Here is a 141681-nt window from a genome sequence, read left to right as displayed (position 1 = left end):
TGGTGAATTTGAGCTCATCCCAAATTCAGCAGCAGCCTCAGGAATTCCTGCTTTCTCTGAGAAGTCTGCTCTCTGCCAGGGAACAGCCTGGATACATTCCCCACCAAACAACACAGAGTGATATATTTCCTAGTTAACTGCACGGGAGAAGATACCAAGAGCTATCAAGCTGGTGGAAGGTCTGGAAAATAAGTCCTATGAGGAGAGCCTGGGGGACCTGGGGGTGTTTGGTTTGGAGAAGAGGAGGCTGAGGGGAGAGCTCATTGCTCTCCACAGCTCCCTGAAAGGAGGGTGCAGTGAGGGGGCTTTGGCCTCTTCTCCCACGTGGATAACAACAGGACCAGAGGAGATGGCCTGAAGCTGCACCAGGGGAGGGTCAGACTGGAGATGAGGAAGAGTTTCTTTACTGGAAGAGTGGTCAGGCACTGGGACAGGCTGCCCAGGGAGGTGGTGGAGTCACCATCCCTGGGAGTGTTTAAAAGAAATAGAGATGTGGGTGCTGAGGGACATGATTTAAGCACAGAACAGGTTGGTTAGGTTATGGTTGGGGGATTCAGGTTATGATGATCTCCAAGGTCACTTCCAACCAGGATGATTCTATGATTCTAGATAAGATAAGATAAGATAAGATAAGATAAGATAAGATAAGATAAGAATTCCTTGCTTTTGTAAATCCTGCACAGGTGGGAAGAGAGGTGCTGCGTGAGCCTGACACCGGGGCAGGAGAGAAGGAGCAGCTGTGGTGGGACACGTACTCACCAGTGCCACAATTCCAGCCTAATCACGTAGGGCACGTGAGGTGGCCGTTCTCATAAGGCAGAGCAGGCCCACAGGACCTAACAGCAGGGCCTGGACATGAGGAGTGTCCCAGCTCGAAGCACAGGGACGTGCTCTGCGGAAGCCTAATTGCACGGAGCTGCAGCAGCAGGCAGGGTGGGCAAACAGCTGCTGGAGCAAACCTGGTCACCTCCAGGCCTGCTGCTTCCTGACCCGAGGGCTTCAACCGCAGCATCCTTTTCCAGATCCTTTCAACTCCTGCCAAAAAGCAGCAGCTCTGAAGAATGGCAGAGAAGAAACGACGCAGCCCACAGCATCCTAAACCTGCACCAAGCTCTCCACCAGCCCCAGGCCTGAGTCTCAGCTGCTGGAGCATGAGGAACTTCTTTTGGAAAGGACCTGCCACAGCCCTGTGGACCTTTCACTTGGGATCAGGAAGGTGATAACTAAGGAGACAGCAGGCTCCTCGTGGATGTCATTTTCCCAGCTCCTTGCTGAGGCGGGTTCATCACAGCTGCTCTGGCTGCAGGAGCTGGTGCTGGGTTCAGCTCCCAGCTTTCCATCCTGCTGCCCACCTGCAGCACGCCCGCCAGGGTGGGGAAATCAAGGTACTGCAGCAGGAATGAACGATTGCTCAGGAAAATGAATTGCTCCCTGAAAGATCCAGGGTGAAGTGACCTCCATGAATATCTTTACACACGCTGCCTTGGAGGACTTGGTGTCTAAGCACCAAGGCTGCACAGTAAACCAGAGATTAATGCAGAGCAGAACAGAATATTCCTAGGCAAGAATACAAAGCAGAACAAAGGCTGCCTTGGCATGTTTCTGTCCCATGCTTTTATTTTCTTTATTTATTTTAGGAAAAACTTCCCGTGCCCAACTCCCAGCTGTCAACTCTGACTTGGCAAAATGCAAGAACTCTACAGTAATCCCCCTCCTTTGCAGGAAAGAGAAGCTCCAAGTCCCCAGCAGACTTGCCTTCCCTCACACAACTTCCAGAGGGTCTAGCCAGGCAGAGACCCTCAGCAAATCTCAAACCTAAGCTCTGCCAAGGGGAGAGGGAGATCCTGTGTTCTCTGCAGGTGGAAAGACATCGTGTCTCTGCTGCAGGACAGACTAGCTCCCAGCATTTTTCTTTCCCCAGAACCAGAAACCCTTGTATCAGTCACACAGAATTCCTTTCACTGTGCTGGTTTTCCTCAGAAAAAACACACCAGAGAATCCCCACCTATAGAGACTCAAGCTAGGGCTGAAATCTGTGCCTTAACGCCTGCCATCTGCACCCAGGGAGTGACTCCAAGGTTGACAGAGCCCCAGCACTGGTCGTTCAGCAAAACCCAGTAACTCCTTGATCCTTAGCAGGAGCCAGGGAAGGCATTTTGGGATCACTCTTCTGCCCAAATTCAAAAGGCAGCCAGAGGAGCAGAGGCAAGAGCAGCCACCGTGGGATTTCTGCAAGTCCTTCTTGGCAGAACATCCCCTGGGCCTTTGCTTATAAAACCCTCTGAAGGCCAGTCAGAAGCAGTTGCTATAGAAGACTGCTTGTCTTTCAGAACAACATTTTCAAGGTCTTCCCCTTGCCTCCACACACTGCAGGATTATCTCCTGGAGGCTGCCTGTGCTCCCCTCCCCAGCACGCTGCGGGGAGCAGCAGCAGGGCTGCCACCACACCCTGGGGCCAAGCAAGGAACCAGAAGGAGGGCAGGTCATTATTACCAGTTGGTAAATAAGGGCTGCCCAACCAGTTTAATTTATTTCCCTTCTCTCACAGAATCATAGAATGGTTTGGGTTGGAAGGGACCTTCAAGATCACCCAGATCCAACCCCCTGCACGGGCAGGGACACCTCCCACCAGCCCAGGCTGCTCCAAGCCCCATCCAACCTGCCCTTCAACACTGCCAGGGATGGGGCAGCCACAGCTTCCCTGGGCAACCTGGGCCAGGCTCTCACCACCCTCATACTCCAGAATTCCCTCCTCATGTCTCACCCAAATCTCCCCTCTCCCAGTTTTCATCCATCCCCCCTTGTCCTCTCCCTCCCTGCCCTTGTCCCAAGCCCCTCCCCAGCTTTCCTGGAGCCCCTTCAGGCACTGGAAGCTGCTCTAAGGTCTCCCTGGAGCCTTCTCTTCTCCAGGCTGAACACCCCAACTCTCCCAGCCTGGCTCCAGAGCAGAGCTGCTCCAGCCCTCCCATCATCTCCATGTTCTCCTCTGGACTCTCCAGCAGCTCCATGTCCTTCTGATGTTGGGGGCTCCAGAACACGACACAGCCCTGCAGGGAGGTCTCACCAGATTGAACAGAGGAGCAGAATCCCCTCCCTGGCCCCACTGGCCACACCACTGGTGATGCAGCCCAGGACACAGCTGGTTTCCTGGGCTGCCAGCTCATGTAGAGCTTTTTCTCACCCATTATCCCCACGTTCCCCTCCCAGGGCTCAGGTCTCACAGCCAAGCACACCGCAGAGTATTTACAGCAAGGGCGATGAATTAAGACAACACAATTTGAAGCTTTTTTTTTCCTATATGGAATGGACACACAAGGAGGTCCTACTTGCCCTGGGCAGCTCGTGGTGGGTGGAGAAGCTCTGGTTGGGCTGAGGAGGCAGCAGGGTGAGCACAGGAGGCCTGGGAGCTGCAAGGGAGGGCACACCAAGGGGGGGCACAGGAACACACAAACCCCCGTGTCTGGTTTTTAAGCTGCAGCAAAGGGAAGAAAGAATTGCAGGGACCTGCCCAGGAAGGGGTTGCATGCCAGCACAAGGCTTGGGTCTGTCTGACCTACTGGCATTTCTGCTGGTCCACAGTTCCTGCAGGGGGGCTGTCACTTGGGATTTGACTTGCCTGCTTTTTCCTTCACAACAGCCTGATTATTTTTTTTCCGGTGAAGAAGAAATATTTGCAAACCTTAACTCTTGCCAAAATAAAAGGCACCTTGTCCCGGACATTTTTTTTTTGAGGGGGGGGTCAGGTCTGGTTTAAATGTTTTAGAAATCATAGAATCCATGGAATGGTTTGGGTTGGAAGGGACCTTAAAGATCATCAAGTCCCAGCCCCCTGCATGGGCAGGGACACCTCCCACCAGCCCAGGCTGCTCCAAGCCCCATCCAACCTGCCCTTCAGCACTGCCAGGGATGGGGAATCATTGCCCAACAGGTTCATTTCTGTTATTAAAACAAGCAGCACAGTGAGAAGAGCTATGAAGGCGGGGACAGAGCACAGCAGCCACTTGTTAACGTTCAAGGATTTTCAGGGATGTGTTGGAACGTGGCTGAGAGACCTCGCAGGGAACACCAAGGATAATAGCTCAGCAACTCCAGGCAAGGACAGGTCACCCATCTGGAGGAAACACGTTTTCTTGGCAAACTAATGGGAGCTCAACAATTTCATGCAAGCAAATGTGAGATTGTAAACAGATTATTTTTTTTTTTCAAAAGAATACATAGAACTCAAACACACACTGCAAGCAGCAGCACCTCTCCTCCAGCCAGAGGAGCTCGCTCCAAGCTACTCAAACATCTAGAGAGCTGCAAACAAAAACTGAGCCCAGCAACCATTTAACAAGTGCTCAACATCCCTGAGAACCTGACCTCCCATGGAAGTTCCTCCCCAAGAGCAATTCCCTTCCCCTGGGATGTAGAGGAGGGTTTAGGGAGATGATGCGTTCAGGGCAGCAGGGGAAGCTCAGGGTAGACATCAGACTAAACTCCAGCTTCCAGCACCAGGCTGAGGTTCACCACACCTTCTCTGCCCAGTGGTGTGGAAAGGGAGCTGTATTTCACATTCCTACCTGGTGCTGGCAAGAACATTGTGTCTGGTTTTTGTATTCTCACTCCTGAAAAAACAACCTGTCAGATAAAGGAGAGTTCAGATAATAACTACAATAATAGTCTAGGGCATGAAAAACCAGCCTTAAGGTGAGACCAGGAAGGACTTCAGTCAATTTAGTTCCCAAAGAAGGTTAAAAGCAGCTTGACTCTGATCTGCTCATTCCTACACAAAATAATTTCTGATACAAGTGGCTCTTTTATCTTGCTAACTGCAACCCAACTGCCAGGGGCTGGAGCTTGAAATGTCCAAAAACAGACTCAAGGGGACTGTTTTTGCCGTACAGATCCTGAGATGTAGATGTCTTCCCAGAAGAGATCTTCCCACTGATTACCAGAGGTTGGCCAAGCAACCAAGATTCAGGGATCACATCCTCCTGCCCAGGTGATGCTGAAGCCAAAGCAGTTCTCCCTGACTTCCCTAAAGCCCCATCCCTCAGCCCTCCCAGCTCCAGGGGTCACTGGGGATACAGGACCAGCTCAGACCACACACAAGTTGCACAAAGCAGGGTGAGAAGATCACCCAGACCACACAGCTGCAGGGACCTCCTTTGCAAGAAGGGGGCAAGCAAGGAGATGGGTACAGCTGAGCTGCTGTGTGACAGCAAAGGGAAGCCCAGAAGGGGAGGACATCTTCAGCACACGTGCACAACAGACATTGCCAGAAGGGAGCAGCCAGGATGGGCAACCTGGTAGATCCTGTGGACAGAGAGATGGAAAGACCAGGCTGGGAGCAAGGAGATAAATACTGGAGAGAGATGAGGCATTGCATACCCCACACAATATAGAGCTGCTTGACTCTATTAGGTAGATGGATGGCAAGGAATTAAAGGAGAGAAATAGATTTTTTTTTTTAATGAGCTAATTAGCTAAAAAGGCCTGTCGGGAAACACGGGCCCCGTTGTGTCTGAGCTCTGCTGCCCCAGAGCTCACTGCACCAGCTTTCTTCCCTGTTACTGCTCTGCCTCCCACAGAATCCCTCCCAGGCACGTGGAGGGGGATGGTGGAGCCTGCTGCAAGCCCCTGGCACCTGAGACACCCAACAAGGTGCTCAGGAGACACGGGAAATACACGTGTGTGTGTGTGTGTGTGTGTGTGCACAGGGATGCACACACTTGCACAGCCAGTTGCATCCCAGGCTGCATCACCAGTGGTGTGGCCAGTGGGGCCAGGGAGGGGATTCTGCCCCTCTGTCCAATCTGGTGAGACCCCCCTGCAGGGCTGTGTCGTGTTCTGGAGCCCCCAACATCAGAAGGACGTGGAGCTGCTGGAGAGTCCAGAGGAGAACATGGAGATGATCCAAGGGCTGGAGCAGCTCAGCTCTGGAGCCAGGCTGGGAGAGTTGGGGTGTTCAGCCTGGAGAAGAGAAGGCTCCAGGGAGACCTGAGAGCACCTTCCAGTGCCTGAAGGAGCTCCAGGAAAGCTGGGAAGGGACTTGGGACAAGGGCAGGGAGGGAGAGGACAGGGGGGGATGGCCCTAAACTAGAGCAGGGCAGATTCAGACTGGATATCAGGAAGAAGCTCTTGACACTGAGGGTGGTGAAGCTCTGGAACAGGCTGCCCCCATCCCTGGAGACGTTCCAGGTCAGGCTTGATGAGGCTCTGAGCAACCTGATCCAGTTACAAAGGTCCCTGTGCACTGCAGGGGGACTGGACTAGATGACCTTTAAAGGTCCCTTCCAGCCCCCCCCTCACTATGACTCTATTTGCATCCATCTGCATACACAGCCACACGGACAGGACTTATAAATACATTATAGGTATTTACATATTCATCTAGAAAAAAATAAAACCCATGAAAGAGCAAAGCTTGCAACCAAAACCAGTTTGCTGATTCACATTAGCCTGCCCCTTATTTTAAAAGCAAAAGAGGGGAAACCTGATGAAACAGAAAGGCTGCAGATCTGAGAGAAATAAAAGAAAAATATGGCTTGGCCCAGCACAGTCACTTCTGGAATCCACCACCCCAGGAAGTCACAGAGACACACACCAGTGGAACAGACATTTTAAGGGACTGGATAATTTTATGAGCATTAATAACATTTGCTGCTCTGCAAGCTAATAAAATGTTACAAGGGTAATCAAACTTCATGCTTCAGTGTGTAAGTTGATCACCTGTGAGCACTGGGAAGGAATTTCCTCCCTGGTGCTGCTGCACTGGTTGAGTAGCCAGCTGAGCCACAGGGGTGCTTTTTTTTAAATCAAAAGTATGAAAGAAACTAAAAATCAGTGCCATTGCTACTGCTGCTGTGTCTCTGAGTTGGTTTTCTTCTTCTGAAATACCTGGCACCCACCAGAAGAGACTGAGCTCACAACATCAGTGAGAATTTTGCTGTCAACTTCCTAAGGTTTCCAGGTGCAGTGTGTGGACAATGTACCTGCCACAATGCAAAAATAATCTCACTTTATTCTTGGGAAGTTAGAATCATGGCATGTGTGGGGTTGGAAGGGACCTTTAAAGGTCATCTAGTCCAGCTCCCCCCCCCTCCCTGCAGTGCACAGGGACCTTTTTAACTAGGTAAGATTGCTCAGAGCACTGTCAAGGCTGACCTTGAACACTGCCAGGGATGGGGCCTCCACAACCTCCTCTGGGCAACCTGGGCCAGGCTCTCACCACCCTCACACTCCAGAATTCCCTCCTCATGTCTCACCTCTATCTCCCCTCTTCCAGTTTTCATCCATCCCCCCTTGTCCTCTCCCTCCCTGCCCTTGTCCCAAGCCCCTCCCCAGCTTTCCTGGAGCCCCTTCAGGCACTGGAAGGTGCTCTCAGGTCTCCCTGGAGCCTTCTCTTCTCCAGGCTGAACACCCCAACTCTCCCAGCCTGGCTCCAGAGCAGAGCTGCCCCAGCCCTTGGATCATCTCTGTGGCCTCCTCTGGACTTGCTCCAACGCATCCATGTCCCTCTGGTCTTGAGGGACACAACTCTTGTGTTGAGTTGTTCCTGGATGCTGGCAGCAGATTAACACCAAGCTCAACCTGTTCCTCCAGGACCACAGATCCCACAGGTGCCCTTTACTCCTCCTGCACTGCACAAGTTGTGTTGGCCAACAAAGCACTGGCTCCTCCATTAACCTTGCTCTGAACCCCGACATGGAAGAATTCCAGGTCCTACCAGGTGAACTTGGCAGCTTTTGAACTCTCTCTACCCATTCAGAACCACCCAATATGTTATTTATAACATTGGAGAAACAACCTTGGTATTTCCAGGGTTTGCTAGTCACAGAACTGACTACTCTGGTAATTAATGAACTGACAGAAAATGCTCCAATCTGCTGCCACAGGCTTTGCAAACCGAATGACAGACTTTGCTCCTGTGCCTGCCCTTCTGTTCCAGGGAACACAGACACAGCCCAGCCAGCTGGGCAGGAGGCTGAAGGGAGGAGGGGACACAGCACAAGTGTCAAAATGATCCTCCTGCTTAAAAACAACCAGCACAGGGGTTACAGCTAGAAGTGCAAAGGGCTGGAGAGGATGACTGTGCTGCCAGGCACTCGGTGGGACAGCACGGAGGGCAGGGTCATGCTGGCAGCAGGAGATCTGCTCCAGGAAACTTCCCTCTCCAGAGCAAAAAGTGCTGGATTATATTGGCAAAACACCTGCTCTAGGCTCTTCCAGCAGCTCCCTGTGGTCAGACCTCAGTTGGGTCTGGTGTGCTGTCTCTTGTGAAGTAAAGTCCTTGGCAATGCAGGACTACTGCCCCTGCTGTACCCCCATCCATCCATCCACCCATCCACCCATCCATCCACCCACCCACCCATCTCTCACTGCCATGGTAACCAAATAAGCACCTGGGTCTTTCACTAAATCCAAGCAGCCCACACCCAGGCCTGGTGTTGCTGCTCATGTTCCACCTGTTGTAGGGAGCACCTTTTCTTAGGTCCAAGTGCCAGGGGTCTTCCCTTTCTTCAGCCTTTGTTGGAGGCAAGACACACTTCCCTGGGACAGGAGGCAAAAACATCCTCCTAGAATCAAGAAGTACATCACTTATCTTCTGAGGACTTTTTTTATTCACATCTTCCACATCTGAGCAGAAAGCACCTTCCAAAGAGAACTATGAAGATCCACCAACCAACCTGGCCATGCACGAGTTTGGGCCCATATTTCATCTCCTTCACATTTGTCTTTAGAGAACATCAGTTCAATATTCCTCTGGGACAATAAGACAGAGGATGAGAGGATTGCACTCATCAGTCACCCTCTCTCATCCCCCAAAAATCATTCTCACCCTGAGTGTGACCTCCAGGCCACAAACCCCATATTTCTCTGAACACTGAAAAGTGCACTCACTGCACTCCAAAGACCTTTCCAAATTACACTTCCTCCTCAGCAGCAGTTGGCCTAGAACATGATACACTCCCCAAAAGCCATAATTTCCTCCAGCAGAACAGGAAAACACCTTAAATCACAATTAGAAGACCAGCAGCAGCAGGAACTGGAGCTGACACTGCATGTGATGTCACACACATGAACCCCAGCGTGGTGACAACAGCCAAGGGCCCAGAGAGATTTGAAAATTATAGGCAATAAAGTATGACATAATGATGACATCATGGAAAGAGAACTTAATTGCCAGCTCAGAGGCCATCAGTTACTGCTTGATTCTAAACCCTGTCAGGACTGACATGAGCAATGAGGAGAATCAATCATTTGCAGGGGTCTTTATGGCCACCATAAATTCTGAACACTTGTGTCTCAGCCACCTTCCCATGCACAGCACAGCCCATCAGCTGGTTCCCAGGGTGCTCCCTCAACATCCCAGCCCTGCAGAAACCCCAGCACGTCTCAGGAACAATCACAGCAAATGAAAGACATTCACAGCTAGTCTGAGATTGAAACTGGCAGAGGGGAGATTGAGGTGAGACATGAGGAGGGAATTCTGGAGTGTGAGGGTGGGGAGAGCCTGGCCCAGGTTGCCCAGGGAAGCTGTGGCTGCCCCATCCCTGGCAGTGTTGAAGGGCAGGTTGGATGGGGCTTGGAGCAACCTGGGCTGGTGGGAGGTGTCCCAGCCCAGCTTCCCTGGGCAACCTGGGCCAGGCTCTCACCACCCTCACACTCCAGAATTCCCTCCTCATGTCTCACCTCAATCTCCCTCTTCCAGTTTTCATCCATCCCCCCTTGTCCTCTCCCTCCCTGCCCTTGTCCCAAGCCCCTCCCCAGCTTTCCTGGAGCCCCTTCAGGCACTGGAAGGTGCTCTAAGGTCTCCCTGGAGCCTTCTCTTCTCCAGGCTGAACACCCCAACTCTCCCAGCCTGGCTCCAGAGCAGAGCTGCTCCAGCCCTCTGATCATCTCCATGTTCTCCTCTGGACTTGTTCCAACAGCTCCATGTCCTTCTTATGCTGGGGGCTCCAGAACTGGGCACAGAACTCCAGGCAGGGTCTCATGAGAGCAGAGCAGAGGGGGAGAATCCCCTCCCTGGCCCTGCTGGCCACGCTGCTGGTGATGCAGCCCAGGACAATGTTTCTGGGCTCCAATGCACATTGCTGCCTCATGTCGAGCTTCCTGTCCACCATTACCCCCAACTCCTTCTCCTCCAGGCTGTTTTCAATGCTTAACAGATGCTTAAGGATGCTGAACAGTGGTGCTTTTAAGGGAGTTCAGTTAATAGGCATCAAAGTTGGTACCAGCTTGGGCACATTTTTAACCATTTGTTGATGTCATCCCTGAAATCCCAGCATTAGGTGGGCACAAAATGGTCAACTTTGGCTAAGAGAAACTTTAGTAGCAGTATTAACTGGATCACAATTCAGTGCAGATTGGACTTAATTTTCAATATATTTCATAAGAGAGTCTTTACACCATCTCAAGTCATTACTTCTGCAGAAAGATCAAGGATAACACCAGGGTTTGGAGAAGAAAGAACTCTCCAAGTCACCTTCTCTTTTCTTAAAGGCAATTAATAACTCCAAGAACAAAACAACCTCATGTAAGAGGGGCTGTTGGACAAGTCACTTCTGAGGGAAATTAGGGGAGGCTGTTGGTATTCAGGGAAGGCAAAAAAGCTGCTGAAATCCCTCACGAAACAGCCCACTTCAATTCTCAAGTCCTGCAGTCACAAAAATCACTGTATCAGTCCAGATCTGCACCTCTGATTACTTGTAGGCTTTCTGGGAATGTGACTTCGCACTAATATCCAGCACTGAGAATGGTTTTTAAAAGCCAGAGAGTTTTTCTTAACCCAATTTCCACAGCCCTCATCAGTGACACAGGATGAACAGCTCGTTCTGGGCAGCTCCTGAGGCAGCAGCCTGTGTACAACACTCCCTGTGCTTAACATGGCTAACATTTTGTACAGCCCGCAGACCAACCAGGAGATGTAAAAGTGGGCAAAGGATTGAGGACATGACCTAAAACTGGCTGTACAGATGTAGCTCTGAGTTGGCAGCCCAGGAAGCCAAACATCTTCTGGGCTACATCAACAGCAGCGTGGGCAGCAGGGCCAGGGAGGGTTTCTCCCCCTCTGCTCTGCTCTCATGAGACCTCACCTGGAGTTCTGCGTCCAGTTCTGGAGCCCCCAACACAAGAAGGACATGGAGCTCCTGGAGAGAGTCCAGAGGAGGCCACAGAGATGATGGGAGGGCTGGAGCAGCTCTGCTCTGGAGCCAGGCTGGGAGAGTTGGGGTGTTCAGCCTGGAGAAGAGAAGGCTCCAGGGAGACCTGAGAGCACCTTCCAGTGCCTGAAGGGGCTCCAGGAAAGCTGGGGAGGGGCTTGGGACAAGGGCAGGAAGGGAGAGGACAAGGGGGAGGGATGAAAACTGGCAGAGGGGAGATTGAGGTGAGACATGAGGAGGGAATTCTGGAGTGTGAGGGTGGTGAGAGCCTGGCCCAGGTTGCCCAGGGAAGCTGTGGCTGCCCCATCCCTGGCAGTGTTGAAGGGCAGGTTGGATGGGGCTTGGAGCAGCCTGGGCTGGTGGGAGGTGTCCCTGCCCATGCAGGGGGTTGGAGCTGGATGATCTTGAAGGTCCCTTCCAACCCAAACCATTGTGGGATTCTATGATTAAACAGTCAGAGCTTATGCAAACAGAGGACGAGCAATTAGTGAATTTGTTACTGCTTCAGCTTTCCTGCCAGGCATGAAAATAAATCTTATTTATATGACATACAGTCATCTATAAAGGCCTTTTATTGTTTTAGAAATTCTTCTAGGATGTCAGTGTGCTACACATGGCTCCTTTCTGAGAGCTCTCCAGACTGGAGATCAGGGAAGATGTACAAGCCTTTCAGCCTGTCAACTTTCATACTTGTTAAGATCAAGTCTGCGTTCTGAACATTTTCTAGGTGGTGCCTCCTGGAATGAGATGAAGGCTGGGAGCAGGGCGAGCAGGTCCTACCCTCCACAGGAACCCACTGAGAAGAAGGCACGTGGGGAGCAGGTAAGACCAATTCCCTTTCGTTCCTTGGCTGCAGGGATCCAAAACCACCTCTCACTTCATCCCACAGGGCTCCCAACAGCCTGGGTTCATCACTGATTTCATCTTTGTAGCTTCAGCTCAGGATCACAGAATCACTGAACTGTCATGGTTGGAAAGGGCCTCTAAGATCACCAAGTCCATTGACACAAAAACCCCACAACCTTTGCCAACAGGGCATGTCCTGAAGTCCCAAATCTACGTGGCTTTTGAATCCCTCCAGGGATGGTGACTCCACCACCTCCCTGGGCAGCCTGTCCCAGTGCCTGACCACTCTTCCAGTAAAGAAACTCTTCCTCATCTCCAGTCTGACCCTCCCCTGGTGCAGCTTCAGGCCATCTCCTCTGGTCCTGTCGTCATCCACATGGGAGAAGAAGCCAAAGCCCCCTCACTGCACCCTCCTTTCAGGGAGCTGTGGAGAGCAATGAGCTCTCCCCTCAGCCTCCTCTTCTCCAAACCAAACATCCCCAGCCTCTCCTCATAGGACTTCTTCTCTACAGCACAAGGAAAGGACCTTTCTTTCAAGCCTGAACCAGAGCCCAGAGCTTCCTCCTTGCTCTTCAGACATGCCTGCCCTGCAGCCCTGTCCTAGCACACCGGCACAGCCACACCAACACAAAAGACAGGGTGGGTTGAAGAGTCTCTTGCTTGTTCTGCTGTGGGGCTGGCAGCCCTCCCAGAGGCAAGGTCTGAGCAGGATGTTCCTGATGCCAGAACCCACCAGCACCGCCCTGAAGAGCCCCTGCCTCCCAGTGCTGGGTGGATGCATCCCTGACAGACACAGTCTGAGGCCCCAGCTTCGCTGCATCACTCTTTCCTTAAACACCTTGCAAGGAGACATGACAGCAGATGCTGGAACTGGGACTCATCACATCAACCCACCGAGCAGCAGAGAGAACCACCTGTTACCTTCTGCCATTTAAGCACCACGCTACTGCAAATGGCAGCTCCATGAGTCTCTCCAGGAACCCACCACCCATCTCCAGAAGGACACGCTCCCAGCTACTGCACCATCCAGGCAAGTTGAGGCAGTAAATAGGAAACAAAACAAAACAAAACAACCCACAACACAACAAAATAAAACTGAGGAATGGGGGGAGATGCTGTCTCCTGATCTTAAAAATATCTGGCACTTCCAGGAAATAATGGTATAAATAGCAAACGAGACCATCCCTCCTCCAAAAATATTTCCTAATTACGTGTCATAAAAATAATTAGGTTATGGTGAATTAGTACAAATGTTTACAAGGAAATTGCCATGCAAAACATGCTGGGTAATAACAAGCTAATTGCTGCAGAAGCAAAAGCTGATTATGTTTCAGCAATATTAAAAGTTGCCAACTTGGCGTTTCTCTCCGAGCTTCAGCATCTCTCGGCGGTGCCTGGGGACACGCCAGGGGAAGAGGTGAGGAGCAAAGGGGACAGCAGGTCAGCAGGCCCGTGCCCTGCTCTGCCAAGCAGTGTCCTTCAGGAGTGGCAATTCCCAGGAAGGTGACTCTGGATAACCCCTGCACAGCAGGGGGCCCACGCCTGCCCTCGCTCCCTGGTGTAACTCGTGCTCCGCCACGTCCCTGCTCAGCAGCATCACAGCATTGCTGGAGCTGGCAGGGACCTCTAGGGAGCATCTAGCCCAGCTCTCCCACTGCAGTAGGAAAACCCAGGGCACATTCCCCAGGGCTGCATCCAGGGGGTTGGAATGTCTCCAGAGAAAGAGACTCCACACCCTCCCTGGGCAGCCTGTCCCAGGGCTCTGTCACCCTCACCATAAAGAAGTTTCTCCTCATCTTTCAGTGGCACTTCCCATGTTCCAGCCTGTGCCCGTTGCCCCTTGTCCTGTCCCTGGGCACTGCTGAGCAGGGTCTGGCTCCATCCTCCTGCACCCACCCTGAGACACCTACAGGCATGAACAAGGTCTCCCCTCAGCCTCCTCCTCTCCAGGCTGAACAGCCCCAGCTCTCCCAGCCTTTCCTCATCAGGGAGATGCTCCAACCCCCCTGTCATCTTCATCACCCTCCCCTGGACTCTCTCCAGCAATTCCCTGTCCCTCTTGAACTGGGGAGCCCAGAACTGGACACAATATTCCAGCTGTGGCCTCACCAGGGCAGAGCAGGGGTAGAATGACCTCTCTCAACCCACTGACCACACTCTTCCTCATGCCCCCCAGGATTCCAATGGCCCTGTTGGCCACAAGGACACACTGCTGGCTCATGGATCATTTACTGTCCATCAGGACTCCCAGATCCTTCTCCTCTGAACTGCTTTCCAGCAGCTCCACCCCTCACCTGTAGTGGTGCTTGGATTGGTTGCTTGCAACCACTAGATGCATCCCAGGTGCAATCAGGTCTAGGGCATGTTCATAGAATCCCAGACTGGTTTGAGTTGGAAGAGACCTCAAATATCACCCAGTTCCAACCCGCCTGCTACATGGGCAGGGACACATCCCTGCAGACCAGGTTGCTGCAAGTCCCATCCCACCTGGTCACTTCCAGAGACAGGGCATCCGAGAGCAGGCAGCGATAGAACAAGAAGTAACTGTACTGAACTGAAAGAGGGGAGATTTAGGTTAAATATTAGGAAGAAATTCTTGCCTGTGAGGGTGGCTGAGACACTGGAACAGGTTCCTCCTGCTCCAGTCAAGAGCTGCCACACCATCTGCCCCATGGGCAGCAGACCCCTGCCACAGGGACCACCAAGAGATGGCCTTAGGCCGAGGCTGATTCCAGGGCAACACAACCTCCACTCAGTCTGCTCCTGCTGCCCAGCACCACCAGGCATGGGAGGGGACCATGGTCCTCTTTTGAGGCCACCCGACATCTGAGTATCAGCCCAAAAATGCAGCATTTTGCACAGAGGTGCCCTCTGCTCAGCGGGGGCTGTTTCTTCAGGTCCATGTCTGGAGCCGTTGAACTTGACAAGCCCGCAGCATCCCACCTACAACCTGAGGTTTTCTCCCCCCAACTTTTGGGAAAGCCAGGGGTTTGCCACAGGCTCCCAACAGCCACCACATGCCCAGGCTGAGAGGTTGATGCTCCTTCTCTCTGGTGCTCCTGAGCTGGCCACATCAGAGCAAGCCCCTTTGGCCACCAACAGGCAGCCAGAGAGTGGCCTCTGCCCTTCCAGGGGTCACAAGCTGCTTTTTCAGCCCACCACACAATGCCTCCAAACTCCTACCCCACTGAGCTCCTGCCCCATGGGTCCCCAGGGGTGAGCTACATGGGCTAGCAGGCCAGGACACAGTTTGCAGCAGCAGCAACCACTGCCTGAAGACGTTTTTGCACCACATAGATGTCCTCCTGGAAGCTGAAATGCCTGGAGCCCACATCTCCAACCTGCTGCTCGGCCAACTCCTGTGCCCGATGCTTTTTGACACAGATGCCCTTGATCCAAAACATCTCAGGAGAACAGAGGTCTACCTGCTTCTAGAGCTTGGGCAGAAGATCTTTCACAGGTACAAATAAATCTGCCAGGTTCCTTATGGGTCACCTTTGGTTGCCACCAGGTGTGACTAATCACGGGTCTAACAAGGAGCACTGGGTGAAGTCTGGACATGTTAGCTACAGTTGTGAATTTCAAGGGAATTACTTCCAAGCTGGTAAATCCCGTGGGGATGTCCTCATTTAAAACTGATGTTAATTGGCTTTCCCAAACTCATTTCCAAGGCAGATGACAATAAACCAGATTACATTTAAACGACAGTGTTCACACAGGGATATAACAGTGTCTCACTAATCCTCTTTAAGATCAAATTTGGCTTAAACCCTCTAAGTGCCCCATGTTTCAGTTTCTCCCAAAATTAACCTTTGTGCTGAATTTGGCCTTTGAAGGCTTCATCATTTAATACCTATTTTTGTAGATTGGAAACAAACTGCTTTCCAAGAGGCAGAGTTTCCTCATCACCCTTTCACCAGTACCCAGAGCCAAGACAGTTCCCAGACCAATAGATTGAGGTGAGATATTAGAAAGAAATTTTTTCACTGTGAGGCTGGTGAGAGCCTGGCCCAGGTTGCCCAGGGAAGCTGTGGCTGCCCCATCCCTGGCAGTGTTGAAGGGCAGGTTGGATGGGGCTTGGAGCAGCCTGGGCTGGTGGGAGGTGTCCCTGCCCATGCAGGGGGTTGGATCTGGATGATCTTGAAGGTCGTTTCCAATCTAAGCCATTCCATGGTTCATTAAAGGAGAGGACCCGGGTGAATGGTCCAACAGCCATCTCTTAAAAAGACCACCCCAAACCCTGCACATACTGGGGGTGCTCCCCTGCATGCCAAACATCAAACAAAATGCTCGTCAATATGGTTGCCTCGCCCAACAGTTTGGTTGTGTTTTTATCAAACTGCCCCCACTTAATTGTGCTGTGCACTGGAGCTCTTGGTGGGGCTTCCACAGTGGTGATAAACCAACAGATCTCCATTAATCCCAAGCCCATGAGCAAGAGCAAGAATTCATTTCTTCTCTCTCTCTCTTTACATGGAATCATAGAATAATTTGGGTTGGAAGGGACCTTCAAGACCATCCAGATCCAACCCCCTGCATGGGCAGGGACACCTCCCAGCAGCCCAGGCTGCTCCAAGCCCCATCCAACCTGCCCTTCAACACTGCCAGGGATGGGGCAGCCACAGCTTCCCTGGGCAACCTGGGCCAGGCTCTCACCACCCTCACACTCCAGAATTCCCTCCTCATGTCTCAATCTCCCCTCTCCCAGTTTTTATCCATCCCCCCCTGTCCTCTCCCTCCCTGCCCTTGTCCCAAGCCCCTCCCCAGCTTTCCTGGAGCCCCTTCAGGCACTGGAAGGTGCTCTCAGGTCTCCCTGGAGCCTTCTCTTCTCCAGGCTGAACACCCCAACTCTCCCAGCCTGTCTCCAGAGCAGAGCTGCTCCAGCCCTCTGAGCATCTCCATGTTCTCCTCTGGACTCTCTCCAGGAGCTCCATGTCCTTCTGATGTTGGGGCTCCAGAACTGGACACAGTGCTCCCTTTTTATTAAGGAAAACTCTCTATCAATATTTGATGAGGGCAATTTTAAAGACTTGTTCAGCACCATCTCCCCTTCAGACCAGCCCCAAACCCTGCCCAGCTCCACGGGCCTCAGCCCTGCCCTAGAACCCCTCCTCACCCCAGCCTCAAATACCCAACGTGAGCCCTGGAAATGAATTTGTGTTTGTTGCTTGCTTGCTTGCTTGCTTTTCTTTTCACAAAGCACCATTTCAAACCTGAATTCTGACCCTGGCTGATGAGTGGCTTCGCTGTGAAGAGTCTGGAGAGGCCAGGAGGCCAGGCCCTCCCTCCTGTTGGAAATGCAATGTTGTGTTGTTTTTGCATCCTTGTGTTAGAAGCACAGTGTGGGATTGGGTTTTATATATATATATATACCCTAGTGTTAGGAATATAATAGTTTGTTTAAGAGAGAAGTGAGATCTCTGCACATTCCAAGGACACCTGGGGAGGTTTATGGTCCAGGAAACTGAACTGGGCTCCATCTGGGGGATCTGAACACAGAGCAGGATTGATGGCCAAGATCAGACCCAACGAAGCCACTTCCAGCTTGCTCCTCAGGGCAGGATGACACCAATGGGTACAGGTCATTGTGGTGATTGGGAAGGCAGCCAAGGCAAGGTCAGAATTAAACCTTCAGAGGTGAAAAGTGACCTGCTAGAATGGGACGTGTCAACAGGGGCGGGAAACTTCTGGGATCATTAGCAGCGTGGGATGGGCTGTAAAACCCTGGAGTGCCCAGCCAGGGGGGAAACAGGGGAGGGAACTTTGGGAATAGGGAATAGAAACCATTCTTCACCTTCCTATGGGTGTGCCTGCTTGTTTAGGGTACCCATTCTGGCAAGAGTGTCAATACCTTGTGTTTGGCTGCAGGATCATTGGCGACAAACTCTACTCATGCTCCTGCCCCCAGGCAAAATCTCTGTCCCTGGGGAGCAGGACCAGCTGCCAGGCCCTGTCACACACCCAGCAGTGCCCCTGAGGAAAGCAAAGAGGAGGTAAACCAGCATTTGCACACAAAAGAGGGTTCTCTCCAGCCTAATTAGCAGCAGGTCGCCCAGCAGGGTGGCGGGAGGCGAAGGTCACTTCCCACAAGGCTCTGCTCAGGATGCCGAAACACCCACTTAATTCAGACCACAGCAATTACTCTCCCTGGAGCTCCCTAAGGAAGGGTTTAACAATGTCAGTCTGAGGGGAAAAAAAATAAAGCAAAAGGTGCCTGCAGGAGCTCTTTATCCTGCCCTGCTGCGGGCAAGGCTGCTCTTTGTGCCCCCACGCTGGAGGAGAGCTCAGAGGGTTGGGGTTGGGTTGGTTTTTTTCCCTGAATAAGAGCAAATTTTAGCATTTAAAAAAAAAAAAAAAGGCACAAAAAAAAAACCCCAACCGAACACAACACCCTTTGTAGTGGGTTGAATTCCCTCTGAGCACTCCTGGTTTCTTTCCAGGTGCTGCCGGTGAGAATGAACCTTTAAAAGGAACAACCTAAGGGGGAACTCCGGGAGCCTTCCTGGGAGACACTGCTCCTCTGCTGGGACCCTCTGCCTGGAATGCCCAGCCCAGGAATTCAGCTGTTCTGCTCAGTGATTCACTGCACCCCAGCCACCTCTCACATGCAGCTCTTCCAAAAGGTCAAAGCATTGTTTTTAACCTCAGCAGCTGTTTCCTCCTTGCACAGACCCTGGGCGATGTTCACCCACACGTGCCCTCCTCCTGCCACCTCTCCCGGCTCCACAGCAGCCACCCTCCCTGCAAAAGGGTCTGCACAACCTTTGACATCTCCTGCCAAGCCCAGGAGCGTTTTCCAGCGTTGCAGAGGAACTCTGTTTCCTTCATCCCCTCCCAAAGGCTCTAGAAAGGGGAATTCATGGTGACTGTCAGTGGGAAAGGAAGACTGAGATGTATTGGTTTGTATTATTTGTGTTTACCTGATAAGCCAGAGATGCAGACACCATCTGGATCCTTCCTTCAAGGCTTTAGATAGAAAACGTTGGCCAGGCCTCTCCTCACCATCCCATACCATACAGGATCCACCCTGATCATTTCTTGGATGGGGAAGGGCTGGAGGCAGCAGCTCTGCAGGAGGCAGAGCAGCCACGGGCTTCATGCAACTTCTAATCACTTTGGAAACACTTCTCAGCAGATGACCTGCAGCCCTTGGACGTGCCCTGTGCTGCTCAGTCAACATCCCAAGCACCACAGAGCCCTCCAGACCTGCTGCTTCCCAAGCCTGGCTCACAACTGGCCATGTAAAGCCACCTTCTCTCTGCGTGGTACCAGCAACCCCAGCAGCCCTGGCACAACCCTCAAGAGGTGCAGCTCCCCCTTACTTCCTCTCCCAGCTCCACCAGCAACAACAGACTCTCAGCACTGGCATTTCAGATGGTTTCCAGCTGGTTTGTTCAACACCCAGGTGGTGGTGGGTCACAGCTTCACCCCCCATCTCCAGCAAATGGAGCTGGTGGGGTGTTTGCCCTGGAGCTGGAACCACCAGGCACGGAGGGTGGGTCTCAATCACCTGCCACTCCTGTTTGGTCACAGGCTGTAAAACCTCCATCTGATCCTGCTTGGCAGGTCCCTTCTGAGAGTGCTAAGAGATGGTTTGAGTGCAGGTTCAGCCAGGCCTGCCAAAAAAAAAGTGGTCTTCAGGTTGTGTGCAGGCAGGGTGGGTTTGCCACCAGGGGTGTATGGCTCTCCACCAAGCTGGTAATTCCACTGTGCCTCCATCCTTCACACTAACATACAGGATGAGAGAGAATGGGTCGGGGGAGGTTTAGATTGGATATTAGGAACAATTTCTTCCCTGAAAGGGTCATCAGGCCCTGGAATAGGCTGCTCCAGGCAGGGGTGGAGTCCCCATCCCTGGAGGGATTTCAAAGCCACGTAGATGTGGTGCTGAGGGACATGGTTAAGTGCTGGGTTAGTGGTTGGACTTGATGATCTTAAAGATCTTTTCCAACCAAAACAATCCTGGGGTTCTAGGATTCTAAAATGCTGAAGCATCACATTCACTGTCTGGCTGCACTCCCTGTCCCTCCAGCCACTGGTCCACTGAGGGACCCCACCAAGATGTCAGCTGCTGTCTGGTTCTCTGTTGCTCAGGTTTGCTCTGCAAATACTTCCTAAGTGGTAACACCCACAGTCACCTGAAAGCAACACCCAGTGAGCCACCCCAGCACACAGGGTAAAGTGCCTCTGCCTCCCAGGGTTCCATCAGTCCATGGCAGTTGGCTGTAGCCAAGCAACCAACACTCACCACCACCACAGCAAGGGTGCCCACCTGCCCAGCTCTTTGCCTCTTCACTAAAAGCAAACTCATAAAAGCAGCAAGTACCTCAATCCAACAGCAACTCAACACAGCCAGCTCTCTCCAGCCTTCCTCCTCCTGACACTCACTGCCTGCAGTCAGCATCTTGATGCCTGCTCCACACCTCCAGAGCCACTGTTCCCATCGAGTTTCAGCTGCTCCCTTCTCTGTGCAGGGTGGCCCTTTGCCCGTTCTCTTCCTGGTCCCACATGTTGGGTGATCATGCAAGAGACCAGAAGCTGCTCTGCTCACCAAACCTCCTCTAAGCACTTGGCAGGGCAGCTGCTGGGCACTGCAGCCAGTCCCCCCACGACTCATCCTGGTAAGAAAGCACACCTCTGGCACCTCCCAGGCCTGAGGAGAAGGTGGAAACAGAGCAGTGCAGCCCAGCTCCCTCCCTTTGCACATCACCAGAGCCAGAGAAGGTCCCCAGTGAACTTCTCCCATGGAAGCTGGAAGCTTCCAACTGCTCCACAGGTGCTGGAAACAACACAGGACTGCGACCTGGGCTCCCTACAGAGCACACTGCTGTGGTCTCCAGACCCCAGGTGGGAGGAGATCCCTGCCCTCACAGCTCTGCTGACCCACCCTCCACCCTGGTGGACCCTCCAATACAGCCCATCCCCTCTGCGACACTTAAACCTTCACTGCCTCAGCTGAGTGACACCAGTGGTGGCTCTGGGGGTCACTCTCCTGTGTGCAGCCAGGTGGCCATCAATACACCTGCCTCACCCAATTGGCTTGTAGGGCTGGTTTTGTCCTTTACCCACCCACCTCCACTTTTAGTTTGGCTGTGCACTTGGAGCTCTTGGCAGGGCTGGTGAGAAACCAACAGATCCCCATTAACCCGCAGCCCGTGGGCAAGAGAAAGGATTCACTTCTTCTCTCTCCCTTGTTTTAAACTCTCCCTCTATCAATATTTGATGAGGGCAATTTCAAAGGCTTGTTTAGCATGAGCCCTGCGTGAGGAGTCCTTGGGAGTGTTTATCACCTTCGAGGTATAATTACATTCAAATCCTGAGACGCAGTTGCCAGGGTTACAGCTGCTGGTGGCTCCTCCAGCTTTTGTGTGCCTGGAGGTTCTCACCACCCCCTGCACACACCCCACGCTCTCTGCTCACGTTGCTGCTGGGGTAAGAGAGGAGGAGGAGGATGGTTACAGACCAGCAGTGGCCAGGGTAAGGTCACACTGGACATCTCCCAGCCTGCAGGAGAAGTCAGCATCACCACCCCAGGGGGGGACGTGCAGAGCTTTGATGCCACCCTGGGTGGGTCGGGAGCAGGGCAGGGGCAGAGCCAAGCAGGGGGGTGAGTGTTGCCAAGAGAAATCTGACAGTTCCCAGCCTCAGAGGCTGTAGAAGCTCCACGGAAGGAGAGACAGTGAGTCTTTCCTTCACCCCTTGAACCCCAAGCCAACAGGAAACCTGAACAGCCAAGACGCGAATCGCCAGGGGTAGAGACCTACAAAGGAAAGGTTCAGGAGGGGCCAGTGCTGCCCCCCAGCCAGCCTGGGGTGCCCTCAGCCCCTCAGCCTTCCCTGGACACCCGCACAGCCCTGCCACCAGCTCCTCTGCTCTAGCCAGGCCAGGGAGCCAGCCCGAGAGGCAGCTGATGCCCAAGGACACCAGCGCCATGAGCACCCGGAGGAGAGCACAAACCCCATCCAGCAGGTTCTTACCAGCATTCCTGGCACTTGCCAGTCTCAAAACCTGCATCCGCCTCCTTGGACTGCGTTGCTGGAGACCTGGGCTCGTGCTCCTGGGGCCAGCTGAGCAGAAGCCCAAGGACAGCAGGGCCATGTGCGTGAAGGCAGCTGAGACCGAGCTGGGAGCAGCCCTGGCCCCACTCTGAGCTGGTGGTGGGCACCTACAGAAATGTCCCCAAGAACCCTGCTATCCTGCAAGTGGCAGCAAGCCAGAACGGGCAATAAACACCTGAGCAGGGCAGCATCCCCTTCATGCTGCAGCCCCTCCTTGGAGACCCTCAGGTCAGGGGCAGGGCTCAAGGAGGCCTTAGCCCCCAGGGAAGGGCCACCAAAGAAAACCATTCTCCTGCCCAAGCTCTTCCCCCCCCAGCAGAAGATATCTAGCCCTGTTTAACCCCCTTCACTGGCCTCAAGAAAGGCAGAGACTCAGCTCTTGACTTGCTTTCCCTGGGCAGTGTCAGTAAACCCTATTTTAGCCGTGCAGCGAGGAGCAGGAATTGAGTTGCTTTTGTTCTAGCTCCACTTTTAAATAATATGAACCTGGGTACAATAGGCAGTGTTGTCACTAATCCCCACAGCTGAGCCTGAAATGAGCTTACAAACCGTGCAGCAGCCGCTGTGGGAAGAACAATTATTCCAACAAAGGATGGAGGAAGGGGGGGGGGGGGGGGAAAGGAGAACAACCCTGAGCTACTTGGCTTGTATGGAAGGTGAGCACAAGGGCTGTACATTCACAACAAATAAATAGTCAAATTTGAAAAATAGTAAGATAATAAAAATAAAATAATAATAATAGCAGTAATAATAATAGCAATAATAATAATGATAACAATGATAATGACGATAATAATGATAATAATAATAATAATAATAATAATAATAATAATAATAATAGCAGCAATAATAACCATAATAAATACAAACCACAAACCAAACCCCAAATAACTGCAGCATGAAGGCCTGGTAGAACATTTGCAGACATTCAAGAATAGGAAAAGCTACCTCCTCTAGTCAAGAGGTTGTGAAGCAAAGGCAGAGGGAAGCTGTTGTTCACCCCTACATCAGCTGTGAGGCAGGAGCAAATGTGATTAGCAAGGCTCTGCAAAGGAAGGGCAGCATCAGCATTCCTTACAGGTGTGCTCAGGAAAGGCTCTTTCGGCCACAGGGTCATTTGTAATTATTCAAATGCAGCTCGTTAGTCTGCACTGAGCAGGCAGCAAGTTCCCTGTTGCTGGGCCCTGGCACCCAGTGCTTGCTTGAATTTATTCTGTGGGGTTTATGTATGATTTTACTGTGTCAGGGCCAGAGTGCAGATGAGAAAGGCCTCGTCTCAAAGGCAGGAAGCAGAAGGTAGCTCAGGATTTCACGTCACCCGTGCACTTGGAGTTGGCACATCCCTCAGGGAAGGCTCTGCCAGCAAGGACAAGCAGGGGAAAAGCTGGTGGCCCTGGGGGCTGTTCTGGGCTTGGAAAGGGAGCAGAAGAACACCTGGGGAAAGCGACAGTATGGGATTGGGGAAACCTTGGCATACAGAATTGTTTGGGCTGGGAAAGACCTTTCAGATCATCCAGTCCAAACCACTACCCCAGCCCTGCCAGGGCCACCACTAACCCATGGCCCTCAGCACCACATCCACACTGCTTTGAAACCCCTCCAGAGATAGTTAGTTAGTGTGCTGGTTTGGTGGGATATTTTTTTGGGGGGGGGAAAGGGCCCCAGCAGTGGCTCCTGCAAGAAGCTGAGAAGCTCCCCCTGCTCCAAACCAGCCAAGGAGCCTTTAGAGGGACAAAGAGATGAACCTCTGCCATTAATATAGGAAAGAACTGAGAGAAGAGCTGAGCTGGAGCGGGGAAAGGCAGTGCTGGGGTGAAGATCCTGGTGGTTGGTGGGGAAGAAGGTGCCCAAGCAGAAGTTTCCCTGCAACCTGTGGGAATCCTTCTTCCCGAGGAGGAAGGAGCAGCAGGAACCACCAGGCTGTACCTGACTCTAAACCCCATCCCCATCCCCCTGTGCTGGGGGGGAGAGAAACGGGGAGCAAAGGGATTTGGGTGGGAAGAAGGGAGGGGTAACGTGTAAGCACATATGTAAGAAGAGACAAAACCACACCAGTGGCTGGACTGCAACCTGGAGCCTTTGAGAAGAGGAGCCCACTCTTGGGCCCAGCTAGTGGGGCTGCTGGTTAAAGGGACCAGCACGGGGAGGTGACCAGGGTCACCTCACCCAAAGTGCACGTTACTGCTCCCAAAGCAGAGGCCCAGGCCGAGATCTGATCCAAAGTAATTTCCAAGATCAGGGAGGGAGGATGAAGACATTGGGATGGAGGTCCAGAGTGGCATAAAGGGCACTGCTCCCTGGTCTCAAGCTGCAGAGGTACAAGCAGCACTGCTTATCAGAGGAAGGAGCTGGGAAGGAGATGACCAGGGAGCATGTCTGAGCATCCACGTTACAAGCAGGGCTTGTAAGGGACAGGATCTGACATTTAATGCCTCTGTTTGTGGAGTGCTTGACATTCATGATAACAGGAGCAGCACAGACAGGCAGCCAGACCTTCTGTCTCCTGGGGAGGAACGTGCTCTGCTAAGCCCAGCCTGGCTGCCCCTTTGATGGCTGGGTCCCTGGGAGGTGCCGAGGCAGGGAGATGTGTTTGCTGCACGAGCACCTGCTGCATCCCTGCCAGGGATGGCCTCCAGGCTCCTGGAAAAGTCACCCTGTCCCCGTGTGCCTCAGCATTCCTCCCCAGAGGGTGGATCCTCTCTTCTGCTGGCGGGCTCTGCAGGACACAGCCCACACTCGTGGAACACACAGCTCAGGAGAGCCAGGTTTTGATCTTGTCTGGGGCCTCTCAGGAGCCATTAGGAGCAAAACAAAGTTCAGGGCTGGTTTCTCTCTTGGACAGCTGTGCATTAGAGGGATGGAAACCACTTATTTTGAAAGGTGCCTCACCTGACAGCAGCTCAGGAACCGAAGTGGCAGAGGGAGAAGGAAAAAAGCTGGTAGTTGGTGTCTGAGGTGAGCCTGTGCTGGGCAGAACCCAGAACTAGATTGAATGCAGCACTTGGCTTGGAGAAAAGCAATTGCCAACACTGGTGCAGGTACCTTGGTCCCCAGCAAAGAGTCCCAAGTCCTGGGAGGTTCTCAGCCCATCTGCTGCCCGAGGCCACCTCCGTTTGAGAGACCTGGTGAGCAAAAGAAACACATAATGGCAAGAAAGAAGACAGATGAACAGAGAGCATCTACCAGGTAGGTTGAACATCACGGGCGCTCTCAGCTTCCCAGCCCATCTGATCCCAAGTGTTCCTACAGGATGCCCACCCCTGGCACACACTGCCCTGCACCTGGCTCGTCCTTCCCCAGCCCCTCAGTCCCACCTTGGCCTCCAGAGCCCACCTTGCCATGTGGCTGCAGAGGGGTCTACAGGAGCAGGTCAGCCTCAGGGGTGGCCCCCAGGCTTTGCAGGGCCAGCCCTCCAGGCTGGATGGTGCTGGTGACCCGACCAGAGAGCACTGGCACATCATAGCAGTGGCACCACATGGGAACAGAAACTGATTCCTGCCACAGTGTGAACTTAGTGCCCAGCAAGAAGGGACATGGTTGGTGACAGAGAAGGGAGCAGAGCCTGAGGTCTGCAGAGCCCAGCACAGATCCCTGCAGAGCCCATCCATCCATCCATCCATCCATCCATCCATCCATCCATCCATCCATCCAGCTGTGTCTTCCCTTAATTACATTAAAATAACACTCTTCCACCTCATCTTTTATTATTAGGAATGAACAGATGTAAAGCTTTTCCCCTCCAATTATGGTTCACCTGAGTAGATAATTAAAAGACAATCAAGGAGATACATTTTTAGGTGTAATTACTCCCACTTCTGCTGCTGCATCGGGGCTTCAAAAAAAAAAAATGTTTGCAAAACAACTCAAAACTTTTAGTTTGTCAGCACAATCATTGCCACTTGCCAGAGCCACCCATGCCCACAGGCTGCCTCTGCTCTGGTGGGAGCAGAGTCTCGTAGACAGCTTTGCTGGGACAGGGAGGGCAAGTGCTGGGGCCACAAAGTGTCCTGGGCAGCAGGACAGCCATGCATGGTGGGACACCAAGCCAGCGTGGCCACAGGATGGCCCAGAGCTCACCTGGATCCCAGGTTCAGTGGGTATGGCTGTGGAAAGGAGAGGGACATTTGTGTTCCATGAAGTGATGGGATGGAGGGGAGGATGCTCAGACTCTTTCCCTGAACAGGGGAACAAGGTCTCTTCTCCATCCATGGTGTTAGTGGGTGCACACACAGACAGGTCTCCTCCACGTGCTGCTGGGTGCATCTGCTGTTGTCTGGCTCACTGAATCACTGGATCATTTTGGTTGGAAAAGGTCTTTCAGATCATCCAGTCCAGCTGTTAACCCAGCACTGCCAAAGCCACCACTAACCCATGTCCCTGAAGGCTCAGTATAGAACCACAGCATGGGTTGGGTTGGAAGGGACCTGAGTAATCACAGAATCACAGAATCACAGAATCACAGAATCACAGAATCTCAGGGGTTGGAAGGGACCTCGAAAGATCATCCAGTCCAACCCCCTTGCCAGAGCAGGGTCACCCAGAGCACATCACACAGGAACGTGTCCAGGGGGGTTTGAATGTCTCCAGAGAAGACTCCACAGCCTCTCTGGGCAGCCTGGCCCAGGGCTCTGTCACTCTCACAGGAAAAAAAAATTTTCTGATATTCACCTTAAACCTCCTATGCTCCAATTTGCATCCACTACTCCTTGTCCTATCACTGGTCATCACTGAAAAAAGCTTAACTCCATCTTCTTGACACTCACCCTTTACGTATTTGTAAACATTGATGAGGTCACCCCTCAGTCTCCTTTTCTCCAAACTAAAGAGCCCCAGCTCCCTCAGCCTTTCCTCATCAGGGAGATGTTCCACTCCCTCCATCATCTTTGTAGCTCTGCCCTGGACTCTCTCAAGCAGTTCCCTGTCCTTCTTGAACTGAGGGGCCCAGAACTGGACACAATACTCCAGATGCGGCCTCACCAAGGCAGAATAGAGGGGGAGGAGAACCTCTCTTGACCTACTAACCACCCCCTTTCTAATACACCCCAGGATCCATTGGCCTTCTTGGCCACCAGGGCACATTGCTGGCTCATGGTCATCCTCCTGTCCACCAGGACCCCCAGGTCCCTTTCACCCACACTGCTCTCCAGCAGCTCAGCCCCCAACCTGTACTGGTGCATGACATTTTTCTTCCCCAAATGCAAAACTATGACAAACCCTCTCTGCATCCCAAATCCCAAAGGATGCAATAAATGTGAACATTCATCTAAATGCCCATCAAATTAAGTATCTGTGCAATTAAGGATGAACAAACAACTTCAGCTCTGACCTCCCTTGGCCACGTTTCCGTCTTGTGTGGCCAAAGACCTGCCAGGAGGCTGGATTTTATGGCTCTGAGGAGCTCTGGTTTCATTTGTCAGGATGGGCCTGGCAAAAAAAAACCCCAAGCCCAAACAAACAAACAACAAAAAAGGCAAACACCCCAAAATACCAGTTAGTGTGGGCTCATCCTGCTCCCCCTGTGAGCAACCCCCCCCTCTGCACGTGTGATCCCAGGGCAGCTGAGTCCTGTCTAAGGGGACCTGGAGCCACCACCATGAGCCCATTGAATGTACCTGCTCAAAAAACCCTACAATAAAAATCCCAGCTCTTCATGACCCTGGAGATATAGCAAGAACTCAAAGATCTCTTGATCACAGCGTGTGAAAGTCCCAGAGCAGAAATAGTGCTGACCTGAGAAGGACCATGGAGATGATGGGAGGGCTGGAGCAGCTCTGCTCTGGAGACAGGCTGGGAGAGTTGGGGTGTTCAGCCTGGAGAAGAGAAGGCTCCAGGGAGACCTGAGAGCACCTTCCAGTGCCTGAAGGGGCTCCAGGAAAGCTGGGGAGGGGCTTGGGACAAGGGCAGGGAGGGAGAGGACAAGGGGGATGGATGAAAACTGGGAGAGGGAGATTGAGGTGAGACATGAGGAGGGAATTCTGGAGTGTGAGGGTGGTGAGAGCCTGGCCCAGGTTGCCCAGGGAAGCTGTGGCTGCCCCATCCCTGGCAGTGTTGAAGGGCAGGTTGGATGGGGCTTGGAGCAGCCTGGGCTGGTGGGAGGTGTCCCTGCCCATGCAGGGGGCTGGATCTAAATGATCTTGAAGGTCCCTTCCAACCCAAACCTGTCTGGGATTCTATGTATTTCAGGGCAGCTGAGCTCAGGGATGTGATGACCCCACCAACAGTGGAGCCAGCAGACATCTCCCTACTTGAGATCCCCTCCAAAGCCCCAGGGCACAGAAAGCCCATACCCCCCCACCCTGGAAGCTGTCCCAGGAGCAGCTCACCTTTCTGACCCCCAAACACCTGGGTGGTGGGTGCATATTTCTGAATTTACTCTCCCATTTCAGCCCCCAGCGCTGCCTCGAGGCCGTTCCTCGTGGTCACCCGATGTTGCCCAGCTCAGCTGCCCCCCCAAGGCAGCACCACCTGGATGGGCTGCGTGGTCCCAGCTGGAGAACATGCCCCAGTGTAGCTGATACAACAAAGAAGAACCCAGTTTCCTGCAACCCCTTACAGAAATCCTGAAGGCAAGCAGGTTGGAGAGCAGCATCGACCTTTCCCTGGCCAGGCTCCAGCAAGGCTGGAGAATCCAGGGGCCACCAGCCTCCCCCAGCACCTCTTCCCCCAGCCATTCCACATCATGGACTGCCCAGAAGAAGAACACCCATGGCAAGAAAATGCCTTTTCCTGGCTTTTTTTTTGTTGTTTGCAGCAAGATCTTGGGTGATCTGATAGGGATCACCAAGAATCAAGTCACAGACCAGAGAGCCAAGTCTGATAGACACCAAGATCTGAGGGAAGTCAAGGAGTAGTGGAGCTCTGCCAGTTCCCCAAATGAATATTCATGGCAAATAGTCACTGAGATGAAGAGAAACCTGTGGCAGAAAAGCTGCCCCTGGGAAGGGGAAGGATCAGGCTTATTTTCATCCTTTTTATTGAGTGCAATTTTCTCTGTAGTACAATATTTTCTGAAAGTTACTGTTACAAACTCTGACAAGTTCAACACAATCAACAAATCGGGGGGAGAAGGGCCAAACAAAATAATAATAAAATAATAAAATAATAATTACAAGGGGGGGGAAATCTTTTACAGACACCTCACGGGTTATGTACAGGACAGGGCAGGGCTGGTGGCACCGGACACGCCGCGGCTGGAGGGGACGGGGCTCCCAGAGACCCCTGGAGCTTCACCCAGGGGGTGGTGGGGGGAGAAACTGGTGACAACCCCTCTCCAGTGACACTGTCCCACTGCAGTGCTGGATCCAACCACCTGCAAGGCAAGAGGGAGATGAGAAAGAGGTGAGAATCACAGAATCCCAGACTGGTTTGGGTTGGAAGGGAGCTTCAAGATCATTTAGATCCAGCCCCCTGCATGGGCAGGGACACCTCCCACCAGCCCAGGCTGCTCCAAGCCCCATCCAACCTGCCCTTCAACACTGCCAGGGATGGGGCAGCCACAGCTTCCCTGGGCAACCTGGGCCAGGCTCTCACCACCCTCACAGCAAAGAATTCCCTCCTCATGTCCAATCTAAATCTTCCCTCTCCCGGTTTTAATCCACCCGGGGCTCCTCTGGCCAGCGGGGACTGCACCCAGAGAAACCCCAAACCTTCCTCCAGCAGATACAGCCTCTCAAAAAAAAAAAAAACAAAACCCACCAGAAAACCAGAAAAAGCCTGGGTCCATGAATGAGCTGTCAGAAAAGCAATGATCTCACTGAAAACTCTCCCTTTGTCCTTGGGGGGGGAAAACCAAGGGATGGGAAAGAGGCATTTCTTTGTGAAGCTGCTTGGAGCCTTGATGCTGGAGCAGGGAGGGTGACTGTGTCCCCCCAGCAGTGAAGCTGCTTTTCCCCCCCCTCTCCCTCTGCCATATGAGCAGGAACAACCCCCCAGGCACCATGAAATGGCTTTTCCCAAAGGAACCAACCCTCTTGTTCTCCTCCCTGCTGGGGAGAGCTGGGAGGTCTCCAAACTCCAAGAGCAGCCTCAGCAGCAGCTCCATCTCACCCTGCCACCAAGAAGTGCCAGGCTGCAGCAAAATCTCATTAGTTAGCCCCTTTCAGAGAAGCAAAGATGCTTTTTAAGAAACAATTGCACCTTGGAAACCTGGAGGCACCAGATGAAACAACAAAGCCAGTGACCACTGAGTCCCTTTGCTCAGCCACGGGGAACTGGGGCTTGCTGCCCTAATTCTGGCCAGGCCCCTCTGTGCCTCTCCAAACACACTGATGCTTTTGAAAAACAACTCCAGCTGTGCCTGACATTTCACTACTATTAAAATTCATCATTCTGCTGAAGGAAAATAATATTTTAGATTCATTTCTTTTTTTCCTAGCAAGCCCGGGTAGTGCTGGAACTTTTATTCAGCCACAAAGTGTTTGGCAGGAAGAGGGACATGGGAGGAAGGGTAAGAGAAATGGAGATTATCTGGAAAAACAACTGGGGGTGAAAGCTATTGCTGGGGGTGAAAGCTATTGCACCAGGGTCCATTTTTGGGGCCGTGCTTGGAGATTTGGCCTCACAAGTTCCCACTCAGGTAAATGGGAGCAGAAGGGCTGCAGGGCTGGGAAAGAGCCACAGCAGAACCACACCTGATGTTTCACAGGAGGCAGCAGAGCCTGGTGATGCTGCACAGGCTGCTGAGTGGGCTGCTGGAAATCAGGGTGGCTGCACCCAAGCCAGGGGGGGTGATGGTGATGGTGACTGGCTGTGGATGTGGCCACATCAAAGCTGGAGCTGAGTGAAGGCTCCGGGCTCTGGCCCCAGGCACCGCTCCCAGCTCTGCCACCGCCTTCCCTGTGGCCTTTCCCACCTCCTCTAGCTGCCCAACCTGCCTGGCAGCAGCAGGGAAGACTTTGTGGGTCTTTATTCCCCTTGGGAGGCTGCACCTTCCGCGGGGTGGTGGCTGCTGGCTCAGCTCAGCTCCCCCACAGCAGCTGCAGCCATTCCCTTCACCCTGCCAAAAATGATCCAGGGGCAGCTACGGATGGTTTGGGCTGATCCCAAAGGATCCACCCCGAAGAATCCACCCCAAAGGACCTGAGGGACATGGAGCTCCTGGAGAGAGGCCAGAGGAGGCCACAGAGATGATCAGAGGCTGGAGCAGCTCTGCTCTGGAGACAGGCTGGGAGAGTTGGGGTGTTCAGCCTGGAGAAGAGAAGGCTCCAGGGAGACCTGAGAGCACCTTCCAGTGCCTGAAGGGGCTCCAGGAAAGCTGGGGAGGGGCTTGGGACAAGGGCAGGGAGGGAGAGGACAAGGGGGGATGGATGAAAACTGGAAGAGGGAGATTGAGGTGAGACATGAGGAGGGAATTCTGGAGTGTGAGGGTGGGGAGAGCCTGGCCCAGGTTGCCCAGGGAAGCTGTGGCTGCCCCATCCCTGGCAGTGTTGAAGGGCAGGTTGGATGGGGCTTGGAGCAGCCTGGGCTGCTGGGAGGTGTCCCTGCCCGTGCAGGGCATTGGATCTGGCATGGCCTGGGTACACAGCCATGGGACCACTCCTGTCCCACACCCTCCTCCCCATTCCTTTGTGGCAGCCCCTGCCAGGCAGAGGGCTTGGATCTCAGCCTGTGTGTGCTGGTGGGACACAAAGAGCAAGAAAAAGGTCACACCTGCAAGACAGGAAGGCATCCCAGCAGAGAGGGTCTCCCACCCAGGGCATCCCAGCAGGGAGGGTCTCCCAACCAGGGCATCCCAGCAGGAAAGGGGCTCCCAGCACCTGGGGTGTGGGCAATCAGACTGACCCCAGGGCCATGGGGATGGTAGCCCAGGTAGAATCCTAAATTCTGGAAGCAACCAGAAGATGGGACACCACCTTGCCCCCAGCTGTGATTCCTGAGCAGTGCCATGCAAAGGGGAGCAGCAGTGGGAATGGGAAGGAACAGGGGCACCCACAGAGTCACTCCCCAGCTCCAGGAGCACCCCAAAGCCATGGCTGAATCACTGACAGTTGCCACAAACCCTCCCTGGACACTGGCCCAGCTGCTACCCCTGACCAGCTTTCTAGTCTAGCCAGCTTTTCAGTGAAGAGACACCAGTGACCCCCCTGGGACACAGGGCAGGACCCTCCCCACGCCCCATCCCCAGCCAGGGCTGGCACAGGGTGCTGCCACCCAGCCACTAAACCCAGCCAAAACCTAGAAGCCCAAGTCCCTGACCCCCAGCAGCCTCTTCCTGTGGGCACCTCCCCAGGATATTTTGGCTGGGGAACCCAAAAAGTGTTCAGCCAGCACCTGGGGGGGGGGGTGTTTGGCAGTCACAAGCCCCTGGAAGCCCCTGTGAGGCTCCAGTCCACGCTTCCAAAGCAACTTCCAAACCCTGCTCCTTGGCCAACCTCAGCACGGTGTGCACCTCCCACCACCAGCCCACTCTGCACTAATTACCACTGGTAATTGCCCTGCTGGTGACCATCATCTCCCTGCCCTCTCTCCCCCACCTCCAGGGTTCAGCTGCCTGAAGATAAAGGTGGAGAGAGGAGCAGGTTCATCCCCACCACACTCTCAGCTCCTGGGCCACGTGCAGGGATGGGACAGCAGGGCAGGGAAAGCCACGGCCTGAGCAGTGGATGGAGAAAGCTGCTGAGCCTGGTTTGCTTGGGGACACAGAGGGAAGTTCACTCCCATGAATATTTTTTAAGGGGATGGGCATGAATCCCCCTCACGCTGCCCCCCAATTAGCTCAGCCTTCAGCAGGGATTTGCCTGATCCACTGGCACAGCCGCCCCAAAAGGGCACCTCTCTTTTGGGAAAGAGTGGGGCTCAAGCTAAGCCACTTACAAATTCAGATGGCTGCTTTGTTCAGCTTAACCCCCTTCCAGGGTTCCCCTCCAGAGAAGACCTCCACAAGATCCCACCCGCGCCAGCAGCGGGGCCACCACGGCCCTGGTCACCTCACCAGGCAAGGCAGCTGGTGGCTCCTCCACTTGCTGTCCATGCATGAGGGACTGCCTGGAGCAGCCATGTCCCTGCCACAGCCCAGCCATGCAGAGGGGGTGGACAGGAAGGGCCTTCCTGGGGTTTTTAGATGCCAGTGGCCAGAGGAAAGAGAGCAGAAGCAGCGGAGATGCTCAGACAGATGGGGAGTGTGGCCAGTAGGTCAAAGGAGGTTCTCCTCCCCCTCTGCTCTGCCCCAGTGAGGCTGCATCTGGAATGCTGTGTCCAATTCTGGGCTCCCCAGTTCCCCAGAGCTCTCCCAGTTCCCCAGGAACTACTGGAGAGAGTCCAGCCCAGGGCACTGAGATGCTGAAGGGGCTGGAGCATCTGCCTGTGAGGAAAGGCTGGGAGAGCTGGGGCTGCTCAGCTGGAGAAAAGGAGGCTGAGGGGGGATCTGATCAGTGCTGAGCAATATCTCCAGGGGGTGTCAGGAGGATGGGCCAGACTCTGCTCAGGGGTGTCCAGGGACAGGACAAGGGGCAATGGGCACAAACTGGAGCTCAGGAGGGTCAAGTTCAAGATGAGGAAAAGCTTCTTGCCTGTGAGGGTGACAGAGCCCTGGGACAGGCTGCCCAGGGAGGCTGTGGAGTCTCCATCCCTGCAGACATTCCAACCCCTGGGACACTGTCCCCAGATTGCCAGCAGCTCTGATAACCCAGAAAGGCCCAGGTGACCACAGGCAGCAGATGCACTCCCCTCCCCAGCACCCATCTGCTTCTCTTGACACAAACCAAGAGACCAGACTTAATGCCATGGATGCTCACAGTCCCCAGAGACATGTGCCTGGTTCCCATCTCACATCTTCCACCATGTGCAGCAGAGGAGGTTCTCTCCTGACCAGAGCTGCTGTGTCTGCTCCCCTTTCTAGGCCAGGCCCAGGGATGGAAACACAGACCATCAGGGTCCAAGGACAGAGGGACAACCTCCCCTGAGATGTGGCTGTAGATCCAAAACCCGTTCCCCCCTCATCCTGTCACTCCATGCCCTTATCAAAAGGAAGTGTCCAGCTCTACTGCTGAGACCTCTGCAAACCAACCCCAAAACAACCCTCCAAACCCACCACCCTGGAGCAGCATCCTCCACCCTGGGCCATCAGGAAGGTGCCATCCCTCTGCAGAGGCGCAGAAGAGGAGATCCTTGAGCCCCTGGAGCAGAGAGGGAGGAGAAGGGAAGGGGCTGGGGGAAGGACAGGTCTGCTTTCTCCCAGGAAAGGAGCTCTGCACACACCAAGGCCACCAGGCTCAGAACTCATGGCCTGAGCTCACTCTTAAAACCCAGCTGCCTGCAGTTCTCCTCGCGTGCCCCGCTCTGACTTGCAGCAACACTTACAATTAAATATATTGCAGTGCTTTCCAAGAGCTGCTCATCTGAAGGTCATTAAATGGTACAAAAACACATTCCCTTTTTGGGTTGTTGTTGTTGTTGTTGTTGTTTTCCTAGACAGAAGCCCATAATAATGCCATTAATTCAGGCTCCTCTTCCACCTCCCTGGGGTTGCGAGTGGCCGAGTTCACCTTGGCTCGAAGCAGCACGACTCGTTTTAATGAGTGTTGCTGAGGCAGGTGCTGCCTCCTCCCTGGGGCTGGACAAAAGGCACAGGAAAGCTGGGGGAAAACCACGCAGCTGAATTGTTCTCTGGGGAGAGCAGCTGAGGGGTGGTGGCTCTGGAGGACCCAGGGGGGAAGGGGACAACACGTCGGTCCAGACGCGACCGTCGCGCCCGTCGAACCTCATGCCAAGACCAAGGTCAGAGCAGGGGGTTGGTGGCAAAAAAAAGCCCCTTTTTTTTATTCTGTGAAATGCTACATGCAAAAAAAGACCAAGCGAACACAGACACACCAAAAAAAAAACCCCTCCAACCCTAAAAAAGACGGAAAAGGGCTGAGGTTTCTGCTGTTGCCATGGAAATGTGAAGAAGGAGCTGACAATGTGCTCCCCTGGCAGGGGGAGCCGAGCACAAGGTGGTCTCACTCAAAGGCTACCAGGGTGAGTGGGCACATCCATGTGGCACTGCTTGGGATGCAGCTGGAGGAGCAAGGTGCCACGGCCAAGCATCAGCTCTGCTGGTAGCCAGGATCTGGCCAGGTGGGCTCCACCTCGAGGGACACCTCCCAGCACCAGCAGCTGGCAGAGGAAGCCACCAGGACCCTGCGTGGGGGATGAACCCCAGCCCAGAGAGAAGGTCTATGGAGTTGGTTCACGTCCATCAGAGATGCCTTTTTCTTCCTCTTCTTTCCGTGCAAACCAAAACTTTGGGGGTAAAAAAATAAGCCCCACTGGGATCAAAGAAAGGAACTCCAACACCAAGCACAACATTCATCGGAAGGTGTGCAACGAGGGCTTTTGTTTGTAGAACATCCTTAGTGGTTTCATGTTTCTTCTTTCTTTTCACTGGTTCTTTCCCCACATTTGGCAGAGGCCCTGTGAGCTGGCAAAGTGTCCAACAGACCCAACCCTGTGTCCCTCCTTGGTCCACAAACACACAGCAGGAGCTGTGGGGCAGAGCCTCTGGGGACAGGTCCCACTGCTGCCTGCAGCTCCTGCTCCATCTCCCAGCTCTCCAAGCTGGGGCATTCCAACTGCTTCTCCATGCCATCACTGATGGAGACTTCTTAAATGACCTGGACAGGGCAGTCACACAGCTACAGCCAAGCACCCAGAGTCTTCTCTTGATGCAGGCAAGTGACCATTGGTAGCAAGTCTTAGGAGGCACCTCTTTGATGTCGCCCTGCACCTTCCACCCTGGCAAGAGCCTCCTCCTTGGCTTCTTGTGAAGGAAAAGAAGAGCCAATTCACAGACACACAACTCTGCTGCCATGGCCAGGCAGGGACACTTCCAGACAGGAAGTGGTTCAGTGGTTTGGAAAACTGCTTCTCTTGAAAATGAGCTCTAAAGGATCAAAAGGGCCCAGCAGAAGTTCTGAATGTTTTGTTGTTCTTTTCAATAAAAAGCAAAACTCAGACCTATTTTGCACTTCCCCTCCCCCCCACACCTTGTTTTCCATGAGCAGATCAGAAAACTGGCAGCTTTTGGTGAAATCTTCCATGTTGGATGAAGAGCCTGGTACTGAAAGGCAGGAGAGCAGGTGGCCCATGGCAGCCCTCCTTCAGGTACCATCTTGAGAGCCACCCCCTTGGCCAAAGGGACTGGTTTGCAGCACTGTCAGTCTCCCTGCTCAGCCCTGAGGACCATCAATCTGCTGCCAGGCTCTCATCAGACCCTGGAGGACTCAAATCTGCTGCTGCTGACCCAGCATGACGTGGAGATGCGACCCTTGTGGTGAGGGCTGTTAGAAGAGGTGGGTTACGGGAATCACCTGCCACCACAGGAGCCCAGGAGAGGACAGATGCTGGCCAGCTGGGGACAAGCAGCAGGGTGAGAAGCCCAACAGCCCTGGCATCACCAACAGACACTGCTGTGGCCATGTGTCACCTCTTGAGGGGACTTCCCACCCTGACCTCCTGCTGGTCTCCCTATGGTTGAGCTTAGGATGGTGCACAAAGCTTCTCTGGGCTGAGACTGGTCTGGAAGGCACCAGCTCTGGGGTTGCTGCTGCAGCCCTCGACTCCCAGCGCAGCTTTCTCTTGCTTGCCTTCTGGCCAGAAAGAAAAGCAGGTGAGCACTGGGCTGGGTTTACCACGGGCAGGGTGAAACGAGGGTCTAGAAGGCATCTTCTGAAGGCATCCTGCAAGTTTTCAGAGGTCAGAACGGTCTCCTGCTCCCCATGCTGCGGTAACACCACACTGCTCTCAGCCAAGAGCCTCCCCCTGCATCGGTGTGGTCCTGGTGCCCAGATGTGCTCCCTTCACACACTGGAGACCACAGCCCAAGGTTCTCCTTGGCCAGAAACCTGCCTGCAGCACTTTGTCTGTGGGTGCTTGGCAGCACGGGCAAGGAGGAGGCAACGGGTGTCACCGGCCCAGGAAACCAAACCAAGACAAAAAGCAGGACTCAGCATCTCCAAAACCATCCCAGCACTGGGACACCTTTATCCACTTGTGGGTGCTCACCCTCCTGGGCTGGACGGGCAGGACCAAATGCTTTATATTAAAGCATGTGACATTAAACCTTGATATTAAAGGGTTCATATCAGCACAAGGGCCGTGGTGCCATCGCATCGTCCCACCGGGCGCGGAGCTGCCACGTGGGGCTGCAGGAGCAGCTGCTGGCACGGCTGGGCCAGCCAGAACGGTGGAATTCTGCTCCTCAGCCTGTGTCCCTGCCATCCCTCTCTTGAAATGCCTTTTGTTTCCTTCTAATAAAAGACAAATCATCCAAAAAAAACCCAACCCCACAAAGGATCCTTCGCCGCCGGTGAACATCAAGGGGAGGCGGCGCGTCAGCACGCACAGCGCCCGCCCCAGCTGCATCTGGAGGGACAACACCCCGGGATACAGATGTGGGCTGCGAGGATCCCAGGAGGAATTAGAGCCCATCTTATCAGCCAGGCCGAGGAGCAGTCCCTGCTCTTTGTAAACAAGGGGTGGTTTTCTCCGCCTCTTTCTCTGGGGGGAGTTCAGGGATTTGGAACACGGTCATTGCTGCGTCTCGTTAGCTGCTGTTCTTCAGCAGAGCGGTGGGTCATCTTCCTCAGGTGATGAAGGAAGTAAAACGGGAGGTGTAAAGAGGTCCAGAGTCCTTCATCTGCTGGTGGTGCCAGCTGCTGTCCTCCCGACCCCAGCATGTGCACCCCACAGGACACATGGACAACCCTCAGCCAGAGAGAGCCCAACAGACCCAGCACAGGGACAACACTGACACCCAGGCCACGTGGCCAAGTGCTGACAGCAGGCAGAGCTAGGGCCCCTGGCAGCAGCAAACTAACCTGGTGAGGCATCTCCACGGCATGGATGGAGGTGGGACAATCACAGCATGGTGGGGGTTGGAAGGGACCTCTGGAGATCATCTAGTCCAACCCCCTGCTAGAGCAGGGTCACCCAGAGCACACTGCACGGGACGGTGCAGGTGGACGTGGAGCAGCCCCACAGTATGGGACATCCCCAGAGCAAGGGTGGACAAGGGGAAAACACACAGCACAGGTGGGACACGAAGCTTCCTCATAGCACTGATGGACTCAGGGCATCCTCACAGCACTGGTGGACAACAGGCATCCTCATGGCACAGCTGGATGTGGGGCAGCCCAACAGCAGGGATGGACATGTGAAGAGCAGGGAGGGTTTCTTGTGCACCTAGGAGCCACCATGCCACCAAATCTGGCTGAGGACCAGTAGTCCTGGCATCCAGCCCAGCATCCTGCCCAGCAGCTCTCCCAGCCCCAGGGGTGCTGCTCAGCACAGTGCCAGCAGGAGTACAGGGACGGATCATTACAGCTTCATTACACTGCAAGAAGGACCTTGAGGTGCTGGAGCAGGTCCAGAGGAGACAATGAGGCTGGTGAAGGGACTAGAGGGAAAGTCTTATAGGGAGAGGCTGAGGGAGCTGGGGTTTTTTAGCCTGGAGGAGACTCAGGGGGGACCTTCTCACTCTCTACAACCACCTGAAGGGAGGTTGTGGTCAGGTGGAGTTGGGCTCTTCTAGTGACAGGACAAGAGGGCCTGGCCTGAAGCTGCTCCAGGGGAGGTTTAGGTTGGGTATCAGGAAGCACTTCCTCATGGAAAGGGTGATCAGACATTGGAATGGGCTGCCCAGGGAAGTGTGGAGGCACCATCCCTGGAGGTGCTCAAGGAAAGGCTGGAAGTGGCACTTGGTGCCGTGGTCTGGAGATGTGGGGGTGTCAGGTCACAGGTTTGACCTGATGATCTCAGAGGTCTTTTCCAGCCTTGGTGATTCTGGGATTCTGTGAGCTCACACAACCCACCAAGCAAAAGCCTTATTAAGAGGTGATTCATCTCCCAAACTCCCAGCAGGACCCACAGAGGGAAGTTACCTTGCCCAGCTGTACAACCTCGTGTGTAAACACCGACACGCGCCCGGTTAGTTTAACTAGATCAGTTTGCAACGGAGCCAAGAGTGGAAGGGAAGAAAATCAAATCAACTTCAACACAGGGAAAACATCCACTGGGACAGGCCTTAAAGGAGCAGCCAAAAAAAGAGAGAGCTTACTGAAGGAAAAAGAAATACCAGTAAAATTGGCTTCATTCTGGCTCAAACCAGGACACACAGAGCAGGACGGACAGAGAGGCACCTACCTCTGAACCACGAAACCAAAGTCCGTCAATCACTATCAAAATCCTTAGGTCCACAAGATGGGGGATAAAAAAAAAGTCCTCCGTAGCCATCTTCTGTGCGTGGCCAAGGCTCAGGAGGTCCCAGCAGTCTGTTTCCCACAGCACCTCCTCCTCCTCCTCCAGTCACCAACCCCACAGCAGCTCCTCCGGTCCCGTCCCATCCCGTTCCTGCTGGCAGGACGAGCAGCGAGTCCAGGGTAGGTTGACAACACACACACACACACACACAGGAACATCTCCCTCCTTTTTTCCAGGATGGATTTGTTTGTTTGTTTGTTTGTTTTAAATCCCTTTCTTTTTTTTTTCTTTTTTGCAAAAAAAAAAAAAAAAAAAAAAAAAAGAAAAAGAGGAAAAAAAAAAAAAAAACCCCAACCAAAAACCCAAGGTTTTCTATTGAAGGTACATCTCTTCTTCAATATGAAGACATTAAGTGGATTGAGTCGGATCCCCCATGCAGTGGTCAGAGAAGTCCTTTGGTAGTTGTGGCCCCCAGCAGGACAGCAGGGAGCTGTGGAGACATCTGAGGACACTTCCACCCGGTCCACGAGCCAAGAGGGTAGCGGGGGGAGCAGGAGTGAGGCAGGGAGGGTGGGCAAAAGAAGACAAGAAAAGGAAGGTGGTTCCTCCAGCCGGGACACTCCATCTCGTGCCTCTCCCTCCCCCAACAGCCCCCTCCGCCTCCTCCTCAGTTTTGACCACTGCTCACTGGTGGTGGGATTGGAGTCTGGTCTCTAGGGTTTGGGTTTGCTTCCCCAACGCACATTGGTTTGTCTTCATTGATTTTTTTTTTTTTTTTGTGGTTTTGTTTTAAATATATGATTTGTACATATTTATAGGTATTTATAGGCCGTTCCCCGTGGCATCGGTAAGTGTGCTTCTGTTGGTGAGGAACGGAGGTCACCAGCTGACACGAGTCCCAGGAACACCCTTTGCCTGCAGTGACAGTCCCCAGGCAGGGGTGGCACCTCTCCAAACGCTGCCCTGTGGTGCCCCTCAGTTCCTCCCCTCCCACCTCTGCCCTCCCTGTCCCCCATCAAACAAGGGACGTCACGCCATCGAGCTCGGAGACTGGCTCATCTGGACTCGCATGGACTGGACGCTGTTCAGGATCTTCTTCTGGTGCCCAGCCAAAGTCACCCCTATTCTCAGGAGGTCTCTGGAAGACAGACAGACAGACAGACAGAGAGGGATCAACGGCCAGATGAGGGTTGGTGGATGTGTTTTGCTGTGAGGTGAGGGATGTAAGTGCAGCTGGTCCACGCCTTTCAGCAGAAGCATGGCCAGAGAGCCCAGGCACACCGTGACCCCCACCTGAGGATAAGGTGGGACCTCTGATGGTGAACGTGGCCACCTCCAGACCGAGGGTCCTTCTGCTGCCCTCTCTGATGGACCCTCCCACCCTCCCCTTGCAGGTGCCCTGAACTGACCTTCCCACCTCCCCAAGCCCACCCCCCTCCCCAGGCAGCCCCGGCACGGCACCCAACTCACTCGGACGTCATCTGGGCGACCAGCTGCAGGGAGGTGAAGCCAGCAGTCAGGAAGCTGTCCCGGTACTGGCTCATCTTCACGGCGCTCAGCCAGTCGTCCACTGAGGTAAAGGCAGTGAAGTCGGGGATGGAGCGGTCGAGGAGGGGCTGAGAAGGCCTGAAACAGGACACGCCGCTGGGGACAGCCCACAGCTGGGGCTCAGACATGCTCCCCACCCACCCTCCTGTGCTCCCCCTGGCACTGCCCTGGCTCCTGGCGCGTGCCTGGGATGAGGAAGGCACATCCCATGGGAACAGGGCTCTGCCGAGCAGCGCTGCGTGACCCCGCACGTTGCTGTGGGAGCCACCAGGACAGAGGCACCAGCAGAGCAGACGCGGTGCCCGTGCAGGGTCACATGCCACAAAGACTCAACAGGGAGGAATTACTGCTGCTGCTCAACAGCACACGACATGTTCTCTGTCTCAGGGGAAGGCAGGACCCAGGCAGGACCCCCCCGGGCTTGGCAAGTGATCGATGAATCCCTGCCCCTCCCACTGGCAGCATGAGACACTCAGGGAGCCTTTCCCTGTGGATCATAGAATGGTTTGGGTTGGAAGGGACCTTAAAGACCGTCCAGATCCAGATTGGACCTTCTCACTCTGTTCAACTACCCGAAGGGAGGCTGTAGTCAAGTGGGGGCTGGGCTCTTTTGCCAGGCAACCAGTGGCAGGACGAGAGGACATGGCCTGAAGCTGCCCCAGGGAAGGTGTAGGTTGGATATTAGGAAGCACCTCCTCATGGAGAGGGTGATCAGACATTGCAATGGAAGTGCTGAAGGGCAGGTTGGATGGGGCTTGGAGCAACCTGGGCTGGTGGGAGGTGTCCCTGCCCATGGAGGGGGTTGGATCTAGATGATCTTTAAGGTCCCTTCCAACCCAAACCATTCTCTGATTCTTCTCCCTGCCCCTGGGAATCCTCTGCAGGGCTTGGCTGGGGACACCCCACCCACCCTGGGATTTGCTTCATCAGGCATCTTCAGAGTAAACGATTTTGCAACTGAGCCATGCAAACGAGCCAGATGAGTTGTAAACACTTTCTGCTCTTGTGGGCCCCTGGTTTCTCCCCGTGATGGTTGGTTTGGTTCTGGTGTGGTTTTGGTAGAGGTGAAGGGGCCCCCAGGGGTGGCTCCTGTAAGAATCTGCCAAAAAGCTCCTCCAGCTCCAAAAAAATGCAGCCACACCTCTGGCCAAGTCCGAACCATCAGAGCCAATATTCTACTCCATCTCCCCCACACCCCAAAGACAATCCAAAATTTCTCCAGCCCCGTGGCTGCACTTTGAGGAAGGCAGGAAGGCTGGGAAAGACCTTTAAGATCATCAGGTCCAGCCTATGACCTGACACCACCACATCTCCAACCCATGGCACCCAGTGCCACCTCCAGCCTTGCCCTGAACACCTCCAGGGATGGTGCCCCCACAGCTTCCCTCAGCAACCCGTTCCGCCGCCAACGGGAGCGCGTCCCCCTCGCGCCGGGACCACTCACACAGCGGTGATGGTGGCCACAGTTTTGAGGCTGGCCGGGTTGCGGATCATCTTGTCGAGGGTGTTGACGATCTCGGTGAAGCGCGGGCGGGTGTTGCGGTCCTTCTGCCAGCAGTCCAGCATCAGCTGGTGCAGGGCAGCAGGACAGTCCATGGGCGGTGGGAGCCGGTAATCCTGCTCGATGGCGTTGATGACCTGCCGGGCAGCGGGGCGGGGGACGACAAAGCAGCACGTGAGGATGAGGGTGGCACAGGGAGAAGCAGAGCTCTGGTGGGAGGGGACACTCTGGCCCAGCTGCCCGTGCAGGGGAGGCAGCTGCCAGCCCATCTGATCAGCAGCCAAAGGAGAAGGAGGAGACACTCCCAGCTCCAAGGGAGCTGGGGCTCTCCAAGGTTAATCTCCACTCTGAAGCTCCGCCGGCTGCAGCTCCTCCCGACAGAGCTGCCACTCATTATCCCGGCGGCACACTTCGCAGTACAACAGTCCAACTGCCAAAGCTCTTTCCCTCTGAACATTTTCAAAGGCCCTGCAGCTTGTTCAAGTCCAATTACCAGCCCACTGCCTTTTCTTCCTCCTTTCCCTCCTCGCATCCTCCCGCTCACCAACCTGTCTCATCTCCAGACCTGAGCACTGCCACGGCTCCGAGGAGCAGGGAGAGCCACCTGGGCAGGGCTTTCTCCTGGGAATGAACCTCCCCCACCCCCTCCAAGCTGTGTAGATGACCCCCAGTGCTTACATCTTGGTTGGACATGTCCCAGTAGGGCCTCTCCCCAAAGGACATCACCTCCCACATGACGATGCCGTAGCTCCAGACGTCGCTGGCCGAGGTGAACTTGCGGTAGGCGATGGCCTCCGGTGCCGTCCACCGGACAGGGATTTTCCCTCCCTGAGGAGAAAGGGAGAGCAGCTGAGGAATGTCTCCTGTGGCAGGGGAGCCTGGACACCCACCAGCCAGGGTTGGAGTCATCCCACACACCCCTGGCCACTGGTACCTAGGGACTCCACTGAGGAGCGGGGAGGGGGAGCCCAAAACCATGAATTTATCTTGTGCAAACAGGCTTAGTTAAACCAAATAAAAGGGCTCATCCAAGGGTTTAATCCACCACCCAGGTGCCACCCACCAATGTCACCTCTCCACATGGGCTGCCACGCAGGACCTGGCACATCAGTGGCCAGCCCTCATGTCCTGTCCCAGGGAGAGATGAGGTGACAAAGGGCTACGCAGGACAGTGCCAGTGCTGGTCTCAGGTAAGGAGCCACAGGTATCCCTGCCCCTTGGCCTTCAGTGGAAACAAGCTCTACTCTAAGAGCAGCCTCCATGGCACCATCTGGGCTCCCACAGCTGCTGGAAGGTCCTTCCAGCCCCACTGTTGGGAAGCAAAAAGCAAAATACAAGCCCCAGAGGAGATTTGGCAGAAAGCCCCGCATCGCTCCCACCGGGCTCAGCATCTCAAGCCACCCCACCAAGCAGGTCCCAGCAGGACAGGAAGGGCTGGAGGCTGTGCCAGGGGGGCAGGGATGCTACAGAGAGGCAGCAGGTACCTCTCCCTGGGCAAGCAGGGGTAAAACAGCAGGAAAAAAAACCCAAAAGGAGGCAAGGGGTGAAGGACAACCTCAGCCCCGCGCCGTGCTTGCTGCGGGCAGAACCGCGCCGTAAATCGTTCAGCGCGATTGTTTTCCGCAGCCTTTCTGATGAAGAGTCAGCTGCTCTTGAAGGATTAACGGCCAAAAATTTCATCTGAGCAACTACAAGTGGAGAAATTAACTGCTAAGGTTGTTTTTCCTGCCTTTTCCCCAGAGCTGAAAACCTGCTGTGGGAGGCAGAGTGATGTAATGGCAGGCACAGCATCACTTCCCAGCTGCCGGGGAGATCTATTATGGCCTAAATTAAATAAAACCACAGATGAGATAATCTCTTTAAACTCTGAAGGTGGGGAAAGGGGCCTTCATGCCTTATCCCCACAGCTAAAGCTGGGGTCTTTGAGTGAAAATGAAATGATGGATGGCTGTCTGTTCAAAGTGGGGCCTGCAGAAAGGGGTGGGCAGGGAGAGAGGCAGGTCCCAGCAAGGGGGAAACATCCCAGGGACAGGGGAGGAGAGCGAGGGGCTGCAGCCCAGCCAGGAGGTTTAGCCAGCCTTAAAGGCACAGAATCATGGAGTGGTTTGGGTTGGAAGGGACGTTTGAGACCACCTAGTTCAAACCCCCCCTGCATGGGCAGGGACACCTCCCACCAGCCCAGGCTGCTCCAAGCCCCATCCAACCTGCCCTTCAACACTGCCACGGATGGGGCAGCCACAGCTTCCCTGGGCAACCTGGGCCAGGGTCTCACCACCCTCACACTCCAGAATTTCCTCCTCATGTCTCACCCAAATCTCCCCTCTCCCAGTTTTAATCCAGGTACCCAGGATGCTGGTGATGAGCTGCCCACTGGTGGGACCTGGGATGCTGGTGGTGAACTGTCCACTGGGTCACAGAATCATAGAATCACAGAATCCCAGACTGGTTTGAGTTGGAAGGAACCCTCAAGATGATCTAGATCCAACCCCTTGCATGGGCAGGGACACCTCCCACCAGCCCAGGCTGCTCCAAGCCCCATCCAACCTGCCCTTCAACACTGCCAGGGATGGGGCAGCCACAACATGGACCCAACGTCCATGGGTTCCCTGTTCTGGTGGCTGGAGCCAGCCCCAGTGCCTGGGCACAGCTTGACAGCCCAAGAAAGTGCTTCTGTGTGAGGTGCAGTCTTGTGGTCACACCCAACACACACTCTTTGAATTGAGCAGATCAACAGGGTGCTCACCCCTTCTCCTCCTGGGGGTCCCTCAGGGCAGCAAGGGGACAGTGGGGCTGCCATTACCTACCAACAAGTTAATTAGGGACATGGAGGGTGGCTGGGTAACAGCAGAGCTCCTGCTGGGCTTGTCTTTAATTGATGCTTGGAACAAGTCTCCAGCAGAAAATGGCAGACCAGAGCTGGAGTGCTGGGGGAAAGGGAGTTAAAATGCCATGGCTGTGTCTTCAGGAGATGCTGTGATCCCCCTGTCTCCCCTTCCCAGTCTCTCAAGGGACTCCTCTATGCCCCATTCCTTCACGGAGAAGAGGGAAGAGGCTTCTCTGGCAACTGCTGAGGGCAGAAAAGTGTTTGGGGAAGCAGGAAGGCAGAAAGTTCATAAAAGGGGGGGAAGAGAAAGGAGAGAGAAGAGGATGATGGGTGGGAACCAGAGCTAGGGTCTCCACGTCACAAGCTTATGTGGTGGAAACCCTTCTGAGATGCTCCCACCTGCTGCAGACAGAAGCTCTGGGGGGTACATCCACCACCCTTCTCCCAGGTCTGGATGGCAGTGGGTGCAGGACAAGCATGGGGGCTGCCCAGCAAGACCAACATGAGTGAGATGTACCTACCAAGGAGCTGGTGTAGGTGGGGTCAGACGTGTCATCCTGCAAGTAGCGTGAGAGGCCAAAGTCTGAGACCTTGCAGACCAGGTTGCTGTTGACCAGGATGTTCCTGGCAGCCAGATCTCGGTGCACGTAGTTCATCTCTGCCAGGTACTTCATCCCGGCAGCGATTCCGCGCAGCATTCCCACCAGCTGGATCACCGTGAACTGCCCGTCGTTCTGCTGCCGTGGGGAACAGCGGGGGGGGTTGTGTGTGAAGGTGCAGACCCCTCTGTGGGACCAGAGCTGCTCATCCAGCCTCCAGAGGACCCTGCACCTCCCCAGAGGACACAGCCCACCCGCCCTGCCCTGCCTGGCGAAAGCAGAGGAACCCCAGCACCACCACAGCCAGGGGGTTCTGGGGGGGTGGAACACGCTGCAACCACCTCCCCAGGGAACAGCCTGGGATCTACAGGATGAGAAGCCCTGCTCCCAGATCCCATGGTTGACCAACAGCCCACCTGGTCTGGGAACAGCCTGGGATCTACAGGATGAGAAGCCCTGCTCCCAGATCCCATGGTTGACCAACAGCCCACCTGGTCTGGGAACAGCCTGGGATCTACAGGATGAGAAGCCCTGCTCCCAGATCCCTTGGTTGACCAACAGCCCACCTGGTCTGGGAACAGCCTGGGATCTACAGGATGAGATGCCCTGCTCCCAGATCCCATGGTTGACCAACAGCCCACCTGGTCTGGGAACAGCCTGGGATCTACAGGATGAGAAGCCCTGCTCCCAGATCCCATGGTTGACCAACAGCCCACCTGGTCTGGGAACAGCCTGGGATCTACAGGATGAGAAGCCCTGCTCCCAGATCCCGTGGCTGACCAACAGCCCACCTGGTCTGGGAACAGCCTGGGATCTACAGGATGAGAAGCCCTGCTCCCAGATCCCGTGGTTGACCAACAGCCCACCTCCCCAGGGAACAGCCTGGGATCTACAGGATGAGAAGCCCTGCTCCCAGATCCCATGGTTGACCAACAGCCCACCTGGTCTGGGAACAGCCTGGGATCTACAGGATGAGAAGCCCTGCTCCCAGATCCCGTGGCTGACCAACAGCCCATCTGGTCTGGGAACAGCCTGGGATCTACAGGATGAGAAGCCCTGCTCCCAGATCCCGTGGCTGACCAACAGCCCACCTGGTCTGGGAACAGCCTGGGATCTACAGGATGAGAAGCCCTGCTCCCAGATCCCTTGGTTGACCAACAGCCCACCTGGTCCCACCTGGCCTTACCCGCAGGAAGGAGTCCAGGGCCCCGTTCTCCATGAACTCAGTGATGATCATGACTGGTCGACTCTTGGTGACCACCCCTTCCAGCCGAATGATGTTGGGGTGGTCAAACTGCCCCATGATGCTGGCCTCGCTCAGGAAATCCCGGCGCTGCTTCTCCGAGTAACCAGCCTTCAGAGTTTTGATGGCCACGTAGATCTCCCGCTTGCCGGGCAGCTTCAGGCGGCCTTTGTAAACTTCTCCAAACTCCCCTGCAAGTGGAAGAGCATCTGCTACCACCTCCACCTCCCCACCACACATGGCAAAGAGCAGGAGCACCTTGAGCTGCTTGGTCTCCAGACCAACCGACTGAGAAACACCAGCCAGCCAGCACTTCAGTGATGCTTCTCCTCTATAAACCCACTCACCTGACCCGTTTAAAAAGGGACAATGTCTGCTGCTGAGGACACCCTCGGGCTTGCCAGCTTCTCCAAGAAGCCCCACAGCCACAGAAGCAGAGCCTGGGGCTGCTCTTGCAAACCCCTGCCAGAAGGAACTGCACAGACTCATAGAATCCTAGAATGCCAGGCTGGAAGGGACCTCAAGGATCACCTGGTCCAACCTTCCCAGGTAATAATATAGCTGAAATGAGATGGCCCAGCACCCTGTCAAGTCTTAAGTCTTAAAACTGGCCAATGGAGGGGAATCCACCACCTCCATTGGGAGATAAATCCAATGCCTGACTGTTCTCATGGGGAAAAAAAAGAAAGCTCTGGCTTTTTCTTGTCATCTCATGGAAAAGCCAACTAGCCAATCCCAAGAAGCCCCATGGTCACTCAGCAAACACGTTCACGGAGCCTTTCCAACCTCAGAGGAACTTTGAGAGCAGAAACCAACCCCATGCCCTCCTTAACCCATCACCAATCCAGGAAAGCCTGATGCATCGAGGCTCCCCTGAGCCTGTTTCCCAGTGAAGAACCATGGGTGCACCCCCAGAAAATGGCTCCAAGGGTTATGTGGCCAGGCATGAATGGCTGAGAGGGCGGGGAGGGAGGGATGGTGAGACCCACCTGCTCCAATGACCTCTTCAATCTTCACAAAGGACACATCGATCTCCTTGGCGAACTCTCGCACTGCTTCATTGGGGTCCTCGTAAGTGAAGGGGTCGATGTAGATCTTCATCCCTGGAGACCCTTCTTGCAGGAAAGATGGGCCCAACGGCAAAAGGGAGAGAAACCAAGAGCAGTTGTGCCGTGGCCAAGAGCTGGAGACCCATGTCCTCACGCCCTCTATCACTCTGCTCATCTGTGCCACCTCCACAGACCTGTGTCATGATCTTTGGTCCCACCACTCCTGCCGACGTCCCTGAGTCCCCTCCTCTCCCTCTCTGCCCTTCCTCATCCTCCCCACTGCCACGGGGAGCAGTTCCAGACCTGAACAACAACGAGCTGCTTTTATGGTGAGGCCTTCTCCTGGCTCCACACCTTGGTGGAGAACTCTTTTATTTACCCAAAAAGGCCTCTGGTAGCTTTGTGGCTGCTACTAAATGGAGCGAGTGTGACAATTATCACCAACAGCCTGTATGGAGCCAAAACACAGGACCTGGCCAGCCCTGGTGACAAGTGTCAGTCCCCTGCATGGGGACAACGTGTGGCAGCAGGACTGGCCACGCTGCAGGGAGATGCAGAAAGATTTTCAGATGGGGGGGAAAAAGCAACACAGGTCCCCACATTCCCCAGATGGGATTTGCAGGTGTCATGTTTGAGTGCCCTGGGGCTGGCAGAGCTGCCGGGGACAAAGTGTGGCCACGGCCACCCCCAGGGCTTGGCAGGACACCAGCGTCACCCTGAGGTCCCTATAGGGCACCCAGAAAAGGCTGTGGTCCCCCTGTGGGGGTTCAGGCCCCCCTCGTGCCATTTCTCACCCAAAAAGAGGAGCAGGGATGGTGTAGAAGCCCCTCAAGGTCGTCTCTGGAGGAGACAGGAGGGACAGGGCTGCCTGGTCCTCCTCCTCAGGGTCCCTCACCCTTATAGTGATAAACAGTGTTCCGTTGCACTGTGAAGGACCCCACTGAGGGCCACAATCCCTTCATGCTGCTGCTTCCCAGGGCCTTTCCAGAGCTGAGGCACAAACACCTGGACCACAGCATCATCAGCTCTGCACTGGGAAACCAAATCAGCTCCTGGCCACTTTGCAAGTTTACCAGCAGGTAACTGGGGAGGGGGCAGGCAAGGCTGGAGCAGGGCACTGCTGGTGCAGAACAGCCACCAAGGTGGTGCAAGTGCCTGCAGGACCCCCCAGCATTCCAGGAGGGATCAGGCAGGAGCATCATCATCCCCAAAAGGGGCATTTGGGGCAAAGCTCTGCACCTTGGAGCGGGCGGGGAAGGCTGTGATGAAGCCATCTGTGCATCTCCCAGTTCATAAATCCCTTTACAGCTCTGTCTCATCCACTTTAACTGCCCCATAAATTTTTTTACAAGAGCAGCTGATGCTCCAGCCAGGATTACAAAGGGATTTACAGGATCGTAACCGAGACTGACTCACTGATCCAAACACTGAAGGAATAAAGACGGCAATCATGCCCAAGTTCCTGCCCACTGTTGACACCGCCTGCTCTTCAAACACTCTCTGAAGTGCCCTGGGATCTGCCTGTGGGCTCAGGAAACCCCAGGTTCAGCTCTCCACCAATCCCCAGCCCACCCAAAGGTGTGGGATTGGGACACCTAACCCCGTTACTCATCTCCCCAGACCTCAGCCCCCGGCTGCTCACAGCCATGACGGTCAAACACGGGCAAATGCCCGCAGGATCGGGCAAGTGGTGCTGAGCCTGCCTGGGAGAGCTGCCTGCCCTCAACACCACCTCAGGAGGAACAGGATTAAGCCACTGATCACTACTGCAGCCCAGGGCAATTTTTCCCATCAGTCTTGGAAAGCTGAAGCACCCTGCAACCCTGACCCCAGCATTCGATCCCTTCCGACGGCGTTTCTCCTTGGAAATAAACATCGTCATGAAAGAGGAAAACCCCAGCCTGCCCAACGGCTGCCACTGCTCTCTGAGAGCTCCTGGTGAAGCAGTGGCAGAGACAAAGCATGAGAAGGGACAACCTGAGAAGCCCCAGCTCACCCCAACCCCCCCCGGGGCAGCCCCTACCAGCGGCCGGTGGTCCCGGGGAGCTGCGCCGGGGCGGCTGGAATTGCTGAACACAGGGATGATTTGTTCCAGCAGATGTGCTTGTTACTCCATTAGTTGCTCACCACAAATTCCCCACCTGTTTTGCTCCAGCATCAGAGCACCTGGAGGGCTTGCTGACCTTGAAAGGGTTTTCCTGCACATCCAGGAACCCCCCAGAACCCACCCCCGACTCTCACATCGCCCAGCTTTGAAAACCAACCACAGACACAATTTCAGTGCTCTCCTACCCTGGGGTCTGGGTGCTGGGGTGAGCCCGGGGTGCATGTGGGGTGGGGAATGTCTCAAAACTGAGGGGAAATGGGAAGAAGAAGTCACAGAATCCCAAAATGGCAGGGGTTGGAAGGGACCTCTGGAGATGATCCAGTCCAACCCCCCTGCCAGAGCAGGATCCCATAGAGCAGATCCCACAGGAACACATCCAGGGGGTTGGAATGTTTCCAGGGGTGGAGACTCCACAAACCCCCTGGGCAGCTTGTTCAGCTTGAACCTCCCATGCTCCAGCTTGTGGTAGCCCACCTGCAGCTCAACAAAGGTTTAGCCATCAGGCATTAAACACATCTTCCCAGGCCACTCATGGTGCAGACAGGCAAAGAGCAGAGGGAGGCACAGCACAGGTCTGTCGGATATAAGCATGACCTGGTGATGTTTGAAAAACAATTTATCCTGTGCTGGGAGGTTTATGGCCCCTCACAGCCCCACCATCATGTTGGGAGGATCTGGGATGAAGCTGAGAAGGTCAAAAGAGATCCTGCCGTGTTACCAGCTTGGTTGGGCTCTCCTGGCTGCCTCCAAGCCCTTTCCTTCCCACTCATCCCTCCTGTTTTCTCTGCCAGGCTGATGGCTCCATCTCCATCCCTCCCTCCTTCCTTGTCTGGTGCCCATCCCCACATCCTGCCACCATCACTTTTCCCCAGGCAGATGCCCAGGATGCAGGGACAGCTTCTTCCTGCAAGGCAGCAAAAAGTACCCGGGAGGCATCTCTGGGAGAGAGTAAATGGGATCTACATCCCATGGGGACAGGGCATGGAGCCTGTGGGCACCAGGGGGCAACTCCTCACCCCCTGGAGCTGCTGCTTTCTGCTTTATTATAAGTCCCAGTGATCATGATGGCCTCTGGCTGCTTTACCAGGAGCTGGAGGAGCACCTGAGCCCACCTTATACACAACAGGTGCCTCACGTTTATTCTGGTCCACAGCTGCACCAACCACAAAGGTGTCTGAGGAAAAGGCCCACCAAGCTCAGTCCCCCCTAGGTGTTTGCCAAGGGGGTCAGCAGCCCAAAACCCAATGAACCTTCCAAGTCACTGGCCACACATTCTTCCTGGAGTTGAGCAACCATCAGCCACAGGGCCAGGATAGTGCTGGCCACCAGCCCCCAAGCCCCAGCCATGCTCGGAAATTGAGTCCCTTTAGGGGTGAAGAGCAGCTCAGCACCAACCTTGGCCTGGGCAGAGCCTGTGGCAGGAGATCAGGAGCTCATCCCTGCTCCACCCCCTGCCTCTCACCTTCTCTTCCTCCTCTGGGAGCCTTCCCAGCATGCCCTCCCTTTGCCTTGTCCCCCTCCATCTCCCCTTCTCCCTACATCCCCCCCAAATCCTTCCCTAGCCTCCTAATCCCCCTTGTTGCTCTTCCTCTCCCACCCACAAGGCTGTACCACAGCAAACCCCCCCCAGATGGCAGCTGTGGACACCTCCACTCCCTCTCCATGTCACCGTGGGGCTCTCACCCTACACTGGGTGCACTGGAAGGGGGAAGCAGGGCAGGTGTGGTTTCCCTGGACTCACCTCTCCCAGTGCTGTAGTGCTGCAGCTTGTCACTGTACACGGCCTCCTTGCTGTAGGCACGCTTCCTGGAAGAAGGGGGGACAAAACACTGGCCTTGAGGGACACGTGGCTGGTGACAGCCCTGACCTGCTCCCCTGCCAGCAGCCCCCAGGGAGCAGCGACAGCTCAGCGCCCTCTCCAGCCACTGAGTTTGCCCGTCCTCCCCCTTCCACCCCAAATCCAGCCCCCTCCCATTTCCCCCCCCCACAGGGGACCCACCTGCTGCAAACGATGGAAATGGCCACCAGTGAGACGATGAAGACCACCCCAGCTGCTGCAGACCCTGCGATCAAAGGCAGCTGCTCTCTCAGCTCCGACTTGTAGTCATCTGCCAGAGAAGAGGGACAGGGTCAGTGCTCCCTTGCGTGCTCAGGGAGCAAGGGCAGCCTCCTGGCAATGGGCTCAAGACCTTCTTCTCTGACTCCATGGGTGCTGCTCCCATGGGAGGGCAGTGGGACAAGGGGGACTCTGGCAGGAGAGTTGTTCAGGGCACATGAGATGAGCTGATGCTGCGTTGCCCAAGGATTGATTGTCACACTTGACTCACATCTGGTTTGGGTTAACAATATGGAAGAAAAGGTCCTAAGAATCAAGTCAAACCAACAGGCCCAGTTTCCCAATAAAATGAGGTTCACAAGGTGGCTTTGCCTATGCCTCTGGGCTTTCTCTTCCCTCCACACTTTTAAACCTGTGGGTCACTTCAACCAAATTTAACATGGGGACTCATGAACACAAAGTTCCTACAAGGTGCAGGAAACGAGGAAGGGAAAAGACCCTATTAACAACCAAACCAGCCAGGGAAGGTTCACAGGATCTTGGAATCATATCCAAGGTTTTGATCTTTTAAGATCTTTAAGATCATCCAGTCCAACCATTAACCCAGCCCTGCCAAGGCCACCACTGCCCCATGTCCCTCAGCACCATCTCCAGGGCTTTGAAATCCCTCCAGGGATGGGGACTCCACCCCTGCCCTGGGCAGCCTGGGCCAGGCCCTGACAACTCTTTCCATGATGAAATTATTCCCAATCTATATCTCCCCTGGCACAACTTGAGGCCATTTCCTCTTGCTCTATCACTCATTATTTGGGAGAAGAGACCAACCCCCACCCTGCTGCAACCTCCTTTCAGACAGCTGTAGAGAGCAGGAAGGTCTCCCCTCAAAGGAGGCTCACCCATATTAGGCACCAGAGAGTCCACCACCAACCATTACCCTTGAGAGAGGCCCAGGAGAACCCCAGCCCTCCACAGCAGGTCTCCTGGTAGGTTTCCACACCTACAGCACAAGCCAACTCATTTTGCAGAGACACAGCAGCCACTGCACCCTCTCACCCCGAGGATCCCGCACACCCCGTGGCCCCTTGGCCACCCCAAAAGCCCAGATGGCACAGGGAGGACTGGATGTGCCTACACCAACCCTGAGAAAGCCACCTGCCATCTCCACATGTTCCCCCCATTTTCCCCTTCCTCTGCCCTGTTGGCACTGGGGGCACCCATGCCTGTGTGGGTGGACAGTACCCAGCAGAGCCCACACTCCTGGGGTCTTCTGCAGCCCTCCTGAAACTTCATCTTCTCCAAACATCCCCAGCAAGGTCTGTCATAGACTCATAGAACCATTCAGGCTGGAAAGGCCCCATGGGATCACCCAGTCCAACCATCATCCCTGCTCTACAAACTTCTCCCCTAAACCGGCTCCACCAACACCACATCCAAACCTCCCTTCAACACACCAGGGATGGTGACTCCACCACCTCCCTGGGCAGCCTGTGCCAGGGTCTGACCACTCTTCCTGGGAAAAAATCCTTCCTCATGTCCAGTCTGACCCTGCCCTGCTGCAGCTTGAAGCCCTTCCCTCTTGTTCTGTCACTGATCACCTGTGAGGAGAGACCAGCACCAACCTCTACAATGACCTTTCAGGGGGTTGCAGAGACTGATGAGGTCTCCCCTCAGCCTCCTCTTCCTCACACTAAACATTCCCAGCTCCTTCAAGCCTTCTTCATCAGATGGATTCTCCAGGCCCTTCCCCAGCTCCGTTGCCTCCTCTGTCCTCGCTCCAGCACCTCCAGATCTCTCTGGAATTGAGGTGCCCAGAACTGGACACAGCACTCCAGGTGTGGCCTCACCAGGGCTGAGCACAGGGGGACAATCCCCTCTCTGCTGCTGCTGGTCACACTCTTTCTAAGACAGGCCAGGATGCCATGGGCTTTCTTGGCCACCTGGGCACACACTGGCTCATGTTCAATGAGAACCCCCAGGTCCTTTCCTGCCAGACCCTTCCCAGCCACACTTCCCCAAGCCTGGAGCGTTGCCTGGGGTTGCTGTGGCCCAAGTGCAGGACCCAGCACTTGGCCTTGGTGAAGCCCAGACCATGGACACGAGCCCAAGGATCCAATCCATCCAAGTCTCTTTGCAGAGCCTCCCTGTCCTCGTGCAGATCCACACTCCCTCCTTGCTTGGTGTCATCCCAAACCCACTGATGACACACTCTGTGTCCTTATCGAGATCATCAATTAGATGTTTAACACAAACAGCCCCAACACGGAGCCCTGAGGACACCACTTGTGACCAGCTGGATGGGACTCCACTGACCACCACTCTGTGGGCCCAACTGTCCAGCCAGTGCTTGATCCAAGGCTGGGCCAGGAGCCACCAGCAAGGGTTAAAATAAAACTCACTCCAAAAGAAAGCATTCAGCAGCCTTTTATCAGTATTTTTCTCCTCTGCAGTTAATTACCAGCAACTCCATTTATCTCTTGCACGCTGCTTAAATCCTGAGGAATTTTCATCTAACAATCAATTATTATTTAATAATCTAAACTACCCGTTCTTATTAAATTTCAATTAATTGCTTATTTGAAGCAGGATTTTTCTTCTTGCTTCTCTAATCCCGACTGTGTGAGGCACTGGGGGGGTGTCTGTCACCACTTCCTTCCCTTTGGTCACCCTGCCTGGTTTCCCTTTCCTGCCCCAGCAAGCACGGGGTGACCTGGTTTTAGGAAAGAAGGGACCTTTTAGGAAAGATAGTGAGTGGGGCTGTCACCATGGGTGTCACCAAAGTGGAGTAGGAGCCACGTCAGCAAAGGCAAGGAATCATGGAATCACAGAACCATTCAGGCAGGAAAAGCCCCGTGGGATCACCCAGTCCAACCATCATCCCTGCTCTACAAACTTCTCCCCTAAACCAGCTCCACCAACACCACATCCAAACCTCCCTCCAACACACCCAGGGATGGTGACTCCACCAGCTCCCTGGGCAGCCTGTGCCAGGGTCTGACCACTCTTCCTGGGAATTTTTTTTTCCTAATTTTCCTGCAAGGAGCTCGTGGCAGGGACTTCAGCTTCCCCAGTGTCTGGAGGGGTAGGAGGACCATGAAGGAGCTTTAGCTTCATTCACCAACTTCTGGATTTGTCCCAAAGCTGGGAGTAATGAAATCGCCCCCCACCCCCACGAGTAGTTAGTCTCTAAAGGGATCTAGTGCTGGTAGGTGCAGGGAAGGGGCCAGAGGAAAACCAAACCCAAGTCTGCTGAGGAGGCCAGAAGACACGAGCTGACCCTTTCCCTCCAAAAGGGAGAGAAGAATCAGCATTTAGAGATGGGTCTGACCCTTCCAGCTTTGCCCTGATGGCTCAGACGTGGCTCTGAGCACTCCAGGAGTCCCTCCTGCAGGTACCTACAACCCTCCACACCTCCCCACCATGCTGGACGTGCAGCTGGTGGCAGGGGGGCTCAGCCACCACCATCAGAGGCAGGACAGACAAAACCACGGCTCAGTAGCGGGGGAGAAACTTGAGCAACGAGATGTAAAGCAGATTACTCCTCCAGCTGGTCATAAGACCACACTCTGGACCACGGGGCTTCCATCACACTGCCAGGGGAGAGGTTTGCAGAGACAAGCTCCTGAAATCCAATGACACACCAAGGCTGTTGCTCCCAGTCACAGAATCACAGCATGTCAGGGTCTGGAAGGGGCCTCTGAAGACCATCAAGTCCAGCCCCACCTGCCAGAGCAGGACCAAAAAAACCAAAACCAAACAACAAACAAGGAGGGCAGGTCACTCAGAAAGGCATCCAGATAGGTCTTGAAAGTCTCCAGAGAAGGAGACTCCACAACCTCTCTGGGCAGCCTGTCCCAGGGCTCTGTCACCCTCACAGTCAAGAAGTTCTTCCTCATCACAGAATCTTAGGGGTTGGAAGGGACCTCAAAAGATCATCTAGTCCAACCCCCCTGCCAGAGCAGGGTCACCCAGAGCACATCACACAGGAACATGTCCAGGTGGGTTTGAATGTCTCCAGAGAAGGAGACTCCACAGCCTCCCTGGGCAGCCTGTCCCAGGGCTCTGTCACTCTCACAGGAAAGAAGTTTTTCCTATTATTCACGTGGAACCTCCTGTGCTCCAGTTTGCACCCACTGCCCCTTGCCCTGTCACTGGACATCATTGAGAAGAACCTGGCTCTGTTCTCCTGACACTGCCCTTAACATATTTCTAAACACTGATGAGGTCACCCCTCAGTCTCCTCCAAGCTCAAGAGCCCCAGCTCCCTCAGCCTTTCCTCATCAGGGAGATGTTCCACTCCCTTCATCATCTCTGTGGCTCTGCCCTGGACTCTCTCAAGCAGCTCCCTGTCCTTCTTGAACTGAGGGGCCCAGAACTGGACACAACACTCCAGATGTGGCCTCACCAAGGCAGAATAGAGGGGGAGGAGAACCTCTCTTGACCTACTAACCACCCCCTTTCTAACCCACCCCAGGATCCATTGGCCTTCTTGGCCACAAGGGCACATTGCTGGTCATGGTCACCCTCCTGTCCACCAGGACGCCCAGTTCTACAACTCACGCTGAGGTGCAAACTTCCTGTGCTGGAGTTTGAGCCCCTCGGCCCTGGTCCTGCCCCAGCCCCCCAGGACTCACCATCGGTCAGGGTCTGGAAGCACATCTTCCCGCTGTACTTGCCGTACCCGGCCACGGTGCGGGCGCGCACCTGCACCACGTAGACCATGCCCGGGCGCAGCCCCTCGATGCGGGCCGTGTTGGTCTGGCTGCGGGCCATGGAGGAGTTGTACTCGTTGTGGTCCTGTGGGTTGAGGGAGAGCATCAGCAGGGACAGTCACGGGGGGGGGGGGCCCACCCGTCCCTGGTGGTGGCAGGGATCAGGTTTGTCTGCGAGGCGGGGGGAGCGGTAGGGCAGGTTCAGGACAGCTTGGAGGAAGTGGCTGGGACCCTCCTGGTTGCCCTCATCCCCTGACACACAGGATCCCAGACTGGTTTGGGTTGGGAGGGACCTTCAAGATCATCCAGTTCCAACCCCCTGCATGGGCAGGGACACCTCCCACTAGCCCAGGTTGCTCCAAGTCCCATCCAACCTGCCCTTCAACACTGCCAGGGATGGAGCCCCCACAACATCTCTGGGCAGCCTGTTCCAGTGTCTCACCACTCTCACACTCAAGAATTTCCACCTGATCTCTAACCTGAATCTCTCTTTTTTCAGTTTACAACCATTACCCCATGTCCTTGGTCTCCAGGGAACTGAGGAACTCCCCACAGCACATGCCACTCCAGCAACCCCTGGTCCCACCACAGCCAGGAGCCTGGAGCCACAGGGGAAAAACCCAGAGCATCCAGAGCAAAAACACCCATGAGCAGCGAGCTCCTCCTCTTCAAACCACCCATGTCCTGAACATTTAAGAAGCACCATGGGGTGTTGGAAGCACCAGCTCCCCATGGGGCCCTGCTCAGGCAGATCCAAGAGCAGCTGGGCTCTGCTGAGAGCCCCAGCCCCTGCGGCCCCTGCTCTGCCAGCACAGCTCCTCATGCAGCACCTCAGCAGAAACCTCATGCATCTCAAATCTCATTTTTTGCCTCGTTCCCTGGCGATTCGCTGTGAAGTGGCCACTGGTGGCATCATCTAATTATGCACGTTTAGAGGAATTCATTAAAGCTGGCAAGAGGCAGGAGGGATGGAACAGCTTGTGCTCAGCACGGGTCACTGCACGGGTTGAGAGTGTGTGCCCTGCAGGGAGGATGAGCTGCCAGTGTGAGGGTGAGGGGCAGGGACTTGGGGTAGGGACAACCCTGATCACCTCTGCTGGTCCCCACCACACTCTTCTTTCCTCCTGACCCTCCCCACGCTCTGGGTCCCTTTCACCCTTGCAGATACCAGAGCTAAGGCAGCAAAAGACACTGATGCAATGGGAGAAAATGCTGCCCACGGGGGAGGAATTAACAACTGCAGCCACAACATCCCCTCCCTGGGTTGCACATCATTCCCACCCTCCGGAGCTGGCGCGGACAACGGGACACCCACCCCAATGCATCCCTTCCCAGGAAAAGAGCCTGACAACTCGAAGCTCATCAGGTTTCTCCCTCTCCCAGCAGGCTCAGGCCCAGGCAGCACCAAAAGGAAGCTGCAGGTGGCCCCATCCCAGCCCAGCAGCAGGAGGTCTGTGCCCAGCTCACCGCTGCCGGCCGGGAGCCCACGGCGCCGCCGAGGTCGGGCGTGCAGATGCGGCTCAGCTTCTCGTAGTAACGGAGCTCGTAGTCCAGGATGATGCCGTTGGGCTGCTCGGGCTGGGGCCAGGAGAGGGTGATGCTCCTCATGGTGGCACTCACCTGGTGCATGATGGGGACGGTGGAGGGGGCTGCCGAGGAAGCGGGGAGGGAGGGAAAGTTAAGGGAGAGGGGGGATGAACCGGCAGCCCTAGCGAGGGGGGCCCAAGTCTCCTGGGCTGGTGGAGCAGCCCAGATCTTCCAGGCTGGTGGAGCAGCCCAGATCTTCCAGGCTTGTGAATATGTCCCCCCATGGGACACCTTCACACATCAGCAGTGGGAAAAGCAGCATCTCTGCAGCGTATGTGGAGCCGGCGAGGGAATTCTGCCACTGACGCCAATTATTCTTTTTAATTAGGAGTTTAGTCATCTCCAGTGTTCCTTCTCCCTGGGATTGCTTGCTCCAAGGATATCACTCACCGAGGGGCAAAGACAGCAAAGCTCCCCCCGTGGAGACAAACCAAGGTCCCCAGTGCTGAGGGTCCCCAGCTCTGCTGCTGGAACAGGCTCCCCATGGAGCAGCCTGTGCCACAGCCACCACCCCAGGGGCTGTGGGACACAGAGCAAAAATCTGCCCACCCTGAGGACAGTGATGGGAAACCAGGGTAGGGAGACCCCAGCCCAGCAAATGGAGCCCAAGGTGCTGGAGCCTGCAGCGTGGTTTGGCTCAGCCTGGCCAGAGGAGCAGCTGGGCCTGCTCTCAGGGGCTCTCTGGGGATGCTCATCCTCAGCATCCAAACACGCTACTCACAGGAGTTCCATTTCCAAAGCCCAAACACTTGCAGAACAGTCTCAAAATAACCTTCAGCTGGTTGCCCACCCTGGGGGTCATGGCTCAAGGGTGCTCGAGAGGTGCAGTCTCCATCCCTGCAGCCCCCAAGACCTCCAAGGAGCAAACCAGAGCAGCCCCAGGCATCTTGTCTCAGCTCTCCTGGAGAAAGGAAGATGCTCAGTACTGGGTGTGACCCTGGTGGGGCTTGTCCAACCCCCTTCCCTCCGTGCTGTGCATTTCTGACCAGCCTTGCTGCCCCCACCACACTCCACATTGCTCCGTGGAGCCACCTGCAGTACTGGAGCTCACACACCAGGGACAGAGCCAAGCCAGCTCATGTCCTAAAAAAAAGCTGCCAGGCACCTTGTCCCCACTGCCACTGCTCCCTGCCCTGCTCCCGAGTGCACTGCCGCAATCCCAGGGCTGTTCTGTGCCTGCAAGGGAACTGAACATCTGACATCCCCCAGAGCTGGACATTCCAAAGCAGAGCACCCCCAGATCCAAGCAGCCCCAGAGGTGAGCACCTCTGGAGACAAGCATCCCTAGACACAATGGTCCCCAGAGCTGAGCAGCCCAGAGCAGAGGATCCCAAAGCTGAGCACCCCTAGAGCAGAACATTCCAAAGCAGAGCACCCCCAGATCCGAGCAGCCACAGAGTTGAGCACCCCTAGAGCCCAGCACCCCTGAAGCCAAACATCCATGGACATGAGCATCCTGGAGCCAAGCATCTCTGAGCCAATTGCCCAGCAGAGCCAAGCATCCTGGAGCAGAGCACCCCAGGAGCTGAGCACCCCCAGAGCCCAGCACCCCTGAAGCCAAACATCCATGGACATGAGCATCCTGAAGCCAAGCATCTCTGGAGCTGAGCACCCCAGGAGCTGAGCACCCCAGGAGCCAAGCATCCCCAGCAGCAGCAACATCAGCCTTCCACCACCAAGGACACCAAATTAGCCAGGAGCCACTTTTCCAAAGGCTTTTTCCTCTCCAAGTCACCCTGGAAGGGCCAGAGCTGGCCAACATGGCCCTGACCCTGCACTTAATCCCACCGAATGCCTCCAAGGGAAGCACCCAAGTCCCTCCACACCCAAAGAGGTGCTGGCACCCCTGCTCACAGGGTCAGCTCCCTGGCCAGTGCAGGGAAAATGCCTCCTCCCCATGGATCCAGGGCAGAGCCAAGCTCTGGGTGCTGGGGAGGGAACGCGGGGCAGCGGGAGCTGCCGGTAACACGGCACCGCCTCTGTTTACCCAGCAGATTTAATCCCGTCCTTTCTTTTTCATCTCTCCACATCCGCTCCCAGAAGATGCTCGTGGGCTGAAATTAAACACTCAGCTTGATTGCTGCTTTGTTAATTGCCACGTTCCCCGCCCCGTTGGCGGGGCTGGTGGAGCGGGCTGGGACAGCCCTGGCGGGTGCACCCACTGCTCTGCAGCCCTGCTGGGTGCACCCACTGCTCTGCAGCCCTGCTGGATTCACCCACTGCTCCACATCCAGCTCCACGCAAGGAGAACGGGGTGGGAAAACCCCCTGCCCAGGGATTTCAGGGGGTCAGCACCCATCCTGCCCTTGGCACACCCCACGTGCTTCCATCTGGTGGCACCACAGCCCGGCTCACCCACTGGGAGCGCTTCCACGTGGATAAGCAGCAAACAGGGAGGCAGAGTGGGGAGCCCTGGCTGTTCCCAGCTCCTGGGCAGCCCTGGGGTGGGAGATGAGTGAAGAAACACCCCAAAAAATCCCACTCTGGGAGAAAAGGCCTGGAAACCAGGGGCAGGTTTGCTTGCCCATGGTTCAGCAGACGGTGATGTCAGCCGGGCACGAGCACAGGGAAGAGGTTGGCAGGAATTTCCACCCCCTTTCTCCACCCCAAGCAGATGGTTCCCATCCCCTCTGCTCCCTCCCTGGGCTCCTCCCTGAAGCCCAGGACCCTTTGCCTTCTGCACATCAAGCGTCTGCATCCAGGCTTGGCCCAGAGCTTCTTGTTCAGCTCCTGATGCCTGGTCGGGAAGAAGGGAGGGAAAGGGGCAGGGGAGCCTGGAAAAGAGGAGAAGGGGAAAAGACTGGGAGAGGGACATGAGAGAGGAGACAGAGGCTGAACTCAGCGCTTGGATGCTCCTCCCTCCCTGTGGAGATGCAGCCAGGCAGCCTTGCCAGGCTGGATTCACCCCACCTCCCTGCTCCCACCTGGGAAAAAGGGGGAAAACGGCGATGCCTCTTCATCCCCAACAATCTACAGGGGGGTAAAAAGTGGACTTTGGCCCTCACCTCCCTCCCTCTTGCACCCCAGCTCTCAGCCCAGGGCACAGACACCCCCTCCACCTTCCCCACCCCTCTTTTTTTTTGGCCTTTCCCTCCACCTCCCACCAACCTGAAGGGGGCAGGTTCACCACAGCCACCACACACCACCCTGGGAGCTCTTTCCTTCAGCCTCAGAGCTTCCAACTGGTACGTGATGGCTCCAAACCCCCAGCCTTGGTGGTTTCAGACCCCCAGCCTTGATGGCTTCAGACCCCCAGCCTTGATGGCTTCAGATCCCCAGCCTTGATGGCTTCAGATCCCCAGCCGTGATGGCTTCAGATCCCCAGCCTTGATGGCTTCAGACCCCCAGCCTTGATGGCTTCAGACCCCCAGCCTTGATGGCTCCAAACCCCCAGCCTTGATGGCTTCAGACCCCCAGCCTTGATGGCTTCAGACCCCAGCCTTGATGGCTCCAAACCCCCAGCCTTGATGGTTTCAGACCCCCAGCCTTGCTGGCTTCCGACCCCCAGCCTTGCTGGCTTCAGACCCCAGCCTTGATGGCTCCAAACCCCCAGCCTTGATGGCTTCAGACCCCCAGCCTTGATGGCTCCAGACCCCCAGCCTTGATGGCTCCAGACCCCCAGCCTTGATGGCTTCAGATCCCCAGCCTTGCTGGCTTCAGACCCCCAGCCCCACCTCATCCCCGGACTCACCAGCTTGGTTGGTGGTGATGTTGACAGAGACGTGCTGCGGTGGGAAGGGGCTCTTGCTGGAAACCCCATTGACAGCCTGAATCTCGAAGGTGTAGGGGGTGTGTGCCCACAGGTTGCTGATGAAGACTCGGGTTTCTGTCAGCCCCAGCTGCCGGGGGACAAAGTCCACGTTGTCATCGCAGCGGGAGCAGGAGCGCCGGTCCGAGCGGCACTTCTTGCAGACGATGTTGTAGGTGACGTCGTCCCGACCGCCCGTCTCCCGCGGCGGGTGCCACTCCAGGATGATGGACGTCTCGTTGACGATGGAGATGACGTTGCGGGGGCCGGACGGGACACCTGTGGGGAAGGGAGGACTTGGATCATCGAATCACAGGCTGGTTTGGGTTGGGAGGGACCTTTAAGATCATCTAGTTCCAACCGCACTGGTTGCTCCAAGCCCCATCCAACCTGCCCTTCAACACTGCCAGGGATGGGGCAGCCACAGCTTCCCTGGGCAACCTGGGCCAGGCTCTCACCACCCTCACACTCCAGAATTCCCTCCTCATGTCTCATCTCAACCTCCCCTCTTCCAGTTTTCATCCATTCCCCCTTGTCCTCTCCCTCCCTGCCCTTGTCCCAAGCCCCTCCCCAGCTTTCCTGGAGCCCCTTCAGGCACTGGAAGGTGCTCTCAGTTCTCCCTGGAGCCTTCTCTTCTCCAGGCTGAACACCCCAACTCTCCCAGCCTGTCTCCAGAGCAGAGCTGCTCCAGCCCTCCCATCATCTCTGTGGCCTCCTCTGGACTCTCTCCAGCAGCCCCATGTCCTTCTTGTGTTGGGGGCTCCAGAACTGGACACAGTGTTCCAGGTGGGGCCTCACAGGCACCAAGTAGAGGGGGAGAATCCCCTCCATTGACCTGCTGCTCTCTTGAGCAGCTGGGATGTTGGATGGGAGATCAAAATTGCATTGATTCAACCTATCACAAATGCTTGAGAGGATGAGAACTGAAGGTGAGTCCACTTGGATGTGCTTCTGGAATGGGGCTGGAGCCAACAGGGAGCGATTCAGGAGGACTCCAGGTGGGAGAGGATCATCGAGGCATGCTTAGATTTAGGGAGGGATTTGGGGTCAGCCAGGACAGCTCCACAGCCAAAACCACAAAATCCAGCTGCTGGGTTGTATTAAACAAGGGAAGTGATTAATTATTAAGTGCTAGCTGGGCTCAGTGCTGTGCTTCTGAGGAAGAAAAAGGGCTTTGCCACAGTGGGGGGAGCAATAAAGATGATGGAGGACTTGACCTGCAAGGAAAGGTTAAGAGAGTGAAGCACATCCCTCCTGGGGAAAACTATCCCGGGGAGTCCTCCACGTGTGTGTGCAGGGGAACATCGTTAGTGCCTGCAGATTAATTAGCAGCCAGGGCTGGGCTGGGCAGAGGCAGCTCCTTTAGCATGGGGAAGATAAGAGCAGTGGGATGTAGAGGACATCCTGCATGGAGGACATCTGGCTGACATCCCTGTTCTGGCCACAGCTGGGGGGGGAAGGAGGGGACCCTGCTGCCTGTGCTGCCCCTCCCCCTGCTCCCTTGATTGCACCAGGCAGGCACTTTGGGAACCTCTCTCAGCTGTTGCTGCGGATACTGGGGATGACAGCATTTTGTTAAAACGCCTAGAAAAATGACAGCCCTTCAAAAAATAAATATTCCATCCCCTTTCTTCTTATTTTTTCCCCCTCTTTGTGGATTCAACGTGTCCGTTGGAGCAGCCACCAGCGCGACATCCTCTCTGGAAAGGGCTTTTGTGGACACCAGGCACCACACACATCCCATGGTGGGGTCCCCTGACACCCCAGATGCCAAAGGGGGTTTACAGGAGCAGGGGTGGGGGACACACTGGGGGTCAGGACACCAGCTCCCAGGGGAGCCAGGCCAGTGGGCTCACAAAGGCTGGGGACAAGGATCAATATGTAGCGAGTTGCCCTCAAAAAGCTGTCTCAGGAACCTGAAGCCAACCCCCCTCTTTGTACCTGAAGCAGACAATGTACTTTCAAGCTTTTTTTCAAGAAAAAGGCACAGAAAACCATCTTCCTTCCCCAGCCCAGGGACAATCTGCTGTTCCCCCAGATTCCTCCTGCTGGGGCATGGGACAGGAGCCACACCTGCAGGCACTGCCCTTGGGAAGGGCTCTGGTCCAGGGTTATTTACTCCTCTGACATGGAGGAACTTTGTCAGTGAACAGCTGGCACCTCCAATCAAGAGTGTTGTAAAAATTTAGCGTCGAGGAGAAGAACTAAAAATCAGCAAATAGCCTTTTTTTCCACTGCATTGCCCCAGCACAGCAGCCCTGTAAATCAGCCACACAACGAGACGTAACAAAGACCCATAGATCATCTGCAGCCCTGCTACCTGCTGGCTGCCTCCAGTCTGGCAGCTCAACTGAGCCAGAACATTCAAATCATTCCTTCCTTTTCCAGTTTTGGGGATTCCCCCCCCAGCACCCTGGGGTGCAGAGCATCCTTGAGCTGCAGCTCCCCAATGGGCTGGAGAAGATGTTAGGGGGGGAGCTGAGGCTGAGACTAATGTTCCCAGCAGGCTGAAGAGCACAGAGGCTTCTTCTCTCCTGGGCTCTTCTCTCACCAAAAGACAGGCTTGAGGCCACCACTGCCATCCCAGGCAGGTCAGGCAGACATCTGAGTGGTGATGCATGGCATGCAACCCCACACTGAATGCCAAGGCTTTGCCCTCCTTCCACCCTTAAAAAAGGACCCCATCTGCAAGACTATGAACAAGACAGCAACAGCAGACGACTCTGAATTCTCATGGATCCTGGGGACTATCTCTCTGCCTTCACCACCACTGTCAGGGTGAAGTATAAATTCAAGCAGCTGCCAGAGAAGGAGTTTGTGGGGCTGTCCTGTTGCTCGTCACTTGGTGGGTGCCATGGTGGTGTCCCAGAAAAGCAAAGGGTGATGTAGCATCATCTGCTTGAGCCAGCGTGGTGGAGAAGGGATTCGTGTCAGTGTGAGGAGCATGTTGAGGTCTGGGTAACAACGGCCCAGCAGGGGTCTTTTTTGCACACCTAGGGAGGTAAGTTGTGCCAGGGGAGGTCTAGATTGGAACATTTTCTTCCCCAAAAGACTTGTCAGGCCCTGGCCCAGGCTGCCCAGGGCAGGGTGGAGTCCCCATCCCTGCAGGGATTTCAAAGCTGTGTAGATGTGGTGCTGAGGAACACGGGGCAGTGGTGGCTTTGGCAGGGCTGGGGGAACGGTTGGGCTTGATAATCCCAAAGGTCTTTTCCTACTCAAACAATTCTATGCTTCCACGATTCTACACGCCACGTGGAGAGTGATGGGTGCCCAGTGTGGGCACCCCAGCCCCCCCCAGAGCTGAACTCTTGTGGGGAAGCTGCCAGACGCCCACCCAGCTGCTCACTCGCTCCCCTCTGCAGCAGGACGGGGGTGGGAAAGAAGACAAGAGAAAGCTCACGGGTTGGGAGACTTTATCCCCAGCGCTTCCCCAAGCAGCAGAGGGGAGCAAGACCCTCTGGCCCCCCTTCCATCATCTGTTACTCACTGGTGCAGGAGGCTGCTGGCGGGTCCAGGTCCGCCCGGTAGTACCCGTTGCGGCAGGAGCAGAGCGGCGCGGCCTCGGCGGTGGAGCGGCTGTTGGGGGGACACGGTGTGCACCCCCCCGTGCCCTGGCTGGCCTTGAATGTCCCCGCTGGGCAGGCTGCAAGGAGAAAGAAAGAAAAAGGTTTGGGTGCTGAGCAGCACCAGGTGGAGGTGACAGCCCGGTTCTGTTCTTGGTGGAAAGAGAAGGAACGGACGGAGCAGAAGGGAGACACAGAAAAGCTCTGCGCCTGTACCCGGGCAGCACTGTCCTACAAAGCCAGGAGGGCTGGGTTTTTCCATCCTGGAGCCAGCAGGAAAACACTGACCTGGTGCAGGGAGGACACGGTCACCGGCCAGGCAGGGTCCTGGGGCCACAGCAGCAGCTTGGTTCCCCACCATTCCCACCCAGGGACGGCGGGAGCCGTAGGACCCCCCTCCTGGCAGCACCCATGGGGACAGGGACACACGGGGGCAGGACAGCAGTTCCCTTCTGCTGATCCAGAATGTCCCTTCTGCCACCCGGGCAGAATGGCTCCAGCCTCACATAGCTCTCCACGCAGAATTTGATTATTTCACTTAAAAGCTGACCCAGGGCCCATGGCAGCGTCTTCAGGGGACCATCTCTTTCATCCCCTGTCCCCCCCTGGGGCTAACAACCTTCCTGACCTTCAGCCCCTCGAGCTCACTCCAGCAGGAAATGGTGGTGAGTCCATAAACCAGAAGATGCTCCAGCTACACTTGCAGGCAGGCTTTAATGGGCAAGCGGGGAGGTTTCATTCATCAACTGCCTCACTGCTCCAGGGTTAGAGGGGGAAGATGGAGGGACAAAGATAGGATCCCCTGCCTCACCCCACCAGTCCTCACTGGTGCTGATGGATGCTCATCTGTCCCTGACACCTTAAAACCCCGTTGGTGACACCTATGAAACCAAAGGGACCATCTACATTTTGGCACAGGGACCAGAGCTCCACCCACGTTCACCACCAGGCCGGGGAGAGGCTGCTCCTGGGCTCCCCCACAGGATGGTCCCACCTCTGCTGGGCTCCCAGCTCTGCTCCCAGGGTGCTGCCCCCTCCAAGGCACAGCTCTGCACACCCTGAGTGCCTCATAAACACGGCGATGATTGAGATAATGGAAAGTGCCTCTTAGCCCCTGTCTGCTGCATCAGGATATGAGGCATCTCCCAGCAGCCATGGAGAGGAAATTAATAGGAGCAAGCAGGAGTAACCACTTTGATGCAATTTCCTTGGGAGATAGTGGACCATCTAATCTTTATTGGAGCCCTTTAACCTGTCATTCAAAACTCATGAAGGCCTCTTGCTCACACAGCCTTTCCAGATATTAAAAGATGATAAAAAGGGATAAATCAAAACAATATTTTACAATTTTATTATTCAGGGGATTTCCCCCCCCCTCCCCAGGCACACAGCTGGCTGCAACGAGCAGCCTCTTGCTACTGGCACTAACAGCAGAGTGGGGACACGGCATCCCAGAGGGACCAGCCACCACCTCATGCTGCCCCTTCCTCCTCCCCAGTCCGTGGCAGGACTGAGAGTCCTTGGTGCCCTGACACTGCCTTCCCCCACACGTGGCCTCTGATGGAAGCACTTAAGAGCCATCACCCACCACCCTGTGCAACGAGCTGGACAGGTGTGGTCACCATGCACTGGGTGGGCACACGAGGGGGAACTTCAGGATGCCAGCACAGAAGGCAGCTGGATGGAGACCCTTCCCTGAGCCATGCACACAGCCCAGTGCCCCACAACAGCACAAGAAAGCAGAGTTACACCAGACACGTGAGGCAGGAGACACCACCAGGTGTGGACACCCCAAAACTTGGAGGTGGATCTCCATTTCTTCACCCCCCATCCCACCACCACCTCCTCATGATGTCCCAGCAGCACTGTGCTCCCACCAGCAAACATGAGCATCCATGAGATGTGCAAGGGGTGGCTTGTGGGGTCTAGAGTTGGAGAACTTGTTCAGAAACGTGCCTGAAACATGCTGGGCTCTTTGGAAGAGCAGGAAGGAGGGGGCAGCCGTCCCAGGGAACAGCACCTGGATTTTGATGGAAAGGGGTGGGAGAAGGAGGAAGGAAGACCAGAGGGTCACAGTGCTATGAACACTCCTCAGTGTTAAGCACAGGGGCAGGCTGCTGGATTGGTTGAAGGGGTTTGTTAATTTTTAATTACAATTAATCCAAGTGATGCTTTGTCAAAATACCTGAACAAAGGGAACCCAGCAACCCAGCATCCTCAGGTTTCTCCTATCCCTTTGCTTATCCATACATTCCTGTAGTCTGCAGGCACATGGCTCTTAATTGCTACTATTACCAATTAGCTTTTCTCTCCTGTAATTACACTGTGCTTGCCTGATGTCTCCTGCAGCTTCGGGGGAGGTTGATGCCTTCTCCTTCCTCCCAAAGCTGCTGAGGCTGCAGCCCCTCCGCTCTGGCTGCTCCCCTCTTTCTGGGGGACCTGAGCCACAAACCTCACACTGAAGATGAAGACAAAACCCCCCAGACCCCCACAGGGCCCTGGTGGGATGTAGAGACCCAGGCAGCCTGGGCTCCATCATCCTTCAGATGGCAAACCCAGAGCCTGAGCGGCAGGCTCGAGCCCAGGAGGGAGCAATAAATCACCCCAAAATGGCAAAGCCAATGTTTGCCTTGATTTAAGGGCTGCTGCAAGGTTGTTCCCCAGAGCTTGGCAGGGTCTGGATCTGCAGAAGCCTCTTGCACCAGCCTGTGCCTCCCTGTCCCTGCAGCAGCACAGGCTGCCCCACACCCCTTCAGCCCGGGGAAGGATTGATTGATTGTTGATTACGTGGGCCGGGTGAGATTAATGATGAGCTTAACTGCCTGTTTCCCCTGCTGCAAGCACCCGGGCTGTGTTGGGAGGGGCTGAGGCAGGACAGCCTGGGTGCTGCTCAGCAGGGGGGGCACTCAGCTGCTCACTCAGCACCTGAGCCCAAAGCTGCTTGGGAACTGCGCATCCCACCAGGAATGCCAGGCATTCCAGGCCAGGCTTTGCCAGCAGGACCCCTCTCCCAGAGCCACCACAGCCCTTTGGGAGCATTGCTGGGGAGCTGCTGAAACCTTCTTGCTGCAAGACCACAGAATCATTAAGTTTGGGAGGGACCTTAAAGATCATCAAATCCCAACCCCCCTGCCATGAGCAGGGATCCCCACCACTAGACCAGGCTGCACAAAACCTCATCCAACCTGGCCTTAAAAACCTCCAGGGATGGGGCATCAACAACCTCCCTGGGCAACCCATCCCAGTGCCTCACCACCCTGAGAGTGAAGAATTTCTTCCTAATATCTAACCTCAATCTCCCTTCTTCCAGTTTTCATCCATCCCCCTCATCCTCTCCCTCCCTGCCCTTGTCCCAAGCCCCTCCCCAGCTTTCCTGGAGCCCCTTCAGGCACTGGAAGGTGCTCTAAGGTCTCCCTGGAGCCTTCTCTTCTCCAGGCTGAACACCCCAACTCTCCCAGCCTGGCTCCAGAGCAGAGCTGCTCCAGCCCTTGGATCATCTTGATGGCCCTTCTCTAGACTCTCTCCAACAGGTCTGTATCTTTCTTGTGCTGAGGGTACCAGAACTGGACACAGTTCTCCAGGTGGGGTCTCAGCAGAGCAGAGCAGAGGGGCAGAATCCCCTCCCTGGCCCTGCTGCCCACACTTCTGGTGATGCAGTCCAGGACACAATTGCCCCTCTGGGCTCCAGCACTCACTGGTGGCTCACGTCCAGCTTCTCATCTCCTCCCACCCTCAAGTTCTTCTCAGGGCTGCTCTCCAGCCATTCTCCGCCCAGCCTGGATTTGTGCCTGGGGCTGTTGGGATGTCATCCCTGGAGGTTTTACAGGGGAGGGGAAATAAAACAGATGCAAATCACTCAGGTGCCCAAGGGGATGGCAGGGCTGGCAGCTGATGTGCAGCACCCCACGGGGCTGCAGCTGGGGCAACCCCAGCCAGAGCTGCCTCCCATGTCCCCCAAATGGATGGGGATGTGGCCACATCCCACCCAGGGCAGAACCCCCAGTGGAGACACCAGAGCTGCAGCCCCGCTCTCCTCACTCCTCAGCTTGCACAGGGTGGGAGGAATTACTGAAGAAGAATTGAGAGGTTTTTTGCTGCTCAAAACTCTCCTGTCCTTGCAGTGTGTTTCCTGCACCCTTGTCTTGCGGGTGCCAGGGCTTCTAGGAAGAGTGGAGGTGGCTGGGATTGCCTTGCTCACCCCCCCCAGCTCCTGCCCAAGGCCAGCCACCCTCCCCCAGTCCAGACACTCAGCAGAAAGGCTGCACAAGCACAGGGGTATCCAAGCATTGCATGTTCCAGACTAAATCCTCTCAGTTAACGCCTGGAACTTGCACTTTTTAATTACTCTCTCAGGGAAGCTTTAGTCAAAGATTAAAAAAAAAAATTAAGAAAGAAGAAACAAAGAAAGGAGACATCTCCTCTATATTATCTTGCTCTAAAGCTCCCTCAGGACACAGAGTGGCATTTATTTTCCTTATCAGGCTTCAAAATGGGAGCTTCTGCAAAGAATTACCAACTTCAGCTGGCATCCCCCCTCTCCTGGCCCCAGGATCCCCCCAGCTCCCCTCTCCTGCCACAACCCCAGCCTGTGCCATCCATCACCCCTGAGCCTCTGGCTAACCACGTCTGCCAGGTATTCCCAAATCCAAGGCCAGGTTTGGGTTTCCCTTTTGGGCAAACCCAGTGTCTTTAGGTACACCTGTGGTCACGCTGACAGAGCAGGTGATGAAAAGCTGGTTGGAAGTGGGAGTGCTGCACAAGGCGATGCCCTGGAGCACGCTGGAGGTGTGGAGAGGATTCCCACAGGCAAAGGCACTAAACCCCTGGATGATCCAGTCCTGCTCCAGGACACATGGCTGGAACACACCAGCACCCCTGGAGATGAGCAGTGAAGAAGTGTTGGCTTTGAGGGTGATGGAGTAAGGAGGAACTGTGGCTCCTTGCACTCACCACCCACCAGAAAAGGGTTCAAGGCCGTGTCACCCCTTCCTGAAAGCTACAATTTATCTCTAAGAAAAAAAACTGGCTCCTAAAACTGACACTTTCTGCACAAGACTCACAAATTTGGATGAAACCTAAAAAAAAAAAAGAGAGACATTTGCTAGAAACCCCTTGCAGACACCATCCACACAAAATGCAACTCTCTCCAAGCACATGCACAAAAGAAATACAAAGGAAAAAAAAAAACCACAACCCAGCCAGTCCATTTTTCAGATTTCCAATTGGAGATTTCCTGATTAGCCCCAATTTCAGGTATTACAGCTGGAAGGCAGCTCTCCTTCCCAGGGAGCCTGCAGCCAGGCCAGGAAGCCCTCCTAGATGCCTTCAGCTGCAAGACACCATCCAGCTAAATAAACACCCCCGTGACATGGGGTGCTACAGAAAAATGGCATTCAGAGGACATTGTGATCACAGGGACAGGCACTAGAGCAGCCAGCATGGCTTCCCAGGGAGGCCCTCACCTCAGTTCCTGGGCAGGCAGTGTCACCAGGGACACACAGACAGGGCTGCAGAGCCACCACAGCCCATAGCACAACGGAGGTTTCAATCCCTGGATGTGTTGCCAACACCAGGGATTGCAGGCTGCAGTCTGGGGGGGAAAAAGCAGGAGAAATCAGGCAATCTGTCACCCATCTCCCTGCCTTCAGAGGGCTACAGGGATGCTGCCTTCCCACCCTGCTTTCATCTCCCTCCTTATCCTCCCTGCAAACATCCAGGCAGGTTTAATTGCATCCCTGACTTGATGTTCTCCCATCATCCCTTCCCCTCCGCATCTCTGCTGGGCAGGGGGTTGAGCTGTTGTTCAATGGGTTCCCCCCCCTCCATTTTTACTTGTTAATGATCTGATTCCCTTCTACACCAAGCTGAGCACTTACCTGTAGCACCCCAAGCCCTGACACGGCCACAGCAAGCTCAGCAAAGTGAACAGCCATGCTGCCCTCAGCCCCACATCCAGAAATGAGCCCGGAGGGGGTTCCTGGGTTCAGAGCAATGCTGTACCCTGGTGAGCATGGCACCCATGGCACACATCCTGCCTTCCTGCCCATGCCCAAAAGGCAGACAGGGATGAGACCCAGCCTTGGAACACCCCGTCAGCCAACAAATCTCCTTTCCTACATCTATGGGGCAGGACAAGAGGCACAACACAGATGGGGAAACACCAGGAGCCCAAGCGTACCTGACCTTGAAGCACCCCAGGAAAGACAGACAGACGGAATCTTGCTCCTCCAGGGAAGGCAGCACAAGCCCCCGAGTATCATCAACAACCCCAGCACGCTGGGGACAGCTCATCCCAGCCAGAGCCTTGTCCCAGGGAGGGAGAGAACCTCATTTTGGAGCAAACTTGCTCATTTTTTGCTGCCAAATGCACAAACGGGATCAGGCTGCGCTGCTCCCACCGCGGGGCCGAGCGCTCGCCCGACGTGATGACAAACAACCCCCACCTTGTTGCCTTGTCTCTGTATTCCAGCCCTGTGCTGGCAGCAGCTCATGAGATAAACATGAGCAATCCCAGCATCTGGGTTTGCATCCTGCAGGCCAGAGGCTGCATCCCTCCCTGCTGCACAGAGGAAAGAGGCCCCAGCTCCTCATGATGGAGCCAGTTAATTAAACCAGCCCTTCACCTCTGGAGGGACAGGTTGAGATCCGCCTCGGGACACATGTAAATTAAACTCAGCAGCATCAGAGCCCGGCCTGCCATGGTTTATTCATGGAGAAGTAGTAAAATTCAATGTGGGTTGTTGGTTTTTCTCCTTCTCAGGGCTGTTGTTTTGTTTGTTGGGTTTTGTGTTTTTTTTCATCTCCTCTTCTCAGGGATGAGCGAGGAACCGCAGCGGAAAGCGCGGGGCAGGACTGCGGAGGCACTTGTGGGATAGGCAGCTGAGCAAGGGCAATTAAGAGACAACAGGGTGAGGGGGTGAGTTGTGTGTTTGGCTCTCCCAAAAATTCAATCCCTCATCACCCAAGGATTTACTCCCCTGGGGAGGACCGAGGGGCTTGCAGGCCGAGCCACAAGTGCTTGGCTGCAAGCGAAACGCAGCCAATGCTCACCCAGAAGGAGCATTTCTCCTCCAAGAAGGTGGGCTTGGGAAAATTAAGGGTTTCTGGATGCAGAAGAGCTTCAACACCAACAGGCCAGCTGGTATCATGACCCTAAACCAGTATAAACCCAGAGCAAGGCACGGAAGTAGCCAGCTTTGGCTCCCTTGTGCTCTGATGCTTGCTGCCCATGGTACCCATCTTCCCAACCGATCCACACGTCCCCAGCTAATCACACTCTGGGCTTGGCTTTCTCTGTTCTTCATGGTTGGAGGGATTTTGAAGGTCTAAAGACAAAATCTGTCCCAGATCTGTTTGTTGGATGAGAAAGGGCCCTGGGCAGACGGCGCTGCGGGGCTGCCAGCTCACTGCAGAGCTGGGGAAACTGGCTGTGCCCTCCAAAGCAGCCACTGGAAAGAAAACCAAAACCACTTCTCAAGGTCACTCGTGTAAACTGCTTTCCTCCTGCTCCAGCTCCTCCACTGCAGCAGTGTGAGGCAGCCCAGTTTCCTGCTGCAGCTCCTCAGCCACCAGTTGCTCACATTCCTTCCATCAACCAGCCATCAAAAGAACAATCCCTGACCTTCCACTCCAGCACTTCTGCACCTGAAACCAGGGGAAAGGAAACACAGCTCATGGAGACCATCCAGTCCCCAGCCTGCTTCCCTTCCTCCCTCATGTTTCAGCTCCTCCCCCTCGGGAATTAAAGCAGGGAGCAGAGGAGGCAGGCCCTGCAGGGAAGGCTGAGGCTGACACAGCCCTGCTGAGCACTCACTTCCAGTGATCAAAGGCTAAATAATTTGATCAAACACGAGGCAATTTATCCCCGTAACGCAGGGAGGTTCAGAGGGGATCAGCCAGCGGCCGCTGCGGTGACTGGTGCCAGATGCTCCTCACCATCCCAGCCATGCCTCAGCTCATTCATCTGAGTCAACAAATGAAGGTGGACGAAGTTCTCAGCGATGATTTGAGGCCGTTTAACCTTCTTACACTCTTTAAAAACCACCCTGCAGGCTGCCACGGGCCCTTCCCTCTGCAGGGGTGCTCAGTTCTGCAAGAGGACAGGGCTGAGCTTGTTCCTGCCCCTCCAAGCCGGTGCAGGCACCACGGGCAGGGAGCTCAGCAGCTGTGGGAATAGCAGCCACAAATTAAATGCCATGACACAGCTCTCCTTGGGGATGTGATACAAGGAAAAGGGAGATTGATTTACCAGTAAACAGACAGCGGCGTCCAACCCCCCTACTCCTGGGCTTCCCCGGCCCCACCGGCGCTAGATGAACATTTACATCTCTGCTCTACATTAAAAGCAGAGCTGAGGGCTGGGGAGCAAGCCAAGAGATCCATCCTGTGCTGGCAATGAAAAATAATGTAAGGAGTAAGAGGACAAGCAGGGTGGGGGCAGTGCAGGGAGCTGGATGGCAGCGGGAAGCACCAGGGCTCCAGTGGCAGGGCTGGAAAGCTGAGGTCTGCTCCAGGCTTTGGAAGGTTGCTCCTGCCTGGTTGCTCCTGCCTGACCTCCAGCTCCCCCAGCCCCACCACTTCACCTGTTTTAAAAAAGCAGGGTGGTTTGTCACAGCTGGGTGCCTCATCTTAGCTGCCAGCTGTTGACCCCTCGAGGCCCACAGCATGCTTGGTTTGACGAGGGTGATGGAACCATCCTGAGCTTAGGGTGGTTGGCACTGTGAAAGTGAGCAATGCTCACCTCAGTGACACTGATGTGCTCGGGTCCCCCTGCCTCACATCACAGCAGGTGAACCAGTGCTGCTCATGCAGGGCATGAGCCAAAGAGGGGACCAACCAGGACCGGTCCCAGGTGACCAGGGACAATCCCAGCACTGCAACATCACCAGCAACGATCCTCCCATTGAGTGTGAAGACAACAGCTGGAGGAACAAGATTCAGGCTAGGATCCATGTCCCAAAACCACAAGGCCCAGAAGATGCTCTAATCCCACCCCAGGCATCAGGCCCAGATCAAGATTATCTCCCCAGCATGAGACTCCAGGAGCTGATGGAGACAGACTGGAAGCTGCAGAGAAGAGCCAATACTTTCATGGACTGCTTAACCCAGCACATCACGTTCACAACATCCACAGGAGCTGTCAAGCCACCTGTGGAGCAGGAGAGCAAGCTGCCACGAAAACTCATGGTGGGTCTCTAGAGCAGGCATGGAGGTGCTGGCAGGGTTAGAGACCCCTGAAAATGACCTGACTTTGCTTTGCAACTGGCAGAGTCTCCAGGGATTTCGGGATCAGACGATGTTGCTCCATAACACTGACCAGGCAAACGGGAGCGTGGTGGGCAGCGTTGCCCCTGGGCTCCCTAAGGCACAAAACTCTCCTGGCTAGGAAGCAAATGACTCCTGCTTCTAATAGGAACTAATTAAGCGCCTTTTCCTCCTCTGCCAGCTCACGCCACACAGTGTCCCCTCAATCTAGAGAGCATCAAGTGCTTATTAATTACATCTGAAGTGGTTCCTCATTAGTGCTGACACCGCAAAGGACGAGACACCCTGGGCTGGGGCTGGGAGAGCTTCAGCCACAGGGCCAGGCACTGTCTGCTGACACATGGCTTCCTTGAGTCCCTGCCATGGCACTGGAGGACATCCTGCCTTGGGTTGCACAGGGGTGGTAGGATACCCCATCATGGAGCAGGACCCACCCATCCCAGCAAAGCTGAGCCTCGGGGGCTGCAGTTTGGCAGACTGCTTGACAACCATACCCAGGAATGGATGATAGAATCCCACAATGGTTTGGGTTGGAAGGGACCTTCAAGATCATCCAGATCCAACCCCCTGCATGGGCAGGGACACCTCCCACCAGCCCAGGTTGCTCCAAGCCCCATCCAACCTGCCCTTCAACACTGCCAGGGATGGGGCAGCCACAGCTTCCCTGGGCAACCTGGGCCAGGCTCTCACCACCCTCCCAGCAAAGAATTTCTTCCTATTGTCTAATCTAAATCTTCTCTCTTCCAGTTTGAAACCATTTCCCCTCATCCTATCACTACACACCATTGTGAAAAGTCCCTCCCCAGCCTTCCTGGAGCCCCTTCAGGCACTGGAAGACTGCAATAAGGTTTCCCTGAGATGGATTCAGCACAGCAAGATGGATTTGGCACAGGAGGACATCCCAAACAAGGTAGAACTGCTCTCCCACAACCCTCATCCACCCCAAGAGCCCCATGCATGGAATTAATTAGAAAAGTAATTAAGAGAGCTCCCCTATGAATATTTATAATGGAGTGAGCCATGATTATTCCTCCTCAGAGGAAAGGCACCTCCTAACCCAGCTGCAGAGAGGAGAGGGAGAGCGCGGCGCCGACCTGGGACCGGAGCCACCGGCTGCTCCTGCCTTCACATCTGCTGGTCCAGTCCTGGTCCCTGGGAATCTGCCTCCCTCATCCCACACTCACTGTGCTTCCCTTCCACCTCCAGGGGTGGCATTTTCAGCTGCAAGCTGGATTCCCTGCAGTCGGGGACAATTTCCTGTGATTTCTACAGATGGGCATCACTGATTCCTGTTTTGTACCATTTCTCTCTCTACCCAACACAGAATCACAGAATTTTTTGAGTCGGAAGGGACCTTCAAGATCATCCAGATCCAACCCCCTGCATGGGCAGGGACACCTCCCACCAGCCCAGGCTGCTCCAAGCCCCATCCAACCTGCCCTTCAACACTGCCAGGGATGGAGCCTCCACAACATCTCTGGGCAGCCTGTTCCAGTGTCTCACCATCCTTAGACTGAAGAATTCACACCTGATCTCTGACCTAAATCTCCCTTCTTTCAGCTTAAAACCATTACCCCTTGTCCTCTCACTGCAAGCCCCTGTATAAAGCCCCTCCCCAGCTTTCCTGGAGCCCCTTCAGGCACTGGAAGGCCACTATGAGGTCCCCCCAGACCCTTCTCTTCTCCAGGCTGAACACCCCAACTCTCCCAGCCTGTCCTCATCAAAGAGCTGCTCCAGCCCTCGGATCATTCTCGTGGCCCTTCTCTGGACACGTTCCAACAGCTCCACATCTCTCCTGTGCTGGGGCCACCAGAGCTGGACACAGTGTTCTAGGTGAGGTCTCCCCAGGGCAGAGCAGAGGGGCAGAATCACCTCTCTGGGGCTGCTGGCCACACTCCTTTTGATCTGCACATTGGGGGCTCAGGTCCAGCTTTTGATCCACTAGGACCCCCAGGTCCTTTTCCACCCTATGCACTCAAACACTGGCCACTGCCATCAACTTGCCCTGCTCCTGCCCTCATCTCCTGGAGCCAGAAAATGTTTAAAAAGCCATTTCTGAAAGTTCTACCTGTCTCTCTTCAGGGAATGGACATCTCTCTGCTGGGACATCTCTGCACCAGGACAGCCCTGTGTCATCTGCCAATCCATGGAGAGTTGTTCCAGCATAGAGATGACCCAGCAGAGAGCTGTCTTGTGGAGAGTTGTTCCATGGAGAGTTGTTCCATGGAGAGTTGTCCTAGACCCCTCTCTTCCACACTCATCCACACTCTTCCTCTTCACTCCATTCCTATAATGTTCCCCCTCCAAATCGCTCACTTCCAAGCACCTTTCCCCAGCAAGCTGCTGAGTCCCCACCTTGCTACCTTCATCTCAACTTCTCAACAATCCCAAATGTAACAGCATGGGAAAGCACACAGCACCACGGATATTTCAACTTCCCTTCCCAAATCTTCTCTCTCCACATATGGCTGAGCTTAAAAGCTTCCTGACCCATCTCCAGCCAGCAGGAGAGCAGGTCCTGGAGCATCCCCACCCCTGGGCAGCTGAGCCTTGCTGCCACCAGGCACTGCTACAAAAGGAAAACCTTGGCAAAAAATCCTCTCTCGTGGCACTTGGTCTCCACTACCAGAGAGAAACAGGAAGCAAAAGCCAAACTAAGAGGCAGGCTCCTCGGGCAGCGCATGGCCACGGTGCTGGGGCAGAGGAGAGGGAACCCCAAGGATGATGAAACACTTGGGTGTCCTCCCAAGTCCCTCAGCCATTGCAGTTCTCCCCTAGCATCATGCTCACAGATGGAAAATTCAGCCAAGGCCAAATTTCCACCCTCTCCTTGGCACATGAGGCCAGATGCTCAGTCCCAGAGCAGCAGCCTGGCTGGTGGATCAACAGCAAATGGAGGAGGTGGAGATGATGTTCATCCCATGGTGAAGTGCTGGTGTTTTGGAGACCAGAGCCACCATAGCAGCCACTGGGGTCAAGTGGCACAAGCCAGCTGAGACCCCAGCCTGCAGGGAGCTCAAAGGAGGAGATCAAAGGAGAAGGCAAAGCAGACAACAGGTTACAGCAACTCGATGTGACTCAGCTCTAACATAACTACCAACACTGCTGGCTGGGAGGGTTGCTGGATGGAGCACAGAGCAGCTCAAAGCATTGCCCAGGCTAAAGCACAGGGGTGAAAAACCTATGGTAGCTCATCCTCTGCAGCTCCCTGACAAGCAAGGTGGAGCTGGAGCAGGTGGCATTCCAAAAGCTCCATGTCCAAGTGGAAACCAGTACTGGTGTGTTCCTCTCAAGGCTCCATAGTGGGACCAGTACTATTTAATATCTTGCTCCCTCAGCAAGTTTGGAACATCTCTGCTATGGAGAAAGGATGAGAGAGTTGGGGTTTTTAGCCTGGAGAAGTGAAGGCTCCATGGAAACCTTACTGTAGCCTTTCAGTAAATACAGGAGGCTTGTAAAAAAGATGGAGAGAGACTTTGTACCAAGGCCTGTAGTGACTGGACAAGGGAAACAGTTTTAAACCAAAGTAGGATAGGTTTAGCTTGGACATGAGGAAGAACTTGTTTATGGTGTGGGTGGTGAGACACTGGAAGAGCTTTGCCCAGAGAAGATGTGGATGGCCCATCATGGGAAGTCCTCGAGATCAAGCTGTCTGGGACTTTGAGGAACCTGGTCTAGTGAAACATGTCCCTGCCTCCAGCAGGGGGTTGGAGAGGAGGATCTTTGAAGGTCCCTTCCAGCCAAACAACTCTATCATTCTGTGATTCCCACACCAGCTCATCCCCATTCCACAGCAGGAAGGCAGGCAACCTGCTCAAAAGCTCCCAACTTCTCCCTGCCAAAATCCCCACCAGTGTCCCGCTCTGGTGTAGCAACAAGCAGACAAAAACCAGTAATCTCCTCCATCCTCAACATCTGTTACACCTAAGTCAAAGCCACCCAGGATTGCAGGGATTTGCTGTACACAGGCAGCTCTGGAAGCTTTTCTTAGCTGTGAAACATAATTTGCACCTTGGGCTCTCTAGGAATAAGTTGTCTTAAATAATAACAGATGATTAAGAGCTCATTAACAGATCAGATATGGAGGCAGGAGGTCTCTGATAGCTCCAGGTCTCACCTGGAGGTCTCACCCTGTCACCCTCATCCCAGCACGGCCAACCCTGCTCACTCGTCATGGTGAAATGGATCTAGGCAGAAGATGAGGGTCCCCAGCAGCCCCCAGAGAACATTTTTGTTATGCCCACAAATATTTCAGGCTTTCAAAGAGATTCCCTGTGTGGCACCAGAGCGAACCCCAGAACACCAAAGCAAACCCTGCTCCCCAGGAGGGCAGGTGGCTCCCTCTGTATCACAGAGGGGACACACATGCCAGAGTGGGTCAGCCTGGCCCAGAGCTACATCCAGGGCAGGTTTATCAAGCAACTGGCTTTAAGCACCTTCATGACATCACACCTGGATGCAGAGAGGTTGATGTATTAAAAAAATCAGATCAAAAATAAGTCAATACCAAGTCTCAACTCACAGGCAATTGACCCTCTGGGCTGCAGACCCAGCAGAAGAGAGCTGGTCGACCTGGAGCAGAAGTTCAATCCCTAACTCCCCTCAGATATCGGTTCCCCAGGACTCCTCTGCTTTTACAGACAAGTTCTGGACAGCAAAGCCCAGACACCAGCCCTGAGGCCACAGCCCCTGCCTCCAGCACAGCACACAGCCCCGTGCCCTGGGCTTTCCAACCTTCACCCCCAAAAAAGCCAGGAGAGGGTGAAGCTTTGCCCACGCGGACAAGAGCATCGTCCCAGAGAGCTGCTGGGATGTGATGGGTGGAAGGCAGCCTCAGCCAAGGGACACTCCCTGCACACGGGGACCTGCCACCAGCAGCTCAGCAAGGACCACGCAGGGTGTGGCCGTCCCGAGAACACCGAGGTGACCAGCTCCCACCCTCTGCCTGCAGCTCTCTCCTTCCTAAAAAACACTTTCATGGATAAATATCACCCAGTCAGGTGAGCCCTGGGCTTCACACCAGACCCAAGTGATGCAGTTCCACCCCACTAATGACATTTTCTCAGTTGCTGCTGGCTGGGTGAGGCTGCCCTGGGCAGGGGAACATCAATCCCCTCCTCCCGTGGGTTTGTCTATCTCCATTTGAGGTGTCCACAACTGAATATTCAGTCTGGGTTGATGATCCAGCAGACACAGGGGTTGGTTCCTTGGCCAGGAGCCTGCTGCAGATGGATGGGTTGGTTTTCCCAGGGCTCCTCCAGCCACAGCCCCCACTCCAGCGCCGATGCTCTGATGTAATCACCACACTCCTGCTCTCCAAGCATCCTCTGAGAGACAAGACACCGGGTATGACAAATGGCCACTTTCAGCACACTCAGAGGTAACACTCCATCCATCAGCCTCAGGGTGCAGAACAACCCGGGCAGTGGGCACAAGGGCTTTGCAGAAGGTGGGAAATTAAAACCTGACGCATCCGATTGATTTTCCTTTTCCCCGTCATTTTGGTGGGCTCCATCCTCCCTCTGCACGTCCCCCTGGTGCCTTGGCTGGCAGCTCCAACCTATGCAAAACTCCTCTGAGAGCCAGGGAAAAGCAGCAGGACCAGCCCATGGCTTTCTCCCAGCTTGCATTCACACCACCCATGACAACATCCCCAGCAAAGGCGTGTCCCTCCTGCAGAGCCTGACTGCAAACCCAGGCAGCAGCTCCCAAGCCCTGCCCTGCTGGGTTATTTTCATGGCTTGGGAGGGGAGCAAAAACTTAGTTTTGTAATTATTCTTACTAGCCAGCTGAAGGAAAAAAAAACACACAACAAAAGACACAGCCCCAAACAAACCTTCTCTCATTATTACTACGCTAGATTAAAAAACTCTTTTTAGTTATTATTACTGCTACTACCCAGCTAGAGTCATAAAAAGGAGGGGGTTTTATTATTATTACAAGCTAGCTGGAGTAGAAAAAAATCCTCTTTTTTATCCTTTTAGCAGCCAGCTGGGAATGATGCTGGCTCCTGAAGAGCTTGCCATGGGCTGTTGGGTGTAGCACAGCCCCCAACATGGGTGAGATTCCCAGCCCTTGCAAGCAACCAGCAGGAACTGGAGCTGGCTGGAGCCCTTCCCAACAAAGCTCTCTCGTGAGTTAAAAAAAAAAACCAAACTCAAAACACAACAAAACCCAAAGGAAAAAGTTACAGAAAGGCTTTAAAACTCGCCGGGCTGAGTCAGTGGGTTTGCCAGGTGCTGGCTGCTTGCAAACAAGGGTGGGAACAATGCGGGCGCCGGACACCGGCTGGATCCTGTGCCTTCTCAGGGCTCTCCCATTGTCCTGGAGAACAATTCCTGCTCCGGTGGGAGAGCAAAGGGCCTTCGCCACGGTGGCGACGGGCTGGGAGTGGGTGAGGTTAGGGAAAGGGAAAAGCAGGGCTGGGTTTTGCAGCAGGGATGCTCAGAGACTCCCTGTTCGCGGCAGCCCCTGCCAGCGCACCCCGAGATCCCCCCCAGACAGGTGGTTCCCCAAGGGCTCCAGCTGCTGTGGGAAGTTTCCAAGATGGACCAGGAAAAAAACCAAGGGGGTGGAAGCAGATTCGTGCCCTGATTTGTAAACAGGCTGGTGAAAAGACCCTTGGGGGGACAAAAAAACCAAACGGGGGTGGGGCGTTTCTACCTCTTTTAAGACTGGAATCAATTTAACACTCCAAAGGTCTCATTACAGAGGGAGGAAAATACATAAATGGCCCAGGGTACAATTTGAGGAAAGGAAAAAAAAAAGGATATGCAGGAAAATACAAGCCATACAGCACAGCCCAGGGGCTGTTCCCTAATCCGTGTGCTGCTACAGTCCAGCCCTGCTGAGCTCCCCCAGCCCCTGCTCACCCCTTCCCTGGGGCATTTTCCAGGTTTCTCCTTCATTTGTCCTTTGGAGGGTTCTGGATGGCAGGGATGACCCCAGGGTGGGAGGGCCAGGATTTGGGGGACAGAGCTGGCAAGGAGTGGCTATGGTGGCTGGAGCTCCCCACCAGCACCAACCATGGTCCTTCCCCATCCCTGCTCCACGGGAGAGAAAAGGGCCCGAATCCCCTGGAGGGACATTGTGGCTAATAATGTCTAATTAAGACTTCCATTAAAACCCATCACACTCATCAGAAAAAAAAGGTAACAAGGTTTTCCTGGACATTTTCCTTGCAAAATTACTGCGGGGGTTAATGGATGCCTTCATTAAGGAATAATTTAAGAAAAATCACACTTTTTTTTTTCTTTCTCTTCCCCCTTTTTTTTTTTTTGGAGTCACCGTGATTCAAACGAGGCTCCTCTGCTGTGATAAAACTGGGCTGGCTGTTCCACCCAGTGGTGGGAGCTGGGAGATCGCTGCCAGGAGAAGGCAAAGCCCCTGCAACAAAGGGCAGCATCCCTCTGTCCCTCTGGCTTCACCCCTGAATTCGGGAAGAGCTGGGAGAGCTGCTGTCTCCTGGGGGGAAAGCAGCTCGGGCTGACACAGAATGGGAGAGGGGGCAGGAAACTTGACACTGTGCAAAGAAAAAAAGAGCAAAAGGCTCATTTTTAAAGGTCGGAGGTTTGAAGCTGCTCCCCCTTGTCCTCTCCCTCCCTGCCCTTGTCCCAAGCCCCTCCCCAGCTTTCCTGGAGCCCCTTCAGGCACTGGAAGCTGCTCTAAGGTCTCCCTGGAGCCTTCTCTTCTCCAGGCTGAACACCCCAACTCTCCCAGCCTGGCTCCAGAGCAGAGCTGCTCCAGCCCTCCCATCATCTCTGTGGCCTCCTCTGGACTCTCTCCAGGAGCTCCACGTCCTTCTGACGTTGGGGGCTCCAGAACAAGAGCCAGCACTGCAGGTACCAGCAGAATTAGGGGACAAAAAGCCACCATCCTAAGAACCAAAAAAGGCATTTCTGCACCCCCGTGGTGCTTGGTGTGCTGCTCCCTACCCAGGCACCTCTGGCATCCTGGGCTGGATGCTCCTCAAGGGGCAGGGAACAGGGTCCCGTGTCCCTGCAACACAGCAAGGCAGCCCAGGGTGCAGGGGGCACCAGGAGGGAGCACCACAGGGTGGGGAAAAGGCAGGGAAAGGCACAGGGAAAGAGACCCAGAAGACCCTGCTCTCAGCACAAGCAACGACATGATCAGGTAAACTGGACATCTCCCTTATTTCAAGTGTTAGCAAATTATTCTCCTACTAATTACAAAACGTACATCATTATTATCTTTTTTTTAAAAAACCCCACACTTATCAATTCCATGCTCTGCTATTGTTCCCAGCCTTCTGTGATGGAGAAATAAAACAAATCAATAATTATCCCCAGGGCTGTTTGGTGGGAGGGGAGGATAACGGGGAATTCGGCCACTTGCTCCTTCACGTTCAACTGGTGGGAGTTGTCCCCCTGCTCTTTCCCAAATCCAGCCCTCCAGACACAAGGCAGAGGGAAGGACAAATGGAGGAAGGAGACAAAGAAACCATGAGGAGGGGTGCAAGGAACCCACACTGATCTTCAGCAAAGCTCAGCACAGGCTGGTGAGCTGAAGAAGGGCTGGGGGACCTGGACACCAATGGGCTGGGGAAGCCCCACTGCCTTGCAGGAAAAGCCAGGAATGCCAGGGAGCAAGGATGCTCTAGAGGCAGCTCCTGCACCCTGGGCATCACAGCCCAACTTTCTTCTTGTTTTGTAGTGCTGGATTTTTTACTTTTGCCACCCCTGCCAGCTCAGATTTCCAAGCCACACACACACAAGCAGGTCGGTTTGTTATCTCAAGCCATAGCAGGTTGGAAGCTCCTGACCCTGAACTTGGCAGGAGGGGCAAACAGAAGTGAGACCAGCCTGGGAAGCAGCAGGACTGCTCTCCTGCCCCACCTCCCTGGGTTTAGACACACAAAGTGAAAATTCAACACAAGGCTGCTTTAGATCCAGATTTTTCCCTTGGCTGGCTGCTTCTGAGTTACCTCCTGGTCCTGGGAAGCCCAGAGAAAGATCCAGCATGACTCCAGCAGACACAGTGTCCCATCCTCCAAGTCAAAAGGGATGAAAGCTGAGAGGCCCATGACTGCCACCCCTCTAGCTACCCTGCCATCATTAGGTTTCAGAGTCACACACCAGCAGAGAAAGGGGTTAATACCTTCCTTGAGAGAACAAGCAAAATCCACCCAGCATGCTCCTCCAAGGTCTCCAAGTGATTTCCCCAGCCTCCCAACAATCCCCACTCCCACTTCTCCTCCCACCTCCTCCCCAGCAGGATGATGCATTGCACCTTGACCACACAGGGAAGCCACAGAGCAAGGCTGAGGGACGGGGCAGAGCAAGATGAATGGATTTAATATCAACCCGAACGGAGCGTGGGCTCTGACACCAAATGAATTATTCATTTTGGATTCAATAACTGCCTCCATTTCGCATTGACCCACAGCTCCCACGGGGAGGAGGTGCTGCAAAGGGTGGGGCAGACAGCTCAGCAAGCTTCCCAGTCCAAGGTGCCATCACCCAGCTGAGAGCAATGTGGCTTCACACCCAGCCATGAGGTCTTGAGGCTCAAACCCCAACCAGCCCAGGATGGAAACAAATAAGGGGTAAACAACCAATCGAGAAGATCTCCCTCCCACCCACCTCCATCCTAGGGTCATGGCAGTGACAACCCCTCCTCACTCCGACCCTAAAATGTGATGATCATCTCTTTGGGGCTCAAAATCCATCCCCCCCGAGGATGGTGTTCTGCCTGTGCCTTCCACGGGTAGCTAAGTGCTGATAAAAGCTGGTATTAATGAATCCCTCAGTGGCCTCAAGCTCTGCTATCAGCACAAAACCACTCAGGTCTAATAGCCCCATGATAGACACAGCCCCTGTCCCCGGGGGGGGGTGGGAGAGATGAAAGAGCTGGGGGAGCTGAACAATTCAACCCAGGGTTGGCTTTTTTTCCCCCCCACTGCTGAAGAATGAAGCACATTTTCTCAGCCTTAAAATATCGAGGTGTTTTTTTGGTTGGGTTGGGTTTGGGTTTTTTTTTTTTTCTTTCCCTTGGTGACAATTCCCCCAGGCTTGTTAAGTGGCTCATCTCAGGCTGATGAAGGCTTTGAGCAGATGTCAGGAGCATGTGCCTCCCGGGAGCATCCCTGCCAGGAGAACCCAGCAGGGGAACGAGGCAGGGGGATATGACCCTGTACAATGACAAACAGAAAAACAACAAATGATTATTTCTAAACCTTGCCACGTGCCACCTCCTGCCTGCCAACCTTTGGGAAACAGGCCCAGGTCTTCCCTTGTGGTCTCTAAGGTCCACGGGGAAAAAAGGAGGAGCCTGAGGGCCAAAAGGGGCACCAAGAAGCCAGAATCCAACCCAAGGTCAGATCTGTACTCACACACAGTTGATTTTCCAACCCTCCTAACATAAGTCCTGGTTCTGCCTTTTAGGGCTGGTTTTAGTGAACCTCTAGGAGGGCCTGGCAGCTTTATGGGCTTTGTGTTCCTCACCAGCACTGAGTGGGACCTTCTAACGTGCAGGTCCCACTCACCAGCCCAGCCTCTCATCTCTCCCCCTGACAGAGGAACTGGGAAATACCCTTAAAGGACTGGGAGAGGGGAGGTATCAGAGCTCTGCCCTGGAGACAGCATCATACCAGCACCTGGCAGTGCCCACAGGACCATCAAAAAAGCATGACCCTTTAGCCACCTGCTTGGTCTGCACCCACAATGGACTCTGCTGCTTTTCAGGACTCCAAATGCTGCCAGCCAAGCCATGAGGACATTTCTACCCCCTCAGACCTACCAGGACCCTGAATTCTCCTCACAAAGGAGCTCAAATGCAAAGCCTTCTCCCACCACACATGCAAAGCTCTGGCTGGAAGCTCCACAGAGCCCACTCCTGATGCCACGAAGAGTTTCTTTTGTCATTGGTGCTGCCACTGGGGAGGGGGAGCATGGATGGAGATGGACATTGTGGCACAAAAAACTCAGTGACTTCCTTGCACGCAAGGGCTTTGTTTGGCCCAGCTGTGATGGCACGAAAACTTCACAACCATCGTGGGGTTTGCATGAGAAAAGGAAACCAAAAAAGCCACAGAGACGGGTCCAACAATCACCCTGAGCACTGCCAGGCTGTCCCCTGCCACCCTGCCCAAAGCTGTGAGTGCTGGGTGGGTGCAGCACACTCCTTCCAGGGCCCCAGAGGCACTCAAGACCTCAGCCTCCTCTACCACCCCAGGATAGAAAGGTCAAGACCACCAAAACCTGGGACAGGTTTTCCACAGCCCTTGTTTTCCCACATTTCTGGCAAAAATGACACGATTTCCCAGTCCCAGTCTTCAGCTGAAATTAGCATTTATTTTTGCACGATAAGAAAATGTCATTTTGCCACAAAACCATGTGCACTTTCTATTTGTTTACTCAACAGCAGAGGAACATCTCGCCAGGGTTTGTGGAGAGCTCTCCCACCCATGGAGCACTGCAGCTCCTCGTGGGAACAGGACATCTCCTGGTGGGAACAAAACCATGCTCAGTGTCAACTGGAACACTCAAGAGGATTCCCACCTGCAAGGCTGCTCAATGTGGAAGTGCATGGACTCAGGTGGCATCCCAGTTTTTGGAGGCCTGGCACAGGAAGGCATCGCTTGGACAGGCAGGAAAAGGGTTTTTCACAGAGAAAAACTTGACAAGCTCCCAGGTTTAAAGCGAGCAAACAAGTTTTCTCCATAGCTTGAATCCCAACTTTGACATTTTCATGTATCTGGAGCTACAGGTGGAGAAGAAACACTGTGGTGGCCACACCAAGGAGCATCACAGCCAAGCCTGGTGCTACATCTGCTGGCACCTGCACCAAAAGAGGTCCCAGCCAGACCTCCTCCTGTCACCTCCTTCCCCAAAACCAGCCCTAAAGCACTGACACCTGCCTTAGACCTTCTTCTTCTCAGAATCATAAAATAGTGAAGGTTGGAAGGGACCTTAAAGATCATCAGGTTCCAACCTCCCTGCTATGAGCAGGGACACCTCCCACCAGACCAGGCTGCACAAGCCTCATCCAACCTGCCCTTGGATACCTCCAGGGAGGGGACATCCACAACCTCCCTGGGCAACCAGGGCCTTACTACCCTGATGGTGAAGAACATTTTTCAACCTAAATCTCCCCTCTTTCAGTTTAGAACCATCACCCCTTGTCCTGTCACTGCCCTCTCAGGTGAAAACTTCCCAACCCTTCCTTCACCTGGTGGTGCCTATCTTTTTGGAAAACACCAGTGAACTGGGATTAACTTCTCATGCAAAACCCCCTCTCCTCTTCCAACAGCAGACAAAAACCAGCACCTTAATTTGGGAGAGGAGAAGGAAAGGGCAGCAAGTCAAGATAACAGCAAAAAAACAAAACGACAAAACCACCAAATAATTCTCCAGTGGTACTGGGGAAACATTCATCAGAACAGCAAGAGGAGATGAAAAGCATCATTTCCATATTTATGACCTGGTGCTGTGGAGGACTCCAGCTGGCAGCGTGGCTGGGGGAACCCAAAAAACCAGCAGCAAAAAATGCCAATTAATGCAGAGGATCAGAGCAGCTTCGCCGCAGCCGGGCCCGGCGGCCGCTCCGCTCCCGCAGCTGCCCAGGGAAATAACGAGGCGGATGAAAGCGGCTCCGCCGGCCGGCGCGGCTCTTTGAAGGCACCAGATCACAGAGGTGGCTTCCAGGGGTGGCTGTGCCCGTGTCCTGGCCATGCTGATCACAGATTCTGGCCACCACCGAGAAGCCACGGGCTGAGGCTGCTCCCGAATCCCTGCCCGCTCACCGGAGCAAAACCGCTTCAGGGCAGATCACAGAATCCCAGAATCACCAAGGCTGGAAAAGACCTCTGGGATCATCAGCCCATGACCTGACACCACCACATCTCCAACCCATGGCACCAAGTGCCACCTCCAGCCTTTCCTTGAGCACCTCCAGGGATGGTGCCTCCACCACTTCCCTGGGCAGCCCATCCCAATGTCTGATCACCCTTTCCATGAGGAAGTGCTTCCTGATACCCAACCTAAACCTCCCCTGGAGCAGCTTCAGGCCAGGCCCTCTTGTCCTGTCACCCAGAAGAGCCCGACTCCACCTGACCACAACCTCCCTTCAGGTGGTTGAAGAGAGTGAGAAGGTCCCCCTGAGTCTTCTCCAGGCTAAACAACCCCAGCTGCCTCAGCCCATACCTGTAAGACTTTCCCTCTGGCCCCTTCACCAGCCTCGTTGTCTCCTCTGGACCTGCTCCAGCACCTCAAGGTCCTTCTTGCAGTGAGGGGCCCAGAGCTGCACCCAGGACTCAAGGTGAGGCCTCACCAGTGCTGAGCACAGGGGGAGAATTACATCCCTACTCCCGCTGGCCACACCATTCCTGACACAAGCCAGGATGCCACTGGCCTTCAGGGCCACCTGGGCACAGTGCTGGCTCGTGTCCAACCCGTTGTCAACCAGGACTCCCAAATAAACAGCACAGAGCCAATTTCACCACAGACAACACCCCGAACACCTTGTCTGGGGAGAAAAAATATTGTGAAGCCAAGCTTAAAAAGCAAGAGAAGTGCCTGGGTACCAAAGCCAACCCTTACCTTTGCAGGCCACGTTGTTCTCGGGCTCGTAACCAGCCTTGCAGGTGCAGCGGCCGATGGGCACCATCCACTCCCCGTCCCCGTTGCAGTACAGCTTGATGGGCACGTCCACCTCCTCAGCGTTGGGGATGCAGGTGCCGCGGGCAGTCACCAGGGAGGTGCTCTCTGCTCCTGTCATCGTCTCCGGGAAGATGGCAAAGTTCTGCACCACGCTAGGGCACTTCTTGAAGAAGACCCTGACAGAGAGCAGAGACATGCAAGCCCCGTAGTCCTGGAAAGCCAGGTAAAAACCATTGCGGGTCAGAGGCCCGAAACTTCTCACTTCTGTGTTCACCTTCATCAACCTGCCCCCAAAGTCCACCTGGGAGAAGCTCTCGTCAGCAGCAATGGTGTCCACTTTGAGGTAGGGTGCCTCTGTCCAGAAGGTGGACTTCTTGGTGGCAATGACAGAGTCTGTCTCGTAGTAGTAGAGGTTGAAGGTCTCCTTGCAGGAGCCGGGGACGTTGGGGAGGCTGCTGCAGTCCCGCACGGTGAAGCGCATCTCGGTGTAGATGCGGTGAGCTCCACGCCGGTTGATGAAGGTGGTGAGGAGCCAGTTGTTCTGGTTGGGCTCGAAGACGTTGCACACCTGGTAGGTACGGATGGTGTTGAGGTTTTCGTCGTAGCCACTGACTTCTTCCCACTGCAGAAAGGAGAAGGGAGAGGTGATGAGAGGGCAGCGGAGGTGGTGGCCCACGAGCCACGGAGGTGCCGCTCACCCCGCACAGGGCAGGGCTGCAGGAAGAATCCCAAAGGGTGCACACAATGTGGGACACGTGCAGAAACACCAGCTGGGCCAGCACCAGAAGAAACCCTCACCCTCACATCCCTGCACACCTCTCCCCATTGCTCCCAGCTGACTCTAACACACCTTCTCCACACGGGCAACCACCTTTGCTGCCCCGAGAAGACACAAAAATGGGTTGGGAAGATGGTCCAGGCACCCGGCGGAAGGAGGGAGGGAGAGCAGCACGTGAGGCTACAGCTTCTTCAAGCCCAAGGCAGCACGTGGGCTGGAGAACAAGCCTGACCCCAGGCTCCCAGCACAACGGGATCATTTCCCTGGCAAAGAAAACTAACTAAATAAAACATCGACGCTGCAGAGAGAGAGAGAATATAGATTTGCAATTCGATTTATAGAAGGGCATTAATATAATCCAGGCTACAATTTCAATTAAGGGACAGCGGCAAACTGTGAATAGTCTATGATGGCATTAGAGTCCTACAGACAGATTTACAACCTCATAATCCATTCATTTTAACTAATCCATGTTTACAGTCTCCTCGCAGCAGCATTACTCATACGGCAATCTTGAAGCAGCACTCGGAAGAACATCATGCATCATTCCCACAGGAATGCTACGGCAGCGCGTTCCCGCTTCCACGGGCAGCCTCACAGCACGTGGGTGATGCCAACCTGCCCCCTGACACGGGGGCTTCCCCCGAGCTGCTGGCCCATGACCAACCCTGCAACCCTACAGATTTTACCCTCTTCCATTTCCCACCAGAAACCGAGGTTCCCCGCCTGCTCCCCCAGGGCCCTCCGCACGCTGCCAGCACCTGCAGCAGAACGGTTGCTCCAGGGTCCCACCTGAGCTGAAGCAAAGATCACAGCTCAGGTTTGTTCACTGCTTAAGCAACGTCACCAAACCAGCCACAAAAACTCATGGAGGGCGATGCAGATGCTCCCGTGGGCATCCTTGGGTTGAGTGCTCCTGGAAGTGTGCACTGAACAGCAGCAGGTCCCCGTGGCTGGAAGGACCCACAGTGCCAGCAGCTGCTGCCACCGAGACATTAACAGCAACAAATGCCTCATTTTGACAAGATCCCACTAAATAATTCACAGGGAGCTGCCGATTAAGACAATGTTCTTCTCCGTCTCTGCTGAGATTTAAAGTACGTGCATCGGGGAGAGCAGAAGGAGAGCCCATGTCCTGGGGACCACAGCCTGGCATCCATGTGCTGCCATCAACACCAAGAGCCCCAGGACACATCTGTGAGTTGGGGCAAAGACTCACCCTTGGAGCTCAGCCTGTCCCAGGGTAATGCCACCACCCACAGGGACACCAAGCCTGCACAGAGTCCATGTCAACAGCAACCCTGGGGTCAGGAGAGGTGGCTCATCACCTCCAGGGCCAAGAGAGAAGCCTGGGAGAAGGAGCCCAAGCCCTGGCAACAGCCATGAGCCCATCTCCCATCCTCCTCTTCCCTCCCTCCTGCCCCAAGGGGCAGGAAGGTCCCATTTACAGATGGCTGCTGCTCTTCTCCCTCTTGTTTCTTTGCTTCCCTCTCTGGTTCTTCTCCTCTCCATTTGTTCCTGCAATGCCATGGATGGTGCTGAGCCCCAGAGCAAAGCTGCCCATGCACCTGCATTTGTTTTTGAGGATGGCAGGGAGAGGGAAAGATTTTGTTTCTTAACCCAACTTGCAGCAGTCTGGGCTGAAAAAGAAACAGCACAGCCCTAAGGTGGCTGCTGTTGGGAACCAGGACAAAAAAAAACAAGAAAAGACCAACCAAGTTTGGGTCTTCATTGAGTCCAGCACAAATAGAAAACCCCATGTGTCTCTCAGAGCTCCATGCCAGGCTGCTTGGATGGGTCAGGGTCTGCAATCCCTCCCTGGCACCCACTCTCTGGACAAGCCTCACCTCGTTGTTGCCATTACCACTGGACAAGCCAAGAACCAGCACAAATGTGCCCTCAAGTACTTGTGAACTATTAAAGAGGACAAATTTTACAAGCCAATGCAGTAACTGGGCAGCTTAGAAGGTCTACTGCATGCCTGGAGCAAGTGGAAGACTTTGCTTATTTCCAGCTGGCATCTACCTATTCCAAACCTGCCCTGGCTGGAACAGGATGTCCACGGGCTGGGGTTCATTCCAAGAGCCCCAAATACACCATCAGATGCTCTGTATCCACCCAACAAAGTAGCTGGTACTATGGAAAAAAGCCCAGTCCACAAGCAAGGGGACTTCCCAGGGAACATCAGGCTCTCCCAGCCTCCAAGACTGACCTTATGTCTTTCAATTAAAGTTGCAGAATTGTTTCGGTTGGAAAAGACCTTTAGGATCATCAAGCCCAACCATTAACCCAGCCCTGCCAAGGCCACCACTGCCCCACGTCCCTCAGCACCACATCTACATGGCTTTGAAATCTCTCCAGGGATGGGGACTCCACCCCTGCCCTGGGCAGCCTGGGCCAGGGCCTGACAGCCCTTTTGGGGAAGACGTTGTTCCTAAAATCCAATCTAATCCTCCCCTGGCACAACTTGAGACCATTTCCTCTTGTTCTGTTCCTTAGGAGAAGAGACCAACTCCCCCTGGCTCCAACCTCCTCTCAGGCAGCTGCAGAGCCAGCAGGTCTCCCCTCAGCCTCCTTTGCTCCAGGCTGGACACTCCCAGCTCCCTCAGCTGCTCCTCATCAGACTTGTGCTCCATCCCCTTCCCCAGCTCCCTTGCCCTTCTCTGGACACACTCCAGCTGGGTTCAGTTTTTGGACCCTTACTACAAGAAGGACATGGATTCGAGGTGCAGCCTCACCAGTGCCCAGAACAGGGGGTACAATCACTGTCCTAGTCCTGCTGGCTACACTCGTGCTGATACAGGCCAGGACACTGTTGGCTTCTTGGCCACCTGGGCACACACTGGCTCCTATTCAGCCAGATTCCAAATATACTTTGTGGAAGATCAAATATACACTCCTGCAAAGGAGAAGACTCATCAGTAACTCCATGAGGACCAAGAGACCCTAGGGATGGACCCAGCTGCTGCACCTGACCAGCCTGTCCCACCACGATGTCCATCCATCACCTCACATCCCCTCCCACTGCCACTCCTCTCCTCCCCAGCGCCATCTCCTTCTCTGCCAGGGGAATGTGAGTCAGGTTATTTTATGCTTCCATTCCTCAAAGGCTCATATGATATAAAAAAGATGTTTTAAGTGCCTCAGGGTGTTTTGTTCCTCATTACTTCATAAAAGTGACATTAATAGCCAGGGAAGAGCACTGCCGAGTGCAATTACGGATGATGTTCCAGGTATGAAAGCTGTTTGGAGCCTGCTAATGTTTCCTCATTACAAGCCTCTTGGTACAGGAGAAGGAAGGCACGAGCAGGGGGATGGAGAGGAGCGAGGGGGCTGGACCCTTCACCTGGAAGGAGAACAGGCAAGGGAGGAAAGAGCCTAAAGATGGAGGAAAACTCCACCTTTGCCGAGACCCCAGGATCAGTTCAGGAAAGGGATGCTCAGCCCTGGCACTGCTGCTCCTGTGTGACTTCCCCAGCTCCCCCCCACCTGCGTCTCAAGAGAAACAGCAGGAACCCCAGGAGATGGTGCCAGGGTCAGCTGGCCAAGTGGCACTTACCCCCGAAGGAGGGTTGGCAGTCCAGCCCAGCTCGGCCGTCGCCGTCCGTGTATCCATCAAAGTTTCTGAGGAAATACAAGAAAACAAAAGCCAAGTGGTTACTCCCCAAGTTTTCGATGACGTTGTGAGCAAAGAGCCACAGAAAAACATTTAGCTGCTTTCATGGAGCATGTGGATCTACCTCAGATGCCCAACACAGGCAATGAACCAAGGGCAGCTTCACTAGAGAGCAAACACTGCAGGACAAGTCTCTTGGCAAAGAGTCACCAGCCCATGCTGCCATCTCTGACCCTTCCAAGCCTAGGGAAGGAAACCAGCTTTATCAACTAAAACTAATTAAAAAAATGAAGAAGGATCCTGCATTTTGGTGAGACACTGGCCCAGGCTGCCCAGGGAAATACCTCATCCCTGGCAGTGCTGAAGGGCAGGTTGGATGGGGCTTGGAGCAGCCTGGGCTGGTGGGAGGTGTCCCTGCCCATGCAGGGGGTTGGATCTGGATGGTCTTGAAGATCCCTTCCAAACCAAACCACTCTATGATTCTATGATTTTATGGAGTGTAAATTCCATAAAGCAGGGAGTTTGAAGAGGCTGGAGCAAAGCCTCTCCTGGCAGGCAGAGCCCACCCTCTCCCCCAGCACTGCTGGACAGGCTTTTGAGCAGGTCCCATCTGATGTTCTTGCAGCTACTCACTTCATCCCCCCATGCCCAACATTCCCTTTTACCCACCACGTCTGTTTGGTGCTCCGAGTTGTCCTTCCACCCAGTTACCATTTGTCAGAGTGACTTCAAACAAACAAACAAACAAACTCAAAAGCCCTTGTTGGGCTGATGTCCCTCTGCTGATGGGAGGATTGGGCGGAAAATATTTACAAGCTGTAACGCAGCTGACACTTCCCTACTTATGTTCTTAAAGATACAACAAACAACAACAAAAAAAACCCAACAAAACAAAACAACAGTGAGAGCCACAACATATAGAAACAGATGGGGAAAATCCTCCAGGTTGTATTTATTTGTTTGCAGCAAGCAGACACGCAGATTAATTTCCTCGGTTCCTGTGTCTCCAGCAAATGGGAGGAGGCAAAGTGCCGGCTGGCAGAGCTGAGCATCCCCCTCCTCCCCTTTCCCCCTGCTCCCAGGTACTCCCAGCTCTGCGGCGCCAGGAAAACGGGTGGAAGCAGAGAAAGAAAGGTCAGGAAATCCAAATCAGCCCAGGAATACGAACTGCTGCCGGCCTGCTGCTTTTAATCTCTCCACGCCTGCTCCAGCCATCGCAAGCGGGAAACGAGATTCCCATTAATCTTCCCACCCCTCCCTTTTGGTGGCTGCTCCGGGATGGGAAGCTGGAAAAGCGTGACCAGGAGCTCCCCACCCTGCCTCTGGTGATAAACACTCCTTCTCCCAAAATCCCTGCCAGAGCTGCCAACCCAGCCTGGCTACCAGAGAGACAAGTGGGGCTGCAGAGGCAGAGGGAGCGAGGCAAACCCTCCAAGGTGCAGCAGAAAGGTCCCTCAGTTGCTGGCAAAGCTTCTGCAGCCCCAACAAGGTCCCAGGATGATGCTGTGGGCACTGCCAGGGGCTTCAAAGCCCCCAGCCCATCCATGCTTTGCATGGTGCTTTACACTGTGCCAGCCCATTTCTGCCCACAATGCCCTCCCTGAGACCATAGAATCACGCAATGGTTTGGGTTGGAAAGGACGTTAAAGATTATTTTGTTCCAACCCCCCTGCATGGGCAGGGACACCTCCCACCAGCCCAGGTTGCTCCAAGCTCCATCCAACCTGCCCTTCAACACTGCCAGGGATGGGGCAGCCACAGCTTCCCTGGGCAACCTGGGCCAGGCTCTCACCACCCTCACACTCCAGAATTCCCTCCTCATGTCTCACCTCAATCTCCCTCTTCCAGTTTCCATCCATCCCCCCTTGTCCTCTCCCTCCCTGCCCTTGTCCCAAGCCCCTCCCCAGCTTTCCTGGAGCCCCTTCAGGCACTGGAAGGTGCTCTAAGGTCTCCCTGGAGCCTTCTCTTCTCTAGGCTGAACAACCCTAACATTTCACCACCAGTCCATACAGGGAACAGTTAAGTGTGGTGGCCTTCCTGCCACAACAGCACATCTCTGTCTGCAGCTTCAGCCCCTTTGTGGTTGGGAGAAGCCAGCTAAAAACCAGACATCCCACCTGTAATTCCTCCAGCTCCAGACCTCCAGCATGTTTCTGCTCCCTCCACCTTCCCTCCAACCTCCCCTTCCTCTGCAAACAGCCCTGTGCCTCGTTAGTGGTCATTAATCCTCACTGCAGCCCTCCAAACCAGCAGGCAGATGTGCCTGCCCATAAACCGACATGAAGGTGGAAGCAAAAGGCTGATCAAACATCCCCCAGTCCCAGCTCCTGGTGGCCTGCATGGGAAGGGATGCTCCTCAAACCCCAAAAACCCTCAGTATTTTCCCCACAGCCAATGGGGCATCCTTGGAATGTGTCCAGAGGAGGCCATGGAGATGATGGGAGGACTGGAGCAGCTCTGCTCTGGAGCCAGGCTGGGAGAGTTGGGGTGTTCAGCCTGGAGAAGAGAAGGCTCCAGGGAGACCTTAGAGCACCTTCCAGTGCCTGAAGGGGCTCCAGGAAAGCTGGGGAGGGGCTTGGGACAAAGGCAGGGAGGGAGAGGACAAGGGGGATGGATGAAAACTGGAAGAGGGGAGACTGAGGTGAGACATGAGGAGGAAATTCTTTGTTGTGAGGGTGGTGAGAGCCTGGCCCAGGTTGCCCAGGGAAGCTGTGGCTGCCCCATCCCTGGCAGTGTTGAAGGGCAGGTTGGATGGGGCTTGGAGCAGCCTGGGCTGGTGGGAGGTGTCCCTGCCCATGCAGGGGGTTGGATCTGGATGGTCTTTCAGTTCCCTTCCAACCCAAACCATTCTGTGCTTCTGTGATTCTTGTGCCACACAGGGGAAACTGAGGCAGCAGAGGCCAGGGGGACGCAGGGAGCACGGCTGGGCTGGGATCCAGACCTGGCTCACTCTCCTCTGCAGTAAATATGGACACGCTCCCTTACAGGAAACTTCAGTTCCAGGAACCCTCTTGCCAAGTGTTTATCCAGAAGGATTTTCACTCCACCTCCCGCCCTGTTCCACACACTTCCAGCTTCCTTCCCCAGGTGGGGTTTTCTCAGTGGGGCAATGACAGCAGAAAGTACTTTAGATAAAGCTCAGCTGTGGCACGTGAGGAGCAGCTCTGCTCCAAGGTGACATCCACCAGGATCCCTCCCAAAACCTCACCCTTCCTATTCTGTTCCTCCCCAAAGGCCTCTGCATAAATTGACGTGAAAGTGGAAGCAAAAGGCCGAGCAAACATCACCCAGTCCCACCTCCTGGCGTTCCTGGCTCCTTTCCATGTTTTGGAAAGAAAGCAGGAGGGCACAGCAGCAAAACCACCAGGGCACACAGCAGCTCCCGAAGCTGGAGACTTCAAAACAACTAAATAAACAGAGAAGCAAGTGAATAAATTGGCAAACAAAACAAAACAAACCACCACACAGAGAAGCTTTCACTCTGGAGGTTTCCAGAGTCCTAAGGGACTACGTGGCCTCTGGCCAGGGAGGTGACACTCACAGAGTTTCCACTGCAGCTGCATCTTTAAAGGCTTAATTTAATTACATCTATTTTTTAAACTTCCACCTTTTTTCCCCTTAGCAAAGAATCAAAGCAAGAAAAATTCTGTATACAAAAGAGTGAGAATGTGTGAATACCAGATATTTGAAATGAAAGGCCAGGTTGGATGGGGCTTGGAGCAACCTGGGCTGGTGGGAGGTGTCCCTCCCCATTCAGGGGCTTGGATCTAGATGATCTTGAAGGTCTCTTCCAACCCAAACCAGCCTGTGATTCTAAGATAAGTTGCACTTCAGCAGCTCCATGTTTCTAAAGCATTTTGCAAAGGAAGAGACAAAGAGGGCTCAGAGCCCCTGCTAAAAAGCTCGATCCTTTGCAGACCATCTCCTGCCCTGAAACCCAAGGACACTGCCATATACAAGAAGACCCATAACCTGGCAAAATAGTTTGGTGGTTTATTTTGGTGGGTTTTGGTTGTTGGTTTTGTTTGGTTTGGTTTTTTAATAAAATAATATGAACTGGTTCAATCCCCCCTTTCAGCTCACATTCCCACTGAACTCTCCCAAACCCAGTGACTCCAGAGGTACTGGCACCAGAAGGGCTCAGCTGAGCTACTTCCCATTGACCTCTGCTACTTCCTCTTGGAGGAAATCTTGGATTTTACTTCATTTTCAGGGAGTAGGAGGGATGTTGTGACCCTGGGGGAGACGCTATTCACGGCCCAGGGAACTGGTGGCTCACCCCTCCATCTCTGGGCTGCAAAACACTGCTGCTGATGGGACACATGGAGATTGTCCCCCAGCCATCCATCCCTTAGGAGGAGGGTCAGGCAGTAAAACTCCTTTGCTCTGCCTGCTAATGAGGGGATTGCCATGGACCAGTGGAGAAGCCACATGGACACCTCACATCTCTCCTCCCACGTTCCTCAGTTCCTGCTCCCAGGACCTGTCCTTGTTATTTGGCACTGGGTGTTAACACCCAGTGGGCATTAACTGGTGTGGGGGGGGGTCCTGCTGGGAGAGGTGTGCTCATTCCCTCAGCCCGGGCAGGGTGGGAATCAGTGCAGGGGGACATCATCTCCCCATGCCTCCTACATCCAGCACAGCATTGCTGGGAGAACCACATCCACCAGCATCACCCAGTGCCCGTTCCACCACCATGCCAGTGAGGGCTCAGTGCCCCACAGGCAGGAGCCACCTCCAGCAGCTCCTTCTACACCTGACGGTGATGTCCCAGGAGATGCTCTGCCCAGGAGGGTGCTCAGCAGGCTCCCTTGGGGGAACCTGTGGGACCTGAGCATCCCTGGAAGGCAGCTGACGAGGCTGTAATGGCTGAAGTCCTCGTTAGGGAGAAGACGAGCTCTGCTACGGCGCGCTGAGCTCTCTTAGAGTGAAGAATCTTCAGCTGTATACAGTAGATTTTCTTTAATGGACACATTACTTTAAACTAAGCCTTCGCCATCTGTTCCAGTCCCTAATTATCAATACAAAAACAAACGTCTACTCACAATTACACTCGTAACGAGTAAAGATGCCAGCAATTAGGATGCAGCAGCATCCCCGGCACCGAGCGGCACATCCATCTGTGGTGGCACTCGTGCCATCCAGGCGGGAGCACTCGCTGCTGGCCCCGGGAAAAGGGGTGTCAGGTGTGCCCAGGGAAGAGAAGGTGGGATAAGCTGTGTCCGAGGAGGAAAGGGGAGGTGGCAGCATCCAAGCCACAGGGGGAAATAAGGGGTTTTTACGGGAGGAGAGTCACCAGGTGCGGAGCGGGGCAGCGCAGCACCCAGCACTTCACTCCACACGGGCTGATGCCAACCATCCTTCCCAGTGGGATTTCAGCCTCTTCCAGAAAAACCTTCCTGAGCTATCCAGAATGAAGTGGAACTTATTTCCTGGAATCCCCAGCCACATGTCAGACCACCCCGACATAGAGGGCACCACAAGAAGGTGTGACTTCCCCCTGGCCAGGAGGCCAACCCAACTCAACCATGTTTTGACAGTGTCACGTGGAAAGAAAGAGACACAACGACAAATTTTCTGCTCAGGGAGGGCACAGGGAAACTTCTATGAGTGCTGCACTCCTCAATAGATGCCTTGGGGACACTGTCCCCCTCCCCAGGCAAGCAGCAGCTCCTGCAAGAAGATCACAGCAGGCATCAGCCTGAGGCACTTGAAAGCAAATGCTTGGGCATCTGCAAAGAGACGCAGGCATGGCTAAGACAACCAACATGAGAAGGACAGAAATTAAGCAAAGTAAGGAGAGAGGAGGCTTGATAACAACAGATGGGTAGAGAGAGATTTGGAAAGGATGCCAGCTGCTGGAAATAAGCCCCCCAAGATGCTTGGGGAGTAGAGAGGTGCGTGTCAAGAGCTGAGCCTTGGGAGGGAGAGCAGAGACGGGCAGACAGCCGTGGAGTGAGGGGCAGGGCACACGGGGCTTGGGTCCAGAGGGACAGAGGATGCTCTCTGGGTGGGATCATCAGAGATTTGTCCTTGCAGAACACAAAGTGAGCCTGAGCAAGTGCTGATGGGGTCTGTGCACAGTCCAGTCCCAGGGCAAGTCCCCAGGACAGGCCCAGCCCCAAAGCAGGACTTCCTGAAGGGGAACAACAGCAGGACTTTTTTCCATAAGCAAAGCACTGAATTTCCCCCTCTATCTCATTCTCATAAATGCCAAGCCTGCTTTCTATCCCCTCTCTCTCTCCCAAGAGCTTCAGCAAACTCAGCCCAAGGCAACCGCACAGCTTGGGAAGCTTCTGTCCAAGTTTGGTGACATTACCAGAGAAAGGGAACAATAGAGAAACGGAGCCAAGAGGCTTTATTACAAAGCCGAGCGCTAAATAACATTAACTGCTCTGATGCCACGAGCTCTGCCTTCCTGCAGTCATCAAGACTTCACACCAAGCCAATCATGGCTTTCATCACCATTACCTGTGTGCTCACAGTCTGCACCACACCTCTCCATGTCAATGAAAAGCAAGTCCCCCAGGTGCAGGGGAAATAATCTGAATTTAACTCTCACTATTCCCCATAGCCAAAGGGGTTCAAGCACACACCACCAGGTTGCCTGAGTAATTCCAGGTTATTCTCCATGACCTTCTGGTCCACAGCATCCCAAGGAGACGGGTCCAGGTTCAGGTATGCAAGGCTTCAGTATATCATGAACTTCAGACTAAGCTGGGGAAAAGCAGGAACACAAGATCTGTGCGGCTCTACCACATGGAGGTGGCAAGCCTCTAGGTGCACATCCCACCCAAAAAGCCTCTTCCACAGGATGACTCCCCACCTGGTTGTTGTCCTTGTGAGCACCATGACATCTCCCTGATGGTTTAATCACAGCAAGGTCAGAGCAGGACCAGCCTCTCCCCTTTGAGAAGCACTGCTCTCCCTAAGAGTTCCCCAAGAGCTCCAGCTCCCGGAGGAGCCGCTCACAGCATCGATAGACTTTCAATCAAAAATATTACAGCAACAACTAATTACATCCCATCATTCCCATGGCTCTCTGCCTTTAATGGTGCATTTTGCTGCTACAGAACGATGGTGAAACTGCTCTGCAAGTGCATAACGAGCTCTCCCCATCAATCTCCCGCAGGTTCGTTATGAAGGATCACCCGCCAAATAACAAACCCAGGCGAGAGGGGAGAGGATGCACGAAACAACAACAAAGCAAGTCAACATGAAACGTTTCCTGCCTGTATTGCAAAGGAAATTACAGATGCTTTGGGGTCTGTATGAACCTCTCGGGGGAGAAGAGCAGCCACGACACCACACAGAATCACACACACAGAATTATCCTGGTTGGAAAAGACCTTCAAGATCGAGTCCAACCGCCACCGTAACACTGCTAAGTCCTGAACTAAACCACATCCCTAAGTACCGTGTCTATATGACTCTGAAATCCCTCCAGGGATGGTGACTCCACTACTGCTCTAGGTAACCCATTCCAATGCCTGATATCCCTTTTTTAGGGGAAGAAATTCTTCCCAACATCCAATCTAAACCTCAGTTTAGAGGGTGCGACTTGAGACCGTTACCTCTTCTGTCACTTGCAACTTCATTGAACAGACTGATCCCCACCTTGCTCCAGCCTCCTCTCAAGCAGTTGCAGGGAGCCAGAAGGTCTCCCCTCAGCCTCCTTTTCTCCAGGCTGAACATCCCCAGCTCCCTCAGCTGCTCCTCATCAGACAGACACTCCAAACCCTTCATCGGCTTCATTGTCCTTCATTGCACCATCAACAGCCAGCACGAGAAGATGTGCGATGGCCAAAAAAAAAAAAAAGACAACAAAACACCCACTTTTGGTTGGAAAGGGAAAGAATTTCTCTATCTCAGCCAAGGAGGAGCGTGCTGCATGAATCTGTGAGGGGAACCACTAAGCCACAGCCCAGCCCAGCCCTCCCCCAGGACCTGCCAGGGATTTCCGCGCGCGCGGAGCCGCATCGCAGCAGGGCAGGCGACAGCTTAATGAAGCTCAGATTTGGGGGTGTTTGCTCAGCAACTATCTAACAACTTTATCAATAAACCACTGCCTGCTGCGACTGCGGGATGAAACGCTCTAATTACAAGCAGCAGACACTGCCCGTGTCAGGACACAGTAAATTGAAATATGCTGCTTGATGTGCCTGAAAGCACCCGACGAAACACCCTTTCGCGAGCGGACGTGTGTCCACAGGCTGGCAAACCCCGAGTGCCTGGCAAGAGAAAAGCACAGCCAAGTGTCCCACGCCTGAGGCAGGCTCAAGAAGCTCCAGAGGTGATGTCAAGTCTGGCCCATAAGGCTCAAGTCTCATTTACCAACACTCACTCTTTCCCGCAGACTGTGCTGAGGAGATCAAGCCTCAGCGTCTTCTCTTGGTCTTCAGGCTCCAAAGAGGCTTGACCCAGCATGGGGACATGGTGTTGGACAAGCTCAGCCAGAGCCAAACAATCCATTTATCATAATCCTACTGAGAAGAGATACAGTAAATCAAAGAGACAACCTGCCTGGAAATAAATTAGATGGGGGAGGGAGAGGGGGAGAGGGATAGAGAGGAAAAGAGAGAGGAACTGCAGAGGGAGAGATAAGAGAGGGGGAAGGAAACAGCAGAGAATTACCAAAAAAGATCATGCAACATGGGGATGGGGGGGGGGAAAGACAAAGGGGACCAAAGCAAACAAAGATGAGAGAGAAGATAGGGCTTTCGGTACATTTTGTTTTCCAAATAGTAAACCTATTTTAGAAAATGTGGGAACAAGTTTTAATCCACCGAGCTCAAACCGGGCATTGGAGGCAACGGGAGGATTTCACGATGCGACACGTAGCCCAGTATTTTCCAAACGTAAGGAGCTCGTTTGCTCCCGCAGTGACCAAGTCAGTTGCTGACACCACACCCGTGACAGCTGCACACAGGCCATGGATATACAAAATCCCCACGGTCCACACCTCAGTATTGACAGATGGGCACAGATGCCTTTGGCAACTCAAAGTCAAGCAGCACCAAGGGCTGAGGGAGCACTTCACCAAACACTCTGGCCCACCAAGCCAGACCCAGCTGTCCCCAGGGCCCAGTTCCTCCACAGGCCACCCTGGAGGAGCAACCCAAGGCTGCAAGATGACAAGGCTATCTTTCAGGAGAACGTTTTCCAGGACAGTATCACTACACATTGAAAACCTCAGCTTTGCTCTCACGAGGCTGGGTTGCCAGCAAGCATCACTGAACGCCACAGCCTGCTCCGAAAATCACCATATGTCAGGTTTGGCAGTGACTCACTTCATCCTCCAGAAGATGTGGAACAGGAACTTGGCCAACCCAAGGGATGGGTAGAGGCCTTCCTAGAAATCCTACCCTCCAAAAAGGTTATGAGGCTGCCCAGGAGAAATAGCACTCTCCAAGTCAAGGGTGGTGCAAGAAGGCTTGAATGAGGGATTGCTCAGGTTGGGGAAGGGCAATCATCTGCTTGTCACCAGCCAGTGGTACCACCACCCAGGAGTACACACCAAAGCAGATGAAGGCTGAGGGTAAGGAGCCTGAGGACACTGTCCCTCATCACACAGCTTTGGCATGAGCTGGGCATAGCACCCTCACACCACTGGACTTCTTGGATGGAGACCAGCTGGCTTGGACAACCATTTCACCAGCCAAGTGAGCAAGGAGGATCCGGCACCCCAAACTCCAAAGTAGGAGCACAGCACCTTAAAGGATGGCATGGATAAATCAAACATGGGGGAGTGATGTCAACAACTTGATGTCTTCTGCCACTTTTTGTAGCTTACTTTTTGGTCACATACCAGCATTGGCTGCACATGAGCAAGTGAGCTCACCCAAGAGGAGGACACTCTTCTCTTGGGAAGAGAGGCCTTGATCTTCACCATGCTTTGAGAAAGTAAGGAACACCAAAAAGAGGAGGAAAAAAAATCCAGTAAGACCAGGGTTTGAGATTTCAAAGACAAGGTCCACAGAGGCCTAAGGAGTTCAGTGGAACTGAGCTCCTAATCATCTGGGATTCCCTTGGAAATGGTAGCCTCTACACACAGAATGAGTCAACTGAGAAGACAAGAGCAGCTGTAAACATCAAAAGCATCCATCACCACGTGTGCTAGGATAAATTAAAAGGATACACACAGGACATGGGCCCCTGGGATTGCAGGGGGCTCTTCCCAGCAATGTGCTCACGTGTGTCTCGTGGTTGCCCCCAGCCCTGAGGCAATGCTGGAGCTGCTGCGGTGAGTTTTGCTGAACCAAAGCACCAGACCTGTCCTCCCTCCCCCTGTGGCTCTCCTTCCCCACTGGATTTCTTTTGCCTTATTCCACGACAGCACTGCCTGTGAGGAAAGCTCTACAAATCCCAAGACTCATCCTGCATTTCCCTCCACGTCACCACTTCTTTAGAGAGTCAAGGTGAGTCACTGTCTTGGACAACGCTCTCCATGAAAAGCTTCACACTGGCTATGAAAACAAGCATCTCGTAGAGCCCTAAATCTAAAATGCCAGCCATGCTGTCAGGGAGCCCTGATGGCGAGAGGTGCACCTGCTGTTGTCCAGCTTCTATTTACTAGATCTTATTTTAAAATGCCAAAGGGATTCTGCATGAGCTACGAACACGACAGGCTGCTCAGAGCCCAGCCACAGCATCCCCTGGCCCACACACACCTCCTCCCCACGCAGCACGGGCCTTGGCCTGCCCCCCAGGCACCAGAATTTGGGGGGAAAGCCTCTCTTTTCACCCAGACACACCTCCTGGCTGCCTAAAGCCAAAGCCAGACTGCTGGGTTGAGCCAGAAACCAAGTCCCCCCACCAAAACTAGAGACTTGGCAAAGAAAAAGCCTGGACAGGCAAGCCCAGAGCGAGCTTCCTCGAGCAGCTCCAGCACAGAACAACAACAGCCAGGCTGATCCTGTGTTTTCTTCATGCAGCATCATACAGGTAGGAAAGACTTCAAGGAGGCCAGCCAACTATTTTCAGGTGCAAAGAACCACCAAACAACAGCAAGAGCATTGCTGGTCTGAGGATGCATCCTGAGGACCCCAGGTTGGACCGCCTGGCTTCTAGACTGGAGAAAAGGAGGCAGAGAGGAGACCTTGATCTCTGCAACTGCCTGAGAGGAGGTTGTAAAGAGGTGGAGATTGGGCTGTTCAATGAAGTTACAAGTGACAGAACAAGAGGTAATGGTCTCAAGCTGTGCCAGGAGAGGTTCAGGTTGGAAATTAGGAAGAATTTCTTCACCAAAAGGGTTGTCAGGCACTCACACAGCCTGGCCAGGGCAGTGGTAAAGTCACCATCCCTGAAGGGATTTAAGAGTCGTACAGCCACAGTATGTGGGGATATGGTTTACACTTCAGGACTTGTCAGTGTTAAGGTAATGGTTGGACTCAATGATCTTGGAAGGTCTTTTCCAACCAAGGTGATTCTGTGATCCTGCCTCGTGGAGGAGAGCAAGGAAGGCAGGAGAACAAGAGTGGAAACACACAGGGATGCTCTGGCTGCTGCTGGAGATGATGAGCTGAGCCCCGGCCATTGAGGGGAGGGGGTGGGAATATTGAACCTCAAACTGAGGAAACTGCAAAAGCTCGTCAGCAAGCGGCTCCCAGCACCGGGAGCACCATCTCCCTGGTTCGTGCACCATATGGAGGCAGCTCACGAGTGCAAATGAGGCAAAGAGCGTGAGAGGCAAAGGGAAATAAATCCGTGCCAGCACGGGGCTGCCGGCGGGCAGGGGAGCCTCCGTTGGGATGCAGATGGGATGGGGAAGGCTCTGCCCAAGTCCCGTGGGGAGACCTCGGCAGAGCTCCTGCCCAGCCCAGGCTGCACACATGGGAAGGGAGATGTGGAAAAGCCACAGGTCCATTGCCAAGGGCAGACAACGCAGGAGCAGATCCCTTCCGAAAACACACTGCAAACCATCCCTTGGCTCTCCCAGCTTTGCCTGGGACTTACCTTTTTTTGGGTTTCTTTTCTTCTCCACTTTCAGCTTTGGTGAAACCAGCCAACAGCCAGCATCCATAACTACCCTGTGCCCTCTCCAGACCATCTGACTCTCAACCTGAGCCCCCTCTAGGTACACAGGCCTGTGACACCAGGGCCCTTGTGTAAATAACAAGTGTTTGCCAAGATTTCCCAAGGCCTGTTCAGGCAAGGAGCTGTTCCAGCTCCAACAGGCCAGCTGGGCTGGGTTAAACCCTTGTCCAAATACACCAAGAGCTCCCAGCGAACGGAATTGCCCCTCTAGAAGATGCTCTTCACCCATGGGGAGCACAGCAGGGGCTTCAGGACCCCTGTTCATGAGCTCCTGGTGCATCATCCGAACTGTGCCAGGAGCAGCGGGCAAACCCCATGCCCACATGGAGGCAGCCCAGGCTTTCTGTCCCCCCGTGTCATCCCCAGATGGAGCCCTGGGATCCCTATTCCATGAGAAGAGAGAAAAAACCAGCCCTGCCCTAAGATGACCTTAAATCACAAGGTTTTACTTGGGCTTGTGCTTACACCGAGCGCTCCCAGTAAGCTGCAGTGGCCGGTTGAGCTGCTGAGTGGCCCCAGCTCCGGCCGGCCCTGGGAGACAAGGAAGAGGAGGAGGAAGGAGGAGGAGGAGGATGCTGGCAGGAGGCTCGGCTTGGCAGCCAGCCTGCCCAGCACAGCCCTGCCTCCAGCCCGGCGGGTGCAAGCTGGGAAAAGGCTCCAGCATGAGGACAACCATCTGTGTGCCGGGAGCCGCGCCAAGGCGGGTTCGGGGATTATCCTTCCCCCTCCACGGCAGGGCCGGCTCCTTCCCCAGCAATGGGCAGGGCTGGCTCCCAGCACCAGTGACACCTCACCAGAACACTTCCAGGATGGCTGCAGGGAGGCAAAGGAGAATGCCACCAGGGCCACGTCCAGCAGCTGCCAGCCAGGCCACCAGCCAACCCCGGGGAGGTGCCTACCATGGGTGAGGGACAGTCCCTGTGACACCAGCACAGCTCCATTTCATAGAATCACTGAATCATTAAGGTTGGAAGGGACCTTAAAGATCATCCAGTCCCAACCCCCCTGCCATGAGCAGGGATCCCCACCACTAGACCAGGCTGCATAAAACCTCATCCAACCTGGCCTTAAAAACCTCCAGGGATGGGGCATCAACAACCTCCCTGGGCAACCCATCCCAGTGCCTCACCACCCTTAGAGTGAAGAGTTTCTTCCTCATATCTAACCTGAATCTCCCCTCTCTGTTTAAAACCATTCCCCCTTGCCCTGTCACTATCTCCTCTGATGAAAAGTCCCTCCCCAGCTTTCCTGGAGCCCCTTCAGGCTCTAAGCCTGGAGCCTTCTCTTCTCCAGACTGAACAGCTCCAACTCTCCCAGCCTGTCTTCATGCCACACCAGCTCTGCTCATCTTTAAAGTGGCACCAGTTGATGATAAAGTTCCTCGGAAACTCATCTCCATACCCACCTCTTCTCCTGATGACGCTGACCCATCCTCCCTGATTGTAGTTTTCCTTGCTGAAATAAATCACTTTAAGTGCACGTTGTGCTCTGGGTCTCATTACTGTTCATCATCTTCTGCGCAACAGAGATGTCACATCCAAGCAAACTCTGTCACCTGGGTGACACGGGAGCCATTTGGGAGGGCAGGCAGATGGGGAGCAAGCACCTGCAGCTCACCAGGGTACCAGGACCTCCCCACCCCCTCTGCTCCACAGCTTTTGGATGGTGGGCTCACACTTTCAGCCCCAAGCACCCCTCATGGCACAGACGCTCAGGGAATGAAAGCAAGAAGGTGCAACACACGTGCAAGGTGGGACCATGGTCTGCAAGCACCCCAAAGATAGCAGGAATGGTGGCAGGTGCATCTAGATGGCCAAGAGGGTTTCCCTCAGTGGGGGATGTCCCTGCAGGGAAACATCCTCCAGAAGGAGTGGCAGAAACTCCCACTCCTCCCCAGATTTAAACACCTAAGGGAGGGAAGGAGGAAGAGCCAGGCACGGGGACAGCAAGATGGTCACCAAGCCTTCACCAGCCCAGATCCCAGGCACCACCAGGTTCAACTTCTCATCACAGACTGGTGCTTCCAGCTCCACAGGGTTAATGCAGATTAATCCAGAACAGAAGATCGTGGTCATGCTGCACACAGTAAATTAAAAGCTCTGTGCCAGAACCCCAAGAGGACCCTTCAGGCAACAGCAAGGCAACAGCATCGCCTGCCTGTCACATCACTTCTGAGAGCCAGACACTCAGAAAGGGAGACAGGGAGCAATTAAGGCTGCTGCTGATCTTGTGGTGTCCACAGGGATGGGTCTGTTGGGATTTTTAAGGAGGAGGAAGTGTAAGTGCCACCAGGTTCCAGATGGCCAGCAGCCCTGCAAGGGGTTGGGACCTGCCTGGTCTGAAAGGCCAACCCAGCTGGCACAGAGGGCACTGCTGACCCGGCATCCTGGCACATCAGCACAGCTCCCTGGGAACAGGAGCTGTGCACGGACACGGTGCAAAGCCTGGGTTTCCCACCAAGTACACAACACCTACACACCCCCTTGAGTGTGGCCAGGGAGAAGACAGGCTGCTCTCACGCCTCCCATGAGGTCAACACTTGCACTTGCCCATCCATCTCCCCATCTCAGCCTCGTCGGAAAAACACCGATGGCTGCCCATGGCAGGAGGAGACCCTCACAGACACACGTGCACTGCCGGAAAGACCACCGCAGGTGGTCCCACAGCCTTCCCTTGCCTCTCCCAGCACCCCAGGTCTCCCCAACCCCCCTGCACCCCCTCTTGGAGTCCCCTCCTCCCCCCGTGGCCCGGGGCGCTCCGACACGTGTTCGCACACCCCGGCGGGGAGCGGGGGGGGGGGAGGCTGCGTTGCAGAAATAACACAGGCACACAAACAAAAGAGCACAAGCCATTAATCTAGGGGAACCAGAGGAAATGAAATCATTATGTCTGCAGCTACAACATCCCGAAGAACAAATTTCCTGCCTGGATAATAAATGGATTCTTTTGTTTCACGTTGGCCCCAACCACGTGACTGCCTTGGCCTATTCCTCATCCAAAACATCTTGCTGTATAAATACCCAGACGGGCTTGAATTTCAGCTGCTAAAAATATGTTTTCATTATAATAATATATAATAATAATAACAACCAAAAAAAATCTAAATCTATAGGCTCCCTCTGCCTCCTAAACAACCTCTGAAGGCTTTCCAGCACGCAGGCAGGCAAACAACAAGTCCAAAAGTTGCCAATTACAGCTGAATAGCACAAATGAAAGCTTAGAAAGAAAGAGCAAGGCACCTTCTGAGCCAGGTCTTCTTCCAATGGCTTTCTGATGCTTCACTTGGGTCTGGAGTTCATTCATCAGATGGATGGGGAATGCAAGTTCTGGCCTCCCCCAGCTTGGCCAGAGTATCTGTCAGCCTGGGGGGCTCAAGGGATGCAGACCCCTAGGAGAGCTGCATGAATTATTGGTTCCAACTGTTCCTTTAATCTGCAGCAACTCCACCAGATCACTCAGATGCAAAAATGGTTCTAACTATGTGTTTTGCTTCCGATTTCAGCTTCTTTTCACTCTCCTTCCCAGCTTTACAAACACGTAGCAAACACTGCAAACAAGACATGGTTTTGAATCCAAACATCAAAGCGGTTGGTGTGAAAAGTCTAAATTGTTTGGCTGCTGAAGAGAGACCTCTGTGGATGGAAAGGAGATCAAAGATCCCCCTGAGCAGGTTCAACCAAGCCCACCCCACTCAACCACAGCTCTTACTGACTCAGGGTTGTAGTTGTTCCTCATCTCCCCAAGTATCCCAGCACCCCAAGGCAAAACCTCTTCTCTTCAACTACAAACATAAGCAGAGGAAACCCTGGTTGAAAGTCAGTGTGGTGCAGCACACCAGCAAAGCTTCATTTGGGGGTCATCTTTCATTGCAATTATATTTTTTGGATGCTGGGGTAGGTGTCCATACATAGCTGCTGCCTCGTTAAATCACTTCTCATTTGCTGTTTCTTCAAGGAAGGGGAAAAAAAAAAAAGAAGCCCTTGGAAACTAAATATTTACACACCCACGTACACTAATCCCAGCAGATCCAAGGGTGGGAAGCCTATTTAAAAAAAAAAATCCCTAATTACTTTCCCGTTTTAAAGGGAATAATCTGAGGATTAGCTAGAACACTTTCCTTAAGAAATGACTTATTTATTTTCTTAAGAGGAAGCATCTGCCAACGTGTGCACCCACAAGACATAGGTTAGATGATTCCCTCCCACACAACCGGGCAGCACGGAGCACCTGGAGGCACAGTGGGTGGGCAGGGGGTCCTCAAATGCCACCCCAAGAGTGGTATCCACCACAGAAGGGGACAGCAAAGCCAGCTTAATCAGTGATGATTAAGTTGCAAGTCCCTGGATTAATAAATGGATTATTTAATAATGGATAGTGGCCACACCCCACCCAGCAGTGCCACAAGGAGGGAAACATGCTGATTTATCAAGAGCATCTTTCAATCCCTTTCTGCTGATGGATTAACAAAACTTAATTGTCTTATCAGAATAAGAGTTCAGGGTTTTTTTCTGCTGAGAAAATAGCGTAAATAACCCAGGCCAGAGGAGGAATGTGAGGATTCAACAGGGAGAAGTGCAAGGTCTTGCACCTGGGAACACGTAACCCAGGAGTGCAGTTCAGACTGGGATCCACCTGGCTGGAGAGCAGCCCTATGGAAAGGGACCTGGGGGTCTTGGTGGAGAACAGGCTCAGTATGAGTAACCAGTGAGCAAAGAAAGCCACCAGGATGCTGGGCTGCATCAGCAAGGGCATCACCAGCTGAGATCAAGAAGTCATCATCCTGCTCTACTCGGTGCTGGTCAGACCACACCTGGAGTGTTGTGTTCTGTTCTGGTCCCTGCTCTGCAGAAAGGATGGGACAGGCTGGAGAGGGTCCAGAGAAGGGTCACAAGGATGATCAGAGGACTGGAGGACAGAGAGAGGTCAGAGAAGAGGCTGAGAGAACTGGGAACGTTCAGCCTGGAGAAAAGAAGGCTCAGGGGAGACCTTATCTCCATGTTCCAGTGCTTACAGGGTGGCTGCCAAGAAGATGGAGACTCTCTATTTACAAGTGGAAAAGACAAGGGGTGATGGGCACAAGTTGCTCCTGGGCAGATTCTGATTGGATACAAGAGGTAAATTCAGACATTGGAATAGTCTCCCCAGGGAAGTGGTAGATTCCCCCACATTGGACAGTTTTAAGTCTCAGGCTGACAGGGTGCTGGGCCACCTCATTTCAACTACATTATTACCTAGAAAGGTTGGACCAGATGATCCTTGAGGTCCCTTCCAACCTGGCATTCTAAGATACTATGATTTCCAAGATCCCACCACCACAGCAAAGCCAAGAACAGCTTTTTGCTCATGAGCACCAGCCACTGTGTTACACAGGGAAAGGGCTGAAGTCTTTGGGATAGGTGGAACTTTGACCATGAGATTAGCACAGCAGAGCATTTAGAAGGATCAAACCACATTTGCTCTGAAGCAGCCAGCTATTAACAGCGGAGAATGTTATTTCAGGTAATAAAGAGCAAGACCTGAGGACCAGCCTGGGAATTCAAATTTACAACTTGTATCAAATTCATCTGCTGTAAAAATCCACCTAGTTTATAAGTTTCTCACCAACTTCATAAAACATGTTTTATTATTATTGTTTTCTGACTCTCCTGCCTCAATAAAATTCCTCTCCCAGCCTGTGTGGGTGTTGCACTATAAACATTTGCACTTTGATTCATTCAAGACTGAAGAAAGCTTTCAGGTAGCCTATTAGGAATACTTTAAATGTTTCAAAGACATCCCACTTTCCCCTGAACCTTGCAAAGAAACAAATCAATGTGCCTTGCCACAAACCACCTCCAGAACCTGCTGGGCTGGTGACTCAAGTGCTTGCGTCTGGGAGTGACCGTGTCGGTGGGAAAACACGGGGGCTGTGGGTGCCCAGGGGGCTGGCACCCACCCCTCACTCCCCAGACACCCTCACAGGGACCCTGGGGATGCAGCCATGTGGATGTCACTGGTCAGAGGCAGCTGGACCATTTTCTCCTGAGTTATGGACAGGACTCTGCAAAAATAGGGGTTTGTGTGTCCTCAGTGAGCCCCGGGGAGCAAAGCCCAGAGCCAGAGGGTGCTCTCAGCAGCACCCCCCTCCAAGCAGCCTGCTTGCCCTGGCCTCCTCCAAAGCCCACTGAAGTTAAGGAGGGTTTTCCCAGCCTTCATCCCTCTGGGATGAGCCTCTGAGCACAGCAGGCTCCCACATGTGCTGCCAACCATGCTGCAGTGACCCATGCACAGTGCAAGGAGGGATAATAAAAGCAGAGTTTGAGAAAGATACCAGATACAAGTAGCTGGCAACCTGATAGCTCCCCGCAGCCTGCATCCACCTCCTCTCCTCCACGAGGTTGGCACTGGCATCCAGGGGGTGGTGGACCATCCCCACCCAATGGCCAAGAGCTGGGGGGGCCCTACCTGAGCTGGGCCCATAAGAAAAAGGCATCAGTGCCCTTAGCTCCTGCACAGTTGATGTTTTTCTCCATTTCAAATTCTACTAAGCCAGATATTACCACTTTACAGCTCTGCATCTGGTCCCAGTGACATCATGATCTGTGACTTGGCAGCACCTCTGCCAAGACAAGCTGAAACCACTTAGGTCCCACCAGCAGTTTCAGCCCAAGAAGCAAAGCACAGACAGCAAATGCCACGCACCTCCAGGGGACTCACCCACTCGTGCCTGGAGCTTCTGGGCAGCTTCAGCTAAACCCCACAGGCTGGGGAGCATCTTGGGCTCACCCTCAGCCAGGTTCTGCCTGTCATTTTCAGCACTCAATAAAGGATAAATAATAATAATAAAAATGAAAATCACTGCTTTAAAAATAACCTCGGCCCAAGTGCAGGGATGGAGCAACCATGTGGGGAGGACATCTCCATGCTCCTATCCTGCAGGCACCACAGGTACACCATGTCAGGCAGGGCAATGGAAAAGTCCTGGAACAAGTCAACACCACCGCAAGCAGTACTTCTGACAGCACACTGGTGATCCTGAGAAGCCAAATTCTGTTCTTTTCAAACACTTCTCTCAAACGAAAGCAGAGCAAACGCCTGACAAAGCACTCAGAGAGCATCCCACCCCTGCTCTGTCCTTCCACGTCCTCATCTTCCTCAGGCTCTGGGAAATATGAAACTACAGGTGTTGGGTGGAAAAACATTTACAAAGTGCCCAGCCACCCACCAGGGACTTCCCCCAGCTCTGCCCTTGGGCCACTCCAGGTGTCCCCCCACACACCAGGCTGTCCCCCTCCTGGGTCCCCAGAGGGACCTGAGCAGAACCCACCACTCCCCCTCCTGCCTCCAGAGGACAGCGTCTCCTCTCCAGCTCTTCTGCTGGGTTCCTGGCTCTCCCCAGGAAGATGTAATTCCCCCCCCTGTGATTTGATGTCTTTGGAGCAAAAAGCAATTATCCTCGTGCCAACAGGACCCTAGTGAGGATGATAATGAATCGGCTCCGACCCCGCGGCTAAGGAAGCAGCTGAAGCAAGTGGAGGCCTTGAGTAATCAAAGGCCCATCCCCAGCCTCTGACTGCAAAAAAAAAAAAAGACTAAACAGCCTCCATAAAACTTCCCATCTCTGATGACCCTTGCTCCATCCCTCCATCTGAAGGCCTGTGTTTTAGCACCAGTAGAAAGGGGACCAACACCAGCTCCAGGTCGCTCCGGTTTGCCATCTGGGTACATTTTGGGTGTGGGGAGCTGGAGGGTCTGAGCACCCCATGGGCACAAGGGATTCGACCTCTTGCTCAACCATCAGACACCACAGCCTCATTTTCCCAGGTTCTGGAGGTGAAGGGGAAGCAGCTGCCAGCCCAAGCCAAGCCCAGAAGGCGACAGGAAGGGAAGCTGGCATGCAGAGCCAGGCAAGACAAGGTGTCCCCATGCCCTGCAAATGGAAAGAAAATAGGAAAAGAGTGGCAAAAACATGGATGTGCACCAGGTTTTGGGCTTGGCAGGACTGCAGAGGCTCCCCAGGAGATGGCAGGGCCAGGAGCAGAGTATCCTGTGCTGCCAAGCATGGGGGCAGCAGGCTGAGTGGCTCTTCCCCTCAAAAAAATAAATATACAATCAGGAAAGACATCCCAACCCAGCCAAGTGCCAAGCAAGCCAAGATCAGAGTGTCAGGCCCTGGCCCAGGCTGCCCAGGGCAGGGGTGGAGTTCCCATCCCTGGAGGGATTTCAAAGCCCTGGAGATGGTGCTGAGGGACATGGATTAGTGGTGGCCTTGGCAGGGCTGGGTTGATGGTTGCACTGGATGATCTCAAAAGGTCTTTTCCAACCAAAACAATTCAATGAACCCATGATACTGGTTAGGTCTAAATAACCCAAAATCTGCTGCTGGGATGTGGCACAGCAGGGCACGACTGCGAGAAGATCTTCTGGGGAGAAAATACCTGGGACCAATCTCTTAAAGTCATGACAAAGCCTCCTTCTCAGATGGGAGGAAGCAGCCTGAAAGTGAGGATTTCCACAGCCTCTTACCAATTCCCAGCCACCACTTTGATTTGCTGCAGAACAAATCAAAGCTTAACCAGCTTCCAACACCAGCAACACCATCTGGATTCCTCCCCAGATATTAAACATGCTTCTCACTACACTAAGAAGCACAGACCTCAGGCTTTACTGATCCCTAATTACTTGGCATGGCTATTTCCAAATTTTTAAAAAGCCCAAAATAAACTTAACACTCTAAGAAAAAAAAGGATTCAAAAAAAAAGCATTATTTATATGGGTTATATATAAAAGGATTATATATATGGGTTTATTTTTCTCCCCCCCCCATCTGCAAAGACTTTGGAAGGACTCCACCTGCTCATTAAGGGGGGCAACTTAGAAGAGAAAGCAAGGAAATGAACACTCATTAACTAAAACCACTCCTAACCCTCTGCCCTCCCAGATGACAGCTTGCCACCACCTTCCACCCCTCCCAAAAGTGGACAGCATGGAGATGTCAACTGCAGAGGGCTCCTCCTGGGAGCACCCCCCCAAACCCAGGAGCATCCCACCCACCAGGTTTCAGTTGGAAGGAAAGTCACCTCCTTCCTCAGCCGGGCTGGGCAAAGAGCCCCTTCCTCTTTGAACTGTCTCCTCTGTGATTCCTCACCACGGAGCTCCCAGCAGGAACTTTGATATTAAAGCCAGCCCAAAGCACGTACGCTTGAAAAGTAATTAGGTCACCCTGGGTTGTGGGCTTAGCAGGCAAAACTATAATTATTTAGAAACATCAAGTCTAAATGCCAAAGATTCTTAATGGAGCTGAGCTAATTAACCAATTTTAACTGAATAACTGATTAGTTAAAAAAAAAAGAGAGAAGAAAGAAAAATCAATGATCACAGACATCAACATATTCTTTTCACAGGTTGTTTTCTCGCAGCAATTCTCAATTGCACAAAAGGAGACCAACAACCCCCGCTAACCAAATATTATTGTAATTAAATATTCAACAGAAAGCCTCTTCAATTATTCAAAAGACTGATAACACTTGCTTATAATTGGGGTGGTGGGAGAGGTTTCCAGAAGCAGGGATTCTGCATATCATCAGGCTCCGGTCGTGGATGCAAACCCTCCTGGGTCGTGGCACTGGCTCCCATCCCTCCTGCAGAAACCAAACCCAGGGGAGAGGGATGCTTTCCACCCAGACATGGGAAAACAGACCATACGGTCCACACTATTCCTGGATAGTTGTTATTAGACCAAAAATTTAGGGGATTAATGGCCAGTTTCCAGGTTTCACACCATTTTCTGATGATAGTGCTACCCCACCCCCCCCAACAGAGAACCAGGAGGAAAAGCAGATCCCAGTGTATCCTTATAACTCACTAAGCAGCATTACCACAGGAAATTACAAATTAGCTTTTCAGCAAAGGATCCAGGGATATTTAGATCAGCTAGAGAGAAACTACAGAACCCTTCAATCCATTTATCAAAACTCTCACAGCTCCAACTTCCAGCGAAATGAAACAATAATAAATACCAAGCAGGGAAAGTTCATCTCCGCTTTAAATATTCAAAAGGCACAAGAAATCAAAAAATAAATCACAGACCCTTTAGCTCCTACCAACACACATCCCATTTTTCTCGCCATTTCTCACGATGCGACTTGGTGGAAAATGGAAAAACAAATGAAACAGATCAGCTGTGGCTGGGAGTGACCACACTTAGGCTGCAGGAGAGAGCCCACCCCTGGCTGCCACTTATCTGGAAAGCTGAAGGGCTGATCTAGGCAAGAGCTTGGTCTGGCTGCCCCTGTGGAAAGGGCTGAGTTGCCTCTGGTGTGCTGCTCACTTTTGGAAACACTGGATTCTAACCCCCCCCTAGGAAGCTGGACTCTGCAAAAGCCAGCTCCAGGTCTGTGGCTGCCTGAGGTCCTGACTCCCCCCCTAATGCTGCTCGGACGTCCCTTCATCCTTTTTTTGCACATTTCCAACCTCTGCCAAGAGGGGAAGCAGGGAGGGATGCTGGGGGCTCAGCCAGCAGAAGCACCCTGCGTTCACACGTGGACCACAAGGCATCTGGAATAGTGTTCAGTTCTGGTCCCTGAGATACAAAAACAAGGTGGACAGGCTGGAGAGGGTCTAGAGAAGGGCCATGAGGATGATCAGAGGTCTGGAGGACCTGCCACATGAGGAGAGGCTGAGAAAACTGGGTTTGTTCAGCCTGGAGAGAAGAAGGCTTCAGGGACACCTTATCACCATGTACCAGCACATCAAGGGTGGCTGCCAAGTAGATGGAGACTCCCTTTTAACACATGGAAAAGACAAGGGGTGATGGGCACAAGTTACTCCTGCAGAGATTCCAACTGGACTCCAGTAGAAAATTTTTCTCCATGAGAACAGTCAGACATTGGAATAGTCTCCCATGGAAAGTGGTGGATTCCCCCACACTGGCCACTTTTAAGACTCAGCCTGACAGGGTGCTGGGCCACCTCATTTCAACTATATTTATTACCTAGAAAGGTTGGACCAGATGACCCTTGAGGCCCCTTCCAAGCTGGCATTCTAGGATTCATCTGAACATCTTCTGGACTCACCTTCACTAGCCATCCCCACCACCCTGTGTGGCTCTGCAGGGTGCTCTGGACCACCAGTGGACATGAATTCCCACCGTCTGGATTACTTCCCAGCCCAGGTGCTGCCTTTCCCAACTGCTACCCTGCAAATATCTGAGCTTCACATTTGCCTGGCACGAGTATCCATGCATGCAAGGCTTGAGAGCTGGAGCGTTTGCAGAAAGAGAACAAGGTCAAATTGAGATGCGCTTCCGAATCCTAATGAATATTTGGGGAAAACACTCCCTCCCCCAACCCCAACTATTTACTCAGCCTCACCAAGCTGTTAAATGACTCCTCTGGCAGCATTAGACAGGTTGGGAGCTCCTGCCTGAAGCTGTGCTGGGAGAGGTGGAAAAGGCCTGGGCAGGGTGGCTGGCTCTGCGACAGGACGGTCCAGCACACACTGCAGGAACTGTGACCCTCAGCCTTGCTCCCAGCACCTCTTCCATCAGCCTCATCCCTCAGCACCTCCAAGACTTCACCAACCTGGATTACTCGTTGCCCAAGGTACTGTTTTCCCCTTTCCACCAAATCTTGAGTGCTTCTTTAGCCCCCGAAACCCACCTCTGCTAGAAGCATCTATTATTCAGCACCCTGGCCTGGATCCAGAGCCAGAGGACCACACTGGGGCTACTTCAGCATCAAACATCAATATTTTCTTGGGTTTTTTAAGGCCAGTGGAAGGTTTTTACTCTGTCCTCTTGTGTCAGGAGCTGCAGTGGAGATGGACAAGAGGACACCTGGCAACCCTCCCAGCAGATCAGGCCACTAAACACATGGAAATCCAGGGCATCAGCCCAATTTCCACCCAGAAAAATAAATATACTTATCCCAGACCCCACCTTCTCAGTGTCTGCCTTTCACAGAGCTCCTCCAGGGCCCTTATTTGCATCAACTGCTCCAAGACCATCTTCAATGACAAATAAATACTAATAATGACAGCCTAACAGGCAGGCTTTCCATTTCCAGCACTGCTTTTCTGATCTCTCCATCACTGCCAGCACTCATTTTCATCTCTAACAGGCTTCCAGAGCTGAGCACTGTAAGTTATTCAACTTTCAGCTGCACTGCGTTAGGGGAGAGTAATATTCAAAGCTTTAATTAAGGCAAAAAATAAATCAAGACCTTCACCTCGAGGAAGGAGACCGACATGAAATGCAGATGCAGAAGTCACCCGTGAGATGGGTTCAAGCAGGACTACCACCAGTTCAGGAAGAGCTGTATCACAGCCATCTCCACCACAAATTCAACCACATGCCAGGGACAAAAATCCCCCTTTTCAGGTTTTCTAGCACATTGTCACACCAGGTGGTCTGAGCCACCGAGGTCACCTGCAGCTTTGGGCCAGCAGGACCTCCTGAGGACGGTGCCTTTCCTTCCTCTCCAACTCCAAACCAAAGCAGGAGGAAAATGGGGAGGGAGAAGACTGAGGCAAAGCATAATGAGTCAGTGATACCAGCAATTAGTCAAAAAAAAGCAACACAGGCATCTGCAGTCTCAGACCCCTTTTCCATGACTTGACAAAACGTTTTCCCTTCAGGCTGACAAGATCTGGGCTCACTCAGCACGCCAAGAATAAGGTTTTTGCCCTTAGGGTTTGTTGGCTGTTGCTTTCTCCGCCCCCCCCCCCCCCCCAGATAGTTTGTGCAAAAGAAGTAAAGCAAAGGGGTGGCTGGATAGCAGCACTTGAAAATTCCTGTGCAGCATACTAGCAAATTCCCTCTTGAAAGACCAGTTTTTAGCTTCCCCTTGAAAACTGCTCTGCTCGGGGTGAAGCAGCTGGGCCAAAGGTGGAAAGCCCAGGCAGCAATGAAGATGATGATGGTGATGATGATGGTGGTGGTGATGATGATGGGAAGGGCAGCGTGGCGGCCGCCAGCTCTCAGCCAGCTTGGCACAGGCACTGCTCCAGAGGAAGCAGAGGAAGCCTGAAGGATTCCTGCAACAGATGTGTGTGTGCTGAGCCAAAACGTGAGGAGAGCAAGCACCCAAGGAGCAGCAGCCAAGGACATTGCTCTGGAAACAATCCCTAAACCAGTCATCTCCCAGGCTGTGGTTCCAAAGGCCAGGCAGACAAGCCAGTGGATAAGTACTAGAAGCCAAACCAAGCTGATCCACCAACCCTGAGCAGGGCTTTCTACCTCCCTGCCCGTGCTCTGCTTATCCTGGTGCTGCAAGCAGCAGTAGAGGAGACAGAGAGAAAAAAAACAGGTTTGGAAAGAGCAGGGGTGAGGCAGGGAGACGATGGGCAGGTAAGTAGGTAGGCAGACTGAACAGCATACGTGGAGGAGCTGCACCAAAATGGACATCAGCCCCAGCTGACCCACCGACACCTCAAACCCACACACAAACACCTTTAACTCCAGAGTTAAAACGTGTAATGTCAGCCCATTACCACCCGCTCTCTATGCTAAATGGGATTATATTTGGTTCAGCTAACACGAGAGAGAGCACGCGAGCGGCCCCTGAGTGATTGCAGGGTGTGGGAGAGGCAGAGTATTTGTTCCTGTCATCTCCTCACGTCCCTCTTCCTCTTTGTAAGCCACAGAAGAAAAAAAAAAAACCTATAAACATCCAGATGTCCAGCAGAAAAGCCACAGGATTTGGTAGAAATCAAGTAACCATAAGAAAACTCAAGACTCTCTCCGGGCTGGTGGCTCACAGGCAATGAGTTAGCAAGGTTTTAGGGGGGAGAGAGATATTTGCAGGCAACCCCAGCCCTGACCCCCGCTGCATCCTCCTCCCCCTCCAACAGGGTCCAGACCCCAAACATTCTCCCCCATGGCATCCTGGAAAAATAAAGACTTTTTGTCTGGCTGGGGATGCAGGGAGACGTTCCCTTCTCAGCTGCTCCTGCAGCCCACGGCTCCAGCCCTGGCTTTGCTTGGCTACCAGCAAAACCAGTCCTGTGGCCCCTCCAGGGGGAAAGCCAGGCCCTTGGGAAGGTCAGGCTCTAGGAGATGCTTCAGCTCAGGGAAGAGAAAGCCATGCTTTAATCTAGCAAATTCAAGCCCCGCACCAGGAGGATCCGTAAGGTTTGTTAAAAGCTCCGTAAAAAGGTGTTTTTCCTTCACACGAGCACGCCAGGAGGCTGCCACCTCAGCTCCAAGCCACATTCCATCGCTCTGCCTCTGAAACCCCTCGTCCAAAATTTAACACAGATCTCTCCCCAGGACGCTGCTTTTCCCATCCAAGTCATTTCCTCAGCAGAGCAGAGCAAACGCTGCTCTTCAACAGGTCGGGTGCTCCCGGGGGTGGCTCAGGGCAGGCTGGGGCAGACCCTGCGTGACACAGGGACACCCAGGATGGCTCTAAGGACGGGGATGGAGCTGAGCTCTCCCTGCCAGCCAGGATTTCGGCAGCACCTCAAGCAGCTTGAGGCTGCAGAGGCAGGCTGGGGAGGTGCTGCTGACAAGGTCCCGCGTCTCTGCCTGCTTTGGGCTGAGGGAAAGCAGCAGCAGCATTCCCACCCCGGGGGTGGGAGACGCACCGAGGGAGGAAGCTGGAGGAAGAAGAAAAGCGAAACACCTGGCTCAGCCAAAAGCTGGTGGCGAGGAGACGCTGCAGAGAGCGGGGCCTGCCCGCCACCACCCGGAGAAGGGCAACCAGCCCTGCTCCCACCCCAGCCCAGCCCAGCCCAGCAGCATTTCAGCTCCTGAACCAGCTCCACGCTGCCCAGAGCTGAGCCACTGGTCTCCAGTCCAGCCACAACCACGCTCCCCTCAGCTAAATCCCCCCAGCCCCCGAGGAAGGGCCAAGCCCCACAGCAGCTCCGCTCACCCCCCCGGGGGGGGGGTCCCACCACGTCCCCCCGGCCACCTGCCCCTCCAGCCGCCGCTGCCGAAGCTAAAAAAAGGGGAAAACCAGCAGGATCAGCTACACCTGGGAAAGGCAGAGGGCTGGGGGTCCTGCCAGGCCCCGTCCCGAGTCCCACGGCCGGGAACGGGGGTAAAACCCCGGGCCCCAGGGCAGGGACGGGCACACGTCTGACCCGCGGCTCCACCGACGGGACAAGCGTCTCCTGCCCCAGCCCGGGAAGGAAACCCCCCTCCCGGCCCAGGCTGCCCGGGGGGGGCCGTGTCCTCCTCTCCCACGAAGCTCCCCGGGAGCAGGCACGGGAGGAGGAGGAGGAGGAGGAGGAGGATGCAGAGGCTTCCGCACAGCCGGGGAGGGGTCCCAGGGCAGCCCCCGTCCCACGCAGACCCCGACAGGTTTCCCAAGCCCCTGGTCACCCCCGAGGCCCCCGCACGGCTCGGCTGGCGGGTCCCGGGCCGGTTCCCTCAGGGAGGGAAGCCGGCACGACCGGCCGGTGCCCGGGGCAGCTCCGCACCCCGCTGGCAGCGCCCGGGCTGGCGGGGGAGCCGCGGGTCCCCGGCACCGGGTGGTGCTCGGCAGAGACCCCGGCTCAGCATCAACCCAAACCCCGGTTCCCGGTCCCGCCTCACCTTCCACGGCGGCCGCAGCGGCGGCCAAGCAGAGCAGCACCACCAGATCCGCAGCCATCGCCTCCCCGGGCCCCGCGCCTCGCTGCTCCGCAGGCGTCAGCCGCTACCGGCGGGCGGCCGTGAGCGGGCATGGGGGTACGTCCGCGGGCCGGGACGGGCCAGGCCGGGCCGGGTCGGGCCGAGGCGGTGGGACGGGCCCGGGCCGGAGCGGGACCGCGCCGGGACCGAACCTCCTGCCCGCCTCACATCCCCGCCGCGAGTGGCCGGCGCGGACACGCCGCCCCCGGCCGCCGCCGCGCCCCGCCCCCCGGGCCCGCCCACACCGCCGCGCAGCCAATCCCCGCCGCCCGCCGGCCCCGCCCAGCCAATCCTCCGCCGCCCTCCGGCCCCGCCCAGCCAATCCGCCCCGCCCCCCCTCCGCCGCCGTCCGAAAGGGGCGCAGCGCCCCCTGGTGGCTCCCGCCGCCAACGCCTCGGCCCGACCGACCCCCTCCCCCACCATCCCCGACGGGGCGGCCCGGGAGCCCCTCGGGGCGCGGGGTCCGGGCGGACAGAAGCTCCTCTTGCCCCTCCAGCCGGGACCCGGAGCAAACAAACAGCCTTCTCAGACCCCTGAGCCTTGGCTGCTCCCACCCTCCGGCTGCTCACGCAAGCGGCTGCAGGGAGGGGGGGGGGTCTCCTCTCCCCCTCCCCTTCTCCCGGCAGCTCTCCGGGGCTTGAGCGAGACCCCCCGAGGGCACCGGGGAGCACAGCAGCGTGTGTCCCCCCAGGGTCTCACAGTGTCCCGCCGCTGCTGCCGGCCCCGGGCTCCTGTCCCCCCGAGCCCACCTGCCCATGTCCTCAGGTGGGGTGTCACCCCTGGGTGCTCTGGGGTGCCCGGTGCCCACCGGCTGCTGAGCGGAGAGCAGGAGCCTCCAGCGGCCGCACCGCATCCCTCACGGCACACCAGCCAGAGCCGCTTCCCCTCCCCAAGCCTCACACCCCCCCTCAGCCCTTCTCCCCCAGCTCCCCACATCACAAACCCGACTCCATCCCTCTCTCCTGCGCCCGGGAGAGGGGGGGGGGGAAGAGATGTGAGGGCAAGGAGGCAGAGAGGTTTGGGTCAGGGCCACCCGCCCGCAGGCTGGGCTCGTGTCCGGTGCCAGGGTGGGACCTGCAGCCCCTCGGAGGCACCAAGCCCTGGGAAAACCACCAGCTTCCCAGCGCCGGGCAGCTCCGGGGCCGTTCTGCAGCGCCAGGGGAAGGAGAAAGTTCCCCTCCTGCAGTTGTGCAGAAGATATTTCGAGCAGCTCCTTATTCAGCTGAGCAAATAACAGGGGGACCAAAAAAAAATAAAAAAAAAATAAATGCCAGGAACATTCTGGCTAAGTTTTAAGGAAATTTGCTTTCATCTTGACAACCCCTCTGCATTTCATTCCCATGAATATCTCAGCAATCCAGTTTACTCACTCGGAGGATCACAGGAAGAAAACTGTGAAGTAAATGTCAGTATTATTTGCATCTTTATCCACTCTGCCACAAAAGCAACACCGTGTTATTTATCTGATCTAGCACAACTCAGTAACAGCTCAAGTATAGAATATTCATGATGTGCAAAGCAACAACGACAACAAAAAATAAATAAAAAATGATAATCGTTTGAGAATGCAAGAAGCAAAGAGCTGAGCCTGTGATTTATCCAAGGAACTGCCTCACTTGGGGGTTTGGGTTGGGCTGGTTGTTTCCCCCCCTCCCAATAATTGTTATCAGCTGAAAAACTTGCATTCAGAAACTAACATTTGACCAAAAAAAGCCTGATGGGTTTTGTATGGGGGGGGGAAAAAAAAAAAAAGAAAGAACAAGATAAATACATCAATATTCTTCTGATTTCTTTTCAGCTGGCCAGAGAGTTGGCTGTGCTGGGCGAAAGGCAGCTGTGTGTGCTCAGACAGCTTTGTCTTCTGTCAGCCCTGCTCCCAGCCTCGGAACTCCTGGAAGCAGCAGCTCAGGAAAAGCCTCTTCACCACTGAGAGCAGGGGCAGGAAGGCAGCAGCACAGCCCTGCAAGGCCACCCTGGCTCCCTCACCCCATGGGATCGTGCCCACCACAGAGCTGTGCCCGCCAGCAGCCCTTTGGAGGAAGCCCCAAGGACATGGAAGCCAGCCCTTTGGGGGTGGTTTTTTGGAGCATTTTGCTCTGCCTCCCTCTCTGAGCTGGCCATCAGCTGGAGGCCTCTCCCCAAGTGCCCCCTTCACCACCTGGTCCCCACCCCAGGACCATGAAAGCCACCAGAAAGGTCTCAACTTGCTTGCTTCTCCCCAGGACTCCGTGTCTCAGAGCTGCCACCAGCCCCCAGCAGAGCAAAAGGCCCCAAAGCCCAGGCAGCAGCACATGGTGCAAAAGACAAAACCACCCCCCTGGGCCAGGGATAACCTCCAGTTCCTCCCACCAAGCACCAGTGTGGGAAGGACACGAGGCAAACACCTGCTAAGGGCACCAACAGCCTCTGGAGGGGCTTCTGGCAGCACCCCGCCCGGGGTGCAGGGCCAGTCCCCCTGTTCCCACAGCACACAGCACCCCGAGGTGGCCACAGCCAGCTGCCAAAATTAGCTCTGTCTTAATTAACAGCTTTGCCTTTGCTCTCTGACGGTGCATCGGGGGATGCCAAACCCTTGCTTGAGGATGGAGACCCGGGATGGCAGGGAAAGGCAACATCAGGAGCTCTCCTACACCACAGCACAGACCTTCCCCTCAAACCCAGCCCTTGGAAGCGCTTTCAGGACAAAAGGTGTCACAGATCCCAGCTGTCCCCATCCTCCCCCACCACGCGGTGCTGGCTGTGGAGGGAGCAGCAGAAGCACGAGGATGAATCCCACCAGCCACCCCTGTGCGTGGGGTGGCAGCAACGACACTGCAAGGGGGACCCTGGAGGGGTCACCCCAAATCCTCTGAGCTCTTGCCACATCCTGCATCGCCCAGTGGGTGACAGAGGCTCTTGTTCTGCACCAGAGCTACTTCCCAGCTTAGACCAGGGGGCTCACTGGTGGCAGGAGGTCCTCAGCAAGCCACTGGCCAACATGGGAGCAGCTCGGAGCAGCAGAAAGATCCAACAGGCCTCCCATGCACCAGCCCCAAAGGGCAGAGGAGCTGGCAGGGCACAGAACCCTCCCCTAGTCAGAGCAAGCACAGGCACCAAAGCAGCCAGGAGGCTTCTGGTTTATTTTCAAAGCCAAGGCCAGGCCCATGGAGAGGACAGGACAATTCCCACCCGGCACAGGAGCCGTCCCAGCAGTGCTCTCACACCCCTAATCCTGCCAAGGCAGCACAGCCTGCCCCTGACAGCTTGCCCGGGCATTCACTGCAGAGAAAAAGCACACACCTCCAGCATCCTCACGGAAGCCCAAGCCTGAGAAGCCGATAAATCCCCTCCTGGATAAGAAAAGCACATTCCTTCCATTTTTCCAGCATTTCTAGACCTGTCTCCTGTGCTGCAACACACGGGCCAGGTGAGCAGGGGTGATGCCTGGGAGCTGCATCCAGCCCCTGCAGCACTGCCTGTGCTTTCAAACCCCCTCCTGCGAGCCCAAATAAATGTAGTATGATGTCATAATATTAATTAGCACCAGTAAATGCTCAGGGTATTCAGGGCACAGCTCAGTCACTTGGCACAGCACAGTCCAAACTGCTTACTGTAATCCCAGGAGAAATAACCTCCAAGGGACTTCTGGACTTAAAATACCACAAGAAAACCCAAGGGAGGGAGACAAGTTCTCCTCCTCTTCATAGAAAATTCAAGTATCTTATCAGAGCAGAAGTAGAAGCTGCAGGAAGGACGACTCCTTTGTCATGTGAACAATTTGAGGGCTAAATTGAAGCGAGACGTGAAGAAAAAGTAGGTGAGATGAAGGTTAATTTGGCAACCGGAGTGAGAACAGAGGGAGCCAGGGTGTGGAAAGTCTATTAATTCCCTGGGCAAAGAGAGAGATGCAGCCAGAGCAGAGACTTGGAGTAACTCCCCCCGCAGTCGGGAAAGATAAATTGCAAGTTCTTCTTGTGGAATATTCTGTTTATTAAGTACAGAAATAGGAGACAGTCAAGTGCCAAGTGCCTCGAGCCTCTCGGCGCCCGAGAACGTATCCATCACCACAGCTGGCTGAGCAAAAGCTGGCAGGGGGGCTAGGCAGGTGCAACACCAGGCATCACACCACCCCGGGGACCCCAGCTTCCTCCACTCCCCATGGCCACCAGCTACAGAGGGAGAGAAGGCACCTGGTCCTCCAGCAACAGGCAGCAGGACAAGCCTCCCAGCTCTCCTCTAGGGAGCAATAAAACAAAGCCCCTTGGATTTCATAGATGCTGCAGCTCCTGCTTCACAGTTGTTCCCTTCAGGCTTGCCAGGACGGCTGCCAGTCCCAGTGGACATGCAGACCACAGGACAACACCAGGGTACACCAGGTGTGCTACTTGCTCCCTGTTTTCCCTTTTTTGTTCAGTCTTTCCAGGTGGAAAGATCTCTCTGCTCCCTTTGAAGGCAGAGGATTAACACAGGCAAGAGAGAAAAACAAAACCTCCCGTGTCTGAGGATGGATGACTTCTTTTTATCTGTTGCTAATCTGGCTTCAACTTTCATTTCCCCAGGACGAAAAATATCTGAAGATTAAATGTTATACCAAGGCAAGGCAGAATAAGTGACAGGAACCCTCTGTCCTGGGGCCTCCACTGGCTCTGTGAAGTCAGAGCACTCACAGTGAAGAAAGCAAAATAGAGACAGACAAACACTTTGGATGGAGATTTAAAATAAAAACTCTTCTCATGTTCCGGATGCAAAGAGGAGAAGATAACTCTTCTCCAAGGAAATCTCATTATATCGAAGCAAAATGCGACTTATCTTTGGAAGCTTAATAAAAAAACAACAACAAAAGTGGGGAGGGGAATCTGCCACCGGAGTTTCACTTGATCAGAGTTGGGCTTGTTGCAGCCTGAGCTGTGGTTCCTCTTCTGGAAGCAAAGAAGGGATGTGAAGTTTCTCAGGTGCAAGTCATAGAATCATAGACTAGTTTGGGTTGGAAGGGACCATAAGATCATCCAGTCCCAACCCCCTGCATGGGCAGGGACACCTCCCACCAGCCCAGGTTGCTCCAAGCCCCATCCAACCTGCCCTTCAACACTGCCAGGGATGGGGCAGCCACAGCTTCCCTGGGCAACCTGGGCCAGGCTCTCACCACCCTCACACTCCAGAATTCCCTCCTCATGTCTCACCTCAATCTCCCCTCTTCCATCTTAAAACCATCACCTCTCACCTGCTCAGACCTTCTTCTCCTACTCCAGTCCCCCACCAGAGTGCCCAAAGCTGGCTGTGGGGGCTGGTTTGGAGCAGCCTCCCATCTCACCCACGGGCAAGTTCCCATTTTTCCTACTACACCATGATGAATTTCCAATTGTCACCTTGATCAATGGTCCCGTGAACACCATCAAAAGGGTGATATGAATTTCCCCCACCCCCTCTTTCCTATCACTCACAGGGCAATTACACAGGTGGCTGCACTCAAGGGCAAGAGCGTGTGCCTTGCACCCCTGCACAGAGCACAGCCTGGAACTGCTGGCTTCACCAGGTAAAGGGAAGAAGACCAAGATGATTCAAACCTTCAAAACCATGTGCTAGACACACACACTGCAGCCTGCCTGCTGTATTTTTATGTCGAATCATTAAGGTTGGAAAAGACCTTCCAAGATCATCAAGTCCCCCTGCCAGCCCTTCACCCCTACTTGTCAGTGCCGCTGGACTTGATGATCTTGATCCATCACACACGGGTGGGTGCAAAGCCCAAAAGGACCTGCTGCACCCCCCCCTAACCTGACTGCACGGACACAGAACCTCACCCAGAAAGTTTTCCCGGGATCATTTGACTCCTTGCAAGAGAAACCAGCACCTCGATGGAGTCTTGACCAAGCTGCCCCCTTTGTCTGTCCCAGGCGCACGTTCAAGCTGCCCCAGCAGCACCCATGGGCCCCTTCAGAGAGGGAGGACGGGCACCACAGGGTGGGTTGGTGGCACCCAGGCTGCTCTTTCCCACAGCCCCTCCTGGGGGGAACTGCTGCTAAAGCCACAGGATGCCACGTGCACAACCTCCTGCTGGAGCAGCCAGGGGCTCCACCATCATGGCAGTGACCCTCACATCCCCAGCTCCACTTCGTGCCAGCACCAAGCAGGGGAGGAAGGCTTTGCCTCATTACTCTGACAGGCAGGAGAGGACACTTGTTTCCAAGAGATGTGATAACTGCACAGGTCTCAGCTCCCAGCCCTCCACACCCCAGCTGCTGATGCCCAGGCACTTTCCACAGCAACTCTTAGGGGAAGTAGCAGGGAGAGGAATGAAGCTTCGTCAGGCTTGATTGGCAAGGAACATCAAGAACCCTGCAAGGGGGGATTTGAGGAAGTTTTGCATTTCAAACAGGGCAGGCAGAGGTTTGCCCAGAGTAAAGAGGGAAGCAGCAAGGCTGCTGTTTCATCCCTTAACATCTGGCAGCTGCAAAGCTCAGAGATAATTCTGCCTCCGTCCTCCAGAGAGTTCAGATCTGGGAGGGATGCCAGAGACATGGCAACCAGGAGGGGATGAAATTCCTTCACAGAATCCAAAACAGGCAGGCAAACGTCACAATATTCTTCCTCCCGTTAAATAAGTGACTCTTCAATGCTGATTGAGCCTGTGGAATTATTATTTTTTCAGTCTAAGTGGAAGGGGGAGGAGAGCAGAGAGGGAGGCACAAGTGGGGGAAGGGGAGGAAGAGACCACGGCTTTTTGACAGAAATCACAGCTTTTTGAGCAAAGCCTGCAAAGACTTTTGATCAAAGTCTGCAAAGAAAGCTTTCAACTGCTACCTGCATTTCCATTTTAAAAAAAAAAAAAAAGCCAACAGTAAAATCAAATGGCTTCCATTTACCAACACTGCTGTTCAGTTCTAGGTTTGGATAGAACAAAAGCTCAGCCTGCTCTGATCTTTCAGCCTAAATTTGAGACTTATTCAGGGGTAATTCTGAAAATTAACAAGCACGTGCTAGAACAGCTTGTGTAGGAACATCACTTGCAGCTGTTTCACTGTGGGCAAAAGGACAGACTCTGGGTGGCATCCTGTGCCCCAGCCTGCCAGCTTTGCACTCGAGCTGACAGCCCAGCCTGGGAAGATGAAGGGCTTCACCAGGGAGGGTCACAGAGCAACCATAGAATCATAAAACAGTTTAGGATGGAAGACCATCCAGTCCAACCCCCTGCATGGGCAGGGACACCTCCCACCAGCCCAGGCTGCTCCAAGCCCCATCCAACCTGCCCTTCAACACTGCCAGGGATGGGGCAGCCACAGCTTCCCTGGGCAACCTGGGCCAGGCTCTCACCACCCTCACACTCCAGAATTCCCTCCTCATGTCTCACCTAAATTTCCCCTCTTCCAGTTTTCATCCATCACCCCTTGCAGACCTTTCAAGTACAGAGGAAATTTCCCCAGTGAGGTCTGAACACATCACTTGCCTCTCCACAGGCATTTCTCCTGAACGTGCCACCTGAGCCCAGACCCCACCTGAGCACAACCTCCCTTCAGGTGGTTGAAGAGAGTGAGAAGGTCCCCCCTGAGAAGAGACCAACACCAACCTCTACAATGACCTTTCAGGCAGTTGCAGAGTCTGATGAGCTCTCCCCTCAGTATCATCTTCCTCAAACCATCCCCAGAGGAACAGCTGGATGAGGGGAGCTGCTCTGAGCTTGGCCCAGCCCACTGCTCTCCCCTCCCCAGTTATTCACCAACAAGCAGCAGCTTTAGGCTGAGCCCAGACCTCCTTTTTTTGCTGCTGCCCACGCTGTGCTGAGGACCAGAACCCCAGGCTGAGGACCAGCACCCCGAGACCCCTCTGGCCATGCAGGTACCCGAGGTTCCCCCCACCAGCCTCTGGAGGTCAGCAGCCAGCAGTGCTGGGCCTGAATCAGCAGCTGCTGTTAAAAATAAGACCCAGAAAAGCCACCCAAAGGGAGGCAGGACCCAGCCTGGGCACAACACCCTCCCTCCATCCCACGGGTGACCCCAAATATTTGCAGGGGCCAGGCACACATCCCCCCTGCCCTGCTCTCCTTCTCCACAGGCACACAGGGAGTGCAGGACCTGCCCTGGTTCATAGGGAATGATGAATTTCTCAAGCCTGCTCTGCCCCTTTCACAGCTGCAGGTGTCGGGGCAGTTTGTGCACTGCTGAGCCCCGGCTCTGCTGACAGCAATGAATCCACATTTCATAGAATCATAGAATCATAGAATCATAGAATCATAGGGGTTGGAAGGGACCTCGAAAGATCATCCAGTCCAACCCCCCTGCCAGAGCAGGGTCACCCAGAGCACATCACACAGGAACGTGTCCAGGTGGGTTTTGAATGTCTCCAGAGAAGAAGACTCCACAGCCTCTCTGGGCAGCCTGTCCCAGGGCTCTGTCACTCTCACAGTAAAAAAAATTTTCTGATATTCACCTTAAACCTCCTATGCTCCAATTTGTATCCATTACTCCTTGTCCTATCACTGGTCATCACTGAAAAAAGCTGAACTCCATCGTCTTGACACTCACCCTTTACGTATTTGTAAACATTGATGAGGTCACCCCTCAGCCTCCTTTTCTCCAAACTAAAGAGCCCCAGCTCCCTCAGCCTTTCCTCATAAGGGAGATGTTCCACTCCCTTCATCATCTTTGTGGCTCTGTGCTGGACTCTTTCAAGCACTTCCCTGTCCTTCTTGAACTGAGGGGCCCAGAACTGGACACAATACTCCAGATGTGGCCTCACCAATGCAGAATAGAGGGGGAGGAGAACCTCTCTTGACCTACTAACCACACCCTTTCTAATGCACCCCAGGATCCATTGGCCTTCTTGGCCACAAGGGCACATTGCTGGCTCATGGTCATCCTCCTGTCCACCAGGACCCCCAGATCCCTTTCACCTACCCTGCTCTCCAGCAGCTCAGCCCCCAACCTGTACTGGTGCATGACATTTTTCTTCCCCAGATGCAAAACTCTGCACTTGCCCTTGTTAAACTTCATCAGGTTTTTCCCCGCCCAACACCCAATCTCCTCTTCTCCTTTCACACCTGAAGGGCACTCTAGCAACCCCTTTACAGCTAAATCATTACTGATTTTACAGAGGTTAGGAGGAGCTGGCAGTGTAAGAAAAAAACCACAAACAACAAACAACACAACACGTTGGTAAATTTATGACAGAGACTCTGACGTTGTCCTGCATCAATCTCAGCTTTCCTGCTAAATGCAAAGATTTCCAGTAAATTAAAGACACCAAGAAGAGCGTAGGCAAGTGGACTGGAGGGTTAATTGGTACGGAGGGGAAGCAGGGCAGAGACCACATCCAAAGGCATCAGGAAGTCCCCAGCAAAGCCTCCTGTGCAGAGCAGGGAAGGGGAATATCTTCTTGCTTCCAGGAAGGGGAATGTTGAAGGAGGCAAGGAGGAGAGGTCCTCTTGCTCTCCCCAGCCACACAGGGCAAGGCAGCAGCTCTGCTGGGACACAGCTGACATCTTCTCCCAAGGACACACCTCCTGGGACAGAAAAGCCACTGGCCAGCATCCCTCAGAGCCACAGCTCTGCTGGGTGCCAGAAGCTAAATATGGACCCAAAAGGAGGAACCCCCCCCCCCTCCCCAAGCTGGGGCTGTGGCAGCGTGTGAGGGCTCCTGGCTGGGCTACAGCCTACCTGGAAACAGCATTTCCTGCCCATTGGGAAAGAGTTCTCACTGCTGGCTTTCATCCAGCTCTCTAGGAGAGCAAAAGCCCTCCTTTTGGGTGAGGACCATTAGCCTAATTATTTTAAGTGACATTTCTGGGCGTGTTCTCACAGCTCCAAGCTCAGGGCAGAAGCGCAAGACGGGAGGACGGGTCCATGGTGCAGTGACACGAGACCACCCCCAAAAAGGAGTGGAAGCGGATAAAAGGTTAACAAGTCTGGGACTGGGGAGATCAAAGAGGAGAACTGGAGGTCATCTGGTCCTCTCCCCATCAAGGGGGGGCTATGGCACCCCAGAAGCTCACTAGCAGCTGGCACGGGCTGTGGGACGGCAGGTCCAGCGCACAACTCACACGCAGGTTCCTCTTTGAGAGCAAGCAGCTGCACTTCCACACCCAAAACTGACCCAGATGGCAGCCTCCTGGATGGCTCGGTCACACTACCCAACAGCACAGTGTTACCAGGCACCCAGGCTGCCCAAACCAAGGGCAGCTTCCTCCAACACCCACCCCGGTGGGTGCTTCGCTCCCGCGCACGGTCCCCAGCACCTCTCTGGAGCTGCTGGCAGTCCTGAGCACCACAGCAGCTAACCAAGCCTCCCGAGGGCTGCCAGGGCCCTTTTTTTTTATCCCCTGACCATGTCATTCCTTCCTGACAGGGCTCCTGCAGGTGTGCTGGAGAGCAGTGGGCAAAACCTCTCCATCCCACCCCACCTTCAGCTCTCCCTCACCAAGGGGCTGCCAGAGCGGAGGGAGATGCAGCAGGAAGGGAATTTGAGTTGGGTTGTTAGGGCATGACATGCTCCCAACCCGAACTGTTCCACACCAGCACCTCCAATGGTCCCATCCCTCAGCATCTCCTCCAAACCCACCAGCTTCCACTCACCATAGTGCTGCTCCCACTTTCTCTCCAGGAGCTTCACACACCTCCTGGTGACGTGGCACTACACCCCCTTCCTCCTCTTGCCCTTTCCTTTCTCTCATCAAAGTTTCCTTTCATCTCCCACCTCCTTGCTCCAGGGGTGGGGATTTATTGTTCACATCCCAGCTGCTCTGCTGGGAAGTGCTCTGTGCCCAGGAAGCTCTCCTGAGGAGAAGGGAACACCAGCCCAGGAGCAGCTCAAAGCCCCCCCGGAGCCTCAGCAGCTCCCCACAAAACTTGGAGGTGGAGCTACCACGGAGTTGCACGGGATGGGGTGCTTGTCCATGTCTACTGGGCAAGCACGTGGGCAGAAAAAGGAGACACAGCAGAGGCTCAAAAAAGCAGAGTTTGGTTTGTGGGATCTACCCAGGCAGGAAGGTGCTGGGGTCAGGGCAGCACAGCTCAGAGCAGCCACCCCAGATGCTGCAGGAAGGAACAGGGACACTGTCCCAGAGCAGGGTGAAGACCCCCCCGGGCAGGACAGGCTGGCACAGCTGGAGGCACGTGGGTTATCTCCAGATGATGGGTGTGATGATCCCACCATCAGGGCCTGGAGTTGGCACAACAGGAGAGACAGACCTGGGAGAGGGAGAAGAAGGAGCAGCTTGAACAAAGTGACACTTCCCAGCTTCTGGCAGCAGCAGCAAAACTCAATTCCTTTCAGATTACCTGATTTTTATGTCTCTCTGATTTCTTTTTTCAAAGGTCAGAACATCTGAGCAGGTTTGTGTGTGTGTGTGTGTTTGAAGCAAAACACTGATCCCTTTGGAGGCTCTTTCCTGTTACGTGCTGTTCATTCCCTTCATCTCTAAATAATTCGGAAAAGCTTTAAAATCACTCACACCCAGAAAACAAACTGCTCACTGAAATGTCTTTGTTGTGTTGGGGTTTTTTTAACTGTTTCATCCTTCCTCGTCCCCAAGGGCATCACCAGAAAGCCCCCAAGGTCTCACCAGCCTTCCTCCAGCTCAGACCAGAGCACGGGGACAGGCTGCAGAGCCTCGGGGCTGAGGGACACCAGCCCCCAGGTACCTACAGTTGGACAAGCTTCCCAAGTGTAGGTAGCAAGCAGCCAACTTAGCCCTTTTTGATTGCAAAAAAAAAAAAAACACCAACCATTTGAGAACCACAGTACCAGACAACTTCAGCTGATTTTTTCTAGGACAGGTTCTATCCCGACCCGCCGATGCAACACGTGGAATAAACCAACCAGAGGCACCACTGGGAAGAGGCTGGACCCTTCTTGACACCCCCCTTCAGATATTTGTAAACATTAGTGAGACTCCTTCCCAGTCTTCTCCAGACTGAACAGCCCCAGGTCTCTCAGCCTTTCCTCATCAGGCAGGTGTTCCAGTCCCTTCATCATCCTTGTAGCCTCTGCTGGACTCTCCAATAAATCCCTGTCCCTCTGGAACTGGGGAGCCCAGAACTGGACACAACACTCCAGATGTGGTCTCACCAGGGCAGAGTAGAGGGGCAGGAGAACCTCCCTCCAGCTGCTGGACACACTCTTCTCAATGCACCCCAGGAGACCACTGGCCCCACCAGGGCACACTGCTGTCCCATGGAACACCTCCTGTCCACCAGGACTCCACAGTCCTTTTCCATGGGTGAATGGTGTTATCCCTCCCCAGCTGCAGGACTTTGGAGGCCACGAGATGGTGGTGCTGGGAAGCAACCACCGTGGGGACCTGATGAGACAACACCAACACCTTGAGGCTGGTTTGCATTGAAGCCTGAGTGTTGGCTCAGCTTTTTTCACTGGCTGTCAGTGTTCCCGTTCCTCCACGTAAAACCCCACCTGAGTCACCAGCTGTAAAGCTAAAGACTTGGGCCCCAAATCAGCAAAGAGCACTTGAGCACATCCTGAAGTCCTGTTGAAAGAAATGAGACCTAAGCAGACACTTTGCTCCAAGGGGAGGTGGCTTCATGGAAAAAGCAGAGAGGAGGTGGCTCAGAGGAGGTGTAATAACCTCTGGAAGAGAACCATTCCTGCTGGGGTGGCCTCTGACACCCTGCTCAGCATCTCCAGGGGCCCCTCTGAAGCACAGGACATATAAAACCTTAGACCTGGCTTTATTTTGTTGGCAGCCCAACCTGAAGAGGCTTCAGAGGATTGTCCTGGGGCTCACAGGCTGCCCCCACACCCCGCATGCCCCCCACCCATGCCATGAGACCATCTCCTGGGGTACCCTGAGCCAGGTGGGGATGAAGACACAACACCCACAGTTGGGTCTAGGACAACTCACCACCACCATCTCTCCACTGGGACACCTCTCCACCAGGATACCTCTACATCAGGACATCTCTCCACCAGGACAACTCTTCACCAGGACACCTCTTCACCAGGACACCTCTCCACCAGGACAGTTCTCCACCAACACAGCTCTCCACCAGGACACCTCTACATCAGGACATCTCTCCACCAGGACACCTCTTCACCAGGACAGTTCTCCACCAACACAGCTCTCCACCAGGACACCTCTACATCAGGACATCTCTCCACCAGGACACCTCTCCACCAACACAGCTCTCCACCAGGACACCTCTCCACCAACACAGCTCTCCACCAGGACACCTCTACATCAGGACAGTTCTCCACCAACACATTTCTCCACCAGGACATTTCTCCACCAACACATCTCTCCACCAGGACAGCTCTCCACCAGGACAGCTCTCCATGGATCAGCAGATGACACAGGGCTGTGCCAGCATCCTGGCACAGGGATGTCCTGTCTGAGAGATGTTCTGCTGGAGAGATGTCCCAGCAGAGAGCTGGCAGCAAAGACCTGTCCCTTCCCGCCCACAGTCACCCCAGGCAGGACCAGCATCCCCAGCAACACTCAGGCACTGGGATGCCCCAGCAAGCTGCAGACAGGCCCTGCCCAGCTCCTCTCCCTGCAGCAAGACACAGCACCACTCAGCAAGGAGCAGGGTTAGAGACCAGGGACCCCAAAACCAGCCCCCTCCTCATCACCCCCACTCCCCTGCCTATCCCCAGTGCCCGGGCAGGACTGAGCCCCCCCAGCAGTGCCACAGCCTTGCTCCTGCCTTCACCACCCCCCTGAGCCTGCTCACCAGCAGCTTCACAGAAACCCAGCATCCTGGCCCCCCCTGCCACCTCCCAGTCATGCTCCCAGTGACGGGAAGAGCAAGGATCAAGTTTCCCTGTGCAGCACAGAACGGGAATAGCGTTGGCTCCTGCCAAGGACAACACAGCCCTCTGGCAGGTTGTGCAGGTGACCACCCAAACCTGGCCATAACTCACCTGAAACAGGGGACCTTACAGTCCCAGGAGGTGTTAGTGCATATACCCTGATCTGTAGGTAGCTGGGGAACTGACCTGCTCGCAGGAGACAGTTTTCCTGGAAGTTTTCCAGAACCTGGATATCTTTATTACAGTGAATTCCTTAGGTCACAGCCCCAACTTGTGTGAACTGGCACAGCTCTGCTGAAATCAATACCCCTCCACCAGCCTCTGCTATTTGATGAGGTGGCCCGAGATCGCCCTGTTGGTTTTATCTCCTGCCACCATCTGCCTGGATCCCATTTCAGGGCCTCTTGCTGAAGTTTGTGAGGAAATTCAAGCAGGAGGCACATTCAGGCTGACACCAAAGCATCAGTGGGGCTCAGGGAGGAGACAAGAGCAGCAGAGGGTGCTTTGTGGAGCCACCCAGCACTGAGCCTGGTCCCCAGCCCTCTGTGAGCCACATCCTGAGTGTTCCCAGCCCTTGGGAGCCCACCCAGCTCAGAGACACAGGGAAAGAGGGAGGCTTCTAGCAGGGACAAGCAGGACTGAGGGACTGGCCACACAGACTGAGCCAAGTCCGTGGCTGGAGATGGATGTGGCTGAGAGCACAGGTGAGGGCAGCTCCTCTGCTGCAGCACTGAGAGGACTTCACAGAATCATGGAATCCCCGACTGGTTTGGGTTGGAAGGGACCTTCAAGATCATCCAGATCCAACCCCCTGCATGGGCAGGGACACCTCCCACCAGCCCAGGCTGCTCCAAGCCCCATCCAACCTGCCCTTCAACACTGCCAGGGATGGGGCAGCCACAGCTTCCCTGGGCAACCTGGGCCAGGCTCTCACCACCCTCACTCCAGAATTTCCTCCTCATGTCTAGGACTTCTGCCCTGCCCCATCACAGCAGCTACCTGGGCTCCACCTGTTCTTCCAAGGATTAAAAAGCAAAATACAACCCCACCCATTCAGCTCATCCAGCCATAATGGCTCTAAGTTAGCTGAGAAGCTGAACATTTAGTTAACAGCTGTGAAAAGACAACTGGTTCTTTTGTTTTTCAGCTCATTTTAGTTTTGTTTGCAGAGTCCTGAGGGGAGGGTGAACACTGCAAGCAAAAGGGTGGACAAGAACAGCTTCACTGGCAGCTGAGACACTCAGTTGTGATCACCATCTCAGGGAGGGTTTGCTTTCTTCAGGTCTCCCAATGCTTTGGAGATTACTGGAGATCTCCAGGGACACTTCCCCCTAATCCCTTCCTGAAGAGGTGTCCAGCCCCCGGGGGTGCACACAGGGCCAGCTTGAGACCTGGTGGACCAAGAGGTGTTTGTGCTTTCCCACCTGCAGGCAGCATGAGGAGACACCTGCAAAAACCAGGCAAACAACCCTGGGAGGGCCTCTTGCAGCAAGTCAAAAGCAAAGTCCCAACAGGCATCTCCTACAGCAGCAACCAGGGCCAGAGGGGGGGAAGAGAGAAGGTCGTGCTCAGCCTCTGAGGAGGGGCTGGACCAGTTTACCTGCTAATCCCAGTGTGAGCAACCAGAGCTGGCACCAGCCAGGGCCACTTGTCTGACTTCAGCATTTGGCAGGGAGGGAGAGATGGAGAAAGCCACTTTGTGCCTGCAGCCCCGGGGGGTCAGCTGTCAGCAAAGGGAGCCAGGTGGAAAAACAAACCTAGGGAAGATCTTTGGGTTTGGAGAGAGATTCCCCTGCCACTGCAGAGCCCCTGCCTTGGCTTTTTAGTGCCTGCAGCACTGCTGTGGCCAAAGGGAGAGAGCTCCCAGCCCTCCCCCAGATCCCACGTGTCCATGCAGTGCCTCCAAGCCCAGGAACATTTCAGCATTTGCTCTTTCTGAAAAAAAAAAAAAACACAAACAAACAACAAACCAAAACCAAAAACCAGCAACAAAACCACATCACCCTGAGGCCAGAGGAAGAACGAGGGCAAAGAAGGGATCATCTTGGCAGGAGAGAGCACTGGGTGGGGATGCTGTGAAGGGGTTATATTCTAGGGGATGGTAGCCTGATTCTCCCATGGGACAGCCAGTCCTGTCCTCCCTGACAGCCTGGGACCCACGTGTCCTGCCCACGGATGCTTTAGGAAGCACCACCTGTACATGTGCCACATCCCAGTGCCACATGCCAGGGTGACAGGGCTGGCAGCAGCCAGCAGGGCAGGGGGACCCGAGGCAGCCTGGGGAAGGGGTGTGAGGCAGCCTGCAGAGCTGAATGTGACCCCAGAGGCAAGGGCAGGGTCATTTTAAGCAGCTAAAGTTTCGTTTTAATGGGTACCACAACAGGGAACACATCCCTGAAGACAAAAGGCACAGTGTGTACCTTTTGCACACAGCAGGTCTGGCAGCCAGCCTCCCTGGGGAAACGGAGCACGGCCACCTCCAGGCCCCTCTCCCTACCCCACAGTTTTGGAACCCATTGGTTAATTTTTGCTGAGCTGGAAGGAGATATCTCAGGGGACTATTTGCTCCTACACTCTCCAAGAAGCAGGGACAGCCAGGTCACAGACAGCCCCTTTAACCAGCCCCACGGGGTGGGTGCTGGGGGGTGGCTCTGCCACCCCAGTGCACAAAACCCACTTGTCCCCTCTGGCTAGAAGCTGCTCAGCCCTTCTCCTCTGTTCCCAGATCTGTTTCAGGTTTAAGGGAAAGCCTGGCAGAGACAGCTCAATACTCATCCTGCTCCTTCTCCCACCAGTGCCTCTTCCCCTTCCCTGCCCAGGAGAGCTGGGCCCTGGGGGTGCTGAGCCCAGGCACCCCCCGAACCCCACGGGGCACTTTGCACTCTTTGCTTTGCTCAGTATTTCACTCTGCAGCTCAAACAGCTCCATTTCCAACCCTGTTAGATAGGAAGGATTTCTCTCCCCCAGCTCAACCTCCCCAGTTTTTAGAGGAACGTGGCACTGCTACTAACTCCAAAGCTAAAAAGTCAATTAAAAGGGGTTCTCCTGCTGCAGCTAAATGGCCAAACCCCACCCGAGCTCACCCACTGCACTTCTCCTTTGTATTTCAAGCTTGAAGAACCCAGATCTCCAAGCACCTAGCAGGGGAGTACCCCACCTTCCCCCTCCAAAATAAAAATGCTTGTCCTCTCTGAGGCCAGATCAGACAACAAGCTGCTGGAAATAAGGCAAAAGCTGCTGGAATAAGGCAAAAGCTGCCTGTGCCTTGGCACGCCGGGCCCAGTTTTACCAGCCTGTGCTTTGCAGCGGGGTAAACTCCCTGCCACTTGAGCAGGTTGGCTGAAGGAGAGCTAGTTCAATCAGGCTGAGCAAATCAGGCACTGGGAATCAGGGCTGCAGGGAGCCTCCCAGCTTTCTGGGGATCATCAGCCAGTCCATTTTCTCACGCGTTCACCGGGGAAAACCCAATCTGTCGTTTTCCGCCCCGCAACCTGAGTCCCAGCCTTCCCGAGTGCTTTGCTGCCAAACCTTTGGGCCCAGCTGTGCCTGCTCCCCAACCAGCAGGGAGAACTTTCCTCTTTCTAAAGGGCTGAGTCTGGAGGACGGGAAGGTTTTGTAACTCCTCCTGAGGCTGGTATGTCCCGTGGAGTCCAGCACCCTGGTGCTGGGTGAGGCTCCGGCCACCCCAGCAGCGACTGCTTCTCCCTTTGGTTTTTCTTGGTCTGTTCTGAATTTCAGCTGGATTTGGCTCTCCCATGACACAGGGAATTACTAATTAAACGTGGGCTGGGTGAGGAGCAGGGGGCTAGGAGGCAGCTGTAATATTTCCCTTTGGAAAGAGCAGCAAGAGCAGGGGCTGGAAGCAAAGTGGCGATTGATCTGGCTCCTGCAGAACAGCCTTTCAAAGTGAGTTATTAGGGATGAGCTGCTTGTTGCCATTTACATCTCCCATGGTTGATGGCAGGCTCCAGCTGTCCCAGAGACAGGGAGACAGCCCAGCCTTCCTGACCAAACTCTGGGAGCACAAACCACCCCCCCAGCAGTATATTAAAGAGTGGAAAAGACCCTTCCCAGGGAGCTGGATGGAGCCACTGCCCCCCTGCAGCACCCCTGGGAAGCCTGGGGCTAACAGCAGCTCCTTCTGCTCCCTCCACTGTGGCAGTGGACCTGGGGCTGTGCTGCAACACCAGGCTGGTCTTGGGCACCCTCCTGAGGTCTGCCCACTAATTTCAATAAAACTGGTGGCTGAGCCCATCCCCCTGGCTCCGGACACTGTCTCAGGGTCGGGGTGGGGAGCACTTCTCCTGAAACTGATGGGTCCCCAGCCATTTATCCTGGTGTACAGGCTGTTCTTACCTCTCCACACGGACACCGAGTGGAAAGGCAGTCAGAAATCACCATGTTTTAAAGCTGATGGACCCGAGCCCAGGCGTTGTCCTTCGTGTTTTTAACAGCCCGGCACCTCTCCAGGTGCCTGTGTACAAAGACAGGCAATGTCATCTTCCCGCAGCTCTCTTAACTGCTTATCGATCCCAAAGAGCCTCCAAATGGATTTCTCTGGCTAGCTATCATCCTCCACAGCCTAGGAGATCCCTTCTATATTATAAAGTAGACATCTCAGTTATAGCTTTATTTACTGCCAATGAGCAATTAAGCCGTCCCGCTTCGATTTATGGCCAGCACAGATAACTCCTCTTAACACAAGCCAAGGCCAGTTTAATTTTTTAATGCTTCCCTCTCAACAGGAGAGAAAAAAAAAAAAAACAACCCAGCTTCATTCGTGCATTTTTTAAGTCTCTAGCCCAAATTCAAGCCTCATCAGTGCAAGCTGGGAAATCATCCCCCAGAATTGGATCGAAGAGGTTCCCACCACGCTCCCTGCAGCCACAAAGTCAGAGCTCAACTCATCCAGCTCTGTGTCCTGAGAGCTGGAATTTGGGCTGTTGGTGCCTTCAGGACCCAAAGGGGTTTAAATATCCAGCTCCATAGTCAGGCCAGCATGGCAAAGCTCCCAGGATCCAAGGGACTGGAGACAAGCTCCCCCAGCCCAGCCTGTGCTGCTGCTCTGCTTTTCAGAGGAGAAAGACTCAGGCTGGTGGGGGGTTGGACCCAAGAGAACATCCAGCCAGCCTTGGTGGTGGGGCTGGCAGCCAGGAGATGCCTCCCAGCCCCTTTCCAGCACCCTCTTGGGCTGCACCATGGCAGGGAGCATCCCAGCACATAAAGCCTCCAGCAGGTCCCAGCCTTACCTGCTGTTCCAACAGTTTTCAGTGGATAATATTCAGACTTCAAAGAAAAATCACCTAGATTGGTACAGATCTGCACTTCATTAATCTTTCCAGCTACCAACAGTGAATTAATCCAGACTGATCTAACTTCTCAGCACTGCCCAGATGTTCCACAATCTCAAATCCATGTCTCACTACCCATTGGGACAGGTGGAGTTTCCATATCCAGGTGGGTCACCAGGACATCGCTGCCTAATGCTCATTCCAGACAGCAAAGCCCCCAGAGCCCACTGGGAGACACCCCACCGTGGCTGTCCTCTCCAGAGGACAGTCTGTGGTATTTGAAGGAAACCTCTTTTTAGCTGCCTGTCTTGGCAGGACAGAGCATGAAGACTGGGGAGACCAGGGGGAAGTGCTGCCACTTCTGGAAGCCTCATCCCTGGCAGTGTTGAAGGGCAGGTTGGATGGGGCTTGGAGCAGCCTGGGCTGGTGGGAGGTGTCCCTGCCCATGCAGGGGGTTGGAACTAGATTGTCTTGAAGGTCCCTTCCAACCCAAACCATTCTGTGGTTCTATGACTCTGGCTTAGGGAGTTGCTACATAGCACTGGTTTGGGAAACACCTGGGAAGAGCTGCTGCCTTTGCTCTCAGAGCTGGTTTCTAGGGTCAGAAACAGGCTTTAGTTTTGCATTTCTTCAGCTGAGCTCTTCTGTGTCTGGAGCAGCAGCATGTTCTGCCATGCCCATGGCACTGGGATGCAACCTGGCAGCACTGCCCACCCCACTGGGGAGCTATGGACTCAGGGCCTCTGCTGAAGAGCTGCTGTACCCAGCCAGTTCTTGCCTCTGGCTTATTAATTTAACACTTGATTTCTGCTCCCCTGGCCTGAGATGCTCCCCAGGCTGGTGGCCTGCAGACCATTTCTGATGGCCCTACAGGAAGACCCAGCAGCCACTTGCCCACTGGCCACCACCCAGCACTGATCAGAGCCACGCTGCAATCCAGGAGGAGCAGAAATATCCCAAGGCCCTGTTTTTTTCTGAATTATACACTTAGAAAAGTTCTAAATAACACATAAATAAAGAGATCTATCAGCAATGACAGCCTGTCTGGTTTTGAGCTGAGCCTTGCAGACAGAGATGGGCTCTGCTCTGCATCCTGCTCCTGCTAAAGGTGTGTTGCCTCCTTCCCACCCCTGTTGCCCAGCTGAAGTGAGATGAATTTTGGGTTTTAATCCTACCAGAGCTCCTGGAGTTCTGAGGCATCTGCATGGAGCACCCTGGTGATAACTCCAGCTCTAATGGCAGGCACAGCCCACACCCCCCAACACCCCTTCCCCACAGAGCTCCTGGTGCCACCACCCAGCAAACCTGCTTTGCCTTTTGCTTTCCATTCCTGCACCCACCCGGGAGGGAGCAGGAAACTTGTCCCAGCTGGTTTCCCTGCTGCCTCTCTGTGCTCCGTGGCACCTGCACACATCAGCATCTCCTGATGCTCCCACACACGGGGTTTCAGTCAAACAAAAAACTTCACCCAGTGCATTTCTACCGTAGCCAGCCAGGTAAAGGGACCTTCTCCTTTGTGAGCTCACATAGGTGGTGGTGCTGGTGGAAAATACCTCAGAAATGGTGAATGACCTGATCATTGTGGGTCAGGTGTGCTCTGCACATACACGTGAGCAGCTGCAGCCAGAGGGACACACCAGTAGCACCAGTTAGCACTGAGCAGGGACACCTGCAGCAACTGGGCCTTGAGGAAGCCACTGACCAGAGGTTCTGAGGGTCTTCTGTGTACAGCACTAACCTGGCAAGAGGACTCAAGGTCTGTTGCACCTAAGGAAAGCAGGGTGGGATAAGAACTAGAACTGAGGAGAGATTGACTGCTGAACCAGCCCTGGGTGGTTGGAGCCGTAGAGCTTGTGATACTGTGACCTTTCCAGTGAACTTAGCTCACTATAATGTCATTATAATGCTAAAAATCACACCTCTGGGTCAAAAAGACCCCTGCCCAGGTGAAGCCCCTTCCCCTGAGCACGTGTGACAGCAGA

At 54.3% G+C, this 141681-nt stretch overlaps 1 protein-coding gene and 1 long non-coding RNA gene across 5 annotated transcripts; both read right to left on the bottom strand.

Annotated features, from left to right (window-relative positions):
• Window positions 1-29007: 29007 nt before the first annotated feature.
• LOC127387566 (uncharacterized) lies at window positions 29008-39557 on the bottom strand. The gene is made up of 2 exons (XR_007890156.1): window positions 39170-39557; window positions 29008-29360 (listed from the first exon to the last, which is right to left on the bottom strand). It is a non-coding gene; the product is annotated as an uncharacterized LOC127387566 (long non-coding RNA).
• Window positions 39558-39896: 339 nt separating this feature from the next.
• Window positions 39897-120838, bottom strand: EPHB1 (EPH receptor B1). 4 transcript variants are annotated; one of them, XM_051625913.1, is made up of 16 exons: window positions 120594-120838; window positions 92981-93045; window positions 88584-89265; window positions 65685-65840; window positions 62141-62476; window positions 58330-58511; window positions 56785-56947; window positions 52097-52205; window positions 51839-51903; window positions 47931-48056; window positions 46885-47132; window positions 45621-45836; window positions 42954-43103; window positions 42219-42412; window positions 40697-40852; window positions 39897-40364 (listed from the first exon to the last, which is right to left on the bottom strand). In XM_051625913.1, the coding sequence occupies exons 1-16, from the start codon at window positions 120649-120651 to the stop codon at window positions 40256-40258; spliced, it is 3015 nt and encodes a 1004-aa protein (XP_051481873.1). In that variant the 5' UTR covers window positions 120652-120838; the 3' UTR covers window positions 39897-40255. The 4 variants fall into 4 exon arrangements, 3 of the variants coding, with proteins under 3 accessions (XP_051481873.1, XP_051481874.1, XP_051481875.1); XM_051625914.1 differs by having other exon boundaries at window positions 47931-48053; XR_007890153.1 differs by lacking the exons at window positions 39897-40364; window positions 40697-40852; window positions 42219-42412; ... (6 more) ...; window positions 56785-56947; window positions 58330-58511 and adding exons at window positions 58522-59350; window positions 60437-61249.
• Between the last annotated feature and the right edge of the window lie 20843 nt (window positions 120839-141681).

This window comes from Apus apus, chromosome 8 (assembly GCF_020740795.1).
Source record: "Apus apus isolate bApuApu2 chromosome 8, bApuApu2.pri.cur, whole genome shotgun sequence".
Lineage (NCBI taxonomy): Eukaryota > Metazoa > Chordata > Aves > Apodiformes > Apodidae > Apus > Apus apus.
This window is presented reverse-complemented; position numbering and strand designations above follow the sequence as displayed.

Bases quoted from the DNA above. Each gene is read 5' to 3' on its own strand.
- EPHB1 (XM_051625913.1), bottom strand. From the start codon at position 120,651: ATGGCTGCGGATCTGGTGGTGCTGCTCTGCTTGGCCGCCGCTGCGGCC. The intron at 47,133-47,930 runs GTGGGTCTCACC...TTCCACTTGCAG, and splicing joins TGAAGAGGTCATTGGAGCAG to GGGAGTTTGGAGAAGTTTAC. The intron at 45,837-46,884 runs GTAAGGCCAGGT...TCCCCACGGCAG, and splicing joins CCCTGGACTCCTTCCTGCGG to CAGAACGACGGGCAGTTCAC.